Source organism: Oncorhynchus keta, chromosome 19 (genome assembly GCF_023373465.1).
Source record: "Oncorhynchus keta strain PuntledgeMale-10-30-2019 chromosome 19, Oket_V2, whole genome shotgun sequence".
Classification (NCBI taxonomy): Eukaryota; Metazoa; Chordata; class Actinopteri; order Salmoniformes; family Salmonidae; genus Oncorhynchus; species Oncorhynchus keta.
In genome coordinates this window covers 34472546-34616724 of record NC_068439.1, presented here as the reverse complement: position 1 = coordinate 34616724, position 144179 = coordinate 34472546, and the positions used below count along the sequence as shown (strand labels likewise).

The 144179-nt window shown below is 41.9% G+C and overlaps 5 protein-coding genes and 1 gene segment (V, D, J or C); 3 read left to right on the top strand and 3 right to left on the bottom strand.

Annotated features, from left to right (window-relative positions):
- The first annotated feature begins 11753 nt into the window (after window positions 1–11753).
- Window positions 11754–16371, top strand: LOC118398103 (uncharacterized). Its single transcript, XM_035793135.1, has 3 exons — window positions 11754–11873; window positions 12561–12612; window positions 12887–16371. The coding sequence occupies exons 1-3, from the start codon at window positions 11804–11806 to the stop codon at window positions 14931–14933; spliced, it is 2169 nt and encodes a 722-aa protein (XP_035649028.1). The 5' UTR covers window positions 11754–11803; the 3' UTR covers window positions 14934–16371.
- Window positions 16363–23058, bottom strand: LOC118398104 (protein S100-A13-like). The gene is made up of 3 exons (XM_035793136.2): window positions 22725–23058; window positions 20530–20661; window positions 16363–17176 (listed from the first exon to the last, which is right to left on the bottom strand). The coding sequence occupies exons 1-3, from the start codon at window positions 22734–22736 to the stop codon at window positions 17006–17008; spliced, it is 315 nt and encodes a 104-aa protein (XP_035649029.1). The 5' UTR covers window positions 22737–23058; the 3' UTR covers window positions 16363–17005.
- A 12758-nt stretch (window positions 23059–35816) lies between these two features.
- LOC118398102 (protein S100-A13-like) lies at window positions 35817–41904 on the bottom strand. Its single transcript, XM_035793134.2, has 3 exons — window positions 41749–41904; window positions 39544–39675; window positions 35817–36690 (listed from the first exon to the last, which is right to left on the bottom strand). Exons 1-3 carry the CDS (start codon window positions 41758–41760, stop codon window positions 36523–36525), a joined length of 312 nt encoding a protein of 103 aa, XP_035649027.1. The 5' UTR covers window positions 41761–41904; the 3' UTR covers window positions 35817–36522.
- Window positions 41905–58285: 16381 nt separating this feature from the next.
- Window positions 58286–72524, bottom strand: LOC118398101 (Ig heavy chain C region, membrane-bound form-like). The segment is given in 8 exon segments: window positions 58286–60409; window positions 61159–61202; window positions 61599–61639; window positions 61724–61754; window positions 62435–62533; window positions 62661–62981; window positions 65169–65492; window positions 72383–72524. Coding segments are annotated over 7 exon segments (909 nt in total).
- Window positions 71431–127755, top strand: LOC118398100 (semaphorin-4A-like). Of its 7 annotated transcripts, none has more exons than XM_035793129.1 (15): window positions 71431–71688; window positions 91746–91992; window positions 111258–111418; window positions 111744–111803; window positions 115617–115715; window positions 117072–117177; window positions 118771–118893; window positions 119248–119375; window positions 119499–119680; window positions 120897–121041; window positions 121870–122059; window positions 122195–122310; window positions 123795–123958; window positions 125026–125108; window positions 125776–127755. In XM_035793129.1, exons 2-15 carry the CDS (start codon window positions 91896–91898, stop codon window positions 126609–126611), a joined length of 2490 nt encoding a protein of 829 aa, XP_035649022.1. In that variant the 5' UTR covers window positions 71431–71688; window positions 91746–91895; the 3' UTR covers window positions 126612–127755. The 7 variants fall into 7 exon arrangements, with proteins under 7 accessions (XP_035649022.1, XP_035649024.1, XP_035649021.1 ...); XM_035793131.2 differs by lacking the exon at window positions 71431–71688 and adding an exon at window positions 72489–72635; XM_035793128.2 differs by lacking the exon at window positions 71431–71688 and adding an exon at window positions 72529–72731.
- Window positions 127756–133602: 5847 nt separating this feature from the next.
- Window positions 133603–138698, top strand: mrpl24 (mitochondrial ribosomal protein L24). Of its 2 annotated transcripts, none has more exons than XM_035793123.2 (6): window positions 133603–133762; window positions 134488–134674; window positions 135135–135230; window positions 135914–136017; window positions 136501–136631; window positions 138221–138698. In XM_035793123.2, the coding sequence occupies exons 2-6, from the start codon at window positions 134492–134494 to the stop codon at window positions 138355–138357; spliced, it is 651 nt and encodes a 216-aa protein (XP_035649016.1). In that variant the 5' UTR covers window positions 133603–133762; window positions 134488–134491; the 3' UTR covers window positions 138358–138698. The 2 variants fall into 2 exon arrangements, with proteins under 2 accessions (XP_035649016.1, XP_035649017.1); XM_035793124.2 differs by lacking the exon at window positions 133603–133762 and adding an exon at window positions 133774–133796.
- Window positions 138699–144179: the final 5481 nt, after the last annotated feature.

Genomic DNA, 144179 nt, shown 5'->3' with positions numbered 1-144179 from the left:
ATATGTAACCCTAGGCCTATATGTAGTGTCTATATGTAACCCTAGGCCTATATGTAATGTCTATATGTAACCCTAGGCCTATATGTAATGTCTATATGTAACCCTAGGCCTATATGTAGTGTCTATATGTAACCCTAGGCCTATATGTAGTGTCTATATGTAACCCTAGGCCTATATGTATATGTAACCCTAGGCCTATATATGTAACCCTAGGCCTATATGTAGTGTCTATATGTAACCCTAGGCCTATATGTAATGTCTATATGTAACCCTAGGCCTATATGTAATGTCTATATGTAACCCTAGGCCTATATGTAATGTCTATATGTAACCCTAGGCCTATATGTAATGTCTATATGTAACCCTAGGCCTATGTAACCCCTAGGCCTATATGTAATGTCTATATGTAACCCTAGGCCTATATGTAATGTCTATATGTAACCCTAGGCCTATATGTAATGTCTATATGTAACCCTAGGCCTATATGTAATGTCTATATGTAACCCTAGGCCTATATGTAATGTCTATATGTAACCCTAGGCCTATATGTAGTGTCTATATGTAACCCTAGGCCTATATGTAGTGTCTATATGTAACCCTAGGCCTATATGTAATGTCTATATGTAACCCTAGGCCTATATGTAGTGTCTATATGTAACCCTAGGCCTATATATATAATGTCTATATGTAACCCTAGGCCTATATGTAGTGTCTATATGTAACCCTAGGCCTATATGTAATGTCCTATGTAACCCTAGGCCTATATGTAATGTCTATATGTAACCCTAGGCCTATATGTAGTGTCTATATGTAACCCTAGGCCTATATGTAATGTCTATATGTAACCCTAGGCCTATATGTAGTGTCTATATGTAACCCTAGGCCTATATGTAGTGTCTATATGTAACCCTAGGCCTATATGTAATGTCTATATGTAACCCTAGGCCTATATGTAATGTCTATATGTAACCTAGGCCTATATGTAGTGTCTATATGTAACCCTAGGCCTATATGTAGTGTCTATATGTAACCCTAGGCCTATATGTAATGTCTATATGTAACCCTAGGCCTATATGTAATGTCTATATGTAACCCTAGGCCTATATGTAATGTAACCCTGTCTATATGTAACCCTAGGCCTATATGTAATGTCTATATGTAACCCTAGGCCTATATGTAATGTCTATATGTAACCCTAGGCCTATATGTAGTGTCTATATGTAACCCTAGGCCTATATGTAGTGTCTATATGTAACCCTAGGCCTATATGTAATGTCTATATGTAACCCTATATATGTAGTGTCTATATGTAACCCTAGGCCTATATGTAATGTCTATATGTAACCCTAGGCCTATATGTAATGTCTATATGTAACCCTAGGCCTATATGTAATGTCTATATGTAACCCTAGGCCTATATGTAGTGTCTATATGTAACCCTAGGCCTATATGTAATGTCTATATGTAACCCTAGGCCTATATGTAATGTCTATATGTAACCTAGGCCTATATGTAGTGTCTATATGTAACCCTAGGCCTATATGTAGTGTCTATATGTAATGTCTATATGTAACCCTAGGCCTATATGTAATGTCTATATGTAACCCTAGGCCTATATGTAGTAATGTCTATATGTAACCCTAGGCCTATATGTAGTGTCTATATGTAACCCTAGGCCTATATGTAGTGTCTATATGTAACCCTAGGCCTATATGTAATGTCTATATGTAACCCTAGGCCTATATGTAATGTCTATATGTAACCCTAGGCCTATATGTAGTGTCTATATGTAACCCTAGGCCTATATGTAGTGTCTATATGTAACCCTAGGCCTATATGTAATGTCTATATGTAACCCTAGGCCTATATGTAGTGTCTATATGTAACCCTAGGCCTATATGTAATGTCTATATGTAACCCTAGGCCTATATGTAGTGTCTATATGTAACCCTAGGCCTATATGTAATGTCTATATGTAACCCTAGGCCTATATGTAATGTCTATATGTAACCCTAGGCCTATATGTAATGTCTATATGTAACCCTAGGCCTATATGTAATGTCTATATGTAACCCTAGGCCTATATGTAATGTCTATATGTAACCCTAGGCCTATATGTAATGTCTATATGTAACCCTAGGCCTATATGTAATGTCTATATGTAACCCTAGGCCTATATGTAGTGTCTATATGTAACCCTAGGCCTATATGTAGTGTCTATATGTAACCCTAGGCCTATATGTAATGTCTATATGTAACCCTAGGCCTATATGTAGTGTCTATATGTAACCCTAGGCCTATATATATAATGTCTATATGTAACCCTAGGCCTATATGTAGTGTCTATATGTAACCCTAGGCCTATATGTAATGTCTATATGTAACCCTAGGCCTATATGTAATGTCTATATGTAACCCTAGGCCTATATGTAGTGTCTATATGTAACCCTAGGCCTATATGTAATGTCTATATGTAACCCTAGGCCTATATGTAGTGTCTATATGTAACCCTAGGCCTATATGTAATGTCTATATGTAACCCTAGGCCTATATGTAATGTCTATATGTAACCCTAGGCCTATATGTAGTGTCTATATGTAACCCTAGGCCTATATGTAATGTCTATATGTAACCCTAGGCCTATATGTAGTGTCTATATGTAACCTAGGCCTATATGTAATGTCTATATGTAACCCTAGGCCTATATGTAGTGTCTATATGTAACCCTAGGCCTATATGTAGTGTCTATATGTAACCCTAGGCCTATATGTAATGTCTATATGTAACCCTAGGCCTATATGTAATGTCTATATGTAACCCTAGGCCTATATGTAATGTCTATATGTAACCCTAGGCCTATATGTAGTGTCTATATGTAACCCTAGGCCTATATGTAATGTCTATATGTAACCCTAGGCCTATATGTAATGTCTATATGTAACCCTAGGCCTATATGTAATGTCTATATGTAACCCTAGGCCTATATGTAATGTCTATATGTAACCCTAGGCCTATATGTAGTGTCTATATGTAACCCTAGGCCTATATGTAATGTCTATATGTAACCCTAGGCCTATATGTAATGTCTATATGTAACCCTAGGCCTATATGTAGTGTCTATATGTAACCCTAGGCCTATATGTAGTGTCTATATGTAACCCTAGGCCTATATGTAGTGTCTATATGTAACCCTAGGCCTATATGTAGTGTCTATATGTAACCCTAGGCCTATATGTAGTGTCTATATGTAACCCTAGGCCTATATGTAGTGTCTATATGTAACCCTAGGCCTATATGTAATGTCTATATGTAACCCTAGGCCTATATGTAATGTCTATATGTAACCCTAGGCCTATATGTAATGTCTATATGTAACCCTAGGCCTATATGTAATGTCTATATGTAACCCTAGGCCTATATGTAATGTCTATATGTAACCCTAGGCCTATATGTAATGTCTATATGTAACCCTAGGCCTATATGTAGTGTCTATATATAACCCTAGGCCTATATGTAATGTCTATATGTAACCCTAGGCCTATATGTAATGTCTATATGTAACCCTAGGCCTATATGTAATGTCTATATGTAACCCTAGGCCTATATGTAGTGTCTATATGTAACCCTAGGCCTATATGTAATGTCTATATGTAACCCTAGGCCTATATGTAATGTATATATGTAACCCTAGGCCTATATGTAATGTCTATATGTAACCCTAGGCCTATATGTAATGTCTATATGTAACCCTAGGCCTATATGTAGTGTCTATATGTAACCCTAGGCCTATATGTAGTGTCTATATGTAACCCTAGGCCTATATGTAGTGTCTATATGTAACCCTAGGCCTATATGTAATGTCTATATGTAACCCTAGGCCTATATGTAATGTATATATGTAACCCTAGGCCTATATGTAATGTCTATATGTAACCCTAGGCCTATATGTAATGTCTATATGTAACCCTAGGCCTATATGTAGTGTCTATATGTAACCTTAGGCCTATATGTAGTGTCTATATGTAACCCTAGGCCTATATGTAGTGTCTATATGTAACCCTAGGCCTATATGTAGTGTCTATATGTAACCCTAGGCCTATATGTACTGTCTATATGTTACCCTAGGCCTATAAGTATTGCATTGGCGACCTGTCATTCAGGGCAGGTGGGGCCTGTTTTGCATGTACTTTTGGCATTAGTACCTGTCACATCAGTTTTCAAACAATGTAAAAAACAAATATTTTATTGAGTTAATAAAGCCCCATACAAACATGGTTTCTTGAGTAAGGCAGCTCCAAAATGCAGGTGTTTAAGCCTAGCTCAGTGCTTTCTGTGGTGGTGGGGCAGCCAGCGGAAAATACGGAGTGTAAGGGTTGGTAATGTTCTCTAGTTGCATCGTGATTGGCTCAGTGTTCTGCCACTCATGGGGACACTATGTCACTGCAAAATCTGCAGGTAGAGCTCGAAAATGCAAGCCCCTGGGTGCTGCCATAGTTACATTAGAAGTGCCCATCCAAGAAGGCTCAAGGTCATTGGCCACAGATAAAATTATGTCAAATTACGTTATAAAATTGAATCCAATTTGGTTTGTCACATGCGCCGAATCCAACAGGTGTAGACCTTACAGTGAAATGCTTACTTACAAGCCCTTAATAAACCAATAATGCAGTTTTAAGAAAATACCCCCCCATAAAAAAAATATTAAAGAGCAGCAGTAAATAACAATAGCAGGGCTATATACAGGGGTACCAGTTCAGAGTCAATTTGTCAATGTGCGGGGGCACCGGTGTCAAGGTACTTGAGGTAATTATGTACATGCGGGTGGGGTTATTAAAGTGGTTATGCATCGATGATGACAGAGAGTAGCAGCAGCATGGGGGGGTGCAAATAGTCTGGGTAGCCATTTGATGAACTGTTCAGGAGTCTTATGACTTGGGGGTAGAAGCTGGGCCATAAGCACGACCTCAGAAGTGCCTTGCGGTCGGACGCCAAGCAGTTGCCATACCAGGTAGTGAATCAACCCATCAGGATGCTCTCGATGGTGCAGCTGTAAAACCTTTTGAGGATCTGAGGACCCATGCCAAATCTTTTCAGTCTCTTGAGGGGGAATAGGTTTTGTCGTGCCCTCTTGACGACTGTCTTGGTGTTTTTGGACCATGTTAGTTTGTTGGTGATGTGGACGCCAAGGAACTTGAAGCTCTCAACGTGCTCCTTGACAGCCTTGTCAATGAGAATGGGGGCGTGCTCGGTCATCCTTTTCCTGTACAATCATCTCCTTTGACTTGATCACGTTGAGAGTGAGGTTGTTGTCCTTGCACCACACGGTCAGGTCTCTGACCTCCTCCCTATAGTCTGTCTCTTCATTGTCGGTGATCAGGCCTACCACTGATGTGTCCTCAGCAAAATTAATGATGGTGTTGGAGTTGTGCCTGGCTGTGCAGTCATGAGTGAACAGGGAGTACAGGAGGGGACTGAGCACGCACACGTCCTGGTAATCTGTCTGGCCCAGCGACCTTGTGAATGTTGGCCTGTTTAAAGGTCTTACTGACATCGGCTGTGGAGAGCTTGATCACACAGTCACCCGGAACAGCTGATGCTCTCATGCATGTTTCAGTGTTACTTGCCTCGAAGTGAGCATAGAAGTTATTTAGCTCATCTGGCAACTCTTGGCTGTGCTTCCCTTTGTAGTCTGTAATAGTTTGCAAGCCCTGCCACATCCGAGGAGCGTCGGAGCCGGTGTAGTACAATTCGATCTTAGTCCTGTATTGACGCTTTGCCTGTTTGATGGTTCGTCGGGGGGCATAGCGCGGTTTCATATAAGCTTCTGGGTTAAAGTCCCGCTCCTTGAAAGCGAATGTTGCCTGTAATCCATGGCTTCTGGTTGGTGTATGTACGTATAGTCACTGTGGGGACGACATCCTCAATGCACTTATTGATAAAGCCAGTGACTGATGTGGTGTACTCCTCAATGCCATCGGAAGAACCCTGGCACATATTCCAGTCTGTGCTAGCAAAACAGTCCAGTAGTTTAGCATCTGCTTCGTCTGGCCACGTTTTTATAGACTGAGTCATTGGTGCCCCCTGCTTTAATTTGTGCTTGTAAGCAGGAATTAGGAGGATAGAGTTATATATCTACCGTAGCTTTGATTGGATTGATCATGCCAACAACATACTTTCAAAATCAGAGCTAGCAAGCTAGACAAGCAGTCATCTTCATGAATCACGTCGACAATCTACTGGCAAATCCTTTTCAATCCTAGTCATATGAAGAGAAATTATAGATAAAAAGTATCGGTGCTCATCGGCCATTGGACATAAAAATTACAAGTTGGAAATTGCAAATTCAACAATGAGTGGTTTGGAAGGAATCAGTGGCTAACTGCAATAGTTGCAAATCAATCACTAGCCTGCTATTCAGTGGAGTGGAAGTTTATTTCACCTTTATTCATTTAACCAGGTAGGCAAGTTGAGAACAAGTTCTCATTTACAATTGCGACCTGGCCAAGATAAAGCAAAGCAGTTCAACACATACAACAACACAGAGTTACACATGGAGTAAAACAAACATACAGTCAATAATACAGTAGAAAAATAAGGCTATATAAAATGTGAGCAAATGAGGTGAGATAAGGGAGGTAAAGGCAAAAAAAGGCCATGGTGGCGAAGTAAATACAATATAGCAAGTAAAACACTGGAATTTGCAGTGGAACAATGTGCAAGGTAGAGATAGAAATAATGGGGTGCATAGGAGCAAAATAAACAAATACAGTAGGGGGAGAGGTAGTTGTTTGGGCTAAATTATAGATGGGCTATGTACATGTGCAGTAATATGTGAGCTGCTCTGACAGCTGGTGCTTAAAGCTAGTGAGGGAGATAAGTGTTTCCAGTTTCAGAGATTTTTGTAGTTCATTCCAATCATTGGCAGCAGAGAACTGGAAGGAGAGGCGGCCAAAGGAATAATTGGTTTTGGGGGTGACCAGAGAGATATACATTTACATTTACATTTAAGTCATTTAGCAGACGCTCTTACCTTCTGGAGCGCATGCTACAGTGGGTGCTGCTATGGTGACCAGCGATCTGAGATAAAGGGGGACTTTACCTAGCAGGGTCTTGTAGATGACCTGGAGCCAGTGGGTTTGGCGACGACTATGAAGTGAGGGCCAGCCAACAAGAGCGTACAGGTCGCAGTGGTGGGTAGTATATGGGGATTTGGTGATAAAACGGATGGCACTGTGATAGACTGCATCCAATTTATTGAGTAGGGTATTGGAGGCTATTTTGTAAATGACATCGCCAAAGTCGAGGATCGGTAGGATTGTCAGTTTTACAAGGGTATGTTTGGCAGCATGAGTGAAAGATGCTTTGTTGCGAAATAGGAAGCCAATTCTAGATTTAACTTTGGATTGGAGATGTTTGATGTGAGTCTGGAAGGAGAGTTTATAGTCTAACCAGACACCTAGGTATTTGTAGTTGTCCACATATTCTAAGTCAGAACCGTCCAGAGTAGTGATGTTGGACGGGCGGGCAGGTGCAGGCAGCGATCGGTTGAAGAGCATGCATTTAGTTTTCCTTGTATTTCAGAGCAATTGGAGGCCACGGAAGGAGAGTTGTATGACATTGAAGCTCGTCTGGAGGGTTGTTAACACAGTGTCCAAAGAAGGGCCAGAAGCATACAGAATGGTGTCGTCTGGGTAGAGGTGGATCAGAGACTCACCAGCAGCAAGAGCAACATCATTGATGTATACAGAGAAGAGAGTCGGCCCGAGAATTGAACCCTGTGGCACCCCCATAGAGACTGCCAGAGGTCCGGACAACAGGCCCTCCTATTTGACACACTGAACTCTATCAGATAAGTAGTTGGTGAACCAGGCGAGGCAATCATTTGAGAAACCAAGGCTGTCGAGTCTGCCGATGAGGACGTGGTGATTGACAGAGTCAAAAGCCTTGGCCAGATCAATGAATACGGCTGCACAGTATTGTTTCTTATCGATGGTGGTTAAGATATCATTTAGGACCTTGAGCTTGGCTGAGGTGCACCCAAGACCAGCTCTGAAACCAGATTGCATAGCGGAGAAGGTATGGTGGGATTCCAAATGGTCGGTAATCTGTTTGTTGACTTGGCTTTCGAAGACCTTAGAAAGGCAGGGTAGGATAGATATAGGTCTGTAGCAGTTTGGGTCAAGAGTGTCCCCCGTTTGAAGAGGGGGATGACCGCAGATTCTTTCCAATCTTTGGGAATCTCAGATGACACGAAAGAGAGGTTGAACAGGCTAGTAATAGGAGTTGCAACAATATCGTCAGATAATCTTTAGAAAGAAAGGGTCCAGATTGTCTATCCCGGCTGATTTGTAGGGGTCCAGATTTGGCAGCTCTTTCAGAACATCAGCTGACTGGATTTGGCTTGGGCGAGTTGCTGTGGGGGGTGTAGTGCTGTTGACCGGGGTAGGGTTAGCCAGGTGGAAAGCATGGCCAGCCGTTGAAAAATGCTTGAAATTCTCAATTATAGTGGATTTATCGGTGGTGACAGTGTTTCCTATCCTCAGTGCAGTGGGCAGCTGGGAGGAGGTGTTCTTATTCTCCATGTTCTTTACAGTGTCCCGGAACTTTTTTGAGTTTGTTTTGCAGGAAGTAAATTTCTGCTTGAAAAAGCTAGCCTTGGCTTTTCTAACTGCCTGTGTATATTGGTTTCTAGCTTCCCTGAAAAGTTGCATATCACAGGGGCTGTTCGATGCTAATGCAGAACGCCATAGGATGTTTTTGTGTTGGTTAAGGGCAGTCAGGTCTGGAGAGAAGCAAGGGCTTTATCTGTTCCTGGTTCTAAATTTATTGAATGGGGCATGCTTATTTAAGATGGCGAGGAAGGCATTTAAAATAAAAAAACAGGCATCCTCTACTGACGGGATGAGGTCAATATCCTTCCAGGATACCCCGGCCAGGCCGATTAGAAAGGCCTGCTCGCTGAAGTGTTTCAGGGAGCGTTTGATAGTGATGAGTGGAGGTAGTTTGACCTCTGACCCATTACGGATGCAGGCAATGAGGCAGTGATCGCTGAGATCTTGGTTGTAAACAGCAGAGGTGTATTTAGAGGGCAAGTTGGTTAGGATGATATCTATGAGGGTGCCCGTGTTTATGGCCTTGGGGTGGTACCTGGTAGGTTCATTGATCATTTGTCTGAGATTGAGGGCATCAAGCTTAGATTGTAGGATGGCTGGGGTGTTAAGCATGTTCCAGTTTAGGTTGCCTAGCAGCACTTGCTCTGAAGATAGATGGGGGGCAATCAGTTCACATATGGTGTCCAGAGCACAGCTGGGGGCAGAGGGGGGTCTATAGCAGGCGCCAACGGTGAGAGACTTGTTTTTAGAGAGGTGGATTGTTAAAAGTAGAAGTTCAAATCGTTTGGGTACAGACCTGGATAGTAGGACAGAACTCTTCAGGCTATCTCTGCAGTAGATTGCAACACCGCCCCCTTTGGCCGTTCTATCTTGTATGACAATGTTGTAGTTAGGGATGAAGATTTCAGCATTTTTGGTGATCTTCCTAAGCCAGGATTCAGACACGGCTAGAACATCCGGGTTGGCAGAGTGTGCTAAAGCAGTGAATAAAACAAACTTAGGGAGGCGTCTAATGTTAACATGCATGAAACCAAAGCTATTACGGTTACAGAAGTCATCAAAAGAGAGCGCCTGGGGAATAGGAGTGGAGCTAGGCACTGCAGGGCCTGGATTCACCTCTACATCACCAGAGGAACAGAGGAGGAGTCGGATAAGGGTACGGCTAAAAGCTATGAGAATTGGTCGTCTAGAACGTCCGGAACAGAGAGTAAAAGGAGGTTTCTGGGGGCGATAAAATAGCTTCAAGGTATAATGTACAGACAAAGGTATGGTAGGATGTGAATATAGTGGAGGTAAACCTAGGTATTGAGTGAAGATGAGAGAGATATTGTCACATCATTGTGAAACATCATTGAAACCAGGTGATGTCATCGCATGTGTGGGCGGTGGAACTGAAAGGTTGGATAAGGTATAATGAGCAGGGCAAGAGGCTCTACAGTGAAATTAGCCAATAAACACTAACCAAAACAACAATGGACAAGGCATATTGACATTAAGGAGAGGCATGCTTAGTCGAGTGATCATAAGGGTCCAGTGAGTAGTGAGGTTGGTTGGGGTAACGGTGATTCTGACAGCTAGCCGGGCCATCGGTAGCAAGCTAGCATAGGATGGAGGTCTGTTTTTAGCCACCTCGTGCATTTCTGTCTGTAGATTAGTGGGGTTCCGTGTGGTAGAGGGGATCAATCCAATTGGCAAAATAGATATAGTTATAGTGACCCAAGAAAATTTGTCCGATAGATTTATTCAGATAGCAGCCGATAAGTCAGCTAACGATTAGCGGGCCGCAGATGGGCATTCAGGTAACGTTGCGACGGAGGGGCAAGTTGGATAACTCCCTCAGGCAGATAACGTTGGTAGACCTGTCACGAAGGCTCCGCATCGGCAGTAAAACGGGTCCGGATAGGTGATTGTAGCCCAGGAGTGGCTGATGGAACTCTTCAGCTGGCTAGCTCCTGAATAATTGATGTTTGCTCCGGGATCAACGTAAGCCGATAGTCACACGGATAGCAGCTAGCTAGCTGCAAGATCCAGGTGTAAATGTCCAGAGCTTTCGGTTGAAATCCGGGGATATGGAGAGAAAAATAGGTCCGGTATGTTCTGGTCTGAGTCGCGTTGTACAACACTGGCAATAGCTTTTCGAGCTAAAGGATAGCTAATGACCATCAACCGTGGTTAGTTGAATACTAACGTCAGCCAGTAAACTGGCTAGCTTCTGGATAGCTTCTGGTTAGCTTCTGGCTAGCTTTTGGAAGTGTGATCCAAGTTTGTGTTTAAGTATATTTAAAACCAAATACTTTTAGACTTTTTCTCAAGTAGAATTTTACTGGGTAACTTTACTTTTATTTGAGTAACTTTCTATTAAAGTATCTATAATTTTACTCAAGTATGACAATTGGGTACTTTTCCCACAACTGCTAATTATGACGTTTCTGCGCTAAACTAGGTTGAATATTTTCTTAAATAGAACTTCCTTCAGTCCAGGATCCCGTAGTTCTTAAGTTGATTTCTCTCGTGAATTATTTGATTTCTCTCTAGACAATTGGCACGTTGGGCTCACAAAAATACAGAATTAAATGGAATTCAAGTAATTGAACCAAAATCAGTCAATAATCGCACAGCACTATTTATTCAAGGCACAATGATGGCAATTAGGCCTATACTATCTCTTTTGAATAACTGCTTTTTCTTCATAAGGACACGTCTCAATTGCCTCTAAGAGGCCAATATTTTACTGCAGGTAGCACCTGTTTTACTCCACCAGGTCTTTAGGCTGCCATCACATGGGTCACAGCAGGGTGACATTTGAATCCACGACTCTATCCTCTCCAGAAATGTTGTTAATATGAACAACTGTGCACTATAGCTGTGCACTGTAATGTTAGAATACACTTATAAATTCCTAGACACACTCACTAGAGTACCAACTCTTCTTTGTTGTCTTTATTAAGGTTAAGTATATTCTTGTAGTGCAATCCGCACGTTCTCTGCTATACTATGTCACGGTTAGCGTTTACCTTCTTCGTTATCTGGTAAAATTTGCCTTGAGTTATCACAGTCAAACAGTCACGTGTGTCCAAGAGCCAAACGTAACCGTCTTTGTATATAGCAACCACACCGCAGGAACCCTATTTGCCTATTTGTTGGCGATGATGAATGCAGCAGAAAGACTCTAAAACCCTTTGAGTGTTACAATGAGGACCTTAAGCTTTTCCCTTACCTTCATCCTCCAGTTGTCTTTGACCCCAAAGCCTTATGTTGCAGGTGAGATAAATACACTTCCTCTTCGACAACATGCATTTATTTGTTTGGGATATTCATTGGGTGTGTATGTTGTTTTGATCTAGTCTAGAATTATACTTTTTTTCCCTAGATTTTTTTAGTTTTATTTTTTACAATAGAAATGACCTGACCATGTCAGTTGTAAATAGTCCCAATAGTACCATCCCTGAAATATTAGTTTTTTGTTGTCTCGACAGTGGTCGGTTGAAGAGACATATTTCAGTATATTCTGTGCCAGAGAGTCACATATACTGTAACAGTACACACTGAGCAAAACACGCGCATCAAAAAGGGTGAGGGTATTGCTGATAACCTTGCTTTACCTGAAAATATATAAAGTTATATTGCATAGGCTTAAAGCCGTGATAAAAATTTTAAAAAGAAGGAAATTACAATGGGATCATATTATATGCTATTATGTCAAAATGGGATACGGCTCGCTAAATTTCATTCAGCTAAAGTAAATTTGACCTGAAGTTCATTGCATTAATTTGCAGCTGCTGATGGGACTTTGACCAAATAAAAGTATACAGTAGCAGTGTTCTTTATGTCTGAGCTAGCTCCAGCAAAGCGACAGCACACTAGACAGAGCCTAGATGCCTTATACTCACAACAAGAGGTATCATGTGAGTTTTTGGTTTAAAATGCTTGTAATGTCTGTTTGCAAAGGAGTGGACTGGGAAACTCAGAATGTGGCATTTGAGTCCAATACAACTGATAGGTAAGGTATCAACAACATTTTCAAAACTTCTGTTCACCAGCATTTATTTCCAAATGTGTTTTGAATGCAGTTCTTTGAATTGTGTAACATGCATTATAGATTTATTTTCAATGTGGTATTTCAATGATCCAGGTTTGATAAGCATCACAGGGTGTAAAACGTTTTAGGACCTTTGTAGCATAATCCAAAATAACATGCCTAAATCACCTTGTTGAAAATGAGGAACTATGAAGATATTGTTCTTTTTTTCTAACCAAAGTTTTGGTTTTGTCAGGTACATACTGCCACCAACTGAAAAGACTCCACAGGACCTTGTCTCCTCACTAACATACTCAGATACTGCATTATCCAGTGCTGATTTACATGAGCATGTCAAGCCACAGAAAGCCCGTGCAGTGCCCAATAGTGCCACGTTGTGGCCCGTGAAAGCCCTTATCATGCCTGAGTCACATTGTAGGCTGTTTGGAAATGTCAGTGTTAGCCATATTATACCAAGGAGGTACTGTGAAAGGGGTTTGAAAATGATTTGGTCCCTCTTTCAATCAGAAGCTACTCGTTTGGTGGTGAAAGTAATAACACCTTTATTAGAGGTTGTCACAATGTCTTTACACTTGTTCTCTAGTCTTTTTAAGACAGTTACACCACAATCATTAGTCCAGATTGACTCTGATAGAATTGATCAACACAATACTGTATCTGAGGTAAATGTGTCCTATGGTCATCATGTAAATGTGAGGGACATGTGGATTTATTCTGACCACCAGAATATAGTGATCCTGGAGGATGACCCTGTAGTGATGGAGTCAGCCTCCTTCCTCTTTGAGAAGCTCCCCTCTGTGTCGACTCTACTGAGGTACCACAAGGGGGCGCTGAAAGTCCTCAGGGGCTCTCAGACCCTTTTGACCAGAGACAGTCGTGTCGTACTGGTGGGTCATGGCAGCAAGGGCAGTGATGGTGTGGCCAGACTAGGAGGTTATGGGCCAGAGGAGCTTGCCAAAGTTGTGGTGGCCATGAAGATAGAAGATGGGCATCTGCACACCCTCAGCCTGGTGGGCTGTGCACTAGGAAAGGACCTCAAGTTTGCAGAGCAGCTGCTTCGAGCGCTCATCTCACTCAACGTGGAGACCAAACTGCACCTGAGGAGCTCAGCACTATCCGTCAGGCCCAATGGAGAGAAGGTGACCAGAGAGGAGGGGGTCTGGAGGCATAAAGACAGCAGTAAGAAAGTCATCGCCCAGCTGGACCAGAACGGTAACCTGCTGACCAGAGTGGAAGGAGACGACAGAGGACAGGTCATTCCCAACTACCAGGGGCACGCCCTATACATACAGACTTTAGAATGGCCGACCCACCCTCAAATGTTTGTCTCAGCAAACTTGCGTAAGAAGTACACCTCGATTGACTGTTTAGAGGGGCTTACATGGAGCCTGTTTTTTGAGGAAAATGAAAGAAGGCGCGCTCCAGATTACATCCCAGTGCACAAACAGGGGAACCTCACGTCCGTGTGGCTGGCTGACCACAAACCCATGGAAGACATTCCCATCAAGCACCTCACCACCATTCTCGATCTGCTGGTGGAGATCAGGTACAATGCCAGGGAAGACACCGACTTTGACTTGTATTACGTTCTGAACGACTGCATCTTTAAGGTGCAGAGGAGAACCTTCTACGCCTCCCTGGTGGGGAAGTACATTCATTCTAACCATCTGGAAGAAATTGAGAAGTTCACTGATGCTTTCAGGCACCAGAAGGAGGACTACTCCCTCCAAGAGCTTAGACAGGGCCTCAAGGCGTCCGAATTCAACAACTTCTGCCGCCAGACGTTCCAGCTGCAACGATGTGTCCAGGACTGTGAACGCTGGGGCCACTACTTCATGGCTGCTGTGTTCTCTGCATCTGTCCGAAACTTCCGCACATTCTCACTCTTCCTTATGAGTGTCATCGCTTGCGAGGTGGGCCGATCCCAAGGCTCTGACAGCTCACTCTGTACAGCGTTTGTTGGGGATGACCACCCTATGGTAGGGGACAACCCTTGGCTTGAACGCAGTAGACGCGGGTTCTATGGCTGCACGGTGGGCAAAGCTGAGGAGATGATGACCAAACGAGACACACTCGACTGGCTGGATCAAGTTGTTTCCAAGGAGAATGCCCTCTTTGCCAAGTCCAAGCAGATGATGAGTGGCGTCGACCATGACCAGGAGACAGAGCTTGATATCTTTGGGAGGGTCAAGGTCATGAATAAATATGTGTTTTCATCTTTCCTTGAATTCTTTCGAGGAACGCCAGAGGGGAAGAAGTTGGCAAGAGGATGCAGAGTTTGAGGATAGTACATGGCTGCTAGATGACCTAAACCCTATTCAACGAGATTGCAAAATTGTAATAATTGTTACTGGCTAATATCTGTTAAATATGAGAGGCAAAATTATAGTTTAATTAATGTCTAATTAAGCAATATGGGCCAAGGGGGTGTGGTCTATTGACCAATATTTCAAGACTAAGGGCTGTTCTTATGCACAGCGTGAAGAGGAGTGCCTGGATACAACTCATGGCTGTGGTACAGTATATTGGCCATAAACCACAAACCCCTGAGTTGCCTTATTGCTATTATAAACTGGTTCCCAACATAAATAGAATAGTAAACAAGTATTTTTGCGTCATAGCCGTGGTATATTGTCTGATATACACTCACACGGCTAAAATGCTGTTTCAGCCAATCATCATCTAGGACCCAAACTACCTGGTTTATAATGAATGTCTCATGTCTATGTTAATCTCTAAGGGCAAAATGCTGTTTCAAGAAACATTTGTGTGTGGCATTTAAGTCCATCTCCACGTATTTCACGAAGTAGGCCTAATTGTGATTGGTGTGGTGTGTGGTTATCAGTTATGGGCAATTATCCAAATAATGAAACATTCATTAACATTTAGGCCATCAAGTTTCCAAACCTGTAAGGAATGTTGTTAGATTTAGCACCATTTGCTTTTATTTAGCACAAAACTATATACATCAGAATATGGTTCTAGCTAGTATTGGTACAAGCTAATTGACACAACAATGTACAATCATTTCTGAGGGTAATTTCTGTACTATCTATTAAATATTCACCCATCCGGGAATTCTTCTTTTGAGTATAGTTCTGGGTTGGTGTGTTGGCTAGGTTCCCTAAGGAATACAACGGCCTAATTAAGTAAGTAAGTTGCTGGGTTGGCTTTGTTATTTGAATAATTGCGAAGCATCATGTGACTGTAAAAAACTGTATTGTTGACTTAGGAAGATACCGTTGCTTTTAGCATTGGCGATTGTAGTTCAGAATTTTAGAATGGCATTCTCCATACAGGGATTCACTGGACCTGCTAGCACTCATGCAAAAAATAATGCTTCTAGTAGCTGTCATGGATGAATGCAAATCTACAAACTGTGAACGTTTAGATAAGACATTCCCATTGAACAATTCAAAATGAGCTGATTAATTAGACAATGTGATGTTCAGAGGTTGTATGAAAATGTGTAATAAATGCCATTTGCCCAATAGACTTATTTTGCCAAAATGATAATACTGTAGTAAGAATGTAACAATTACACACTGAATACAATGTGTGCTGTATAGTTGTGACAACTATAAACCTAGTTCATACATTGAAATATGTATATGATGATTTTTTTTTTTTGATCACAAAAAGTATTTTGTGAAATGCTTATCTGTCGATTAATGATGAAAGTGCTAATTCAATCAAAATAAATCATAATAATGGAGGTCACCATTGTTGCAATATTTTATTAGAACATTTTTGGTCATGTTTTACGATGTTATTACAATGGCCAGTATAAAGAGAATTACAAAGTATAAATACAAAACTGCAATACCACAGTGGGGAAAACATTGTTTAAGGAAACATGCTATGGGGACACTGCATCACCAGCACTGTATGTATGAGACTACTGGTGGCTCAAAGGTGCTTTCCACTAATGTGTACTGCCATATGTAAATTCATATTTATTTCTTGCAAAGCACCTAAAGCTGGCTCATGCTTTTCTGATTTCACTTTGGGTCATACGTCATCTAAGGATTCTTTGCAGTGGTTACACTAGTAGTAGGCCAAAAGGAAAGCCGTTCAGGGTTTTTTGGATGGAAAGACCAACACTTATAACACTCATGGAGTACAACAAAAATCCTGTAAACCAAGTGGTATAGAGCTAAGAGATGAGCACTGCTGGCACTACCAAGCATGGGAGATGTACATAAAAAGGCCTGTCGTGGAGGGGGTGAGTACTATGTGAGTGTCCAGGACTGGATGGGAGTAGTACGGTGAGAAGGGGTACTGACACAGGGTGGGATACTATGAGGCTGTCTGGTTCTCCCCTGGCTCACACCACCATCAGAAGGCATGGACCTTACAGGAGCACACAGCTGCACTTGGACACCTTCTCGCTGCTGAGAAGACCATGCTGCGTGGTGGCCAGTGACTGGATCAAGCCCCAGAAGTGTTTGAAGGTGATTCCCTCGCCGTCCGACACACCCATCTGTCTCATCACCTCGCCCAGACCCTGCTCTGAGCCTCCAGTCTGGGGGAGGGAGGGAGCACAAAAAAAACCTCTTCATTATATGGACACAGTATTTTACCTATTGACAGGCAATAAGAAATAAAGTAATCATGCATAGACATGTACTAGAAGCAGGTTAGCAATTAGTCTATTGCACTTTTGAGAGTATAACATTGTTGCCTACGTTACTCAGTAGGTTACGTTCATAACAGTATTGCTATTCCAAGCAGTAATTATTCTATCAATAATTAAACTGAATAACTACTGTCAACATGTTTGACTTCAAAATCTACTATTGGCATCTCTTCAACTGTATGCAGCTGTATAAATACAGCATGTGAGTACTTTGTCAACTAACTGTGTCACGTTTCAGGCTTTGTTACCCTCTAGTGGTTATAAACATCCCTTTTTCAGGACCCTGTCTTTCAAAGATAACTTGTAAAAATCCAAATAAGTTCACAGATCTTCATTGTAAAGGGTTTAAACACTGTTTACCATGCTTGTTCAATGAACCATAAACAATTAATGAACATGCACCTGTGGAATGGTCGTTAAGACACTAACAGCTTACAAACAGTAGGCAATTAAGGTCACAGTTCTGAAAACTTGGGACACTAAAGAGGCCTTTCTACTTATTCTGAAAAACACCAAAAGAAAGATGCCCAGGGTCCCTGCTCATCTGCGCGAACGTGCCTTAGGCATGCTGCAAGGAGGCATGGGGACTGCAGATGTGGCCTGGGCAATAAATTGCAATGTCCGTACTGTGAGACCTCTAAGACAGCGCTACAGGGAGACAGGATGGACTGCTGATCGTCCTCGCAGTGGCAGACCATGTGTAACAACACCTGGACTGAGGGCTTGTAGGCCTGTTGTAAGGCAGGTCCTCACTAGACATCACCGGCAACAACATCGCCTATGGGCACGAACCCACAGTCGCAGGACCAGACAGGACTGGCAAAAAGTGCTCTTCACTGATGTGTCGCGGGTTTGTCTCACCAGGGGTGATGGTCGGATTCGCGTTTATCGTCGAAGGAATGAGCGTTACACCGAGAACTGTACTCTGGAACGGGATCGATTTGGAGGTGCAGGGTCAGTCATGGTCTGGGGCGGTGTGTCACAGCATCATCGGACTGAGCTTGTCATTGCAGGCAATCTCAACGCTGTGCGTTACAGGGAAGACATCCTCCTCCCTTATGTGGTACCCTTCCTGTAGGCTCATCCTGACATGACCTTCCAGCATGACGATGCCACCAGCTATACTGCTCGTTCTGTGCGTGATTTCCTGCAAGACAGGAATGTCAGTGTTCTGACATGGCCAGCGAAGAACCCAGATCTCAATCTCATTGAGCACATTTGGGCCCTGTTGGATCGGAGGATGAGGGTTAGGGCCATTTCTCCAGAAATGTCCGGGAACTTGCAGGTGCCTTGGTGGAAGAATGGGGTAACATCTCACAGCAAGAACTGGTCAATCTGGTGCAGTCCATGAGGAGGAGATGCACTGCAGTACTTAATGCAGCTGGTGGCCACACCAGATACTGACTGTTACTTTTGGTTTTGACTCCCCCTTTGTTCAGGGACACATTGTTCCATTTCTGTTAGTCACATGTCTGTGGAACTTGTTCAGTTTATGTCTCAGTTGTTGAATCTTGTCATGTTCATACAAATATTTACACATGTTAAGTTTGCAGAAAATAAACGCAGTTGACAGTGAGAGGACGTTTCTTTTTTCGATGAGTTTAGATGTCTTAATGTAAAGACGGAAAGCATTCCAGCTGACTACCTCATGAAGCTGGTTGAGAGAATACCAAGAGTGTGCAAAGCTGTCATCAAGGCAAAGTGACTACTTTGAAGAAACTCAAATATAAAATATATTTGGATTTGTTTAACACTTTTCTGGTTACTACATGATTCCATATGTGTTATTTCATAGTTTTGATGTCTTCACTATTAATCTACAATGTAGAAAATAGTAAAAAAATAAAGAAACGCCTTGAACGAGTAGTTGTGTCCAAACTCTTGACTAGTACTGTCAATATTTACAAAAACATATATGGGGGATTGGAAATGACGCAGACAATTACATTGATGGACACTACAATCTATATTCAATATTAAAGCTGATCAAAAAAAGTGTAATAAAAAATATGACCTAAAACATTGTAGTTACTCCACAATACTAACCTAAATTACAGATTGAAAAGAAGGATGCCTGTACAGAATATGTATCCTGTTTGCAACAAAGTACTTAAGTAATACTACAAAATATGACATTGAATGTTCTTGAGTGGCCTAGTTAATGTTTTGACTTAAATCGGCTTGAAAATCTATGGCAAGACCTGAAAATGGATGTCTAGCAATGATCAACAATCAAAAACAAATGAATCAATTTGGAACTCAGGCTGTAACACCACAAAATGTGGAATAGATTTTAATTCTGAAATGTGATAAAGCTGCCAGCCAGGCACATGCTAGCACAGTGGATATTTCTGTCTGCTGGAAACAATAGGAAATTGATTTGGGAAAATATTTCCTGTCCTGAACACTGCACCACAGCTGAGACAATATAAAGAGCTGTTTCCTGGAATCCCATTTAAATGATGTGATCATTACTTTTCCTTTGAAATAGACTCTGGTTTTGGATAAGTCTAAGACTGGACATAATGAAAAACATATGGACTTGGTAATTAAACATAATTTTCACTTCAACAGTTGTGTATACTGCCCCCTCCTCTTGACCTCAATTGCCTTTCACAACAAATATGTCCTAGCTGTTGTGGCTAACTATTGTGTAGCAGAAACGCTGTACTTGGTTGTCGTGTTTATGGTGGATGAAGTCAACAATTTTCTGCTCTTCATTAGGAAAACAGTTATTTATTTATCTGTCAGTTTGTTTCAGCCCCTCTAGATGAAAGATCAACCTTGAGCCTTCCTCACTTGCTCATGTATTTGAACCGGCCATTTCCTGTTTTTCAAAAGCATAGCTATCTTTGTCACCCTCTGGTAGATTCAGACTCGTCCTGGAAAACCGCCTTGGGCCTGAAACAACTAAGCAGCCAGTTCCAACATGAATACATGGCAAGATACATTGGTCTTTTCAGTGATTGAAATAAAGCTTGTTTAAAACTCAATTGGTGACTGAAGCACAGTAGATCACATAAATCGTGGATTTGTATTAAACCTGGCAACCAACGCCTACAGGCCTTTCCTGAGTGTTTGTTTGGGAGTCATAGGATGTGGCGTGTACTGTATGTGTGTGGTTGAGTGGGAGGGGGGGGGGGTAGTAAGAATCAGAGTCACGCCCTACTGGTAGAATCAATGGCAGGTGTGGCCGAGGAGGGCGAGGGCAATGTAGCCGACAGATGCGGCTTATGTACCTTGACTAAGTTGGGCAGCTGGGAGGAGAGGAGGTCTTTGAACTCTTTGGTTTGGAGCGTGGGACCTTTATTGGCCGCAGCGGCATGGAACTTTGTGACCAAAGTGTTGATGGCCTTTTCCAGGTCGGAGTGCTGCGCCAGAGGAGGAGAAGTAAACGTGTTAGGGTGGGGGGATCAAATAATATAACAATAACAAAAGCATTATCTGACAGTACTTTGAAGTTCATTATGTGACATTTATTATTATAATAGATCATTAAGAAAGAAAGTTAACATATTCATCAGACAGACTCCCCAGGTGAGTGCCGAAGTGTACCGACCTCCACTCAATTTAGTCCCAAATACCAAAACAATCGGACACACTCACATCCGCCCTCAAGTGCATATCCAGCATGCCTTCATGCGTCGGACGTTTACGCAAAGACGACACTCCGATGTTTAACCCTGTCCTTGAGTGACTGTTCGAACAACACTGCAGCATTCTTCTCCGCACAAATCACGCACTGCTCCATTCAGTTAATTAACTTGTGTTTGTGTTGCACCTTTCACGAGTATCAGTGTTACTGAAAGCTTGGTGGTTAACCAAAGAATTGTGAGAAACAATACGAGAACAGTTATACTCCAACAAGATCAGTTACACTTCCAGGTTGCAAATGACCTGTTTGAAAAGTAGACCTTATGTTTGGCAGTGGAATATGAAACTGTGTCACACAGACTTGTTATGTTGGTCATTGTGAAGGACATCAATTCCATACTCTCTTTAAACCAAGAACCAAACACCCAATCTATTGTAACTGTTGGGTTTTTTGTTCATACTACTTTTTATTTATATCCTAAATCACTAACATTAAATAACTGTTCAGGGACTTTGCTATGTCACTCACCCCTATTCAAATAGATATTTGAAAATGCTATTGAAATGTGAGCATCTGTGGGTGGGTCGGGAGGAGAAGCTTCAGTAACGAGAGACTATTGGAAGGCAAATTCAGACAACTTGTCTACATGTAGAAGGTACTTGAAATACCTGCAGGTTGGTAGCTACAGTATGACAGCTCAACCCCTGACTGTTGATTTTCAGGGTGTGCCAGGGACGGAGTCGCCATCTGAGCCAGATGGGCTGTTAAATTTTTAGCCCATTTGGGTCTGTCTAAGTTAGATTTTTCACGCAAAATGAACTGGCTAATAATGGGGGCCTAACGGGGGAAATGGCCCAATGTGGGGGCCCCCGAGGAAAAACTTGGCCAGTGTCTTAGAAATGCCAGGTCAGATTTATGGTCCGTGCCCGATTCGTGCATGAGAGGCTTGGGAAACAGGGTGAGGAATCAGTGGTGACTTCAAACTGTATTCTCCCATCACTAAAACAAATTCGGTGACACATCCAAAAACAAAGTTGTTGTTTCAGTTGTCAGGGTAGGAAATAAAGTAGAATAAAAAGCCTGACTCACTAGGCCACCATACAAATCTCGTGGTAGGCCTAATCCTACTACAGCGTTCATTTTTTAACGTTTCCACCAATAACGTTAGCTCACAGGAGCCAACAAAAGTCATACAATTGATACAGTAAGTAACAATGGTACGGCGCTTGCTAACCGACAGTAAGTATCTCATTGTATGAATGTCTATCTGTATTTCTGTTCGTCTAGCTGTCATCCCTCACACCCTGGCCTATATTCAAAGGAACGTTTCTGTGTCCTAGGCCATGGGGACAGAATCTGAATGGACTGATTGCCATCCCGTGCTTTCCATTTCCACACATGGTCTGTCTATAGACACAACTGAGAATAGCTCATTGCTCCCTCGTCAACATATGGCCTAGATTAATTTGTTATTGGCTATATTCTTTGATGCTGTTCTTGCAAGCACACTGATCAGTGCATTGAAATGATAACTTGTAAACTCGCGTTAATAGTGCATATAAAGTAGGCTATATGCAAACGCGCCTATACAAATAATACGATCTCATGGACTGTGTCATGATGTAAATTGGATAGCATAATATGTCAATGGAATTTTGGTTAAACTACATCTTGTGCCACTTCCAGCGGTAATCAGAACGATGCGTAGAAGTTGGGGGAAGTTATCACCAAAAGAATGCAACAACTCCCATTCCTTGCTTCTAGGACGAGATAAGCCACCATCTCTTCAACGGCAACGTTTTGACAAGTGCTGATTTTAAAATTGTATAGTAGGCCTACCTGTTCAGCCATTTGGATCGTTTTGTGCTGTCCTTTTTCAAAGTAAAGTTTTCTCTCTGCGACGTTCGGTATGCTAATTGTTACTTTTCTCGCTCAGTGTTCCATTGCTTCCTAAATCCTTCCACTCCCCCAAAAAAATCCAACTGCAATTCGATTCCACCTTCCGTGTCAGTCGAGAAAGATATGGGGGAAATTATAGTGCGCTCAGTGTAACTCCATGCATTGGGACTGTAAACTTCACGAGGCAAAAAGTCTACATGCAGTCATATAGGCCTTTACCACACTTCTTTAACTATTATTGCGAAGGTCTCTTTTGTTTCGAAGTGTTCCACGTTTTGCAGAGAGTAGCCTACATAGTTGTGCGTTTAAAATGTAGGCTATTCAAGAATAGAGCCCGCGAGTGCGTCACTAAACATCTGGAAACATTTAGCAACAGTTGAAACAGTCTGCATGTTTAGGCTGGAGTTTTTCTTTATTGTTGCAAATTTTAACCCCTCATATAAGCCTACCTATTTTTATGCAGTTTCTGTAAAGCTTTGAATATCCACCAAAATAATACATTTCTCAATGTTGTAAGAAACCTTTATGAACCATGCATGGACGGTCCCCATTGGACATTGTTTTTCGAGGACGTTTATAATAAAAGTCGTTTGTCACTGTCCGTTCCGATTTCCATTAGCCCTACATTCACTTTGATACGTCATCAGAGGTTGAGAAGGAAATGCTGGAAAAAGCGATGCGCTCACAATGAACAGGCGCGACCACATTCTTGAAAGCCGGTTTCCTGACTATAGAGACAGAGGGGTGGGCAAACATGGGACTAGATAAAACTGGATCTATCCATTGCCTTTGTTTTTAGGCCATTGTTGAAATGATAGATCCCTTTAATGAGCATTTCTCCTCTGCCAAGTTAATCCATCCACCTGACAGGTATGGCATATCAAGAAGCTGATGAAACAGCATGATTATTACACAGGTGCACCTTGTGCTGGGACAATAAAAGTTCACCCTAAAATGTGCAGTTTTAGTACACAGCACAATGCCACAGATGTCTCAAGTTTTGAGGGAGTGTGCTATTGGCATGCTGACTGTAGGAATGTCCACCAGAGCTGTTGCCAGATCATTTCATGGACATTTTTCTACCATAAGCCACTTCCAACATCGTTTTAGAGAATTTGGCAGTACTTCCAACCAGCCTCACAACCTTAGACCACGTGTATGGTGTTGAGTGGGCGATTTGTTTGCTTATGTCAAGGTTGTGAACAGAGTGCCCCATGGTGGCGGTGGGGTTAGGGCATGGGCAAGCATAAGCTACAGACAACGAACACAACTGCATTTTAAAATCGATGGCAATTTAAATGCAGAGATACCATGACCAGATCCTGAAGCCCATTGTCGTGCCATTCATCCGCCACCATTTCAGCATGATAATGTATACTCACCAGACATATCACCCATTGAGCATGATTGAGATGCTCTGGATCAACGTGTAGGACAGCGTGTTCCAGTTCCCGCCAATATCCAGCAACTTCGCACTGCCATTGAAGAGGAGTGCGACAATATTCCACAGGCCACAATCAACAGCCTGGTCAACTCTATGCGAAGGGGGTGTGTCGCGCTGCATGAGGCGAATGGTGGTCACACCAGATACTGACTGATTTTCTGATACACGCCCCTACCTTTTTTAAAAAGGTATCTGTGACCAACAGATGCATATCTGTATTATAAGTCATGTGAAATCCATAGATTAGGGCATAATTCATTTATTTCAATTGGCTGATTTCCTTATATGAACTGTAACTCAGTAAATTGTTGCATGTCGCGTTTAGATATTTATTCTGTATACTTCCAGTGGCTACGGATCTGTGCATAAATTGTCATAGGCCTACTGAGGTGTTTACATGAAAACCAGTTAACCAGGATCTTCATTATGCTACCACAATGGAGAGGCCTAAATCTAGCCCAAATACTGGATCTGCACAGTCAGGTCCAAGCCAATGATTTATAATAGATGACTGATAGGGGCGCTGTGTTGAAGCCTCCATACCTCCATCTTTGCACTCCCCCACTTTGTAAAAAAAATACTATTTTGGAAGCTCTAGAAATGCACGTCTACATGAATTCTTGCCACATTTATTCTATTACATATACTTTAATGCATACCTTTAAATTATATTATGTGACCTAATATATACATTTTAAGAAAATACCCTTAAACTATTGAAATTACTCATGTTGCTGTTCCCATGACAACCCCCAAAATGCTTAAAACCATTTCATTTTGTCCTCGAAACATTTAATTGAAATCCTATAGAATAACATGAATTCCTATGGAGGACTGCTCCAGCTGGGGAGCGCCAATATGGCTGACCGGTGGCTTCAAAGCCTCTCAATGGCCAATACATAGACATTTACATTTACATTTAAGTCATTTAGCAGACGCTCTTATCCAGAGCGACTTACAAATTGGTGCATTCACCTTATAACATCCAGTGGAACAGCCACTTTACAATAGTGCATCTAAATCTTTTAAGGGGGGGTGAGAAGGATTACTTTATCCTATCCTAGGTATTCCTTAAAGAGGTGGGGTTTCAGGTGTCTCCGGAAGGTGGTGATTGACTCCGCTGTCCTGGCGTCGTGAGGGAGTGTGTTCCACCATTGGGGAGCCAGAGCAGCGAACAGTTTTGACTGGGCTGAGCGGGAACTGTACTTCCTCAGTGGTAGGGAGGCGAGCAGGCCAGAGGTGGATGAACGCAGTGCCCTTGTTTGGGTGTAGGGCCTGATCAGAGCCTGGAGGTACTGAGGTGCCGTTCCCCTCACAGCTCCATAGGCAAGCACCATGGTCTTGTAGCGGATGCGAGCTTCAACTGGAAGCCAGTGGAGAGAGCGGAGGAGCGGGGTGACGTGAGAGAACTTGGGAAGGTTGAACACCAGACGGGCTGCGGCGTTCTGGATGAGTTGTAGGGGTTTAATGGCACAGGCAGGGAGCCCAGCCAACAGCGAGTTGCAGTAATCCAGACGGGAGATGACAAGTGCCTGGATTAGGACCTGCGCCGCTTCCTGTGTGAGGCAGGGTCGTACTCTGCGGATGTTGTAGAGCATGAACCTACAGGAACGGGCCACCGCCTTGATGTTAGTTGAGAACGACAGGGTGTTGTCCAGGATCACGCCAAGGTTCTTAGCGCTCTGGGAGGAGGACACAATGGAGTTGTCAACCGTGATGGCGAGATCATGGAACGGGCAGTCCTTCCCGGGAGGAAGAGCAGCTCCGTCTTGCCGAGGTTCAGCTTGAGGTGGTGATCCGTCATCCACACTGATATGTCTGCCAGACATGAAGAGATGCGATTCACCACCTGGTCATCAGAAGGAGGAAAGGAGAAGATTAATTGTGTGTCGTCTGCATAGCAATGATAGGAGAGACCATGTGAGGTTATGACAGAGCCAAGTGACTTGGTGTATAGCGAGAATAAGAGAGGGCCTAGAACAGAGCCCTGGGGGACACCAGTGGTGAGAGCGCGTGGTGAGGAGACAGATTCTCGCCACGCCACCTGGTAGGAGCGACCTGTCAGGTAGGACGCAATCCAAGCGTGGGCCGCGCCGGAGATGCCCAACTCGGAGAGGGTGGAGAGGAGGATCTGATGGTTCACAGTATCGAAGGCAGCCGATAGGTCTAGAAGGATGAGAGCAGAGGAGAGAGAGTTAGCTTTATTTTATTTATTTATTTATTTATTCTTTACATAGAATAATCAATCCAGGGTTTATATACATCCTTGGTCCAAACCCGTTGCTTCGCACTACCACCCACCTCTGTTAAACATATGCTTGTAAAAACAAATTAATGTCATAATCGAAGACCACAGTAAAAGGCTTAATGTGCCTCTAGAATGCGCAGCTGTTTGGTTTCACATGCGGGTTCAATAGCGACTGGTATCCCTGGGGAGAAGGGTGTGTCCTCCCTTTAGAGCTTTCGAGCTTTCGAGCCATTCCTCCTCGTTGTCTTCCAGAAAAACAGACACCACGCCCAAATTTGAGAAGACACGGGATCAAGTGGATTTAAGAGCCTGATTAGCCCAAACTGAGGTATCTGTCAATGTCTCTGGTACGATGTCTCATTGCAGAGACGTTTAGGCCTATGTTGAAATGACACTGTTCAGGAGACTAAGGGATGGCCTACACCAGGGCTATATTCTAACAGGGACCAGACGTAAAAAAAAAGGTTCTTTGCAAGGGGGCCGGACATTTTCCACTTGCGATTATTCTTCGGAAGAACTGTTTAAAAAAAGCAACGCACACACACCAATAAAGCACTTTTATTAACATTAAATGTTGCTAAAAGTATTTAGGAAAAAAGTGGAGGCCTCTCAACCAACGTGACTCGAGGTGCACCCAAAACAGTTGATAATAATTGAAAAGGTAAAGGCACAAATGCTCGCTCACTGTTTTTAAAATGTAATTAAAACAACAATTACAAGCTTATTAAAACAAATTAGGTCATTTTAAAATAGTTTGAAAACAAAGCATCTCAACAAATAATGCAAAGTCATATCAAATCAGGTAATGACAAAATCCAATCTGAAGGAAGTATGCTTTGAATGAATTTCCTTCAGTCATTATGTGTGTTTTTTTTGACACAATTCCTTCCAAAGAGTCATTGTGAGCATGAGAAGGGCACATGAGAAGGGCACATAGATGGGTTCCTGAGAGTCGTAGCATTCAGGAAGAGGGTCATAATATTTTGTACAAACTTTAGAGCCAAGTTCATGTGAAGAAAAAACATACTAGGAGATAAAATGATATTTAATGACCTTAAGATGAAAAACTCCCTAAGAAGGAAGGAAAGTAGAGTATGCGTACATAACTTATACAAGCAACTTCATACAAGACACACACACACACAGAATTACTCATATACAGATATGATTTTGGGCAGGAAACAGGCACACACTCTGGAACAGGCAATACAGTGCAGTCTTCCAGTCTTCCACATAATTCACTTTCAGACAGTCATGCCCTTTGTGTTGCAATAGTGTCATTATCTGTGGTCTCATTCCAATGTCTCTGCATGCATTGGTCTGTCTGTGTCTGTCTGTCTGTCTGTCTGTCTGTCTGTCTGTCTGTCTGTCTGTCTGTCTGTCTGTCTGTCTGTCTGTCTGTCTGGCCGTCCGTCCGTCCGTCCGTCACTTGATAAGTCTGAAAAGAGCGATTTGAACTGTTTGGACTACCTTTCAGTTCTTTGACGAAGTCTGTCTGTGCTTGTATAGTCTTGAGTCCCTAACTGACTGAGTCTCATAGATTAAATATGGTGCAGCAATTTGGGGGCGTCGTATCAAACTCTTGGTCTCATGCTCAATGCAAACAGGCTGACCACAGACCCAGTATTTGTAACTTTTTTGGTAGTTCTGGTTATGTGCTTACCAGGTTATTCAAATATGTAAATATTTTGATTGCTTCCACAAGGACATCATATCACTTTTATTTTAAATCAGAATTATGTTTCACTATGAAAGAGAGAGAGAGATACTGTTAGATTTTTTTCAAGTGAACCCATAAAACAACCAGCCAAACAACTTTTCCTCTCCCTTCAGTCACCTCATTATTACGGAATGCCAGAACCTGTTAAAACTTGCAGCACAGTGAATTCACTATGTTCCGGTCTTGTTTGCATACTTGGCCATAGATATCGCTGCAACTTATGTGTGGCTCAACACCCTGTCATGAGGTGAGGCACTGATACAGCTGATGAGAACCTGGTAGGATCCTGTTTCACAGGCAGTCCAATGGATAAGGGTGCGTCTCAAGAGTCAGAAGGGGCTTCCTCTCCTTCCTCTCCAACCGGAGTATACTTTCACCTGTTTTTCAGTGTAAACAATGAAGACTTTGAGAGGAAGACGTTTTAGATTATTGAGATGCACTCGTAGATTTCCTGCTACCCTCATCCTCTACCCTTAAGGAAACGTCAGGCACCCGGCAAGGCATAGAAGGTAGCACAATTTAAATACAGAACAGGCAGCATTATCACTATCAATCCTCAGGTGCTGCATTCCGGCTGGTTTTCATTTCCCCCTGTACCTGATTGATTAAGCAATAACTTTCCCGGGGGGGTGTGGTATATTGGCCAATATACCACTTTTTTTAGGCAGAACATCAACCGGAGTGCCTGGATACATCCCTTAGCCGTGGTATATTTGCCACACACAACAAACCCCCGAAGTGCCTTATTGCTATTATAAATCAAGTCAAACAACATTTTATTTGCCACATGGCACCGAATACAACAAGTGTAGACTTTACAGTGAAATGCTTACTTACAAGCCCTTTCCCAACAAAGCATTTAAAAAGTAAGAAAATTAGCAAAAAGATCAAAAGAAAATAATTAAACAATTAAATAACAATAACAAGGCTATATACAATAATTTCTGGTTAAGGTTAGGGGAAGGGTTATTTCTGGTTTGGTTAAGTAATTGATTGAAGTACTTTGTACATGTAGGTTAAAAGTAGAATGTCCAGGTAGCCATTTTATTAAATGTTCAGCAGTCTTATGGCTTTGGGGTAGAAGCTGTTCAGGAGACTTTTGGTCCCAGACTTGGTGCTCCGGTACCGCTTGCCGTGCGGTAGCAGAGAGAACAGTCTATGACTTGGGTGACTAGACTCTTTGACAATTTTTTGGCCCTTCCTCTGACACCGCCTGGTATATAGGTCCTGGATGTCAGGAAGCTTGGTCCCAGTGATGAACTGGGCCGTACGCACTACCCTCTGTAGCGCCATACGGTCAGATGCCGAAGGTAATGGATAAGGGTGTAATGGTTCAACAAACCCATGGTTCGGTACCTATTGCGGTTTTGGGGTCACGGTTCGGTTTCACTACAGCGGGAAAATGAAATGCCAACAGTTACTGTAGTTCATTTTTGTTTATTTAAGAAAATACAAAGTGTTGGCATTTCTGATTCCATATATGATCATGGGTCATATAATGCCTGATGAGAGCTCAATCAGGAATTCCAAGACTTTGTATTTTCTCAGACATTGTGTCGGCCTATGCCTTAATGTTTTCTTACAGAGAAAAATATGCTGGCTTGTGTAACTCTCATAAAGGTGAGGTGTCTGTAGCACTACTTTTTTGGGCGTTTCCCTCTCCCTCCGGTGGTAGGAATACTAGGGTGATGTATCTGTAAATGTGTCAACATGTTTGAGGCATCGGTAGCTGCGTAGGTTGTTCTGGTTGAGCAGTGCCAACATACTGTCCACCGCCATTGTAATCTACTGCAAAGTCAAACATTTACCAAATTTGAGATTTAAATGATGGAGAATCCTTCTGGTTAATCAATCCCACCACTCACCATCGTACAGAACTAGTTCCCGACAGCGCCTCACAAAAGGACAGCTTGAAATGTGGCAATTAAGATTAGAATTTTGATTGCAACGTGGGCATAGTAGAGGTGTTGACGGTTTCAACAGACACAAAATTCCGAGATCCGACCCAGGACTCGAGCAGGTCCGACATCCTAAATTCAGACTTTTGTCTTGGACTCGGGTCGGGTCTGATATAATTAAAAAAATATATATAATAAAAAATATAATATAAGGGTCTCGGGTATGTGCAATTAAAATGTATTTACCGACTGGACCAATTGCAACTCGATAAAACGTATATAGCTTATGTCCAGCTGAAACTGGTTCTGGCTGCTCGCCTGCTGCTGAGGAGAGAGAGTGAGAGAGAGCGAGAGAGAGAGAGAGATAGTGAGAGAGAGAGCGAGAGAGAGAGAGAGATAGTGAGAGAGAGAGCGAGAGAGTAAAAAGAGTATTGGCCTAGGCTACTTTTGATTGCGAAGACGTTTTTCCTTGAAATAAAATGAAAGTTAGAGGAGAAAGAGTATAGTGAAAGAGGGGATTTTTTTTATATTGCTACTGCAGGCCTATGAAGGCATTGTGCACCGACACTCCAAACGAATCTGATAGTTGAACTTGAGGTGAGGAAGAATGTTTTAGGCCTACCAGAGTTACTCCTTTAATCAAAAAATATAATGCTTAACTTTATATATAAATATGTTGAACACTAACCACGCTGAATTTTGGTCCTCCTCTCCTTCAACGGAAGAAGACCGTTACAGTTACAGACTGAATTCCAAAAGGATTCAATATAATTTTACACACATTTACACACAATACCCCATAATGACAAAGTGAAAACATTTTCAGAATTTTTTCAATTATATTGAAAATGAAATAAATAAATATCTCATTTACACAAGTATTCACAGGCCTGAGTCAATACATGCTGGAACCACATTTGGCAGCAATTAAAGCTGTGAGTCTCTAAGAGCTTTGCACACCTGGATTTGTACAATATTTGTAAATTATTCTTTAAAAAATTATTCAAGCTCTGTCAAGTTGGTTGTTCATTGCAAGACAGCCATTTTCAAGTCTTGCCATAGAGTCTTGCCAAGTCAAAACTGTAACAAGGCCACTCAGGAACATTCAATGTCATCTCAGTGTATATTTAGTCTTTGGCTTTTGGTTATTGTCCTGCTGAAAGGTGAATTTGTCTTCCAGCGTCTGTTGGAAAGCAGACTGAACCAGGTTTTCAGTATTTAGCATGTGCTTAGATCTATTCTATTTCTTTTTATCCTAAAAAAAATCCCAAGTCCTTCACTGTCAAACGCTCCCTAAAATCGAATATTCCCCGCGATATGCAACTTTCCAGGGAAGTCAGGAAACAATACTGTCAGTCAGGAAAGCAAAGGCTAGCTTTTTCAAACAGAAATCTGCATCCTGTAGCTCTAACTCCAAAAAGTTTTGGGACACTGTAAAATCCATGGAGAACAAGAGCACCTCCTCCCAGCTGCCCACTGCACTGAGGCTAGGTAACATTGTCACCACTGATAAATCCACGATTATCGAGAATTTCAGCAAGCCTTTCTCTACGGCTGGCCATGCTTTCCTCCTGGCTACCCCAACCCCGGGCAACAGCTCCGCACCCCCCACAGCTACTTGCCCAAGCCTCCCAGCTTCTCCGTCACCCAAATACAGATAGCAGATGTTCTGAAAGAGCTGCAAAACCTGGACCCGTACAAATCAGCTGGGCTATACAACCTGGACCCTCTCTTTCTAAAATTATCCACCGCCATTGTTGCAACCCCTATTACCAGTCTGTTCAACCTCTCTTTCGTATCGTCCGAGATCCCTAAAAATTGGAAAGCTGCCACGGTCATCCCCCTCTTCAAAGGGGGTGACACTCTAGACCCAAACTGTTATAGACCTATATCTATCCTGCCCTGCCTTTCTAAAGTTTTTGAAAGCCACGTTAATAAACAGATCACTGACCATTTCCCATTGATAAAAGATTGTACTGTTCATCGACCTGGCCAAGGATTTCGACTCTGTCAATCACCGTAATCTTATCGGCAGACTCAACAGCCTAGGTTTCTCTAATGACTGCCTCACCTGGTTCACCAACTACTTCTCAGACAGAGTTCAGTGTGTCAAATCGGAGGGCCTGTTGTCCGGACCTCTGGCAGTCTCTATGGGGGTACCACAGGGTTAAATTCTCGGGCCGACTTTTTTCTCTGTATATATCAACGATGTCGCTCTTGCTGGGGGTGATTCCCTGATCCACCTCTACGCAGATGACACCATTCTGTATACATCTAGCCCTTCTTTGGACACTGTGTTAACAAACCTCCAAACAAGCTTCAATGCCATACAACACTCCTTCCATGGACTCCAACTGCTCTTAAATGCTTTTCAACCGTTCGCTGCCCGCACCCGCCCGCCCAACATAGCCTCCTTCACTCACGCCGCCAAACATACCCTAGTAAAACTGACTATCCTACCGATCCTCAACTTTGGCGATGTCATTTACAAAATAGCCTCCAACACTCTACTCAGCAAACTGGATGCAGTCTATCACAGTGCCATCCGTTTTGTCACCAAAGCCCCATATACCACCCACCACTGCGACCTGTATGCTCTAGTCGGCTGGCCCTCGCTACATATTCATCGCCAGACCCACTGGCTCCAGGTAATCTTTAAGTCTATGCTAGGTAATGCTCTGCCTTATCTCAGCTCACTAGTCTCGATAACAACACCCACCCGTAGCACGCGCTTCAGCAGGTATATCTCACTGGTCATCCTCAAAGCCAACACCTATTTTGGCTGCCTTTCCTTCCAGTTCTCTGCTGCCAATGACTGGAACGAATTGCAAAAATCGCTGAAGATGGAGATTTATAATTCCCTCACTAACTTTAAACACCAGCTATCTGAGTAGCTAACCGATCACTGCTGCTGTACATAACCCATCTGTATATAGCCCATCCAATCTAACTACCTCATCCCCATATTGTTTTTATTTACTTTTCTGCTCTTTTGCACACCAGTATTTCTAATTGCACATCATCATCTGCACATCTATCACTCCAGTGTTAATTTGCTAAATTGTCATTAATTCGTTACTATGGCCGATTTATTGCCTTACCTCCTCACGCCATTGGCACACACTGTATATATACTTTCTTTTTTTTCTATTGTGTTATTGACTGTACTCTTATTTCTTCCATGTGTAACTCTGGGTTGTTGTTTGTGTCGCATTACTTTGCTTTATCTTGGCCAGGTCGCAGTTGTAAATGAGAACTTGTTCTCAACTAGCCTACCTGGTTAAATAAAGGTGAAATGTATATATATATATTTTTTATTAAAAAAATAACATGATGGAGCCACCACTGCTCTTGGCTTGTGCCAAGTGGTGGCTCCAAACAACGTTTTAAACCAGCCTTGGTTTAGTCACTCATTTAATTTTGCTGCACACTATTTGAATTTTGTACAGAACAGAAATTATCAAAGCAAAAATAATGAATACATCCCCCATTTAAATGCATCTCATCTAGTTGAAGTGCTGCAATGTGAAAGCAACTCTTTGTGCAAGTTCTTGTTGGTTATTGCCTGCCTCATCTGCTTGATCCTGATCTTCCATTGGAGATCGTTTCGTTTCAAGCATCACTGCTCAACTGATAATTGTATGAGAGATTAGTCATTAGTCATTCAAAAATCCATGCAATTTATTATGTGATTTGTTAAGCAAATGTTTACTGCTGAACTTATTTATGCTTGCAATGACAAAGGGATTGAATAATTATTGAACCAGTACATTTCAGCCTGACATTTTTTATTAATAAAAAAACAATAATCTCAGAACATAATTCCACTTTGATATTATGGGTTATTGTGTGTAGGCCAGTGACACAAAATCGAAATGTAATTCATTTAAAATTCAGGTTGTAACACAACACAATGTGGAAAAAGTCAAGGGGTGTGAATACTTTTACTTTCTGAAGGCAGTGTTTATGGACTGAATGGATTCCGCTAGCACAGTGGTATTCAAACATTTTCAGCCGGGACCACATTGAGAATTTCTCACCACCCCACCTCAAATCCAATGACACAACCTTAAAATTGATACATTTACATTTTTACATCAACAAATAATCTTAAATTCATCACATTTTCATCTCTTATCAAAATGAAAAGAAACGAATGAATACATTCAAATTATCTTCCTCAAAAACTTTTGCATATTGTCCCATACAATAATCTGTACTCCCAACATTTTTTCCTAAAAAAAAAAAAACCTTTAAGTGTACAAACATGATGAACACCTGCTCTTTTCATGACATAGACTGACCAGGTGAAAGCTTTGATCACTTATTGAAGTCACCTGTTAAATCCACTTCAATCAGTGTAGGAGACAAGTCACAGAAGGATTTGTAAGCCTTGAGACAATTGAGATGTTCCATTCAGAGGGTGAATGAGCCTTTGAACGGGGTATGGTAGTAAATGCCAGACGTGCCGGTTTGTTGTCAAGAACTGCAACGCTGTTGTTTTTTTTTCACGCTCAACAGTTTCCCGTGTGTATCAAGAATGGTCCACCACCCAAGGGACATCCAGTCAACTTGGCACAACAACTCTAGGAAGCATTGGAGTCAACATGGGCCAGCATCCCAGTGGAACGCTTTCGACACCTTGTAGAGGTGCCATGCCCTGACAAATTGAGGCTGTTCTGGGGGCAAAGGGGGTAGGTGCAACTTAATATTAAGAAGGTGTTCTTAATGTTTTGTACACTCTCATAAAGAGTATAATCTCATAAAACATTTTTTTTTAAGTCTCAGTGTCGTTATCCTCACAAGGGTGATGGAGTACTGAAAATAGGGGTGTCAAAATAAATGTATATTACCAATTTAACAAAATCTCTTTCTTTGAGCAAGTGTATTAGTATAAAATAATAATAATAATATATATAAAAAATTGAGAATGCAATATAGCTCAGTATTTTTAATATTTTATGCAGTCTCTTTTGGTCTTTACTTTTTTGGCAGAGTGGGGGGTGGGGGTGGACCATCCTTGGGTGGTGGACCATCCCTTTTGTCCTGATTCAACAGACACTTACCTCTGGGTGAGTCATGTAAAGTTTCATGTAAAGTTTCTCCTCATTTCCTCTTGCTTGCTCTAGTTGTCGCTCACTCAATCTCACACGTGTGCAGTTGCAGAGAAGAGGAAGAGATTAGCCAATTACACTCATTTCTAATAACAGCATGTCTTACCTTTTTTCTGTATGCCGGACAGTGCCTGATTTGACCTTGTCTGATTTTCAATGCCGTATTACACTTGGCTCTAACAACGTTTGAATGCTGAAGGTGCCGCTCAGATGTATGAATATTAGATTCTGACTTGTAGATCATGTATTATCAGACTTGAAGATAGATAATTTACATGTTTCAATTCAGTCACAAAATAGTACAGGTATTTCCGGAAGGCGGAGAGAAAAACATCATAGAACTGGCGCTGTGCAACGTTTGGGTGTATATTTAGTGGTTTTGCACATCTTTCGTGACTTCTGAAGACACTGAGATTTTTTATTTGAGAATGTGTTTGCTATTGTTATGGAGTACAGTATTACTGTTTTTGCATTCTGTATTCTGAGTTCTGTTCTTATGCTTCTGCATCATGGGATGAAGGTGAAGGCCTTGAGGGGAGCTGCCAGAAGTAAACGTTGAACCAAAATAACTGCTTGGCTGGGGAAAAAACACATTATAATAAATGATATGATTTTAGGAGTTAAGTCCTTTATTGTTATTGTAATTCATTCCTTTCTGGCATGTTTCTTTTTAATGTATTTTTACTAATAGTATGTCAATAGGTTTCAGTTACCACAGGACCAGTTGTTCACCAAAAAGTTCCACAGGACCATATAGATCCCATAAAAAAACCTTATGGTACAGCTAGGATCACGATTACCACATAAACCTGAATTCCTGTGGTATACAGCTACCACACAATTTACCATTACAGCAACAATTACCATACCATGTGGTTACACCAAATAACCACAAACAAAAAACATTGAATTACCACATCAAAACAAAATTACCATACAAAACCACAGGATTTGTACCCCACCTATAACAAATTTATGCAGTAAAATGTTCCAAAATACCACACAATGTCTGGATACCACAGGTCAGGTACCACAGGAATAGCCCAGAGTTCCACCCCAATGGGCAAAATCAACATTGTTTCCACGTCATGTCAACCCCCAAAACAAATGTGATGATGTTAAATCAAGGAGATGAGCACTGCTGGCACTACCTAGCATGGGGAATAAAATGCCTATAGTGGGAGGGGTGAGTACTATGTGAGTGTCCAGGGTTGGATGGGAGCAGTGCGGTGAGAAGGGGTACTGCCACTGGGTGGGATACTATGAGGCTGTCTGGATCCCCCTGGCTCACACCACCGTCAGAAGGCATGGACCTTACAGGAGCACACAGCTGCTCTTGGACACTTTCTTACTAATGAGGTCATGCTGCGTGGTGGCCAGCGACTGGATCAAGCCCCAGAAGTGCTTGAAGGTGATTCCCTCACCGTCCGACACACCCATCTGTTTCATCATCTTGCCCAGACCCTGCTCTGAGCCTCCAGTCTGGGGGAGGGAGGGAGCACAAAAACAACTCTTTATAATATAGGCATGGTATTTAACACTTAATAAGCACTTATGGACCTGTAATAAGAAATAAAGTAATCATGTATAGACATGTGTAAGCAGGAAGTTAGCAATTAGTCTTTTACACTTTTGAGAGTATAACATTGTTGCCTTCATTACTCGGTAGGCTATATTCACAACAGTACTACTGATATCCTCAGCGTAGTAATTATGTTTGACTTCATAATCCAATATTGTTCACTCTTCAACTGTACTGTAAGCAGCTGTATCAACCTGGACTCAGGGGTAGACGTAACATAGTAAATGTACATTTGTATCCCTCCATGTAGTATTTGCATATGGCGGAGGCGTCTGTGAACGCTCAAATGGAGGGGCGAGGGGAATGGAGTGATTTGGTATTCAGCCAAAGTGTGAACTTTGTCAACTGTGTCATATGTTTCAGGCTTTGTTACCTTCTAGTGGTTATAGATAGATCCATGGCTCTTTTTCTAGGAATCACCACCATATTTTACAATAGGTATGGGGTTATTTTCTGCAGTGGTGTAAAGTACTTAAGTAAAAACACTTTAAAGTAATACTTAAGTATTTTTTTTTTTGGGGGGTATCTGTACTGTACTTCACTACATTCCTAAAGATAATAATGTACTTTTTACTCCATACATTTTTCCTGACACCCAAAGTACACATTACATTTCGACAGGTAAATGGTCCAATTCACACACTTGTCACGAGAACATTCCTAGTCATCCCTACTGACCCTTATCTAAACACTAACACCTACTGACCGATTAAACACAAATGCTTTGTTTGTAAATGAATGTCTGTGTTGGAGTGTGCCCCTGGCTATCCGTAAATAAAATAAAAACAAGAAAATGGTGCCGTCTGGTTTGCTTTAATATAAGTAGTTTGAAATTATGTATACTTTTACTTTTACTCTTGTAAACTGAAGTATATTTTTGCAATTACATTTACTTTTGATACTAAAGTATGTGTAAAACCAAATACTTTTAGACTTTTACTCAAGTATTATTTTACTGGGCGACTTTCACTTTTACTTGAGTCATTTTCTATTAAGGTATCTTAAACTTCACTCAAGTATGACATTTGAGTACTTTTTCCATCACTGATTTTCTGCTTTTACAACCTTTCGACGCCAAACCCACCACTGGTGTGCGTGGCCAAAGAGCTCTATTATGATGTTATCTGAACATGGCACTGGTTCAAATCCAAGTGCCAATACTGTTAAGCAAACTCCAGTCATTTACATTTGTTGGATGACATGAAAATAGAGCTCTTAGGCCACTCGACCTGTAGCAGAAATACTCTACTTGATTGTCAAGTGGTGGATGAAGTTGACTTGGTGCAAGGAGTCATATTACAATTAGGCCTACAGTTGTCCTGTTCTGTTCTGTTCATAAGGAAAACTGTTATTTACTTCTCTGTCAGAACATTTAATCCCCCTCCAGATGAGTGAACAACCTTAAACCTTCATCACTTGTTTATATATTTGAACAGACCTTTTCCTGTTTTTCAGAAGCATAGCTATCTTTGTCAACCACTGGCAGATTCAGACTAGTCCTGGAAAACTGCCTTAGGCCTCAGACAACTAAGCAGCGAGTTCCAAAATTAAGATACTTTGGACTTTTTAATGTTTCAAATAAAGCATGTGTCAGATTCAGTTCCTAGCGAGACGTTTAACTTTAAAGGGCCAGTGACCTTGTTTTATATACACTGAGAACACCTGCCTAATATTGAGTTGCACCCCCCCTCTTTTGCTCTCAGAAGCGCCTCAATTCGTCGGGGCATGTACTCTATAAGGTGTCGAAAGTGTTCCACTGTGATGCTGGCCTATGTTGACTCCAGTGCTTCCCAAAGTTGTGTGAAGTTGGCTGGATTCCTTTGGGTAGAGGACAATTCTTGATACATATGGGAAACTGTTGAGTGTGAAAAACCCAGCAGCATTGCAGTTCTTGACACAATGAGGATGCCCATGGCACACATACACAATACATGTCTCAATTTTCTCAAGGCTTAAAAATCCTTCTTTAGCCTGTCTCCTCACCTTCATCTGCACTGATTGAAGTGGATTTAACAAGTTACACCAATAAGGGATCATAGGTTTCACCTGGATTTGACTGATCAGTCTATGTCATGGAAAGAGCAAGTGTTCATGTTTTGTACACTCAGTGTATATTTACACACTATGAGGTTGGAATAATACTGTGAAATTGGGAAGAGCTGTTTATAAAGACTGGCTGAAATTTCTGCCTGTTTTGGTGGGATGGAGTTTTGGCCTGTCTGGTGTTTATCACCAGGCGGTATAAGGTAATAGACGAATAACAAAGAGTTTTAAACCTCTCTGCCAATAGAATCTAGTTTTCAGGTTATATATCCCTCTCATTAGGCTCGTCCAATTAGGCCCCTCACTCAGACCACTCCCAGACAGTCCTAATTCATTTATTTGTGTGTCTTTTTGCCCATTTTAATTTAAAAAATATGGCTGCATTGGGCCTTTAAACCATGGACGTCCAGATAGTTTATACAATCCAGCGTAGGTGCTCATGATATGTGCTAACATGTTTAAAACCCAATTGGTTACTGAGTGCCAAGTAGATTACAGCCATGTTTATTTTGCATCCAGCCTGGCAACCAACGCCTGCAGGCTTTTCCTGAGTGTTTGTTTGGGAGTCATACGATGAGGCGTGTACTGTATGTGTGTGGTTGAGTGGGGGGGGGTAGTAAGAGTCAGAGTCACGCCCTACTGGTAGAATCAATGGCAGGTGTGGCCGGGGAGGGCGAGGGCAATGTAGCCGACAGTTGCTGCTTATGTACCTTGACTAAGTTGGGCAGCTGGGAGGAGAGGAGGTCTTTGAACTCTTTGGTTTGGAGCGTGGGACCTTTATTGGCCGCAGCGGCATGGAACTTTGTGACCAAAGTGTTGATGGCCTTTTCCAGGTCGGAGTGCTGCGCCAGAGGAGGAGAAATAAACGTGTTAAAATAATATAACAATAACAAAAGCATTATCTGACAGTACTTTGAAGTTCATTATGTGACGTTTATTATTATAATAGATCATTAAGAAAGAAAGTTAACATATTCATCAGACAGACTCCCCAGGTGAGTGCCGAAGTGTACCGACCTCCACTCAATTTAGTCCCAAATACCAAAACAATCAGACACACTCACATCCGCCCTCAAGTGCATATCCAGCATGCCTCCATGCGTCGGAAGTTTACGCAAAGACGACACTACGATGTTTAACCCTGTCCTTGAGTGACTGTTCGAACAACACTGCAGCATTCTTCTCCGCACAAATCACGCACTAACCAACTCTGTGTCGTTTTTGTCAATGTTGAATAGTTAGTATTGTGCTATAAACCTAATAAGCCACAAAACAACTAACAGTATGCTCATGGGTGACATAGGATGACAGAGTTTTAAAGAAAAAATTGTGAGAAATAATATGCTGAGTGAAAAGTACAGTTATACAGTTATACTTCCAGGTTACAAATGACCTGTTTGAAAAGTAGACCTTATGTTTGGCAGTGGAATGTGAAACTGTGTCACACAGACTTGTTATGTTGATCATTGTGAAGGACATCATTTCCATACTCTCTTTAAACCAAGAACCAAACACCCAATCTATTGTAACTGTTGGGTTTTTTGTTCATACTACTTTTTATTTATATCCTAAATCACTAACATTAAATAACTGTTCAGGGACTTTGCTATGTCACTCACCCCTATTCAAATAGATATTTGAATATGCTATTGAAATGTGAGCATCTGTGGGTGGGTCGGGAGGAGAAGCTTAAGTAACGAGAGACTTTTGGAAGGCAAATTGAGACAACTTGTCTACATGTAGAAGGTACTTGAAATACCTGCAGGTTGGTAGCTACAATATGACAGCTCAACCCCTGACTGTTTATTTTCAGGGTGTGCCAGGAGTGGAGTGGCCATCTGGAATTTCAGGCAAATGCCAGATGGGCTGTTACATTTTTTACCCATTGGGCCTGTCTAACTTATAATGGGGGCCTCAAGGAAAAAACTGGGGCGTTGTGTCAGTCCGTCCGTCTGTCAGTCTGTTCGTCTAGCTGTCATCCCTCACTAACCTCCAAAGAAGGTCTCTGTGGCATAGGCCATGGGGACGGAATAAGAAACCAAACAGGGGACTGCCTCCCCGTGCTTTCCATTTCCACACATGGTCTGTCTATAGACACAATTGAGAATTGCTCCTTGCTCCCTCGTCAACATATGGCCTAGATTAATTTGTTATTGTCCACATTCTTTGCTGCTGTCCAGCATGCACACTGATCAGTGCATTGAAATGATTCGTGGTAAACTCGCGTTAAGCTGGCAAGAGTGCATGCAAAGTTGGCTATATGCAAACACCTATAGGACTTAATACGATCTCATGGACTGTGTCATGATGTAAATTGGATGGCATAATATGTCAATGGAATTTTGGTTAAACTACATCTTGTGCCACTTCCAGCGGTAATCGGAACGATGCGTAGAAGTTGGGGGAAGTTATCACCAAAAGAATGCAACAACTCCCATTCCTTGCTTCTAGGATGTGATAAGCCACCATCTCTTCAACTGCAACGTTTTGACAAGTGCTAATGAATGAAAATGAATGAATGACATATTATTTGAATGTCAAATCACCAGCTGGCAACCCATCCCTAATGCGATTAATTGACACATAAACAAACATTACAATAATTCACTGTGAAACATAATTCTTCTTCCGGTGTTCTCTACATTGCACATCGCATCAAGAGTGAAAAAAATGTATGGTAAAAATCAATACATAGTAGTAAATAAGGTTATCCAAACAATAATTATATCCCTAGAGCAGTAAAAGAATATACATACATACATACATACATACATACATACATACATACATACATACATACATACATACATACATACATACATACATACATACATACATACATACTGTACACACAGACAAATAAATACAGAAAAAGACACCAAAGGTATGATTTTAAAATGGTATAGTAGGCCTACCTGTTCAGCCATTTGGATCGTTTTGTGCTGTCCTTTTTCAAAGTAAAGTTTTCTCTCTGCGATGTTCAGCAATTGCTACTTTTCTCGCTCAGCGTTCAATTGCTTCTGTCACATATTGGCAAGATTCCTAAATGATCCCACTCAAGAAAAAAAAAAAAAATGCAACTTGATTCCACCTTCCGTGTCAGTCAGAGAAAGCTATGGGAAAGTACAGTGCACTCAGTGTAACCCGATGCATTGGGACTGTAAACATCAGGAGGCAGACATGCAGTCATATAGGCCTACCACCCTTATTTTATTGCAAAGTTCTCTTTAATTTAGAGGTTTTGCAGAGAGTAGCCTAGACAGTTGTGCATTTAAAACATATAGGCTATTCAAGAGGAGCCTGGGAGTGCTTCCCTCAACATCTGGAAACATTTAGCAAAAGTTGAAACAGTCTGCAGGTTTACACTGGAATTCTTCATCTTTATTGTTGCATTTTTTGAACCCCTCGTATAAGCCTACCTATTTCATGCAGTGTCTGTAAAGCTTTGAATATCCTCCCCAAATATTTTTTTTTCTCAATAGGCCTATTGTAAGAAACTTTTATGAACCATGCATACATGGACGGTCCTTATGGGTAGGCTTTTTTTCAGAGGTTGTTTATAATTGAAGTAGTTTGTCATTGTCCATTCCAATTGCCATTTGGCCTGCATTCATTCTTACAAAGTTATCAGAGGTTGATAAGGACGTGCTGGCGAACTAAAAAGTGATGTGTGCGCAATGAACAGGCACGACAACATTCTTGTAAGTATTAACAGAGTGGTGGGGAGACATGGGACTCGATAAAACTGTTTCTGTCCATAAATTGTCATAGGCCTATTGGGGTGTTTACATGAAAACCAGTCAACCAGATCCTTTATTATGCTACCACAAAGAAATGGGCTGTTGCAGCCTGGTCTCATTGACTATACGTAACATAGGTAAAGCATATCCGGGACACACAAATTACCATGATATGTTACGTTTGGTATCGTTACATAAGACACAAGGTTACTTAACGCAAAAACAAAATTGTAATTCGTAACATATCATCCAGGAATTAATATATACCATGTGAAACATAACATACTGTATCATCCTAAATGATTTGTCCTGGATTTACATACAGAATAATATGAAATGTTATGAGACCAGATTGGCTGTTTTGACAGGTCTAAATCTAGCCTAGATACTGGATCTGCACAGTCGGGTCCAAACCCATTGCTTCGCACTACCACCCACCTCTGTTAAACATACAGTATATCACAAAAGTGAGTACACCCCTCACATTTTTGTAAATATTTGAGTATATCTTTTCATGTGACAACACTGAAGAAATGACACTTTGCTACAATGTAAAGTAGTGAGTGTACAGCTTGTATAACAGTGTAAATTTGCTGTGCTCAAAATAACTCAACACAGCCATTAATGTCTAAAGCGCTGGCTACAAAAGTGAGTACACCCCTAGTTGAAAATGTCCAAATTGGGCCCAATTAGCCATTTTCCCTCCCCGGTGTCATGTGACTCATTAGTGTTACAAGGTCTCAGGTGTGAATGGGGAGCAGGTGTGTTAAATTTGGTGTCATCGCTCTCACACTCAACATAGCACCTCATGGCAAAGAACTCTCTGAGGATCTGAAAAAAATAAATGTTGCTCTACATAAAGATTGCCAAGACCCTGAAACTGAGCTGCAACACGATGGCCAAGACCATACAGTGGTTTAACTGGACAGGTTCCACTCAGAACAGGCCTCGTCATGGTCGACCAAAGAAGTTGAGTGCACGTGCTCAGCTTCATATCCAGAGGTTGTCTTTGGGAAATAGACGTATGCGTGCTGCCAGCATTGCTGCAGAGGTTGAAGGGGTGGGGGGTCAGCCTGTCAGTGCTCAGACCATACGCCGTACACTGCATCAAATTGGTCTGCATAGCTGTCGTCCCAGAAGGAAGCCTCTTCTAAAGATGATGCACAAGAAAGCCCACAAACAGTTTGCTGAAGACAAGCAGACTAAGGACATGGATTACTGGAACCATGTCCCGTGGTCTGATGAGACCAAGATAAATGTATTTGGTTCAGATGGTGTCAAGTGTGTGTGGCGGCAACCAGGTGAGGAGTACAAAGACAAGTGTGTCTTGCCTACAGTCAAGCATGGTGGTGGGAGTGTCATGGTCTGAGGCTGCATGAGTGCTGCCGGCACTGGGTAGCTACAGTTCATTGAGGGAACCATGAATGCCAACATGTACTGTGAAAAACTGAAGCAGGGCATGATCCTCTCCATTCGGAGACTGGGCTGCAGGGCAGTATTCCAACATGATAAGGACCCCAAGCATACCTCCAAGACGACCACTGCCTTGCTAAAGAAGCTGAGGGTAAAGGTGATGGACTGGCCAAGCATGTCTCCAGACCTAAACCCTATTGGACATCTGTGGGGCATCCTCAAATGGCAGGTTGAGGAGTGCAAGGTCTCTAACATCCACCAGCTCCGTGATGTCATCATGGAGGAGTGGAAGAGGACTCCAGTGGCAACCTGTGATGCTCTAGTGAACTCCATGCCCAAGAGGGTTAAGGCAGTGCTGGAAAATGATGGTGGCCACACAAAATATTGACACTTTGGGCCCAATTTGGACATTTTCACCCAGGAGTGTACTCACTTTTGTAGCCAGCGCTTTAGACATTAATGGCTGTGTGTTGAGTTATTTTGAGGGGACAGCAAATTTACACTGTTATACAAGCTGTACACTCACTACTTTACATTGTAGCAAAGTTTAATTTCTTCAGTGTTGTCACATGAAAAAATATACTCAAATATTTACAAAAATGTGAGGGGTGTACTCACTTTTGTGATATACTGTATGCTTGTAAAAAAAACAAATTAATGTCATAATCGAAGACCACAGTAAAAGGCTTAATGTGTCTCTAGAATGCGCAGCTGTTTGGTTTCACATGCGGGCTCAGTAGCGACTTTTTTCCCAGGGGAGAAGGGTGTGTCCTGCCTTCAGAGCTTTCGATGTCCTGCTCTCTCGCCACTCCTCCTAGCTGTCTTCCAGAAAAACAGACACCACGCCCAAATTTGTAAAACCACAGGATCAAGTGTGTTTGACAGGGCTGGCAAGCCCTAACTGAGGTATCTGTCAATGTCTCTGGTACGATGTCTCATTGCTGAGACGTTTAGGCCTATGTTGAAATGGCACTGTTCAGGAGACTAAGGGGTGGCCTCCACGCTACAATGTACCTACTATTTTAAACAATAGACAAATTAGGCATTAATGATCAAATTATCTTTCATGATTTTAAGATGAAAAACTCTCCATGAATGAACGAGAGTACAGCATGAGTAAATAACTTATAGAAGCTTCTTCATAAAAGACAAACAAACACAATTACTCATATCCATCCATATATGTTTTTGTAACAATAGCGCCGGAGAAGAATGCGTGTACTTATTTTGCACATAATGTTGCTGCTACCATCTCTTATAACCGAAAAGAACTTCTGGACATCAGGACTGCGATTACTCACCACGGACTGGCAGAATATTTTATTTTTCCTTTAACGAGTCTGTTGAGCATGACGCAAATGAGATACTGCTTTCTCGGGAACAGGCCCAGATCCCCGTGATTTGTGTGAAGATGAGATGGAGAAAAAGGGACCAGAGGGTGCCTTCTAAGACTTTGTAGGCGATCGAATAAACCCCCACTTCCCTCCATTCTGCTAGCAAATGTGAAATCTTTGGAGAATAAAATCGATGACCTACACAGACGATTAAACTACCAACGGGACATTCAAACTGTAACATCTTATGCTTCAGGGAGTTGTGGCTGAACAACGAAACTATCAACATGCAGCTGGCTGGTTATACGCTGTACCGGCAGGATAGAACAGCGGCATCTGGTAAGACAAGGGGCGGTGGACTATGTATTTTTATAAATAACAGCTGGTGCATGATATCTAAGGAAGTTTCGAGCTATTGCTTGCCTGAGGTAGAGTATCACATGATATGCTGTAGACCACAGTATCTACCAAGAGAGTTTTCATCTGTACTTTTCATTGCTGTTTACGTACCACCACAAACGGAGGCTGGCACTAATAAGACAGCATTGAATGAGCTGTATTCCGCCATAAGCAAACAAGAAAATGCTCACCCAGAGACGGCGCTCCTTGTAGCCAGGGACGACGCTCCTAGTAGCCAGGGACTTTAATGCAGGGAAACTTAAATCCAAATGTTTTACCAAATGTCTATCAACATGTTAAATGTGCAACCAGAGGGAAAACAACTCTGGACCACCTTTACTCCACACGCAAATAATGCTCTCCCTCGCCCTCCATTTGGCAAATCTGACCATAATTCAACTTCCTGATTCCTGCTTACAAGCAAAAATTAAAGTAGGAAGCACCAGTGACTAGATCAATAAAAAAGTGGTCAGATGAAGCAGATGCTAAGCTAGAGGATTGTTTTGCTGGCACAGACTGGAGTATGTTCCAGGATTCCTCCGATGGCATTGAGGAGTACACCACATCAGTCATTGGCTTCATCAATAAGTGCATTGATGATGTCATTCCCACAGTGATGGTACGTACATACCCCAACCAGAAGCCATGGATTACAGGCAACATCCACACTGAGCTAAAGGCTAGAGCTGCCGCTTTCAAGGAGCGGGACTCTAACCCGGAAGCTTATAAGAAATCCCCCTATGCCCCCCGATGAACCATCAAACAGGCAAAGCATCAATACAGGACTAAGATCGAATCATACTACACCGGCTCTGACGCTTGTCGGATGTGGCAGGGCTTGCAAACCATTACAGACTACAAGGGGAAGCACAGCAGTGCCACGAGCCTACCAGATGAGCTAAACTACTTCTATGCTCGCTTTGAGGCAAGTAACACTGAAATATGCATGAGAGCACCAGCTGTTCCGGAAGACTGTGTGATCACGCTCTCCGCAGGAGATGTGAGTAAGACCTTTAAACAGGTCAACATTCCCAAGGCTGCAGGGCCATACGGATTACCAGGACGGGTACTGCAAGCATGCGCTGACCAACTGGCAAGTGTCATCACTGACATTTTCAACCTCTCGCTGTCTGAATCTGTAATACCGCCAGGTTTTAAGCAGACCACCATAGTGCCTGTGCCCAAGAATACTAAGCACTCCTGTCTGTAGCCATGAAGTGCTTTGAAAGGCTGGTCAAATCTGACATCAACGTATTATCCCAGAAACCCTAGACCCACTCCAATTTGCATACCGACACAACAGATCAACAGATGATGCAATCTCTATTGCACTCCACACTGCCATTTCCCACCTTGACAAAAGGAACACCTATGTGAGAATGCTATTCATTGACTACAGCTCAGCGTTCAACACCATAGTGCCCTCAAATCTCATCAAAAAGATAAGGACCCTGGGACTAAACACCTCCCTCTTCAACTGGATCCTGGACTTCCTGATGGGCCACCGCCAGGTGGCATGGGTCCTCAGATCTACAAAAGGTTCTACAGCTGCGCCATTCACAACATAGGGTAGTGTGAACGGCCCAGCCAAGCTTCCTGCCATCCAGGAAGGCCCTAAAAATTGTCAAAGACTCCAGCCACCCTAGTCATAGACTGTTCTCTCGGCTACTGCACAGCAAGTGGTACCGGAGCGCCAAGTCTAGGTCCAAGAGGCTTCTAAATAGCTTCTGCCCCCCTCCCCCTCTCCACCTCTTTTACACCGCTGCTACCCTCTGTTGTTAGCATCTATGCATAGTCATTTTAATTCCTCTACCTACATGTACATATTACATCAACTAACCGGTGCCCTTGCAGATTGACTCTGTACCGGTACCCCCCGTATATAGTCTCGCTATTGTTATTTTAATTACTTGTTACTTTTATTTTTTATTCTTATCTGTATTTTAAAAAACTGCATTGGGCTCATAAGTAAGCATTTCACTCTCTGTTATATCGGCGCATGTGACTAATACAATACAACCATTTTTTTATTTGATTTGATTTGATTTTGGGAAGGAAACACTGGCACAGGCAATTCAGTGCAGTCTTACAGTCTTCCACATAATTCACTTTCAGACAGTCCTGCCCTTTGCATTGTAATAGTGTCATTATGTGATGTCTCATTCCAGTGTCTCTGCATGCATTGGTCTGTCTGTCTGTCTGTCTTCCAACAGGACATCATATCACTTATATTTTAAATAAGAATTATGTTTCACTATGACAGAGATTTTTTTCAAGTGAACCCAAAAAACAACCAGCCAAACAACTTTTCCTCTCCCTTCAGTCACCTCATTATTACGGAATGCCAGAACCTGTTAAAACTTGCAGCACAGTGAATTCACTATGTTCCGGTCTTGTTTGCTTACTTGGCCATAGACTTCACTGCAACTTATGTGTGGCTCAACACCCTGTCATGAGGTGAGGCGCTGATACAGCTGATGAGAATCTGGCAGGATCACGTTTCCCAGGAATGTCAAATTGATGAGTACAGTGCAAGGGTGCCTCTCAATAGTCTATAGGGTCTTCCTCTCATTGTCTCCTCTCTTTCATCTGCACTGGTCTGAAAACACAGGATAAGTGAAAGCAATATGGTGGATGCCGACCGGAAGTATAATTTGACCTATCCAGTTCATTTCTCATCAGTTCAAACAAAGGAAAGGAGGCGTGGAGAGGAGGGTGCATTAAATGATTGAGATTCACTCAGATTTCCTGCTAGCCTCATCCTCTAGACCGGGAATTTCCAAACTGAGGTACGCGTACCCCAAAGGTACGCACAAATCTGTTTTTTTCTTCACATTTTCAAACAGTCCATTTATATTTTCCCACGGGGCTATACATTTGCGTGATGTTTCAGTGTTCAGCGAAATAACAACACAATGTCAAATACAGGTAGCCTAGTCAAAAAATGATCATCCAATCACATTAACCTTTACTCTCTCGTGGGAAATCCACTAACGGTCCGTATGTAGCCAAACATAGCTGCTGCTCATTCCGATTTGCTCGAAAAATTATAAATGGTTAACAAAAGTAAGGCCCGTGTGTGTCCATAGAGACACATACCAGCTCTACTGGTAGTACTGCTACTACCAGCAGTACTACACCTGCACCTGTCGACGACACAAGTTGTTCTGCTTCCATGAGCACATCCAATGCTAGCATCAGTAATTCTACATTTGTTGTTAGCCCAGCTAGCATGGACACTGACAGTTGTGAATCTGATGCAGCCGAAGAGCTACTGCCCCCCTTACACGGAAAGCACCGAACAACAGCCAGGGACGTTGGGCCATCGAAGAGGTGCAAATATGATGAGAACTACATTGATTTGGGGTTCACTTATAATGGGAGTAGTGCCTTTCCTCAGCCACAGTGTGTTATATGTGCAAAAGTACTATCTCACAACTCGATGAAGCCTTCACTCTTGCACAGACATTTAGAAACAAAACATGGCCATTTATAAAATAATCCACAGGAGTTTTATGAGCGAGAATTAAGATGACTTTGGAGTAGTAAGACATGCATTTGATTCGATTTAATAATAAGGGGCTAGAAGGGTCTTGTATGGTGAGCTACCGAGTGGTTAGGACAGGCAAGCCCCATACTATTGTGGAGGACTTAATTCTTCCTGCTGCCGCAGATATGGCTGGGACAATGCTGGGGGAAAGGCCAAAAAAACCTATACAGCCAATGACTTCATCAAACACTGTTTCACGATGCATCAGTGACATGGCAGGAGATGTTTTGAAACAATTACTGCTTTGCATACAAGCCAGTGAATTCTATGCGTTACAGCTAGATGAGTCAACAGATGTGGCGGGCCTGGCACAGCTCCTGGTATATGTCCGTTATGCTTATGGGGGGTCAATTAAGGAAGACATCCTCTTCTGCAAACGACTGGAAACCAGGACAACAGGAGAGGATATTTTTAAAGTACTGGACAGCTTTGTGACATCAAATGGACTTTGGTGGTCAAGATGTGTTGTCATCTGTACTGATGACGCAAAAGCCATGACAGGGAGACATAGTGGAGTGGTAACGCACGTGCAAGCAGTTGCTCTCGAAGCCACTTGAGTACACTGTAACATCCACCGAGAGGCTCTTTCTGCCAAGGGAATGCCTGAAAGCTTGAAAGACGTTTTGGACACTACAGTGAAAATGGTTAACTTTGTTAAAGCAATTCAATTTAATCAGAAGCCACTCCCAGATTTCTGGATTAGGCTGCACTCAGAGTATCCTGCCTTGGCAAATCACGCTGTTAAGACACTGATGCCCTCTGCAACCACGTACCTATGTGCGAGTGGATTCTCAGCCCTCACGGGCATGAAAACTAAATACAGGCACATACTGTGTGTGGGAAATTATTTAAGACAGACTCTCTCCAATACAACCCAACATTGAATGTTTGAAGGAATATGGCACTATAAAAAGTTGCTGCTGTAGACCTCTACCCTTGAAGAAACATCACGCACCCTACAGGGCATAGTAGGTAGTACAACTTAAATGTGAAACCAGCAGCATTATCACTGTAATTGTCACGATCGTCGTAAGGAACGGACCAAAATGCAGCGTGGTATGTGTTCATGATGAAGTTTTTAATTAAAGAAAGCACTGAACACTGAATACAAAACTAATAACGACCGTGACGCTATAATGAGAACTGTGCTGACACAAGCAACTAACATAGACTATCACCCACAAACAAACAGTGAAACCCAGGCTACCTAAGTATGATTCTCAATCAGAGACAACTAATGACACCTGCCTCTGATTGAGAACCATACGAGGCCGAAACATAGAAATCCCCAAATCATAGAAAAACAAACATAGACTGCCCACCCCAACTCACGCCCTGACCATACTAAATAATGACAAAACAAAGGAAATAAAGGTCAGAACGTGACAGCTGGGACAGAACCAAAATGTGCACAGAGGGCAATGTTAGAGAGCAATGGACTTAGAAGCACTGCAGCACTACAAATAAAAGCAAACATGCATAGTGGTTGTTTATTGCAGTTGGATATACATACAGTGCCTTGCGAAAGTATTCGGCCCCCTTGAACTTTGCGACCTTTTGCCACATTTCAGGCTTCAAACATAAAGATATAAAACTGTATTTTTTTTGTGAGGGATCAACAACAAGTGGGACACAATCATGAAGTGGAACGACATTTATTGGATATTTCAAACTTTTTTAACAAATCAAAAACTGAAAAATTATTCGCCCCAAAATTATTCAGCCCCCTTAAGTTAATACTTTGTAGCGCCACCTTTTGCTGCGATTACAGCTGTAAGTCGCTTGGGGTATGTCTCTATCAGTTTTGCACATCGAGAGACTGAAATGTTTTACCATTCCTCCTTGCAAAACAGCTCGAGCTCAGTGAGGTTGGATGGAGAACATTTGTGAACAGCAGTTTTCAGTTCTGTCCATAGATTCTCGATTGGATTCAGGTCTGGACTTTGACTTGGCCATTCTAACACCTGGATATGTTTATTTTTTAACCATTCCATTGTAGATTTTGCTTTATGTTTTGGATGCTTTATGTTTTGGTCTTGTTGGAAGACAAATTGGTCAGTCTCAGGTCTTTTGCAGACTCCATCAGGTTTTCTTCCAGAATGGTCCTGTATTTGGCTCCATCCATCTTCCCATCAATTTTAACCATCTTCCCTGTCCCTGCTGAAGAAAAGCAGGCCCAAACCATGATGCTGCCACCACCATGTTTGACAGTGGGGATGGTGTGTTCAGGGTGATGAGCTGTGTTGCTTTTACACCAAACATAACGTTTTGGTTCAATTTTGGTTTCATCTGACCAGAGCACCTTCTTCCACATGTTTGGTGTGTCTCCCAGGTGGCTTGTGGCAAACTTTAAACAACACTTTTTATGGATATCTTTAAGAAATGGCTTTCTTCTTGCCACTCTTCCATAAAGGCCAGATTTGTGCAATATACGACTGATTGTTGTCCTATGGACAGAGTCTCCCACCTCAGCTGTAGATCTCTGCAGTTCTTCCAGAGTGATCATGGGCCTCTTGGCTGCATCTCTGATCAGTCTTCTCCTTGTATGAGCTGAAAGTTTAGAGGGACGGCCAGGTCTTGGTAGATTTGCAGTGGTCTGATACTCCTTTCATTTCAATATTATCGCTTGCACAGTGCTCCTTGGGATGTTTAAAGCTTGGGAAATAATTTTGTATCCAAATCCGGCTTTAAACTTCTTCACAACAGTATCTCGGACCTGCCTGGTGTGTTCCTTGTTCTTCATGATGCTCTCTGCGCTTTTAACAGACCTCTGAGACTATCACAGTGCAGGTGCATTTATACGGAGACTTGATTACACACAGGTGGATTGTATTTATCATCATTAGTCATTTAGGTCAACATTGGATCATTCAGAGATCCTCACTGAACTTCTGGAGAGAGTTTGCTGCACTGAAAGTAAAGGGGCTGAATCATTTTGCACGGCCAATTTTTCAGTTTTTGATTTGTTAAAAAAGTTTGAAATATCCAATAAATGTCGTCCCACTTCATGATTGTGTCCCACTTGTTGTTGATTCTTCACAAAAAAATACAGTTTTATATCTTTATGTTTGAAGCCTGAAATGTGGCAAAAGGTCGCAAAGTTCAAGGGGGCCAAATACTTTCGCAAGGCACTGTACGTTAATTGTTCAGCCCAATAGGATATACAGTACAATACACGAAAATAATGCAATTTCCTGTAGTTGGCATAACTCCAAAATGATTAAAATGCTCAACATTCAACATCATACACCCCTAAAGGACACAGCAAGGCATTACAATTCAAAAAAGGAACGTAAAAGTACAGTATACACATTAATCAAAACATGGTACAATTCTTTAGTAATGGATATTTTGGTAATCATCACATATTTTGTATGTGTTTGTAAAAACATACGGCCGTATACTGAGGAGCTCACAGTGTTAGCACAGAGTCTCTCTCCACCTCTAACCACACGACGACTCATCAAAAACAAGGCTGTGTTCTCTGCATGGGCCTGTGTTTCCTGTCCACTTGTCTGTTTAAAGCAGGGTGAACACGGACTATAACAACACAAGGAAGGAAACCCCTCGGTAGAATCACTGCAACTCACATTTCAGCTACAACTAGCTACTATTAAACAACAGCTCGTGTTACATTTACATTTAAGTCATTTAGCAGACGTTCTTATCCAGAGCGACTTACAAATTGGTGCATTCACCTTATGACATCCAGTGGAACAGCCACTTTACAATAGTGCATCTAAATCTTTTAAGGGGGTCTTGTTTTAGTTGCTCACAATGTATTACAGAAAACCGGGTCGAAGTAAGACTGGTAAATATGAGCAAATATTGACAACAAAAAAATGAACGTACAAGAATTGTACAAAACATCAAGAACCCCCCCGCCCTATTTAGCCCTCAGTACAACCTCAATTCGTCGGGGCATGGACTCTACAAGGTGTCAAAAGGTTCCAAAGGGAAGCTGGCCCATGTTGACTCCAATGCTTCTCACAGTTGTGTCAAGTTGGCTGGGCGTTCTTTTGGTGTTGGACCATTCTTTATACACGCGGGAAACTGTTGAGCGTGAAAAACCCAGCAGCGTTGCAGTTCTTGACTCAGCGAGGATGTCCAGGCACCTACTACCATACCCTGTTCAAAGGCACTTCAATCTTTTGTCTTGCTCATCCACCCACTGAATGGCACGCACACACACAATCCATGTCTCAATTGTCTCAAGGCTTGAAAATCCTTCTTTAATCTGTCTCCTCCCCTTCATTTACACTGATTTAAAGTGGATTTAACAAGTGACATCAATCATTTATCATAGCTTTCACCTGGACTCATCTGATCAGCGCATGTCATGGAAAGATGTCCTTAATGTTTTGTACACTCAGATTATGCCAATGAAGATACATTACATGCAACCAGTTTCCAAATGAGGAGTTAATAAAACATAAAGGCTAATTTAAGTGGAGTAAAAACATTTTCTTATGGAAAAGTAGAAAGATAAGTAAACATTTACAATGTGTTACCCCTACTGTCATTACTGAAAAGAATGTGAGATCTGTAGCTGAGTATGTGAGACTCAGTAGCAGAGTAGTCCTAAATGTGGTTTGCGTTCTGTTTATAATTGTGCCAGAGCAGTGGACAGGAAGTGACACCTATCAAGTCAGGAGGTACAGCAGCTACTTTGTTGTGTCCTCTTTGCACTGGTTTAAAGTACTTAGGTAAAAACACTTTAAAGTACTACTTAAGTAGTTTTTGGGGGTATCTGTACTTTACTATTGATATTTTTGACATTACCTTCCTAAAGAAGATTATGTACTTTTTACTCCATACATTTTCCCTGACACCCAAAGGTACTAGTTACAATTTGAACGCTTAGCAGTACATGAAAAAGGTCCAATTCACACACTCAAGAGAACGTCCCTGGTCATCCTTACTGCCTCGGATCTGGTGGACTCACTAAACATAAATGCTTACTTTGTAAATTATTTCTGAGTGTTGGAGTGTGCCCCTTGCTGTCAAAAAAAAGTTATAAAAAGGAAATTGTGCAGCCTAGTTTGCTGAATATAATGAATTTCATGTATAGTATTTACTTTACTATTTCTCAAGTATGACAATTGAGGACTTTTTCCACCACTGTACTTAAATACATTTAAAATGTTATACTTTTACTCAAGTAGTATTTTACTGGGTTCCTTTAACTTTTACTTCAGTCATTTATATTAAGGCATCTTTACTTTTACTCAAGTATGTCAATTGAGTACTTTTTGCACCTCTGCGTCTTTGTCGTGTGGTTTGAAGAGGCGGCACCAACTGCGGTGGGCTTTCAAGGTAATGCTCATAGGTTGACTTCTGAAGAATACATGCACTCATCACAAAAAACTCCCCATGGCAAATGTTGTGACCTTCTGTGTCTTTCTGAATAATTTGTCAATAACAGTGTTTTATAAACCTTTTATTAATTATGACATACTGATCATCATCATCATCACCATTTTTGTCAATTATATTCCAATTCAATAAAACAAATGTAACTTTGCCTGCTGCGCTGACTCTCATTGAAACATAACGGAGACCACTATGTCGTGTAACTACTTCCTCTCTCTAAAAGATGGTCATTTGTCTGAGGTTGCTAAACAGAATGGTAGCATCAATTGTCTGCCGTCTATTTTTCCTCTCTGACATGGCCTCACAACCTTAACCAGGTCAAAGACAAGACCACCATATTGCACATTTAGGTTGGAAATCATTTCAGTCTGTGTCCAAGTTTGATTCAACCCTTGCTGATATGCCAAATGAATAAAGCTACTTTTGAATTAGCTTAAAGAAGAGTGGCTTGCATAAAATGTAAAGATGTGCCTTGTAGAGATAAACTGATGTGAACAGACCATATATATAACTTATAATTACTTGCACTGAAAAATGGACTGACATGCCTCAAAATATAACATTCTCCTGAATCTGCCATGGACTGCATCGAGAGACAACTATCACTTTAACCCCATTATCAATCTATGCAAAGCATTAGGTTAATTACCATGTTTCTATATTCAGTTGCAGGGCCCATCATGTTGGAGGACTCAACAGTGAACCAGTATCAACCCTTTGTTGAATTGACGTGGTCGGCGGCAACATCACCATGAACTGCGTTCTGGAGGGGTTGACATCTTACTGTTATACCGTTGCCTGCATGAGATTGCCCACACAACCCGGGGTGCTGCGAGTCCCCAAGAACACCATTATCAACATCAGGTCTCAGTATGACATCTCATAGAAGATGTGCCCTGTGTTCATCTACACCGCAGCTGTCACCGTCTCTGGGATTTACTACTGTGCTGTCATATACAGGCACCGTCATTCGGGAATTACTCAGACCCTTTGACTTTTACCACATTTTGTTACAGCCTTATTCTAAAATTGATTAAACTGTTTTTTCCCCGTTATCCATCTACACAAAATACCCCATAATGACAAAGCAAAAACAGTTGTTTTTTCTAAATTTCACAAATTTGCAAAATAATATCCCCCCCAGAAATATCACATTTACATAAGTATTCAGACCCTTTACTCAGTACTTTGTTGAAGCACCTTTGGCAGTGATTACAGCATCAAGTGTTCTTGGGTATGACGCTACAATCTTGGCACACCTGTATCTGGGGAGTTCCTCCCATTCTTCTCTGCAGATCCTCTCGAGCTCTGTCAGGTTGAATAGGGAGCTTCGTTGCACAGCTATTTTCAGGTCTCTCTAGAGATGTTCGACCGGGTTCAAGTCCGGGCTCTGGCTAGGCCACTCAAGGAATTTCAGAGACTTGTCCCGAAGCCACTCCTCTGTCTTCTTGGCTATGTGCTTAGGGTCGTTGTCCTGCTGGAAGGTACAGTTTCGCACCAGCCTAAGGTCCTGAGTGCCCTGGAGAAGGTTTTCATCAAGGATCTCTCTGTACTTTGCTCAGTTAATCTTTCCCTCTATCCTGACTAGTCTCCCAGTCCCTGCCGCTGAAAAACATCCCCACAGCATGATGCTGCCACCACCATGCTTCACCGTAGGGATGGTGCCAGGTTTCCTCCAGACGTGACACTTGGCAGTCAGGCCAAAAAGTTCCATCTACGTTTCATCAGATCAGAGAGTTTTCTCATGGCCAGATCAGAAAGTTTCTCATGGCCAGAGACCTTTTAGTGCCTTTTGGCAAACTCCACGCGGGCTGTCATGTGCCTTTTACTGACAGGTGTGTGCCATTCCAAATCATGTCCAATCAATTGAATTTACCACAGGTGGACTCAAATCAGGTTGTAGAAACATCTCAAGGATGATCAATAGAAAACAGGATGCACCTGAGCTCAATTTCGAGTCTCATAGCAAAGGGTCTGAATACTTATGTAACGGTATGACTTTTTTGTCATTAAGGGGTATTGTGTGTAGATTGATGAGAATTTGTACTTTATCCATTTTAGAATAAGGCTGTAATGTAACAAAATGTCTAAAAAGGGAAGGGGTCCCAATACTTTCTGAATGCACTGTATAGCCAAGTTTTACTTGAACTTCTATTCTGTAATAGTCACAGGCATGTATTTGTAAAAATGTTTATAATAATTAGAAATCAGTTTCCAAATCATCTAATAGCATTTTAATTTCCTTCACCAAAACCCTGCAAAAATGCACAAAAAGCTTAATTTCTCACAAATGTTTTGCACAAATTTGTTTGCATCCCTCATAATGAGCATTTCTCCTTTGCCAAGATAATCCATCCACCTGACAGGTGTGGGATATTAATAAGCTGATTAAACAGCATGATCATTACACAGGTGCACTTTGTGCTGGCCACTCTAAAATGTGCAGTTTTGTCACACAACACAATGCCACAGATGTCTCAAGTTTTGAGGGAGAGTGCATTTTGTCATGCTGACTGCCAGAGAATGTAATGTTAATTTGTATTCCATAAGCCACCTCCAACGTTGTTTTAGAGAATTTGGCAGTAGTTTCAAATGGCCTCACAACTGCAGACCAAGTGAAACCACGCCAGCCCAGGACCTCCACATCTGAAACCAGCCACCCAGACAGCTGATGAAACTGTGGGTTTGCACAACTGAAGAATTTCTGCACAAACTGACAGAAACCGTCTCAGGGAAGCTCATCTGCGTGCTTGTCGTCCTCACCAGGGTCACCAGGGTCTTGACCTGACTGCTCACCTTCGATGGCCACTTGCATTCTGGAGAAGTGTGCTCTTCACAGATTAATCCCGGTTTCAACTGTACCGAGCAGATGGCGTCGTGTGGGTGAGCGGTTTGTTGATGACAACACTTTGAACAGAATGACCCATGGTGGCAGTGAGGTTATGGTATGGGCATGCATAAGCCACGGACACCGAACACAATTGAATTTTATCGATGGCAATTTGAATGCACAGAGATAGCGTGACAAAATCCTGAGGCCCATTGTCATGCCATTCATCCACCGTCATCATCTCATGTTTCAACATGATATTGCATGGAAACTCCACGCAAGAATCTGTACACAATTCCTAGAAGCTGAAAATGTCCCCATGGCCAGAATACTCACAAGACAAATCACCCATTGAGCATGTTGAGCATGTTGGAGATGCTCTGGATCAACGTGTACGACAGCATGTTCCAGTTCCCGCCAATATCCAGCAACTTCGGCACAACCATTGAAGAGGAGTGGGACGACATTCTACAGATCAACTCTATGCGAAGGAGATGTGTCACGCTGCATGAAGCAAATGGTGGTCACACCGGATACTGACTGGTTTTCTGATCCACAACGGATCTGTAAGCAACAGATACATATCTGTATTTCCAGTCATGTGAAAACCATAGGTTAGGGCCGAATGAATTTATTTACATCGAATGATTTCTTTACACATATGAAGTGGAACTCAGTAAAATCTTTGAAATTGTTGCATGTTGCGTTTATATTTCTGTTCAATATAGTCACGTATGTTGCCTGAATCATAGTCAAAAGTTTTAAAAAAGAAAGAGAAATGTCAAACAAAAAAAGCAGACTAACTGAAAGTGCTCTGTGTTCATTCGTTTTTTATTCAGGCTAACTTGAGAAAAGTAACAGAAAATCCCCAAACTAAAGAAAGGAGGAGGGCTTTCATTGTGAAAACTGCAGTAAACCATCATTCAGAATAAAAGTGCTTTGAGAGATTCGGAGTGCTTCATACCTACTAGGAAGATGTTAAATGCAAAATGCATACAACATGTGTTATAGAGGAGCCTAGTGCTTCCATAAAGTGCTATCTATCCTTCAAGTACTGTCATGATGAAATGCTCTTCTTTCTCACCTTGTGTCACTGTCTCCAAACATCCAGTAGATGTGAGTGTTTACTTCAAATCTACCTGTCCTGTCACTCAGTCTGTAGTTTTTCTCCTTCCTATTCTAACATCAGGTAGGCTGGAGTTAACTATACAAACACATTAGGTAGGAAACTTCGTTAACCAAGTTATCTGTATCAACATTTTAAAAAGTAGTACGGGCCTATATTGCCTCATGTTGTATCATACTGTAGAAGTGTATAATTGTGGGGGGTTTTCAGTTCACTTCAAGTCATAACTTTTTACTTACCAAAAAACGACTACTGTCCTTTGTATTAAGAGTACATTAACATTTCATTGTAACACTTTTATTATGTCTTGCCATTACTTACTTGATTTCATCATGACTGAATCCAGCTACACTTAATCGAAAACTACTAAACCTTATATTAAATCATGTGTGAATTGGATGGAATGCAGATCCTTGTCACTCATCGGCCAGACTGCTTTATTTCCCATTCAGAACTAAGTGGGAGCATAACTATTTTCAAATCCTTTAAAATACTGTTGTTGTAGAAAATGAACTGTTACAATAATAACAGCACATTCCATCTATTGTCTGAGTTTCATTAATTTCGTGAAGGCTGCTGAGGTTAGGTGATCGGATGGGAGCTGATAACCTTTTTACTTTCGTGGTATGCTATCTAGTATATTGCACTATTGGGTGAAAAAGTCTGAATATAGAATCTGCTAGTGGTTTGTTATAAGCAATGCGGTGTCTGTCCAAAAGCATATCATGCTCAGAAAACCCATCCTCGCAGAGAAAGAGAGCGAGAGAGATATGCAGCTAAAGCTTAAACTACGGTGGTCAGCTTCTGTTCCGAAGGCTACAGTCCTACACATGTTACCTGTGACACTTTCTCATGTTACACAATCTGCAGTCTGTGCAGGAGCCTTCTCATTTTGGTCAGAGAAATTAAGACGTACACTTTGTCAAAGTGCGCTTGAGATTGAGAATTTTAACATCATATTTTTTGTTGTTGCATTCAAGCAAAGTTTTTAAACATGTGTTTTAGATATCTGTTCAAAAACAGAGGCATGTTTGGCACTAAGGGTTCCAGGGAAATGGTCAATTAGATAAGAGGTGATGAAATGAAATAAAATAAAAACAAATACAATTCTTACAGTTGTAAAAGTACAAAGAATCCCAGAGGATGACACACAATAGTGTAAGAACACTTATTTCCAATGTGGTCTTCTGTGTAGGACAGAAACAGGACACAACACAAGAAAATCCATGGAAATACATGGATTGCTGAGGGGAGAACGGCTGATAATAATGTCTGGAACAAAGCAAATGGATTGGCATCAATCCATGTGTTTGATGTATTTCATACTATTCCACTCCAGCCAATACCACGAGCCCATCCTCCCCAATTAAGGTGCCACCAACCTCCTGTGACATGGGCCTATGATAAGTCCCTAACTAGCCTACACCATAATAAATACACAATCCATACAAAATTCAAGAATATTCAGTAATTTTCCTATTTAGACCTGTGCACTTTTTCTGACGGAAGGGATCTAACCTGACCTCTGAAAGCCTTTCTGGACTGGGACATCTTAATGACTAATGGGAGACTACTCCACAGTTGAATTCCAATATAAAAGAAAGTACTTTGCAATTGCGGACACCGGCTCTTACTTTATACACAAATACATAAATAATCATCTGAAATGTTTTCAGTGGCAGTTCATAAGCATCTACATCATGACAAAATACAAGGAATTTCTATGCAATTTCTTTGTCAAAATCTGATTGGAGAACTGGATTTGTGCGTCTCCCAAAATTGATATGGTCCAAAGTCGCATACTGGACCTCCTGTGGAACGATCAACACCAGGGAGTTAATTCTCAAGGGTTCAGAAATAGGTACAGTATAGTTGTTGCTTTATATTCAAGTATACAAAACTGCTTTAAAACTTTATGTGGACTGATTTGGGGCAGCAATAATGCAAATGTAAACCAGGCTCTCATATGTCAGGATTCATACCATAGAAGTGATATTACGTCAGTCAATCAATACATTCACAATTGAGATAACTGAGTAATCTAAAACAATCACTCTAGGGGTGAAAGTAGGTTTAGCCTCAATTCATTTGAGTTTGTTTACAAATATAATCCATGTACAAATGTCAATGTGTATTTACACAACCAGGTATATCACCTATAAGTACTGTATTTTCACTATACTTAACAAGTAATACACCAGTACGAGACATTTCAGAGCTGTATGTTCGGATCATAACATTCGTCTTTTTTCAACATGAATACACTATGGGGCCTTTCCTGAAAAAATATTAAAATATTAACTAAAAACCATGTTCAATGGAAAATGTCCATATAACATGTTTTTTTTTAGTCAAGGACTATTGGCTTAATCTATTCCCAGTAAACCGTCCCCAAGAGTTAAATTGGGCCGAAATGGAGATAAAAAATGAGTTCCACCACCTTTACTATGTGAGAAAATCTGATAGCATGGCAATGGATTATAAAATCATGCTACATTAAAAAACAAACATTTAGCACGACCAAAAATCATAGTTTAACCCAAATACAATAGCTACTTACCGAGTACGATGATCTAACTGGCCTTCTTGCTTCTCCCCGTCTCCCTGCAAACGTCAGAACTCAGAACATAAACACCAATGCAGCCATGACATCCACCGACAAAACTACTTCAAAAAGACCTGGAATCCTTCAATCAACCGGCCCTGCATACGCCATCAAGAGACGCTGTGGAAACTAAGGGTGTCGAAGTGCTACAATGGTACACAATGTGTTTCTCTACAACTCATTTTGAGCAATTTGGCGAACAAATAATATTTAATTAAAGCGCATTCATTCAATCTATTTCAACTGAATAGTTAAAAAGATAATGAAAACGCTAAAACATTTCCGCCACTAAATACCTCCAAGTTGATAAAAGCCATCTTGAAATCCTTCTAAAGTAGTCGGCTGTTGAATTTTATTAATCCTAAAATTTAAAAATAAATTAAGAAAATAATTACCAGATTGATCCCGTTTGTTCTCAGTGCCTGTGCCTCTTTGTCTGAAATTAAAACAGAGGATTTCACACTCTAGCAATCACAGGCTTTTCTATAATCCAATTTTGGAATGAATGTCAGCCTCAAACCTTGTATCTGCATCAATAACCACAGGATGCCCTATAGGAATAAACAATCAAAATAACACATTTAATATCCAGGTTGAAGAAAGCATCATGATTCAGTGATGTTTGTTGTCCATGGCCATTTGTTAACATAGACTCTCTGATCTCAAAAGCAGGTGGAGTAGACTGCTGTCTAAAATTAGCAGACACTTGCCATAAAGGTCACTGTAACCACTACAGAGAGCCTGACTTGTGTGAAAGAGGGGAAAGAGAAACAAAGTCAAGAATTATCAACAGATTTGAATTCTCAACATTCCTGTGCAAGAGAAAATACAGGCCTACGAAATCCGATTTTATTCCATTTCCTCCGAAAATGACCTAATGGAATAAAATATTTTTGCCCATATTTAGCCACCTATTCTACGGTGTAACAAAACAAAATAACTTGACCCATATAGGTCTGACCACTGAACTGGTTTACCTACATGACTACCCATAACCACAGGCATCACAACGTGCACTTAGTGTTTTGAGTGGATACTAGTAAGTTATTAAAAAAAGACTACATCTTGTAAATGTATATCCTGCAAATGTACCAATTGATGGGGCATGTTTCCCCTAAATTACAATGGTCATAACATCCTTTTCTGAGTACTATGGTATAAATTGTCTTGCACAAGATCATTTGGCGTTTGTTATACAGTATTGGCCCATTATCCATTGATTTGATCTTACCACGGTGCAGACACACAGCAATAGTGACAGCAACTATTATGGTGAGGAGAGCAGCTGCAGAGGCCCCATACATCAACATTGTGCACATGGCATTGGAATCTATGGTGAAAATAAAGACAACGTCTAAATAAAGATAGTTTCAAGTTATATCTTTGTTTTCAGTGTTAAATCCCTTACTCAAAGAACAGGTGCAAAAGCTTAGTAAATCTGGGTCTAATGCAATTACCATTTTTCTGCAGCAGTGTTTTGGTGATATTTTTCCCCTCAAACTCCACCACACATGTAAACTCTGCTCGTCTGTCCCACTCCTGTGCCTGGACAAGAATCTGGTTCCTAGTGAACTCTGTGGCTGAATCACTGTTGTCTGTCCAGGCGGAGTCAGTGAGTCCACTCTCTTCTCTCCCGTCTATGAGCCAGAACACACGGACCTGAGACGGGACCACTTCCAACACCAAACACAGCAGAGGGATGAAGATGCGGTCAACCTCTGGCGAAGAGACGATTTGGATGGTTGGGGCTTTAGTGCTGTTCTCTACCCTTTCTCTCTCTAAGGACAAAAATGGTCATCATTTAACAATTACATTATTAAGAATTACCAACTTGGTTTTCCTCCTGGTAAACTGGTTGTTTAAAATAAAACAATGACTGGATTTATGATCAAAGAACATACAGTACACTACAGTTCAAACGTTTGGGGTCACTTAGAAATGTCCTTGTTTTTTAAAGAAAAGCACATGTTTTGTCCATTAAAAGAACATAAAAATGATCAGAAATACAGTGTAGACATGGTTAATGTTGTAAATGACTATCGTAGCTGGAAATTGCAGATTTGTTTATGGAATATCTACATAGGCGTATAGAGGCCCATTATCAGCAACCATCACTCATGTGTTCCAATGGCACGTTGTGTTAGCTAATGAAAGTTTCTCATTTTAAAAAGGCTAATTGATCATTAGAAAACATTTTTGCAATTTTTGCAACAGTTGAAAACTGTTGTGCTGTTTAAAGAAGCAATAAAATGGGCCTTCTTTAGATTAGTTGAGTATCTAGAGCATCAGCATTTGTGGGTTCGATTACAGGCTCAAAATGCCCAGAAACAAAGTACTTTCTTCTGAAACTTGTCAGTCTATTCTTGTTCTGAGAAATGAAGGCTATACCATGCGAGAAATTGCCAAGAAACTGAAGATTTCGTACAACGCTGTGTATTAGTCACTTCACAGAACAGCGCAAACTGGAGCTAACCAGAATAGAAAGAGGAGTGGGAAGCTTGTGGAAAGCTACCCAAAACTTTTGACCCAAGTTAAACAATTTAAAGGCAATGCTACCAAATACTAACTGAGTGTATGTAAATATCTGACCCACTGGGAATGTCATGAAAGGAAAAAGCTGAAATAAATCACTCAACTATTATTCTGACATTTCACATTCTTAAAATAAAGTGGTGATCCTAACCATTTCTTTTTTTTCTACATCGTATAATAATAGTGAAGAAATCAAAACCATGAAATAAAACATATGGAATCAAGTAGTAAAAAAAAAGCGTTAAACAAATCAAAATATATTTTATATTTGAAATTCTTTAAAGTAGCCATCTTTTGCCCTGATGACAGCTTTGTACACTCTTGACATTCTCTCAACTAGTTTCATGAGGAATGCTTCTCCAACAGTCTTGAAGGAGTTCCCACACATGCTGAGCACTTATTGGATGATTTTCTTTTACTCTGCAGTCCAACTCATCCCAAACCAGCTCAATTGGGTTGAGGTCAGGGGACTGGGGAGGCCAGGTCATCTGATGCAGTACCATCCCTCTCCTTCTTGGTCAAATAGCACTTACACAGCCTGGAGGTGTGTTGGGTCACTGTCCTTTGAAAAACAAATGGCGCTAACCAGACGGGATGGCGTATCGCTGATTCACGCAGTCTCCTCTGAACAATTGATGTTGAGATGGGTCTGTTCCTTGAACTCTGCAAAGCATTTATTTGGGCTGCAATCTAAGGTGCAGTAAACTCTAATGAACTTATCCTCTGCAGCAGAGGTAACTCTGGGTCTTCCTTTCCTGTGGCGGTCCTCACGACAGCCAGTTTCATCATAGCGCTTGATGGTTTTTCTGACTGCACTTGAAGAAACTTTCAAAGTTCTTCATGTCTTAAAGTAATGATGGAGTATTGTTTCTGTTTGCTTATTTGAACTGTTCTTGCCATAATATGGACTTGGTATTTTACCAAATAGGGCTATCTTCTGTATACCACCCCTACTTTGTCACAAGACAACTGATTGGCTCAAATCCATTAATAAAGAAATTCCACAAATAAACTTTTAACAAGGCACACCTGTTAATTGAAGTGCATTCCATGTGACTACCTCATTAAGCTGGCTGAGAGAATGCCAAGAGTGTGCAAAGCTGTAATCAAGGCAATGGGTGGCTACTTTGAAGAATCTCAAATATATATTTTGATTTGTTTAATAACACTTTTTTTGGTTAATACATGATTCCATATGTGTTACTTCATAATTTTGATATCTTCACAAAATAAAGAAAAACCCTGGAAAGAGTAGGTGTCTAAACTTTTATCTGGCACTATATATTTTGTTTAATTTAGATGTAACATTCCGTTTTGTGTTTATTTTTGAAAGGTTGATATCATTATATACATTTGAGTTTTTTAGCAAAATATATTTTTTCTAGGTTAGTCAACTTTGTAAATAAATATGAACATACAAGACATTAAATTACCTGTCAAAATAATAACCTTAGAACCATTGCCAGAGTACACCGTTTTGGAGTGAACAGCCAAACAGTAGTACATGCCAGAGTCGCTCACATTTGCATTGGTGATTGTAACGGAACATAGGTTGTCCTGTTCCTGGTCCGTTGAAATGTTATCAACCGTTAAGGGTGTACTCATGCTGTGTGTTCCAGTCCTGGGGTCCACTTTTATCCAACTCACAGAGAAGCAGTAGGTGATAATCTCACTCAAATGGCATTTCAAGGTCACTGTATCACCAGCTTTCACCATCACCACTCCAGGTGTCTGGGTTATAATTGATGTGTGTGTAGCTAAAAACAGAAGTTGGAAGAACAAGAATATAACATATATTTAATCTAATTACTGTTTAGCATGTTTGGTGCGTTTTCATAACTTTGTCAACTTTTTTTCATGAATATACCAAGCATGGATGCCGAACAGAAAAAAAAGCTTAAATCACTGTCCACTTGTAAACAATATTTCGAAATTTAATCTTATAGGCCTGCTTTGTCTAACCTGAGATGTTAATTATCTTGAAATTGCTTGATTATAACATGAACAAAACGACATTATAAAACAGGTTATAGAGTTAATGACGTACTGTATTTCAGATCACTGTTTCATCTCACATACAGGTAAGCAAGTTCATGAAAAAGTTATAACGTAGGCAGACTAGAATACTGTGGATATTTCTTGAAATAATTGAATGTAGGCCTATTTAGAGTAATGACGAAACAGTCTAAAGCCCTCACTGTCATCATGAGTTAACGTTAGCCTAGCTGAATGTACCTTTTCTACATTAATTATCGACACATTGTCAACGTGTGCAGAATAGTGTCATACTTGCCTTTCAAGACATAGCTCCAGCACAGCAGAAGTAGCAGGGGGCCTGGCATTTTAGTTTCACTCAATTTGAAGGGCATCATCACTTTGAGTCCGTTGAGCAACCTTTACGAGATGAAGATGTCTTGCCCATAGGCCGAGCCTACATCTCAAAAAGCGAGACCGCCCGTGACAACATTTCACCGGAAATAAACACATGAAAAGTCCTACGTTATAACTCAAACTGTGAGCAAAAGAAGATAGGTCAGATTCCAGCAAAGACAACAACAAAACATGTTTTTCGAATGAATGCGAGAAGATTGAGAAGATTGCACCGACCTACCTTTTTTTTCTCACTCTAAGAACATATTATAGGCCTATAAGAGCGTCTGCTAAATGACTTAAATGTAATGTAATTTTCTGTGAAGTACTACAGGCCGAAACTACCTTTTGTGAATTGTATTTGACATGGTCTTAATTCAATATTAATATTAGGCTATTTCATCATTATTATATTTGATCTTATCAATATTCCTCGTTTTTAAACAATGCATCACTAAAAACGTTAGGTCAGAGGCCTGTATGCCTATATAGTATTGGTACATAATAAATAATATAGTTATTATAATAGTTAACATTGCCTAATTATCTGAACTTAATATAATTTACTTTATTCATGGCTCTGTATGCAACTAATGATGATTCCAAGCCAAATCCAATTTACAAATTTGCATTATAGGCTTTTTTATTTCCAGAAGGGAATAAAGAAAAAAGTAGAACAAAACAAGTTTAAGAGAAACATTACATGGCCTACATTCAAATACAGACAGTTACGTGCTTCATAATGCGTATTGTTGTCTTATATAACAAAACAACAGTTGCAATGCTTAATTTGAACACACTAAATTGGCTACAGTTCATATTCAAGTGGGGAAAAACAACATTGTATTGAATAGGCCTTGCCTATCATTGAAAAAACGAAGAGCCACATACAGATCAAATGGCCAGAGTAACAATATATTCAGCCGTGTTTGTGCTGATGTTCGTAAACTCCTGCCATTTATTTCTAACGTTGCTTGCCTTGATCTAACCACAAAGGGCGCAAGCGACGTTGCAACCCAGCGAGGAAAAATTGCTTGTCTCGGCGTCTACACAAACTACCTGTTTACCATTGTGGTTTCTAGACCACCAAGCCCATGGAAACTCTTGAGATTGTCATGCACACTATGGTGTCATTGCTGAACATGTCAGTCGGAACATATGTCCGGAAATCGCCAAAGGAGTTTGATGAAATTACAATAAAATGTTGTAGGCTAAAACACAAGAGATGAATTGAAATTGCCTAAGTAAAACTGAAAATATGTCAAACGAGAACTTTGTCTTCACGGTAAAGGCAAAGGCGGCATGGCGATGGAGCTAAATGCGTTGATGCTGCAGTCATGCGTAAAAAGAAACGTTCGCAGTCTTGGTGAAAAATGTCAGCATTTACAACACAACTATGCTATGAGTTCGTGGCTTTCAAGAGTTAATATTTTGCATCAAGTCCTTAATGCAGTATTTGACGGATGAATTAATGATCAAGAGTACCACAATGGAAATAAGTCCCAGACTTTGTGTTATCCTCGTGCTTGTTTTTTTTTTAAATGGTCGAATGAATAAACTAAACTAAACCTGACGCTGAACTGTGAACTCCAATAACTTCCCCATAACATTCACGTAGATTCTTCTAGTTGTTAGGAATTAGATTAAAATAAAAAACATTTGGATTTACAATGATTAGGGGTGAACTTGAAGATATTTCAATCTAATGAAAAAATACAAGTGTTTTAGCTTTATTTAACTAGGCAAGTCAGTTAAGAACGAATTCTTATTTATAATGACGCTGGGCCAATTGTGCGCTGCCATATGGTACTCCAAATCACAGCTGGTTGTGATACAGCCTGGTGTATGGATCAGATGCATTATAGACCCACAATTGGCACAAACAAGCGCGTTCAAATGCCAATGCCCGCGCGCCCTCTTTTGCTAAACATTTACGCACGGTGGTTAGGCCACGGTGGTTAGGCCACCATTTATTTACCTTGTCTATCGAGTCGCAGACAGTCAGAAGACACTACCACTAAATCAACAGCCTACTTAGCTACATTAATAACAGGGTATTTACTTTTAGATTGTAACAATTGTTTGGATTTGCAAGCCTATTGAATAATGTGTTATGGCAACATGTACAGTTTATTTACCATGTCAGATAAAGTGTAGGCTATGGACCAATATCTGAAGGAGCTGTCAATACACGTACCCCTCGATTTTGCATATTTGGAAATGGTGCAAAGACCTACAAAAGTTTGAAATATTGCCATGCACACAAAGGGCTGTTCCGAGGTAGCTGCTGAGCCTAAAATCTGATTTTCCCACCTGTATTTGGGGAGTTTCTCCCATGATTCTCCACAGATCCTCTCAAGCTCTGTCAGGTTGGATGGGGAGCGTTGCTGCAGAGCTATTTTTAGGTCTCTTCAGAGATGTTCAAGTCCGGGCTCTGGCTGGGCCACAAGGACATTCAGAGATTTGTCCCGAAACCACTCCTGCGTTGTCTTGGCTGTTGTCCTGTTGGAAGGTGAACCTTCGCCCCCAGTCGGGGCGCTCTGGAGCAGGTTTTCATCAAGGATCTCTCTGTACTTTGCTCTGTTCCTCTATCCCTCGATCCTGACTAGTCTCCCAGTCCCTGCTGCTGAAAAACATCCCCACAGCATGATGCTGCCACCACCATGCTTCACTGTAGGGATGGTGCCAGGTTTCCTCCAGACGTGACGCTTGTCATTCAGGCCAAAGATTTGTTTTCATCAGATCAGAGAATCTTGTTTCTCATGGTCTGAGAGTCTTTAGGTGCCTTTTGGCAAACTCCAAGCGGGCTGTCATGTGCCTTTTACTGAGGAGTGGCTTCCGTCTGGCCACTCTACCATAAAGGCCTGATTGGTGGAGTGTTGCAGAGATGGTTGTCCTTCTGGAAGGTTTCCCCATCTCCACAGAGGAACTCTGGAGCCCTGTCAGGGTGACCATTGGGTTCTTGGTTACCTCCCTCACCAAAGCCCTTCTCCCCCAATTGCTCAGTTTGGCCGGGCGGCAAACTCTAGGAAGTCTTGGTCGTCCAAACTTCTTCCAATTAAGAATGATGGAGGCCACTGTATCTTGGGGACCTTCAATGCTGCAGACTTTTTTGCTACCCTTCCCCAAATCTCGGAGCTTTACGGACAATTCCTTCGACCTCATGACTTGGTTTTTGCTCTGACACGCACTGTCAACAGCAGGACCTTTTATAGACAGCTGTGTGCCTTTCCAAATAATTTCCAACCAATTGAATTTACTACAGGTGGACTCCAATCAAGTTGTAGAAACATCTCAAGGATGATCAATGGAAACAAGATGCACCTGAGCTCAATTTCGAGTCTCATAGCAAAGGGTCTGGATACCTATGTACTGTAAATAAGATATTTCTGTTTTTTATTTATGAAAGAAAAATAAATGTGCAAAAAATTCTAAAAACCTGTTTTTGCTTTGTCATTATGAGGTAATATATGTAGATTGAAAAACACATTTAATACATTTTAGAATAAGGCTATAATGTGACACAATACGGAAGAAATGAAGCAGTATGAATACTTTCCGAATGCACTGTATATTGGAAATTCTGTGACTATTCAGTCAATAGCTTTTGAACCAAGCATGCCATGAATATGGTATATTCTGAATCAGGGGTGGATGGAGAACAATCCACACCTTAAAAATAAATACTCATCTTAATAATAATAGATTTCCGAATGCACTGTCTGTTAAAGATTCTGTGACTATTCAGTCAATAGCTCTTACACAAAACATGCCATGATTAGGACAATGATATATTCTGAATCAGGGGAAGATGGAGAAAATTACCCCCCCCCCCAAAAAAAATGCAATGAAAAATGTTATTGAACAACAACAAAAACATTCTCCATCCTCCCCTGATTCAGAATATATAACTATCATAGTCATGGCATGCTTTGTGTAAGAGCTATTGAGAGAGAAAACCGAATATCCACCGAATGTCCAATATAAAACATATTTTACCTCATCCAGCAATTATGCATGTGTTGTAGCCTATACATAACTGTGGCTAAAACTGGACCCCTCAAGCAAATAAAGCCGAAATGCCAGGATCAATACTTTAGATGACAATAAATAGACTGGTTTAAGAAGGAGGCAATAATGGACAGTCTAAACAAGCGGTGCAAGCGTTGTGTCAATAATATAGTACTAGGGGGTAACCCCCCACCCCTGTAATTCACATTAAGACCACAAGAAATTACCAAATAATTTACCCAACACTTTCTCTGGCTGACACTCATCTTGCTCAACCAAAAATGGCCTGTGTTCATCACAACTTTTGGAGATATTTCAACAAAACGCTTGTGGTAAGTTGATCTAATTTATTTCAATTTAGAAAAAGTTGTAGATATATTCCACTGAAGTTCGATCTATAATTGTTTAAAAAATATATAAAAGTAGGAAAGCCTTAAGATAAATAATCATTTTTTTAGAGAGAACATTCTTGATATATTTTTACTAAAGAAATAATATGTTGGATGAGTGTGTTGAGGGCAACTCAAGGGTAACTGGCCCCTTTTTGGTTATGAATGGGTTTCTACCTGTCATTTAGACAATGACTAGGCCAGTTAGCGCTAGTTTATGCTAACTTGAATTGTGCTCCAATTTTACTTGGGATAGCTGTATTTGTTACCTATGTACAAGTTAGAATTGTTAAATAGCAGAGCATAAGAGAGTTGCCACATCAATGTTACACTGAATTGATTAGTTAAGTTATTGTTATTAAATGTTATATTCCATTCCAATAGTATATTCAAATGAATATTGTTTTGAATTAATAAAAAAATATTGAAAACCTTTTGCTCCTGAATGTAATTTTAAAGACTACTTGGATCTAAAAACTTGCATTATTCAAATTCTATTTAGTGCAAGTGTACTAATGGTGACATGTGCAACACCCCCCCCGCCCATATTTTATTTAAATAATAAAATAAGACAACTCGACTTAGCTTTTACGTAGTACTTACTAAAGAAAAAAAGGGGTGGGGGGGTGAGAGTATTTTTTTTTACACGCCCCTTTTCTAAAAACAACATTTAATGAAATAACTAAAACAATGTAGGCATTTATTTACATGACCTTTATCCGCATACCAATTTTTCTCCAAACATTGCTTTTTGGTGTCAGCAATTAGAAATTGTTCTTAGTGTGGGCTAGTTACCCCCTATTACACTAACCGTTTCGTCCTCACGATTATCCCTTGAGAAATACTTCATTGTGGATTTCCTCAGCATTGATAGGGCGAGATATGTTTTAGCAGTCGTTAAACTGCCTAGTTCAAAATTGCCGCCGGTATAGGCATGTAACGCCCATCTGACTATCCAAGATAGCGGCTGCGGTGGCAAATTTGTTTAAATTACATGAGAAAAAAATGATGGTCTGTTATAATAAGCGTTTCTCTTGTCCTTTCCTTAATGACCTTCTGTAAAACCGTCCCAACAAGAAGGCTGAATGAAGGGCGTTCTATAATTTTCACCAGATAATTGACCAGAGAGAGAGATTGACTGAAGATAAATTCTATGGAGGGTGCAAGATCAAGTCATGACCAGGTAAAACTGATTTCTTTATCTACAGTACATGTCTGCACCTGTCATGAGCTCTGAGGCGCAGGGTTGCAGGCAGATGTTGGGGGTTTATGCATCCTGTGCTGTGTAGGTCAAGTTGTGTTTTATACCCAGAAAGCTGGTCCACTCCAGCATATCAAGCAAATGAATCGCTTAACAATATGTAACTTTTTCCCAGGTAATTTATTTGCACGTTATAGGCTACACTCTGAGGTGGTTTCGCCTGCAAGGTATGTGTGCATAGTGTGCAAACCCAATGGTTTGATTTGTAATTAAAAGCTTAGGCTATGAGATGCTTTTCTGTCATTTTGTAGATATCAAGTGGCCATCACAGTTTCAGGTGTTGATCAATTTAATTTAGCTAGGCCTACCTAGTCAAATATATCCTACCGTAGACCTATTACAATCGGAATTGTTTTGTTTCCAAAAACGGATAGTCAAAGTAATATGTCTGCCAGAATGCTCTGCTGAAGTTGAGTTAGTCGTGGTTGATGCCAGTAAAAGCCAAAATGGGCTTTAAAATTGACAACGGCATTGAAAAAAATGTGTCAACGTGAATTGTAATGAAGGGAAAATGTAATGATGTGACCTCAAGCGACATGGTGGATTTCATCGTATAGCCTACAATATTGTGTTTAAAAGCAGCAGAGGATAAAATACACGTTGGTTATAGTCTTACCGGTTTTCCTCCTGTAGATGGCGCCTGTTGATCACTAGAGATCAGTCTACTAACAGCAATCTGTTGATCAACGGTGTGTGTTCACTTCGCTGAACAGGGGCAATACAATTGTATGGGATAATGCAGGCCAGTCAGACAGGCGTTTTTCATCTGGGAGCGCCTTGAGCAAATGTTTACGGTCAGAGTTTTCCTCTTGTGGGCACGATTTATTTCGTTCGTAGCGAGAAGAGAGCTTGCTACCTTAGTGGCGTAGGTAAGGCTTCTACAACAATCAGACCGTCTACCTGAACGCAAGGGCGCTCTGGTTAGATCAACGGGAGGGATATAAACGCACAAACACTCGGTGAAGGTACACAAATCCTCTGCACTTTGAGATGTGGGTAAGAACGCTGTGTCGAGTATGGCATTTTTGTAGCTTTTGTTCAATTCGTTTGCACAACACGTTAAATATAGGCTATATAGCTAGTTAACTACTTTAAATGAGCACATTTCAACCAGCACAACGAGAATGCCGTTAGCCTGCTAACGTTTGCTAGCTCACCCTTTTTTTCAGTGAGTGTTTTGATTGCAAACAGCCCATGTTATAGCCAGCATACTCATGGCAGCCTGCACATGCTTCTGTCATTTGCGTTGAAACGGAACAAAACATCCGATGCACATGTGTGATAATGCACAGTTGTTGTATTTTGCAAATGAGCCCGAATGACTTTTGCGCGCTGTGTACGTAGAGAACGCAACACTTCTGGGCTGAATATGGGAAAACACGTGCTTCCCTCTGCCTGTGGCGGAGTCGCGCTGTGGAATGTATTGACTCTTTTCCTCTTGCACTTGGTTGTTATTGTAACGTTATGCAACCTGCTTTCAGCGTTGCCTCTGGAATTCAACGTTTGTGGGTGTTGGGTAATATCAGCAGTGAAAATATCAGCTTTGGTCTCTGGCACATAACCTTTGCTCTGTCTGTTTTCCCGGCAACGTTTCCAACCATACTCATAACATGGCGAAACGTGTTACGATTGTCTACACTCGGTCTCAAACGCGAGTCTACCCCCTGATTCCACTGCTGCACAGAGATAGAGAATAGGCTACATCTGTGTAACAAAGTGATTTGAATGCCTTTTTGTTATTCTGTGACAGACCTAATGCCAAGGGAAAGCCATGCTTGGCTGCAAATAAAGGCAAGGAAGTCATAATTGACTGACTATTGTCTTTATGGAGAGGGAGGGTCTTCTTGCTCTTACCTATTGAGGTGGAAAATTGGATAGATGGTTGAAGTGTGCGTCAAAGGGGCACAAACTATTGCTTCTGCCCTTTGAGGAGGAATTCCACAGCTCTTGAAACCAAAGCTTGCACAACAAAATCATCTTGTATGAACTCCGCTTCAGCCTCAGGACATGCTTGCTGGTGCTTTATAACTTGGCAGGTAGTCGTTGTCCAACCCTTTTATCTGACAGTATTGTTCATAAATGGGGGATTTTCCCTCAGATCTTTGTATCATGCCTCAATGAGTAATGTTTGATAACAGGTAAAGGGGTGTGGTGGGCAGAAGTGCAGGTATCTGCTGGTTTGTCTATTTAAGAGAGGCTTTGTATGCTTCATTCTCATACGTCTCCAGGCAGTCGTCTGTCAGCTGTGTCTTGTATCATTAACCTTTTTTTAATTGACTATAGTATTTGTTTATTAAAGTGGAACTGATATAATGCTATCGGGTTGTAAATCACAGCTGGCCCGGTACATTGTTTTCTGCCTCAAGCCAATCGGGATACACTGTTTCCGTTTTAATACTTTGGACAAAAGTGGTTGAATGTAACGAAGGCTGGGAATGTCAATACAATCATACTAGCATAGGCAATGATGACAAGTCAGTCATAATGTGGCTAATAGGATAGCTTATCTATTTCTCTATTGATTTATTTAGCAAGGTAAAAACACAGAGCCTAATGTTAGCTATAAAGGCAACATGTAAAGTGTCGGTCCTGCGTTTGATGAGCTGAAATAAAATAACCCAGAAATGTTCCATACTCACAAAGCACATTTCTCAAGTTTTGTACAGAAATTTGTTTACATCCCTGTTAGTGAGCATTTCTCATTTGCCAAGATAATCCATCCACCTGACAGGTGTGGCATATCAAGAAGCTGATTAAACAGCATGATCATTACACAGGTGCACCTTATGCTGGGGTTAATAAAACGCTACTCTAAAAGGTGCAGTTTTGTCACACTACAATGCCAAAGATGTTTTGCAGGAGCATGCAATTGGCATTTGGCAGAATGTCCAACTGGCCTCACAACCACAGACCACGTGTATGGCGTTGTGTCTGTGAGTGGTTTACTGATGTCAAAGTTGTGAACAGAGTGCCCAATGGTGGCGGTGGGAATAAGCTATGGACAACCAGTATAATTGCATTTTATCGATGGCAATTTGAATGCACAGAAATACCATGTGATCCTGAGGCCCTTTTTTTAATGAATCTGTGACCAACAGATGCATTTCTGTATTCCCAGTCATGTGATATCCATAGCTTAGGGCCTAATTAATTTAATAATAATAATAATATATGCCATTTAGCTGACGCTTTTATCCAAAGCGACTTACAGTCATGTGTGCATACATTCTACGTATGGGTGGTCCCGGGAATCGAACCCACTACCCTGGCGTTACAAGCGCCATGCTCTACCAACTGAGCCACAGAAGGACCATTTATTTCAATTGTCTGATTTCCTCATGAATCTTTGAAATTGTAGCATTTTTATTCAGTATAGCTAGCTGCTGGGAGGATGATGTCATTGAGTGAGTGGGCAACTTTCCCCCCCATATCATTTTTTGGTGTCTACAGCTAGAGATGCCGGTGTCATTTGGTTAGCTAGCAAAACATGTGTATCACTTTGCTAGGTAGCTATGCTGAACTTGAACGACTGTTATCCACAGTTAGCCTATCTCTTAGTTGTCAATCAAATGTATTTGGCGTCCATCAAATGGGAGGCAGGTTCTGACTCCGTTGTCAAAATGTGGTTTGGGACAAGCATGAATTGGCAGGCAAACTGCAGAAAGGCAAGCAGGCTACTATTCTCCATGGACAAGCTGAAAAGGTTTTGAGAGTGTTTATCTACTGTTCACGCGTTAGATTTGAGCTCCTATCTCACTCTTGCTAACATTAGTTGATCTTGTTGTTGATGTGCATAGGCAACTGAGTGAGAGAGAGCCTACCTCATTGTTTGATCAATAAGACTGTAAAGTTCCCAAAATCGAAGAGGACTCCTGTGGAATTTTCATATTTGCAGAAATCCATTCAGGTGTGTTTTGTGGCTTTTGGCGAATGCTTTTTAATTATGTGAAGTCGCTCTGTTACTGCTGCCTGTAAACACGCAGCCCAGTTTAAACTGAATGATGGCAGGTCTGTGTGGAAAACGTCTTATTTTCATAGAGGCCTACTGTAGCTCTGATTGGCTATTGTTGTGTAATTAAATCAAATAAACTTTTATTTGTCACATACACATGGTTAGCAGATGTTAATGCGAGTTTTGCGAAATGCTTGTGCGTCTAGTTCCGACAATGCAGTAATAACCAACGAGTAATCTAACCTAACAATTTCACAACTACCTTATACACACACACACACACACACACACACACACACACACACACACACACACACACACACACACACGTGTAAATGAATGAAATAATATGTACCTAAACATATATGAATGAGTGATGGTACAGAACAGCATAGGCAAGATGCAGTAGATGGTATCGAGTACAGTATATACATATGTATAATACATAGTGAGATACATGAGATGGCAAGATGTAGATGGTATGTAAACAATATATGAAGTGGCATTGTTTAAAGTGGCGAGTGATTTATATTTTTTACATCAATTTTTACATTATTAAAGTGGTTGGAGTTGAGTCAGTATGTTGGCAGCAGCCACTCAATGTTAGTGGTGGCTTTTTAACAGTCTGATGGCCTTGAGATCGAAACTGTTTTTCAGTCTCTCGGCCCCTGCTTTGATGCACCTGTACTGACCTTGCCTTCTGGATGATAGCGGGTGAACAGGCAGTGGCTCGAGTGGTTGTTGTCCTTGATGATCTTTATGGCCTTCCTGTGACATCGGGTGGTGTAGGTGTCCTGGAGGGCAGGTAGTTTGCCCCCGGTGATGCGTTGTGCAAACCTCACTACCCTCTGGATAGCCTTACGATTGTGGGCGGAGCAGTTGCTGTACCAGGCGGTGATACAGCCCAACAGGATGCTCTCGATTGTGCATCTGTAAAAGTTTGAGTAATTTTGGTGTCAAGCCGAATTTCTTCAGCCTCCTGAGGTTGAAGAGGCGCTGGACCAATTCATTCAGTTTGTCCGTGATGTGTACGCCGAGGAACATAAAACTTACTAACCTTTCCACTACTGTCCCGCCGATGTGGATAGGGGGGTGCTCCCTCTGCTGTTTCCTGAAGTCCACGATCATCTGTTTGGTTGACATTGAGTATGAGGTTATCTTCCTGACACCACACTCCGAGGGCCCTCCCCTCCTCCCTGTAGGCCGTCTCGTCGTCGTTGTTGGTAATCAAGCCTGTCACTGTAGTGTCGTCTGCAAACTTGATGATTGAGTTGGAGGCCTGCATGGCCACGCAGTCGTGGGTGAACGGAGTACAGAATGCACTCAGAACGCACCCTTGTGGGGCCCCAGTGTTGAGGATCAGTGGGGTGGAGATGTTGTCACCTACCCTCACCACCTGGGGGGCGGCCCGTCAGGAAGTCCAGTACCCAGTTGCACAGGGCGGGGTCGAGACCCAGGGTCTCGAGCTTGATGACGAGTTTGGAGGGTACTATGGTGTTAAATACTGAGCTGTAGTCGATGAACAGCATTTTCACATAGGTATTCCTCTTGTCCAGATGGGTTAGGGCAGTGTGATTGCGTCGTCTGTGGGCCTATTGGGGCGGTAAGCAAATTGCAGTGGGTCTAGGGTGTCAGGTAGGGTGGAGGTGATATGGTACTTGACTAGTCTCTCAAAGCACTTCATGATGACGGAAGTGAGTGCTACGGGGCGGTAGTCGTTTAGCTCAGTTACCCTAGCTTTCTTTGGAAAAGGAACAATGGGGGCCCTCTTGAAGCATGTGGGAACAGCAGACTGGGATAAGGATTGATTGAATATGTCCGTAAACACACCAGCCTGCTGGTCTGCGCATGCTCTGAGGACGTGGCTGGGGATGCCTTCCGGGCCTGCAGCCTTGCGAGGGTTAACACATTTAAATGTTTTCCTCTCGTCGGCTGCAGTGAAGGAGAGTCCGCAGGTTTTGGTAGCAGACCGTGTCAGTGGCACTGTGTAGAGTCCGGTCCTGGACAAGATGGATGTTTTTATTATGGTTTATTTAGTGCAATGTCTATTAATTGTCCAAACACACAGCCGCTTTATAACTCTATATTACTATAGAATTTTCACAAATGCCTTACTATTTAATATAATGTTTGGGATTGAAGTAGACTATGAAAACTGCCCTATGTTTTTTTTATCTAACTTGGCAAGTCAGTTAAGAACACATTCTTATTTACAATGACAGCCGACACCGGCCAAACCCGGACGAAGCTGGGTAATAGTGCGCCACCCTATGGGACTCCCATTCACGGCCGGTTGTGATACAGCCTGGATTCGAACCAGGGTGTCTTTTTAAAAAAATTATTTTTTTTTTTTGTAATAATGACAAGTACAACAATACTGAATGAACACTTATTTTAACATAATATAATCAATACAAATACATTTAGCCTCAAATAAATAATTCAACATGTTCAATTTGGTTTAAATAATGCAAAAACAAAGTGTTGGAGAAGAAAGTAAAAGTGCAATATGTGCCATGTAAAAAAATAAATAAAAATCTATCGTTTAAGTTCCTTGCTCAGAACATGAGAACATATGAAAGCTGGTGGTTCCTTTTAACATGAGTCTTCAATATTCCCAGGTAAGAAGTTTTAGGTTGTAGTTATTATAGTACTATTTCTCTCTAAACCATTTGTATTTCATATACCTTTGACTATTGGATGTTCTTATAGGCACTTTAGTATTGCCAGTGTAACAGTATAGCTTCCGTCCCTCTCCTCGCTCCTCCCTGGGCTCGAACCAGGGCTCGAACCAGGAACACATCGACAACAGTCACCCTCGAAGCATCGTTACCCACCGCTCCACAAAAGCCGCGGCCCTTGCAGTGGGGAACAACTACTCCAAGTCTCAGAGCGAGTGCCGTTTGAAACGCTATTAGCGTGCAACCTGCTAACTAGCTAGCCATTTCACATCGGTTACACCAGCCTATTCTCGGGAGTTGATAGGCTTGAAGTAATAAACAGCTCAATGCTTGAAGCACAGCATGCTGCTGGCAAAACGCACTAAAGTGCTGTTTGAATGAATGCTTACGAGCCCGCTGGTGTCTACCACCGCTCAGTCAGACTGCTATATCAAATCATAGACTTAATTATAACATAATAAAACACAGAAATACGAGCCTTTGGCTATTAATATGGTCGAATCCGGAAACTATCATTTCGAAAACAAAACATTTATTATTTCAGTGAAATACAGAACCGTTCCATATTTTATCTAACTGGTGGCATCCCTAAGTCTATATATTGCTGTTACATTGTACAACCTTCAATGTTATGTCATAATTACGTAACATTCTGGCAAATTGGTTCGCAACGAGCCAGGCGGCCCAAACTGTTGCATATACCCTGACTGCGTGCAATGAACGCAAGAGAAGTGACACAATTTCACCTGGTTAATATTGCCTGCTAACCTGGATTTCTTTTAGCTGAATATGAAGGTTTAAAAATATATACTTCTGTGTATTGATTTTAAGAAAGGTATTGGTGTTTATGGTTAGTTACAGTCGTGCAACGATTGTGCTTTTTTCGCAAATGCACTTTTGTTAAATCATCCCCCGTTTGGCGAAGTTTGCTGTCTTTGTTAGGAAGAAATAGTCTTCACACAGTTCGCAACGAGCCAGGCGGCCCAAACTGCTGCATATACCCTGACTCTGTTGCAAGGGAAGTGACACAAAGATATTCATGTTAGCAGGCAATGTTAACTAAATATGCAGGTTTAAAAATATATACTTGTGTATTGATTTTAAGAAAGGCATTGATGTTTATGGTTCGGTACACGTTGGCGCAACAACAGTCCTTTTTCGCGAATGCGCACAGCATCGATTATGTGCAACGCAAGACACGCTAGATAAATTAGTAATATCATCAACCTTATGTAGTTATAACTAGTGATTATGATTGATTGTTTTTCATAAGATAAGTTTAATGCTAGCTAGCAACTTGCTTTGGCTTCTTGCTGCATTTGCGTAACAGGCAGTCTCCTCGTGGAGTGCAATGAGAGGCAGGTGGTTAGAGTGTTGGACTAGTTAACCGTAAGGTTGCAAGATTGAATGCCCGAGCTGACGAGGTAAAAATCTGTCGTTCTGCCCCTGAACAAGGCAGTTAACCCACCGTTCCTAGGCCGTCGTTGAAAATAAGAATGTGTTCTTAACTGACTTGCCTAGTTAAATAAAGATGGAATAGAGGTGTAAAAAAACAAAAAATAGTCCGAATCGGTGACCAAAAATATCGATTTCCGATTGTTATGAAAACTTGAAATCGTAATTAATCGGTCGACCTCTAATATGAACAGATTTTTATACACGATTTCATGTTGCTATAATGCTATCAGTTCCACTTTAAGTCTGACTTTGTTAGTATTATGAGTAATTAAGCAATGTCAAGTTACAAGTTAATTGACATGAGAACTTGAGAAATAGCAACTCTACAGAGCGCCAATGGCTAAATTACTTCCGGACATGAACGGTTTGTAGAGTTCTTCCTCCTTCTCACCTTTCTATGCTCTGGGCTGGTCAGATCTGCTGTAGTCATGGCAACTCCACAGGGGCCTAGGGGATCAAAGCCTTCACCGAGCCATTCCAGGAGATTACTTTCATGTTCTCTCTCTGTCCCGCTCTCTCGATGCCATATATATATACATATATATACAAAGACAAGTCTTCTCTTTCTTGCCTTCTCTCTCTTTGCAGCTGGGGTAACCCCTACCTAGGGCTATAGAGGTCATGAAATTTTGTCATGTGAAAGACTGCCTTTCTCAAGGGTAATTGACAGTTAATGAACATAAACATCAACACATACAAGCTGCTGATGCGTGCCTTTAGAACATCTACATTTATAATATAATGAATCAATATAATTATAATATAGTTTAATGTATCAATTGAATATATACCATAGTAAATCCATTGTTTGTTTCAGGTAGGTCTAAAGAAACATGATATGAAGAAAATGTATTTCAGATGAACAGAATATGGGTTGGCCTATCTATTGTAAGTCATCTGGCTATGCCACAGGCTTGTTCATTTAGCAGACAAGATATGTCATTATTTTTTATGAATTTATAGAAAGAAAAATATAATTGAACTTAGCTGAATAAAATGTAAAGGATATTTTTCCCATTCCGTAGCGAGTGCTCATATGAAGGAGATGTTGAGTGTAAAAGGGATGATTTGAAACAGGTTTTATAGGTTTTAAAGTTGCCAAATAACTCTAGTTGTTAATGATACAAACCTTACATGCTGACCAGACCGCACGTGCGCATGTTGATTTTTGTCAATCCACCCCAGATGCGCTCAGGACACGCAGTTTGAAATATCAAAGCAAACTCAGAACCAACTATATTAATTTGGGGACAGGTCGAAAAGTATTACACATTTATGGCAATAGCTAGCTAGCTTGCTGTTGCTAACTAATTTGTCCTGGGATATAAACATTGGGTTGTTATTTTACCTGAAATGCACAAGGTCCTCTACTCCGACAATTAATCCACAGATAAGAGGGTAACGTTAAACCAAGTTTGTTTCTTGTAATCTCTCTTCAGGCTTCTTCTTTCTTCTCCTTTGGACTTCACACGGCGGTTTAACTTTAACCTCTACAGGATCGGTGTTTCCCCCTGCGTGACGGTTGAGTAATGTAGGCTAATGTGATTAGCATAAGTAACAAGAACATTGTTGTAAGTAACAAGAACATTTCCCAGGAGATAGACCTATCTGATATGGGCAGGAAGATTAACAAGAATTTAATCTAACTGCACTGTCCAATTTACAGTAGTTATTACAGTGAAATAACACCATGCTATTGTTTGAGGGGAGTGCACAGTTATGAACTTGAAAATGTATTAGTAAACCAATTATGAACATTTGGGCAGTCGTGATGCAACATTTTGAGGAAAATGCAATGGTTCAATGGATCAGTCTAAAACTTTGCACATACACTGCTGCCATCTATTGGCCAAAATCAAAATTTCTCCTAGATCCCTAAGTCATGTTGGAATTTCTCCAACCAAGTGGGTTATTTTAGGCTGAAGAAAGGGTGTGGACCTCAGTTCATCTTTCAATCACCCACGTAGGTATATGCTTCTAAAAACCAGTAACGAGATGGCACGTGGGTATATGCTCCTGAAACCCAACGAGGAGATGGAAGAGGCGGAACTTACAGCGCATCAGATGACACAAATAGAACCAAGTTCTATTTTAGCACTTGGCCAAGCAGACGCTTGCGAGCAGTGTGGGTTCAATGATTAAACAACATATATGCGAGTGGTGTGGTCACCATGTTAGAATGTCTTAGAAATCAAAACATAGAGTGCCTTCGGAAAGTATTCAGACTCCTTAACTTTTTCCACATTTTGTTACGTAACAGCCTTATTCTAAAATTGAGTAAATGAGGGGGGATCCTCAGCAATCTACACACACTAACCCATAATGCCAAAGTGATAATTATTATTATTTTTTTAAATTCTTTGCAAATTAAAAAAAATGTATTAAACAGACCCACGAGATTCAAAATTGAGCTCAGGTGCATCCTGTTTCCATTCATTATCCTTGATATTTCTACAACTTGATTGGAGTCCACCTGTGGTAAATGTAATTGATTGGACATGATTTGGAAAGGCACGCACCTGTCTATATAAGGTCCTACAGTTGACAGTGCATATCAGAGTAAAAACCAAGCCATGAGGTCGAGGGAATTGTCCGTAGAGCTCCGAGACAGCATTGTGTCAAGGCACAGATCTGGGGAAGGGTACCAGAACATGTCTGCAGCATTGAAGGTCCCCAAGAACACAGTGGCCTCCATCATTCTTAAATGGAAGAAGTTTGAACCACCAAAACTCTTCCCGGAACTGGCCGCCTGGTCAAACATAGCAATTGGGGGAGAAGGGCTTTGGTGAAGAAGGTAACCAAGAACCCAATGGTCACTCTGACAGAGCTCCAGAGTTATTCTGTGGAGATGGGAGAACCTTCCAGAAGGACAACCATCTCTGCAACACTCTACCAATCAGGCCTTTATGGTAGAGTGGCCAGACGGAAGCCACTCCTCGGTAAAAGGCAAATGACAGCCCACTTGGAGTTTGCCAAAAGGCACCTAAAGACTCTGACCATGAGAAACAAGATTTTCTGATCTGATGAAACCAACTCTTTGGCCTGAATGGCAAGCATCATGTCTGGAGGAAACCTGGCACCATCCCTGCAGTGAAGCATTGTGGTGGCAGTATCATGCTGTGGGGATAGAGGGATAGATGAACAGAGCAAAATACAGAGAGATCCTTGATGAAAACCTGCTCCAGCTTAGGTCCTCCAACTTGGGCGAAGGTTCACCTTCCAACAGGACAACGACCCCAAGCACACAGCCAAGACAACGCAGGAGTGGCATCGGGACGAATCTCTGAATGTCCTTGAGTGGCCCAGCCAGAGCCCGGACTTGAACCTGATCGAACATCTCTGGAAAGACCTGAAAATAGCTGTGCAGCAATGCTCGCGAGCCAACCTGACAGCTTGAGAGGATCTTTAGAGAATCATGGGAGAAACTCCCCAAATACAGGTGTGCCAAACTTGTAGCGTCATACCTAAGAATAATCGATGCTGTAATCGCTGCCAAAGGTGCTTCAACAAAGTACTGAGAAAAAGGTATGAATTTTTATGTATAAATGTAAAATTTCATCATTTTTTTGCTTTGTCATCATGGGGTATTGTGTGTCGATTAGTTTTGTTTCTACATCAGTCTAAGGCTGTTAGGTAACAATGTGAAACAAGTCGAGGGGTCTGAATACTTTCTAAAGGCGCTGTACATGGGCTGCACGGTGCGACTATAGCAGGCCTGGATTACAGGCTACCGATTTATTTGAGAAAGTCGCAGAAAAAGCTTGCACTCTGTTCCTTGCCTTAAACGCTGTTCTCTCAAGTGATCACCATCAGACTACTCCAATTGATCTCGATTTAGGGGCAGGGGAAAAAAGACATGTCACCCCCCTATGCGCCCGAGGCCGCTATCCTCCTGTTCGTTTGGGTAGGATACTCTGGTTATTTCACTCCATGCATCAACTTCTGTTTGAGGAGCATGCAGCCTCTCGCTGCACGGCGGGATATTCCATACATACGGTAGTGGGAGATTCTGTAGCCGAAGGTATCCTAATGTGTCACCATATTAAATATGAAAATATAAAAACATGTCATATTACTAGGCTATTCAAAATCAATACAAATTCTGTATTGTAGGCTAACTCTGTAAGCCGCCCTGCACAATCAATGAACCAACAGCATCGCCTAGGCCCATAGGTTCTCTCCCAGACTCATTGATAAAAACTTTGGAATGTAGCACAAGGTAACCAGTCCATCCAGTATACATGATAATACATTCTACGTTCAAAGGTGATTTACTAGAATTTGTTTTAATTGTTCTAGCCTATATTCCAAAATTAAAGACATCTCAAATAAAAACCTTTTTTTTAAGCGGTTTTCTGCTGTGCGTAATTTGCTGTAAGCTATGTATTGTATAACGAACGTCACAATCATTATTTTATTTCAGGTTTTTTTTCTGTCTTGATGTCAGTGGTTAGAAGGACAATAGATTCTTGAGTACCAGGGCATTAGTGAGTTAGACAACCAACACGTCCTGAATGCATAGGAGGAGATTACCTTTTTTGGAATTCTACTGTGGTCATGACTCATGACTGCCGGTGTGGGGGTAATGCAGTTTTCTCAAAAGCCCTACCCCAATGAGTCATAGTGACATTTTAATTTAACCCTAGTCCCCAATTTTGTCTCAGATTATACCCTGACCAGAATTTGGTGGTTTTAGCACCGACATTATGGTATAAACATCTGAACTATTGTCGCTGTTAATATGAAGCAGTTTTCTTTGCTTATTCGCTTAATCCCCTTGTTGTTTTGGTGGCTCTGTTTTGCACGGCTTTTTTTTTGACAGATTTGGGGAAGCTGCATCCAAAATGTTTTTTTATTTCAAGAGAAAGTTCTGTTTAGCCCCAATTCAGAGTCACACACCGAAGTGAACTTGTAATTTAGAATGGCACTGTGAAATTTAAGAATTATTTGTCCGTGGAGAGATGATTTGTCCACTTTGCTGCTTTATTAAAATAAAGATTCACCTATTTTGAAAGTTATATTGTTTTTGTGAATCTCTGAGCGATGTTCAATCAATTCCCGGGGGAATTTTCATGTTTTCATGTGTCTCTGCACTATTATCTTTCAAGCAAGCTGAAATTTGGCCGGGGTGACATAGCATCATGATAAAGCCGCTGTCACTACACTGGAAGTCAATAGGAACACAACTTTTAGACCATGAAAATGTCTATCATACATGTCAGATGTAAATACTGGCTGATGTCATAACACGCGAGCTTGTCTTCTCTCAAAGGAGCCATTGATCATATTTTTGCGACATTCCTACTTTGAGAAATTTATAATTTAAGAGGTTGCTCCACATTTCTCCTATTTGTCTGCCTCATCAGTCCAAGGGTGAATTCATAGAGATACACTGAACAAAAATATAAATGCAACATGTAAATAGTAGCCATCTTTCATGAGCTGAAAGAAGATCCCAATAATGATCCATACCCACAAAGCTTATTTCTCTAAAATGTTGTGCACATTTGTTTACATCCCTGTTAGTGAGCATTTCTATGCCAAGATAATCCATCCACCTGACATGTGTGGAATATCAAGAAGCTGATTAAACAGCATGATCATAACACAGGTGCACCTTGTGCTGGGGACATAAAAGGCCACTCTAAAATGTGCAGTACAGCAACGAATATAAGTCTATGAAGCAGTTTTATAGAGTTAGTATTCAACAACAGAAGAGACATGTCTCAGTTACAAACAATTTTCTTTACAGATAACAAACATTAAGTATTTATTGCTGAATTGTAAAGACAGCCACTAGCAAGTTAGCTTATTGGCCAAAGAGCAAGCTAACTAGCTAGCTAACTTGCTAGCGAGCATGAAGGAGAACTCTATGGGAGTGTTAGCCATGCTGTTGGTAGCGGTAATCATGTTGTATCCTTAGCTGGCGGGAGCGTGCAATTGGCATGCTGACTGCAGGAATGTCCACCAGAGCTGTTGCCAGATAATTTAATGTTAATTTCTCTACCATAAGCCGCCTCAACGTCATTCTAGAGAATTTGGCAGTATGTCCAACAGGCCTCACAACCACAGACCACGTGTAACCAAGCCAGTCCAGGATCTCCAAGCAGCTTCTTAACCTGCGGAATCGACTGAGACCAGCCACCTGGACAGCTGATGAAACTGTGGGTTTGCACAACCAAAGAATTTTTGCACAAACTGTCAGAAACCGTTTTCAGGGAAGCTCATCTGCGTGCTCTTCGTCCTCACCAGGGTCTTGACCTGACTGCAGTTTGGGGTCGTAACCAACTTCAGTGGGTTAATGCTCACCTTTTGATAGCCACTGACATTCCATTTATTACAGAGAATCTGTATCCTCTTGCCTATAGGCGACTTAGCTTATTCAAGCCTGTCTCAAAATACAACACGGCACCTTTAAGACCAAAAGAAAACTCTTCACGTGACTCGCTTTTCAAACATGTCTAGAAATGTACTTGTTTTGTGCCCTTGTAGGAAGCAATCACTCTCCTATTGCTGACTACAAATGATCTATAACTGGGCTAATAACTCACTAACGAGCAAAGGATATAAACAAAGTGTGCACACGTGGTTACATGCAGTTCTCGCTTTGATCTCAAAACAAGCGTATCTACTCACGGCCGTTCATGCTGTAAACACATTCCAGTTCAAAGTAAATGGCACAGATCCATATGGCAATGGTCTATTTAAGCAATAAGGCATGAGGGGGGGGTAAGGTATATGACCAATATACCATGGCTAAGGGATGTTCTTCTGCACAACGCAATGCGGAGTGCCTGGATACAGCCCGTAGCCGTGGTATATTGGCCACATACCACAAAACCCTGAGGTTCCTTATTGCTATTATGAACTGGTTACCAATGTAAAAACAAATGTTTTGTCATACCTGTGGTATACGGTCTGATATTCCACGGCTGTCAGCCCAATCAGCATTCAGGGCTCGAACCACCGAGTTTACAATTGCATTTAGGCCTATTTCAGCTCTGATTGTTTATGCTGCACCGGTATGTGTAGAGTAAGGGCTGAGTAGTGCGTGTCAATGTAATAGAATCCTACTCCGATGCGTTCTGCCTCCAACAAAATCTCTTTGAATAGTTTGTTTTGGTATTTTCCATTGAAAGTGGCTGTTATTGCGTGGATTCTATCACATTTGCCACAGTAAAAGGAAAGGTTGATGGTGTTAACAGGGAAATCTCTAGAACAGTCAAGATCACGGAGTCAAAATACAAGCCGATATCTATATACGGTCAGATTTCTGTTTTGCTTAACTTGCCATGCCAAAGCATTGTTTGGGACATTGCTCACTCATACTTTTTAAAATAATTTGCTTTTTATTTTACTGTGCTGATGGCGCCTGCATCTGTTGGTCATTCTCAGCAGAGGGAGAAAGCAGCAGACTGAGGGTTCGCCTCTCAACATCCCTCCACTCTCCCTTTACTCTACTAACCAAAAAGGTACACAGTCCTCCAGCTGCTAGTGAAACTCGAGGCGCACCGCATCATGCACAAATTCATGTTGTTACTCCTATGAACAGAGAAAGTGAAATATTCATCTATATTAAAGAAGACCCAAGCCGCTAATAATAACAATGCAAGCCTATAGATGCACCTTCCTACTGAGTAAGAAATTTAAACATGAACTTTCATGAACATACGGAATCTCTTTGCCATATGTGTTGACAGTTATCTCTTGTCATGATTTTAAACATTTTGAAATCTCACAGTATCAACTTTTCTGTAGCTTTCTTTTATGCCTGCTACGTTGCTGCAGACACTATTCTGAGCCGTCCGATTGGCCAGCAGTAGGCCTATAGTGCTCCTGATTTCCTCTTTGGGCCCGCCGGGAAGACAGATTTTGTACCCTCAGACACATGAAATGGTTCAAAATGGTATCTGTTTTCCTACCCAGCGTGCAGTGCAGACACTAGGAATGACCCAGAGATCCTTGAGCTATGTGGGTTATAGTGACAGCAGGGCTCCTCTCGTCACATGTTTGTCACGCTGGAGGTGTCGCATGGACACGCTGGCGTCCCTAATCCTTCTTATTCTGATGGTCATGGACTAGTAGTCTTAATGATTCCAGTGAGTTTTTCTACTTTATCACTCAAGTATAATAACTCAATGCATGTACATTGAGTTAACGCTCAAATGTCATCAATGTGTGCATATCCCAGACCAGTGGTTCCCAACCAGGGGTACTAGGACCCTTGGGGGTATGTGGTCTAGCCACAGGGGGCATTTGAGAAGACTCATTAGACCTTAGACTTACTGGTAAAATGCACAATAGTGGGTACTCCAGAGAGTCAAATTCAGTTGGTGGTACATTAAATGAAAACTGTTGGGAACCAATGACCCAGAGTACAGGCTCAATCTAGGTGATGGAAAAAACAGCCAGATTTTCCAGTGATGTAACCTGGTCTACCAAGCCTGAAAAAACGGTTCTGCAAAAGCTGGTCCCTGATAATTGTAAGATCCCCCACACAACGCTCTGTTTTCTATTAGTGCCCTGCAGGAATGCAGCATCGCCAGCGTATATCTCGCCCTACGAGATAAGAGCGTCCTTCACTATACTGCCCAGAAAGGTATAAACAGGGTGAGGGAGAGAGAAACTGAAAGGGAGAAAGAGAGATTGACACTGCGAGAGAAACCAAGGTGGAGACAATTGGAGAAGCCTAGAGAGGCAAAGACTGACCACCAAGGAGATCACAAACAGGCTCTGCAATCTGAACTTTTAACCCCTTGGTGAATTAATGTTTGAGATGTGCTTTTTGTTTTGTTGGAATAGGGAGATTAGTAGCTACTGAATTGGATGTTTTCATTCTACAGAAGGAAACCTTGAAACCCCCAGAAGATGGGTCACCCTGACATAGGTGAATGTACTTTATATAAAGGTGAAATAAAAAAAAGACTAACTAAGGACACACCTGCTGTGGAATGTGTATGTGTGCATGTTCAAGAGTAGGCTAATTAGGCTATGCTTGTTCACATTTTGGACAAATGGCTGTTGTAGTAGATGTCGTGAAAATATTGTACATTTTATATTAGACCTATTCGAGTTAGATAAAACAGTCTCCAAAAGGGTTGTGGCAAGACAGATGAAGGGATGAATGGCAGGTACATTTATAGTTCCAGTAGATTGTCTTGGAACGATTACTCAGATTAATGATGAGATCTGTTGGCGAGGTGCTTCCGTCTAGACAGCCTGAGACTTCAACCTGTCCTCATTGCCACAGGTAAAGTCTGACATATCTGTGCTAATCCTCATGCCTACAGCATCTGGGTAATCCTGTTATGCCACTCTGACAGGGGTGGACTCTGTTCTTGATTGGCCTTGTGACCCAACACAGAGTTGGCACCGTCTATGGAGTTATGGGGGCTCCTCGCCGTGTAGAGCTTACTTAAGTAGGGCCCTATAAAATCCTGGATGTCGAACGCGGAATCCAGACATTGAAACAGAATTCAACAATATTTGAAATGTATAGAATTTAGAAGAAAATATATTCTAAAATGATTATGACCAAGAATATCATAAGACATGAACCTATTGCGTAAATTGCATTTGCCTTCAACCTTCTGAAGCACAGTGTTAGATAACACCGACAACAATATTTTTTGTGATTTTATTAGTTTTCTTATTTTTACGTTATAAGGTTGGTAGCAACATGGAAAATCATTGTGGAGATCTGTTGCAGATATTGTCTACTATAAAATCCACAATGGAATGCTCTATGGGATGGCTGGCTAGCTAGCTAAGTCGCTAGCTAGCAAACGTAGCTGCACACAATATCAGCATGTAGCGTAGCTAGTTAATGCACTTTATTTAGGTGATTTTACAGCTATCCATTTAGGACTCTACAATCTCACCATGTTCAATCTACAGATAGTTGTGCCTCAGAGTAGAGTCAACATTCGCAAGGGCAGGTATACTTTTGAGGATTGAAACGTTGCGATGGATCATTGGGGATCATTCAATATTACCTTTTGTTCAGTGAAATCATCCCATGTGAAGAGTCAACTCATTTAATTAAATTTCAGTTTGTAACTAAATAGTTTTTTTTGGTTTCCATTGGAAGGATTTTATCACTTGCAATTGTCTACTTATGATAAGGTAAAAGGTTTATGTTTCTGTCTCCATATGATATGGTAAATATATCCAATGCAAAAAAACATCAACATTTAAATGGTATAAAAATTACAATTAGCATATTCCCGTTAATTCCACGGGAAGTTTCCACCTCTGAATGTTCCCCAAAATATGCAAACCTAATCGTGACATTACGTACATTCAACGAAAATAGACATGTTTCTCGACACATACACCGACTGTGAGAAGGTATTGCATGATGATTAGCTTAGCAACTGCGTGACGCAGCATGACAAGGTGAACTTATGCTGTGTGGGACGTTATACGTTCCTTCATTCATTGAATTTCTAGCTCCTTTCTATAATATCTCTGGCAACGGCACCATGCAATGCACCCTGGACTAAAGAGGTAGACAAATAGGAAAGATGTGCTAGACCCTCCTTTTAAATTACACATTTCTCAGGGTAGGAATATTGCTAAAATATCACCAATGGCTCATTCGAGAGATGACTTCCTCCCTACTTATGACATCGGCCAGTATTGAAATCTGACATGTATGACAGACATGTTTGTAATCTGAAAGTTGTGTTCCTGTTAACTTCATCACGGTGCTACGTCATACCTTCCGGATTTCTACCTGCTTGAACGCCGATCACTTGAAAACATGAAATGCTTTTAAGAGCAAAAACCTGAATAAACAGGAACAATCTTAAACCTGGAAAAACTAAACAAAGAAAAAGTAATTTTGGGAAAAATTGAATTAGACTAATTTAAATAGATTTGACATGGCCATTAATTACCTTGCACAGTAGATATCAATGAACATATTGGTAATGCATTTCACTAGATAATTTTCTTTTAAAAGGATCATATTGTTATGAGCAGCAGTCATTTCAACCTAGTGTAGAGTAGGTCCTTTCAACCTAGTGTAGAGTAGGTCCTTTCAACCTAGTGTAGAGTAGGTCCTTTCAACCTAGTGTAGAGTAGGTCCTTTCAACCTAGTGTAGAGTAGGTCCTTTCAACCTAGTGTAGAGTAGGTCTTATGTGTATTCCTCACTGAACCCCCGTGTTGTTCTGTATGTCAAACGCAATTTCAAAGTGATTAAGTCCCAAATCAGTTTGTCAGGCATTTCTCTAGTTATAACCGAAATGACTGAATTTTGTACCGTATGAATCATTTAATTTAATTTAGGATATTCCATGAGGTTTCTAGTAATGTTTTCCACTAAAGAGCCTGTACTCGTCTGAAGTAATTTATTCCTCTTAATGCAGACTGGTGACGACTGATTTTGGATATGTTTTTCTGAACTTATTCGATAATTTTAACTTTGTCACATGACAGAACTAAAGAACCGTCAGGTTGATGGTGCCTTATAAGCTAAGTTATGATCTATAATGCTCAAACACACTAGTGGTTTTTCTTCGTAGTGTCGAGCATCGTTTCCCAAACTCGGTCCTCTGGAACCCAATGGGGCCACGTTTTGGCTTTTGCCATAACTCTACACAGCTGATTCAAATGATCAAGCTTGATGATCAGTGGGTTATTTGAATCAGCTGTGTGGTGCTAGGACATATATCAAAATGTGCACCTCATTGGGTCCCTGGGACCGAGTCTGGGGAAACTCTGTGTTAGAGGAAGTGGCCTCTCCCCCCTCTTCTCGTGAGAAATGAGTCATTCCCTTGCATGCAGGCTCTCTATCCACCCACAACTCCACTTTGCTAAGGGAGTACTGCTCTTCTCTCTGACCCTCCCTCCCTCCATCTCTCTCTTTTTCTCTCTCCCTCAGATGCGATGACGGCTGGCTCCAGAGACCAGAGGAAGTGGCTTTTGCATCGGTGCTGCCCCCACAGACCCAGTGTTTGACATCTCAGACAAGCACCAGCCACTTTTCGCCTGACGCTAGCTCCCTAGCCCTGATTTTGCTCTTTGGGTCATCATGGAACACCAAGGCCTACTCTCTATCATCGTGGTCATTCTATGGGTTATGGCTGTGTGTTTGGCCAGGCTTACCCCCCGGGTCTCCTTTCCGATGGGTAAGTCGAACACACATTTTATGATCTTGTTTGCTCCTCGATTGTGAATATGAACTTTGAAATGGAGTGATAGATTTCAATGCGTTCATTTAGTCTCACTGTCTTGAAATGAAGTGACAGTCACTTAAAGCAAAGTACTTTGCAGCTGTGATACGCTCCAGTGACTGTCTAGTTATGGATTTGTGTTTTTTGACTTAAGAACAGATCAGAAAGACACTCTTTGTGAGAATGCTTGCCTGTCGTGCCCATGCTTGGGCTGAAGACACCCACCCAGTCCACAGACATTTACAAGTCCAATTTAACAGTGCTCCCGTACTTGTCGTGATATGAAAATGGTAAGGACTTGCAATGGCTGGGTAAGTATTGATCTCTGTTATGGTGGTCACTATTAGAGCTCTGGTATTAACTGCATCCCTGACATGACAAGATGGAGGTTCAACAGGACCAACGAAAGGTCAGAAGTGCAACAGCGCAAACAGGGTGGACATGCGATCGTGACTGACGAGCGAGGCGAATCATTTCTCTTGGTGAGGGAGTTTCAGCTTTAAGTCGTGTTAGTTAAGTCCGTTTTCAAGAATGAATCAAAATCCAAATCTTTGTCGTCTGTGTATGGTGGTGCTGTGGTTATGTGCACATTGTATTGCTAGGTCCAAAGTTGTCCCACGTGAGCCTATTCCAGGTCTGTTGCGATACATCATTTGTGGATATTCTGGAGAGGGGAATGAAAGTTGAGCTGAACCGATGCTACGTTGTCTCTCGTACGAAGCACTGCTCTGAGGTCTTAAGAAAAGCTCATGAGTTTTGTCCCAACTAACGATCTACTAATGGGACAAGCATTATGGTTAACGAGGCAGCCAGCAGATGACATCACAATGGTTGAACTGTTTGGTTGCATCGTCTTCAAAGCTTGTATTCATTACTATCGTTAAGGGCCTGGGTAAAAATATATTTTTCTGTGATATGGTTTTTAAACTGTTTCAGTTGTTTGCTCCAGTTTTGAGTTTTGGAAGTTGTAACATAAAGTAAATAGCATCCACTGTTGGCCATTTGTTTGTATAACAACACTGTTCCTGCCTTAGTTTGTACTGAAAATGCCATTTCTAACCAAATATCTCGTTATGCACGGTATCACACACAAATATTTACCTTTTATCTTTCCAGGTTATGGCTTGTGGTTAATTTAAAAGCTGTGTTGTCTGTTGTGACCGAGGCCCTAATGGATTTATACTTAACATCGGAAGTGTTGTGCGAATCTAAATATTGAGTTGCCGAGAACTACTCAGTAAAACAAGGAAATAGTCTGCAGTGTCATGAAGGGAATCGAACAGGCCCTTGGCTTGCAAATATTACGGGACAAGATGTGGACACTGGCACAATTTGGAAAACAATTTCAAGTCCTATAATGTCATAGGGCCCCACACATTTATATATATATATATATATTTTATTTTCTTAATTATGTTTTTAAAGGTTTCTGTAAAACGTTTTTTTTTTTTTTCTGAACATCCCATGTACTTTTTTGAATCCACAACGATGCTTGAACTTACTTTTGAGGTCTGGTAGAAATAGAAAAAATTGTAGATTTTGGGTGTAGTTACCCTTTAATGCAAGTGCACACCAGAAAGAGGCCGTTGTTTGGTTAGCAATGTTTCTGTAGCGCTCATGTGATTGCCTAGTTTGCAAAACAAATGGCCACTGGATTGATGCAAACAATCGTAACTACAAAGTAGCCTAACGTTTAAGGTATTTGGGAAAGCCTTTCCATATCTGCTAGAAGGTTATCATTAGCATTATCGCTAACCGCTAAACAGTGTAGACATACGCATGCACACACAGGCATTCCTGTGCCGTTTCAGAAAGTTGAAGGAAAATACTAGTCACTGATGCATTTTGTTCATGTCTTATGATTTACAATGAATGACTCTTCTAATAGGTTCAATACATTTTAGTTGATTTACTACTAAGTTCAGTATGTTGTTTGAATCCCATTTGAATGTCTGGACTCTGTGATTCCGTTTTGCTTTTATAGGGCCTTGAGTTCACATTAAGAGGACCCGCTGTATAACACAAACGGAAGCCCAAATGGGGTCCGTCTACAAGAAAAGGAAGCGAAGATCACCTGATTGAGGAGACAAATGATGAAAGTTGATATATTTGTTGATGTAGGTGAAGCCTTTTGTTTTCTTTGTGGCCTGGAATGAATAGCTCCGTTGTTTGGGCACAGTATCAGATAAGGTTGTGTGTGTGTGTATGTGTTACACAGGAATAGTACAAGTAGGGTCACTCATACCCTTTTCACAGTATTGTGCCCACCCAAACCGTTCTTTGCTGGCTTGGAAGCATCTTCTCACATTGTCCTTTTCAGAATGGTTCCAACAACAGGCCGATGCAGTATAGCTCAGTAGTGTGAAAAGGGTAAGCTTTTAGTTTTCGCGGGAAGCCTGAATTGAACTCCTGGAAAAATGCCCACTCTCATAGACAATCGCCAACACCCCATTCAAGACCCATTTTCCCACACTCAATGATACAGCACAAATGCTAAGTTAGAGTTGACAACACTTCCTCCATCTAGGGACACAATATCAGCATCTCCACCAATGCTGAATGTGTAGGGCCTGGGATTAGGGTCTGGGGTGCTGATCTTTGATCATTTCCTGAGAGGTGAATGTAGACACAGCTGCTTCAGTGTCTTTTCTCCTTTCAGAGATCACTTGAGGATTGGCGCCAGGCAGGGGTTTAGGGAACTTAATAGAAACCTGTGACGTCCCCCTCCTCCCATGCAACTCGTAAAGGTGATTAGCTCTGCTACCTGTGGCTGAGATGACCAAGAGAGCCTGGCAGGCTGATGCCTTAAGACCTGCCTGCTGCTTTAGTTTGGTTGTAGTTAGGGATGCATGTTATATTCGGACTATATTAGCTAAAAATGCCGGCATCGGTCCGATGTCTAGTTTAACGCTGATGTGCAAAACCGATGTCAAAGCTGACGTGCATATCTATATAACATAGTTAGATGACGTCATGACACCACGAAGAATACAAGAATACAGCTCAAAAAGATAAAGGGAACACTTAAACAACACAATGTAACTCCAAGTCAATCACACTTCTGTGAAATCAAACTGTCCACTTAGGAAGCAACACTGATTGACAATAAATTTTGCATGCTGTTGTGCAAATGGAATAGACAACAGGTGGAAATTATAGGCAATTAGCAAGACACCCCGAATAAAGGAGTGGTTCTGCAGGTGGTGACCACAGACCACTTCTCAGTTCCTATGCTTCCTGGCTGATGTTTTGGTCACTTGAATGCTGGCGGTGCTTTCACTCTAGTGGTAGCATGAGACTGAGTCTACAACCCACACAAGTGGCCCAGGTAGTGCAGCTCATCCAGGATGGCACATCAATGCGAGCTGTGGCAAGAAGGTTTGCTGTGTCTGTCAGCGTAGTGTCCAGAGCATGGAGGCGCTACCAAGAGACAGGCCAGTACATCAGGAGACGTGGAGGAAGCCGTAGGAGGGCAACATCCTCCAGCATGACCGGTTTGGTGGTGGGTCAGTCGTGGGGTGGCATTTCTTTGTGGGGCCGCACAGCCCTCCATATGCTCTCCAGAGGTAGCCTGACTGCCATTAGGTACCGAGATGAGATCCTCAGACCCCTTGTGAGACGATATGCTGGTGCGGTTGGCCCTGGGTTCCTCCTAATGCAAGACAATGCTAGACCACATGTGGCTGGAGTGTGTCAGCAGTTCCTGCAAGAGGAAGGCATTGATGCTATGGACTGGCCCACCCGTTCCCCAGACCTGAATCCAATTGAGCACATCTGGGACCTCATGTCTCGCTCCATCCACCAACGCCACGTTGCACCACAGACTGTCCAGGAGTTGGCGGATGCTTTAGTCCAGGTCTGGGAGGAGATCCCTCAGGAGACCATCCACCACCTCATCAGGAGTATGCCCAGGCGTTGTAGGGAGGTCATACAGGCACGTGGAGGCCACACACACTACTGAGCCTCATTTTGACTTGTTTTAAGGACATTACATCAAAGTTGGATCAGCCTGTAGTGTGGTTTTCACTTTAATTTTGAGTGTGACTCCAAATCCAGTCCTCCATGGGTTGATACATTTGATTTCCATTGATAATTTGTGATTTTGTTGTCAGCACATTCAACTATGTAAAGGAAAAACGTATTTAAGAAGAATATTTCATTCATTCAGATTCTAGGATGTGTTATTTTAGTGTTCCCTTTTATTTTTTTGAGCAGTGTATTTCAGAACTGCAGTTTCCTCTGTTTGGAGCAACAGTGTAGTGGGCAGGTCAGTACGGATTTCTTATCTTATATCTGCAAGCAGAGTCTGAACATCAGACAGGATGGCATTGTCTCCCTCAATCCGTGCAATGGCTGCTGCTATAGGTTTCAGGCCGCTTACCACTCTCTCCCAATATGCATCATCTAGGAGGATCCTCTTGATGGGGCTGTCCATTTCGGCAGACTGTGATTTGGCCATTTCTTGGAGAGACTCCTTCCCCTCCAGGAACCTTTCAAACATGATGACACCACCCCCCCAACGGGTGCTGCTGGGCAGCTTCAATGTGGTGCTCTTATTCTTCTCACTTTGCTTGGTGAGGTAGATTGCGGCTTTAACTTGATGACCCTTCACACACTTAACCATTTCCTTAGACTCTACAAGAGAGCCATCATTTTTTGTCAGTGCCATGATGTCGTTGAGGAGCAGATTCTCAATGCATGAGGAGCACAGCCAATGGGTGTGATGTGAGGGTCGGACTCCTCCATTTTAGACCAAGCAGCCTTCATGTTCGCAGCATTGTCTGGCACCAGGGCAAATACATTCTCTGGTCCAAGGTCATTGATGACTGCCTTCAGCTCATCTGCAATGTAGAGACTGGTGTCTGTGCTCTTGTAGAATACTGGTTGAGGGGTGGAGATGATGTAGTTAATTATTCCTTGCCCAAGAACATTCGACCACCCATCAGAGATGATTGCAATACAGTCTGCTTTCTCTATGATTTGCTTGAACTTCACTTGAACTCTGTTGAACTCTGCATCCAGCAAATGAGTAGATCAAGCTTGACTGGTTGGAGGGGTGTATGCTGGGCGAAGAACATTCAGAAATCTCTTCCAATACACATTGCCTGTGAGCATCAGTGAACCAGTTGCATACACAGCTCGCAAGATTGCGAGTAAAAATTGAGTAAAAAAAACCTTCTGATTCCAGGAGGACCGTGAGCTGTTGCCCTCGATAAGGTGTCTGATTCATCATTTTCACTTTTCACCTCAAAAGAAATAGAGGGACTTCTGTCAGAGGTTGCTTGTTGTGAGCGCTGAGGAAACGTTATGCACTTGGCCAGATGATTCTTCATCTGTGTTGCTTTCTTCACATGATTTGGCACAGAATTCACTATATTTGCTGCAGTGAAATGTCTCCACACATCAAATAAAAAATACAATTCCATGTACGGATAAATAGTTAAGCAGTTAGATTAAACAACTCCTTTGTAAGATGTGTTTTTAAATGAAACGTGTATAGGAACAGGTGAATTAACACTCAGTTAGCTGGCTCAAGCAAGCTAAAAACCCACATGATAGCAAAAACTAACTAGCCGATATTGTTTACTAGTTCACAAAAAATCATGTCATATAAAATATATTCACCCCACCCAGTATTGTGGGGCGGCGGGTAGCCGAGTGGTTAGAGCGTTGGGCCAGTAACCGAAAGGTCAGGGATTCGATCCAGCAACAAGGTAAAGATCTGTAATTCTGGCCCTGAACAAGGCAGTTAACCCACTGTTCCCCGGTAGGCCGTCATTGTAAATAAGCATTTGTTCTTATCTGACTTGCCTAGTTAAATACACATATACTGTATATATTTTTTCGTAATTGTAATCTAAATTTACCCGAAGGCATGTAAGTCCTTGGCTGACAGTGTAGTAGTGTGGGCTCAATAGCATCTCATTACTATGCAAGATCTTGAAGAATCCGCTGTAGATGTGATGGAAGAATGCACTGTGCATGCAGAGGGTTGCAATTCTATTGAATTGGGGATAGGTTAACCAAAGTATGCCACAAGACCTAGAATTGCCTTATGTGTATCCCACAAAAATGGTTCACTGTTATAAGCTAACTGTTTTGATGAATTTAAGCAAAATTCTCCAAATTCCAGGGCTTGACTTCTCATGGAAAGTTTCCAGCCCTTTGCAACTACTACTGACAGCACAGTGGGTCGACAAGGATTTCGCACTGAGGAAAGCTGTATTGCATGCTCAAGTGTTTGCTGGTTGTCATACCACTGCTGCCATTCCGATGGCATTTGAGAGCACGTTTTAAACTGGGAAACATGAACAATCCAAGTCCCATTCGAAAAACTGACTTGAGAAATATGCTCAACTGTGTCTGCAGCAGACATGATACCCTGTCATGGCATTGAAACACCTGCTCAGCAAAACTGCCAACACAGACCATCGGGTTAACTTGGAAAAGTACTCTACTAGAGGCTGTGAACAAGCAATTCGGTTGCATTCTCTCTGAGCCTCTACTGTGTGGCCACCATGCTCGATGCTAGGTACAAGGACCGCTACTTCGATGCAGACCAGAAACAGGGTTTACGTGAAATGTTAGACACAGCTGGACAATATGGAAAAGGACACAGTGACAGTGCGCACTGGGGAAGAGAGGCCAGGGGTAGACAGAGCTGAAACTTCACTGCTTGACATGTATGATGAAATCCTGGTTGAGACTGAACAATGAAACAGCACAGCAAGTAAGTGATGGGGACATACTTAAATACTTACAAAATAATGTTTTGGTCAGTTAGTGTGTAGTGTGTGTGTGTGTGCAACTATTTTAACTGTACTATAATGCTTTTAAAGGCTGTAAAAAAAAAAATGTAATATCGGTATCGGGTATTTTTGGAAAGGAAAATATTGGCTATTGGTATCGGCCAACAATGTCATATCGGTGTATCACTAGTTGTAGTCCTATTTTCTCACAATAACATTGCGTTATTGGAGATTGTGTACAGGAATCGCCTAACTTACAAAGCGGTTTGTCTTACAGTATGTTAGACCTGTGATCAAATCAGTATAATAAGTAGTTTATGCTTTTCTCCCAGTTTGCCAGGCATAGCGTATTAACCACAATATCTGGTCTACCTCTGCTGTAGTTAAATTGCTCACTCTCTGTTAGCTAAATGAGTACAAACACATTTTTGATAGTGTGAGAGCCAAGAGACATGGTTGAGATAGACAACCACGTTTACAAGCTAAACTCCTTGTGACCCGAGACTCTGTGCTGTCTAGAATTCTACAGAATAGTGTTTGTTGGCCGTCGGCGAAGACCTGACTATCACTTTACAGAACTCACTCATTTTTGTTGTTGACATGAGGAGTTTTGGGGTTCCTCGTCTCGTTGGTCTTGAGGAAATGCCCTCGGGTAGTACATTTCTGCTGCTTGCAAACTCGCACATCTCCATTTCCATCAGGCTTTACTTAACCACTTGGATTCAGACAGTGGGGCCTCAGTCGGCTGGAGCCAGCCACCAATGTAGTAGCCATCGCGCAACATGTAGAACAGGAATTGTGTACACATGCGTGCGCTTACACCCGCACACATTTTATAGACACACACGTTTTAGTGAATGACGTTTTATTGGAGTGTGACACAAGGAATCACACAAGTGTTGAGATCATTACAAATGGATGTCCATCACGGTAGCTATTCAGATTGTAAATGGCATCAAAATGCCAAGAGAAACATGAGTCCTGTATCCACAATTGTGTTCAGTGTGAGATTGAAAATAATCTCTTAGGATTAGTTTCCACTGAGATCTCTTCATTTCCTCACTGAGGCGAGCCGTGAACCCCTGTGTGTGTGTCCAGATAGCTGAGGGACGATGACGCGCGCTGACAGGTAATGGAAAGGATCCCTCCCAATCCCCAGGATGATAGGTCTTATCTGCAGTGTTGCGCAACCCCCCACTTCACGCTCTTTCTAAATGGGTGACTGCTCACACAGTAGCCCAGCCATTGCTCATTCATGAGTAACCAACCCATGAGACATGACCCATAGAGCAACACCGTAGTCAGTAAATACAGTATTCACACCCTCTGTCAAATGTCTCGCATGGCAAATTCTACAATGTGACGTGTTACGTTTGTTTTCACAGGTAAGGAGCTCACAGATGTTTTGGACTTCTAGATACGAAAGTTTATTTTACTATTTCAATTGAAGTCGGTGTGACTCTAAATGTAAACTCATCTCTTTAGCCGATATCCTGCCCCATTTTCCACTCTAGCTGTGTTGCGTTAAAATACCTGTCTGAAGGCACGTGAAACAGCAAAATCAACTGTTGCTTGTTTGTCTGGGCAAGGCCTCCTCCACACGGCCTTACTCAGGACCCCTGTGAATCCCTTGCCAAGCTTGGATGGGTTGTGGACAACATTTCACTTGAACCTTTGCCAAGGACTGTTTGCTTTACTCCCCAGGCCTCATGAGACTTGATCTGTGTGAAGTCATGCTCTGCGGAGAGTTTACGTCTCAGCGCGTGCCTGCAAGGGTGTGGAGTCTGTGATTCATCTGACCATGCATGGGTGTGAGGGTGCAAGTGTGTGGCGTGTTTGTGGGGGTCATTAGCCAACGGACATCATTCATACCCACCCCAGTCAGACTGAGAAAGACCTGTGTATTTTTGTGAACTTTCGTTCTGAGTGTAGAGGAACTTTGAGGTTGTGGGAGAATCTTCCAGTGTGCTTTTTGCACACCCCGGGGAGAGGGAGATGTGCCCAGTAATGATGAGTGTGGCTATACACATGAATATACACATGAATGAGTGTGAGAGGATGTGAAAGAAAATGTCTGGGGGGAGAGGAAAAAAGTGAGAGACAAAGAGAGCAAATGTGAGTGAGAGAAAAACAACATGAGAAAGAAACACTGAAACAGTTGGCTTAAAGGAATAATCCACTCAAACTTTCTTTTGGTGTTTATCCTCCCATTAGTCCACTGTTCATGCAGTCCCAAAATGTTGTGCATCTCCACAATCAAGTTTTCAACATATAGGACTTTCAAAAACCGAATTGTAATGATGTGGCAAGTTACAAATAGCTTTTTGACAGTCCTATAGCTCAACTTGATTGCTATTTTGTGACTGCATCAACAGTGGACTAATGAAGAAAATACCAAAATTATAGTTTGAGTGGATATTCCTTTAAGTGAGTAAAACCTGATGTTGCGTTTTTCCATAATACAGTACCTCTTGGCCCAGCCTGAGCCTACAGCTGCTGGGTGGAGTTAGGGTGGGGTAGGGTGAGGATCTATGTCCTTGCTTGAGGATGAGGGGGTGGGGAAGGATCTATGGCAGTGTTGGTTCTTTATACAGGGGTTACGTCTGTAACCTCCGGTTGCCACTAGCATTTTTTTCTTCTTCTAACAAATTTGGCGATATCTTTGACAAAATGATTGTCTATCAACAATGACAAGCAACTGGGGTCTGACAATCTGGATGAAGAATTACTGAGGATAATAGCGGATGATATTACCACTACTATTTGCCACATCTTCAATTTAAGCCTACTAGAAAGTGTGTGCCCTCAGGCCTAGAGGGAAGCTAAAGTCATTCCGCTACCAAAGAATAGTAAAACCCCCCCCGTTGCTGGCTCAAATAGCCGACCAATCAGCCTGTTACCAACCCTTAGTAAACCTCTGGAACAAATTGTGTTTGACCAGATACAATGCTATTTCACAGTAACAAATTGACAACAGCCATTCAGCACGCATATAGGGAAGGACACTCAAACAAGCACAGCACTTACACAAATGACTGAGGATTGGCTGAGAGAAATTGATGTTAAAATTACTTTGGGGGCTGTCTTGTTAGACTTCAGTGCAGCTTTTGACATGATCGATCAGTCTGCTGCTGTGAAAACTTGTGTTATGGCTTTACACCACCTGCTATAAAGTGGATAAAAAGTTACTTGTCTAACAGAACACAGACGGTGTTTTTTAATGGAAGCCTCTAAAAACATAATCCAGGTAGAAGCAGGAATTCCCCAGGGTAGCTGTTTTAGGTCCCTTGCTTTTTTTCAATCTTTACCAACGACATGCCACTGGCTTTGAGTAAGAACAGTGTGTCTATGTATGCAGATGACTCGACACTATACACGTCAGCTACTACAGCAACTGAAATGACTGCAACACCTAACTTCTTGACGTTAGCGGGATAATTATCAACAACCGCTGAATTGCAGAGCGCCACATTCAAATAATATTACAAAAAATATTTATATTCATGAAATCACAAGTGCATTATAGCAAAACACCGCTTAGCTTTTTGTTAATCTACCTGTTGTCAGATTTTGAAAATATGCTTTACAGCGAAAGCAATCCAAGCGTTTGTGTACGTTTATCGATCACTAGACTAACATTATGAACACCTAGCATCAAAGTAGCTTGGTCACGAAAATCAGAAAAGCAATCAAATGAATCGCTTACCTTCTGATGACCTTCGGATGTTTTCACTCATGAGACTCCCAGTTACACAAATGTTCCATAAAGATAATTTTTATATCCAAAATACCACTGTTTGTTTGGCGCGTTATGTTCAGAAATGCATAGGACAATTCCAAATAGTATCTGTAATGTCCACAGAAACATATCAAACGTTTTTTAAATAATCAATCAATATAATCAATATAATCAACACCCGTCTATCTATCCACTACACGATGTTATCTTTCTCGCTCATTTTTCTAAATAAAAGCCTGAAACTATGTCTAAAGACTGACACCTTGAGGAAGCGATAGGAAAATTAATCTGGTTGATATCCCTTTAAATGGAGCGAAGGCAGGCTATGGAACATGGAGCTTTCAAAATAGAAGCCACTTCCTGGTTTGATTTTCCTCAGGTTTTCGCCTGCAATATCAGTTATGTTATACTCACAGACAATATTTTGACAATTTTGGATACTTTAGTGTTTTCTATCCTTATATGTCAATTATATGTATATTCTAGTATATGGGCCTGAAATAGGCCGTTTACTTTCGGAACGTTATTTTTCCAAACATAAAAATACTGCCCCCTAGCTGAAAGAGGTTAACAAAGAGCTGCAGTTAGTTTCAGAATGGGTCGCAATGAATAAGTTAGTCCTAAATATTTCCAAAACTAAGAGCATTGTATTTGGGACATATCATTCACTAAACCTCAACTACATTTCGTAATGAATAATGTTGAAAATGAGCAAGTTGAGGTGACTAAACTCCTGAGAGTACCCCTGGATTTTAAACTTTAATGGTGAAAACATTGATACAACAATAGCTAAGGTGGGGAGAAGTCTGTCCATAATAAAGCTCTGCTCTGCCTTAACACTATCAGCAAGGCAGGTCCGACAGGCCCTGGTTTTGTTGCACCTGGACTACTGTTCAGTCGTGTGGTCAGGTGCCACAGAGGGACTTGGGAAAATTGCAGTTGACTTAGAACAGGGAATCGCGGCTGGCCCTTGGATGGACACCGAGAGCTAACTTTAATGACATGCATGTCAATCTCTCATGGCTCAAAGTGGAAGAGATTGACTTCCTCATTACTTGTTTTTGTAAGAGGTGTTAACAAGCTGTCACTGAGCTGTCTGTTTTAAAATACTAGTACACAGCTCGGACACCCATGCATACCCCACAAGACATGCCACCAGAGGTCTCTTCACAGTCCCCAAGTCCAGAACAGACTATGGGAAACGCACAGTACTACATAGAGCCATGACTACATGGAACTCTATTCCACATCAGGTGCACGTAGTAGATTCAGATTTTTTTTTAAACAGGTAAAAATATACCTTATGGAACAGCGGAACTGTGAAGTAACACACAGGCACAGACCCATGCATACACGCACTATACACACACACACACACACACACACACACTTGGATTTTGCGTTGTAGATATGTGGTAGTGGAGTAGGGGCCCGAGGGGGCACACTTAGTGTGTTATGAATTCTGTAATGTTAAAATTGTATAACTGCCTTAATTTTGCTTGACCTCAGGAAGAGTAGCTGCTGCTGTAGTGTAGCTACATACTGAAGAAAATCATACACCATTATTGCCTGATGATCTTCTGAACTTCACAAAACCTTTCTGATGCATTTCAGTCACTTCAAACCATACTTCCTTCGGATCGAAATACTTTCAAAATTACTGTCAGACTGATTTGTAATAGGCCCAATTAAATAAGTTAACATTGGCAATTGACTACCTAACAATTTTGATATGAAAATGGGGTCCCGGCCATAAACGTCTGGGAACCCCTGTCTATGGCTTTGCCTGGGAGGCTGCGAAGAGACGTGTTTAGTCAAAACCAACAATCTAACATGATTGGTGCTGATCAAATGTTCACTGTCGAACCTCGAGTCTGGCCCTCGTTTGTGTACACAGCACTGAGATCTGGAACACACATGGCTTGGCCCGAGTCCAGTTCTTCCTGGATTAACCAAAACTGAGCATCCGAGTGAGAGACGACCCATATCAGACCCTGAGGTGAGGGGGTGGTGCCTTTCAGACAAGTATTTTAACACAACTCAGCTGGAGTGGAAAATGGGGCAGGATATCGTCTAAAGAGATGAGTTTAAATTTAGAGTCACACTGACTTCACTTGAAATAGTAAAATATCAAACTTTCATGTCTAGGAGTTCTAAAAAAAAATGTGTTAGTCCACTGATGCAGTCACAAAATAGCAATCAAGTTTTCAATATATAGTACTGTCAAAAAGCTATTTGTAACTTGCCACATTACAGTCTGGTTTTTGAAAGCCCTATATCTTGAAAACTTGATTGTTGACATGCACAACATTTTAGGACTGCATCAACAGTGAACTAATGGAAGACAAAAAAAATACCAAAAGAAAGTGAGTGGATTTTCTGGCTTCTCTCTCCCCTAGAAAACCCCTGAATAATGTAATTAATTAATGAATGTGTATTGCCATCCTCCCATTTCCTGGCACAACCACTTCTGTGAGGGAGAATCCCAGTGGAGAAGCACATCCCCGTTGAAGCATAGACCACACTCATCATTACTACGCACATCTCTCTCTCCCTGGGGTGGGCAAACGGCACACTGGAAGTTTCTCCCACCACCTCAGTACCTCTACGCTCAGATGGGTGGGGTATGAATGTTGACTGATGTCCCCCACAAACACGTCACTCTCTTGCACTCTCTCTCACACACACACACCCATGCATGGCCAGATTAATCATCACAGATTCCACACCCTTGCAGGCACGCGTTGAGACAAACAGTCTGCAGAACATGACTTCACACAGATCCAAGTCTCCTGAGGCCCGAGGAGTAAAGCAAACAGTCCTTGGCAACCGTTCAAGTGAAATGTGAACTCCAGCAACCTTGGCAAGGGATTCACAGGGGTCCTGAGTAAGGCCGTGTGGAGGAGGCCTTGCCCAGACAAACAAGCAACAGTCGATTTTTGCTGTTTCACGTTCTCCACTAACTCCTAAGCTGAAGCGGTTTTCTCATGACCTCCACAACAAAGGAGCACTGTGTGCCCAGGGCCTGGAAAGAGCCACTTCATAGGTGGGGTGGGCATGGAGGACAAACAATTACCTTGATCGCTGAGCTGGTGTTTTTGCGAGACGTCTCCTGCTAGCTTGGAGAAGGACGGAGTGGTGAAAGGTGACCTTGCACACAATGAAACCAGTGTTCAACTAGAGAGGGGTGGCAAAAGCAACCTTGACCGGGGCCTAATGACAAGTGTTGACTACATTAACACCAACTTTTTCAACTGGAATCACACATTTTTCATGTAGGGTTGTAGTCTGTTCAAAAGATACACTGCTCAAAAATATTAAGGGAACCTTTGTGAACCCAGAGGTAGAACTTGCTTTCAATGCAAGGAAATGAAGACTTGAAGAGAATACTTCTCAAAAGCATAATTTTAACGTCTTTATGATTCAGTCGTATGATCGTTGCATTGATTCTAGGGTGCTGAGTATAGTGGTCGATGTATATGGTTCCCAAGCTCTCTGCTACAATGACACAAACCAGTCAAACCACCCCGCTGTCTTCACTGCAGCTCATACAGAGTAAACCCATATTTCACCAAACTTTGTACTGTTGTAAAAACTACCCTTCAGAGTTCACGCGGAACTAGTCCTGTCCACCAGCCGTGTGTGTCTGACAGCTGTGAACCCAGGGAAGCCATGCGAAAGCAGAACGAATGCCTTCACAAGTCTTCAAAAAAAAAAAATGTTTCTGTGAAAAGTGTGAAATAGGCCTAATCAATGTAATCCATTTGACTGTTGACTGGTTTTGAGGAATTGCCTAAAGCTGTTTTCTGGGTTCACTCACAGCACTTACTGTTCAAGTCTCATTAATGTTGTCAATGTTTTGTCGTCTGTAACGCCCATGGCGCTCTAGTATTAGCTTCTGACGCCCCAGGCTTACGCATTCTCTCTTGACAGGAGGTACAGGAGGTATTGTAACAGATCATAACAGTTTTCTGGGTGGCAAGTGCCTCTGTTCAGTAAGCAGAAGTGTTAGAACAATTCAGAACACTGATGTACTTGTCAGGCATCCACACGTATAGATCACTATACACGCATGCATTTGTGCTGTGTTTAAATCGAGGCCTGCGTGTGAAGTTTAAGGGTTGTGTGCGTGCATGTGTTTTGAACACCTCTGGCCGTGTTTGAGTCAGGACTGTGTGTTTCTGTGAATGCATTCAATAGCTGGCCGTATGGTTGAGCAGTGGTATATGTATGTTTCCGCTGTTGTGTTAGCACATCACTCCAAATCTCTTATCTCTTATAAAACCGAGATCTCATCTCACCAGAAATACTGCCCAAAGCAGGAAGTGGCTTTGTGCATTGTTCGTCAGCTCAATGTCACACATACACAGGCACCTTTCGCAATCGCTCAACACAAAGCTGTCATAGTGAAGCTCTGTGCCGATTTCAAAAAGAATGTATACACATACAGTTGAAGTCTGAAGTTTACATAGTTAGGTTGGAGTCATTAAAACTATTTTTTTCAACCACTCCACACATTTCTTGTTAACAAACTATAGGTTTGGCAAGTCAGTTAGGACATCTACTTTGACAAGTAATTTTTCCAACAATTGTTTACAGACAAATTATTTCACTTATAATTCACTGTATCACAATTGCAGTGGGTCAGAAGTTTACATACACTAAGTTGACTGTGCCTTTAAACAGCTTGGAAAATTCCCGAAAATGATGTCATGGCTTTAGAAGCTTCTGATAGGCCAATTGACATAATTTGAGACAATTGGAGGTGTACCTGTGGATTTATTTCAAGGCCTACCTTCAAACTCAGTGCATCTTTGCTTAGGAAAATCAAAATAAATCAGCCAAGACCTCAGAAAAATTGTAGACCTCCACAAGTCTGGTTCATCCTTGGGAGAAATTTCCAACTGCCTGAAGGTACCACGTTCATCTATACAAACAATAGTACACAAGTATAAACACCATGTGACCACGCAGCCGTCATACCGCTCAGGAAGAAGGCGTTCTGTCTCCTAGAGATGAACATACTTTGGTGTGAAAAGTGCAAATCGATCCCAGAACAGCAAAGGACCTTGTAAAGATGCTGGAGGAAACGGGTACAAACTATCTATATTCGCAGTAAAACGAGTCCAATATCGACATAACCTGAAAGGCTGCTCAGCAAGGAAGAATCCACTGCTCCAAAACCGCCATAAAAAGCCAGACTATGGTTTGCAACTGCACATGGGGAAAAAGATTGTACTTTTTGGAGAAATGTCCTCTGGTCTGATGAAACAAAAATATAACTTTTTGACCATAAAGACCATTGTTATGTTTGGAGGAAAAAGGGGATGTTTGCAAGCCGAAGAACCTCATCCCAACCGTGAAGCACGGGGGTGGCAGCATAATGTTGTGGTGGTGCTTTGCTGCAGGAGGGATTGGTGCACTTCACAAAATAGATGGCATCATGATGATAGAAGATGTTGCTTCAATATATCCACACCATCTCAAGGCATCAGTCAGGAGTTTCTTAGTCGCAAATGGGTCTTCCAAATGGACAAGGACCCCAAGCGTACTTCCAATGTTGTGGCAAAATGGCTTAAGGACAACAAAGTCAAGGTATTTGAGTGGCCATCACAATTCCCTGACCTCAATCCTATAGAACATTTGTGGGCAGAACTGAAAGTGTGTGCGAGCAAGGAGGCCTATAAACCTGACTCAGTTACACCAGCTCTGTCAGGAGGAATGGGTCAAAATTCACCCAACATCGACAACAGCCACCCTCGAAGCAGCGTTACCCATGCAGAGCAAGGGGAATAACTACTCCAAGTCTCAGAGTGACGTTTGAAACGCTATTAGCGCGCACCCGCTAACTAGCTAGCTATTTGACATTGGTTACACCAGCCTAATCTCGGGAGTTGATAGGCTTGAAGTCATAAACAGCTCAATGCTTGAAGCATTGCGAAGAGCTGCTGATAAAAAACACACAAAATTGCTGTTTGAGAGAATGCTTACGAGCCTGCAGCTGCCTTCCATCGCTCAGTCAGGCTGCTCTATCAAATCATGGACTTAATTATAACATAACACACAGAAATACTAGCTTTTGGTCATTTAATATGGTCGAATCCGGAAACTATCATCTCGAAAACAAGACGTTTATTCTTTCAGTGAAATACGGAACCATTCGGTATTTTATCTAACGGGTGGCATCCCTAAGTCTAAATATTCCTGTTACATTGCACAACCTTCAGTATTATGTCATCATTACTTAACATTCTGGCAAATTAGTTTGCAACGAGCCATGCGGCCCAAACTGTTACATATACTTTGACTCTGCGGGCAATGAACACAAGAGAAGTGACACAATTGCACCTGGTTAATATTGCCTGCTATCCTGGATTTCTTTTAGTTAAATATGCATGTTTAAAAATATTTACTTCTGTGTATTGATTTTAAGAAAGGCATTGATGTTTATGGTTAGGGACAGTCGTGCAGCAATTGTGCTTTTTTTCCGCAAATGGGCTTTTGTTAAATCATCCCCCGTTTGGCGAAGTTGGCTGTCCTTGTTAGGAAGAAATAGTCTTCACACAGTTCGCAACGAGCCAGGTGGCCCAAACTGCTGCATATACCCTGACTCTGTTGCAAGAGAAGTGACACAAAGATATTCATGTTAGCAGGCAATGTTAACGAAATATGCAGGTTTAAAAATATATTATTGTGTATTGATTTTAGGAAAGGCATTGATGTTTATGGTTCGGTACACGTTGGAGCAACGACAGTCCTTTTTCGCGAATGCGCACCGCATCGATTATATGCAACGCAGGACACACTAGATAAACTAGTAATATCATCAACCATGTGTAGTTAACTAGTGATTATGATTGTATCTTATAAAAAACGTTTAATGCTAGCTAGCAACTTACCTTGGCTTCTTACTGCAGTCGCGCAACGGGCAGGCTCCTTGTGGAGTGCAATGAGAGGCAGGTGGTTAGAGCGTTGGACTAGTTAACCCTAAGGTTGCAAGATTGAATCCCCGAGCTGACAAGGTAAAAATCTGTCATTCTGCCCCTGAACAAGGCAGTTAACCCACCGTTCCTAGGCCATCATTGAAAGTAAGAATGTGTTCTTAACTGACTTGCCTAGTTAAATAAAGGTGTAAAAAAAATTGGCCAAATCTGTGTCCAAAAATACTGATTTCCTATTGTTATGAAAACTTGAAATCGGCCCTAATTAATGGGTCGACCTCTATTCCAAGCACACCAAGCCAGTCGCGAAGAGGGCATGACAAAACCTATTCCCCCTCAGGAGACTGAAAAGACTTGGCATGGGTCCTCAGATCCTCAAAAGTTCTACAGCTGCACCATCGGGAGCATCCTGACTGTTTGCATCACTGCCTGGTAATGGCAACTGCTCGGCCTCCGACCGCAAGGCTCTACAGAGGGTATTGAGTACGGCCCAGTACATCACTGGGACCAAGATTCCTGCCATTCAGGACCTCAATAACAGGTGGTGTCAGAGGAAGGCCCTAAAAGTTGTCAGACTCCAGCCACCCTAGTCATAGACTGTACTCTCTGCTATCGCACAGCAAGCGGTCTAGACCCCCCTCCCCCCTGCTACTTTCTGTTTATTATCTATGCATAGTCACTTTACCTACCTACATGTATATATTCCCTCAACTCACCTGTACCCCCGCACATTGACTCTGTACCAGTACCCCCTGTATATCGCCTCTCTACTGTTATTTTACTGCTGTTCTTGAATTCTTTAAAAATATATATATATATATACACAGCTCACAAAAATAAAGGGAACACTAAAATAACACATCCTAGATCTGAATGAATGTGCTGACAACAAAATCACACAAATTATCAATTGAAATCCAATACATAAACCCATGGAGGTCTGTATTTGGAGTCACACTCAAAATTAAAGTGGAAAACCACACTACAGGCGGATCCAACTTTGATGTAATGTCCTTAAAACAAGTCAAAATGAGGCTCAGTAGTGTGTGTGGCCTCCACGTGCCTGTATGACCTCCCTACAACGCCTGGGCATGCTCCTGATGAGGTGGCGGATGGTCTCCTGAGGGATCTCCTCCCAGACCTGGACTAAAGCATCCGCCAACTCCTGGACAGTCTGTTGGTGGATGGAGCGAGACATGATGTCCCATGTGTGCTCAATTGGATTCAGGTCTGGGGAACGGGCGGGCCAGCCCATAGCATCAATTCCTTCCTCTTGCAGGAATTGCTGACACACTCCAGCCACCTGAGGTCTTGCATTAGGAGGAACCCAGGGCCAACCGCACCAGCACATGGTCTCGCAAGTGTTCCCTTTATTTATTTTTTTGAGCAGTGTAATATATATATCTATATCTTTTCTAATTCATTTTTTTTACTTAACACTTATTTTTCTTAACTGCATTGTTGGTTAAGTGCTTGTAAAAGTAAGCATTTTCACTGTACGTATGTATTCCGCGCATGTGACAAATAACATTTGATTTGACGTTTCTGCTGCTGAAAATGTAGGCCTAAGCCAATGTTCTTTTAGACCATTTACTAGCTACTCGAATTCAACATGGATAGCATATGCGGGATTTGAACCCACGACCTCTGTGGGGCTGACACCATGTTCCAACTATCTGAGCCGTATGACACTCCTTGATTTATATGAAGGTCCAGGTGTACCTGTATGCGCTTTCTTTTGAATGTGAAAGGGAAGCCTAATGCCTGTCACTTTAATCTATTGGTTAACAGGTTCACCCGGGAGGTGTCTCAGCCACTTCGACAGCTCGGACGTCGGCAACACCACGACACTGTTGCTAAGCGATGACGGCGACACTCTGTTTGTGGGAGCGCGGAACGCAGTTCTCTCATTGGATGTCAGCCAGGAGGATGCCATTGTGATGAGGAGCAAGGTGCGGGGTTGACATTTACACCCGTGTTATTAACGTTGTATTACGAGCTCTATGAGACTTCATGAAGCTTTATAGACCCCATAAGCTTTAAAGCTCATGCATAAGACCACCAGATTTTGTGGGGAAATACTTCAGCCTTACAGTTAATGCAGGCTATATCGGATCAGCAGTTTTCTATTGGTAAATATTCAACACTGCCTGGAGCTCGTCTATGCTGCAGAAAATGTCCCCCTCCGGTGGTTTAGTTCAGCGGTTGTTATGTGAAACACAAACACAGCTGGTTCAAGTCTGAACACTGACCTCTCTCCCTTCATCCTTCTCTCAGCTGGACTGGTCCCCCTCAGAGAAGGACCTGGACGAATGCTCCATGAAGGGCAAGAAAAAGGCAAGTTAACCCTGGATCATACAATCCACCCATTTGTTGTTATTAATGCCACATGCGGACAGTGTTTTCCCCCTAGATTTGGTCTTGGACAGGCAATGAATATCGCAAGGTTTTTCAATCGCACTTAATTTGAACTTTAGAGCTTAAATAATAACTTAATACGTTAGAATTATAAATGACAAAGCAAGTAGGTGGGGCGATATAAGGCTGGGCAAGCGGGTCGGTCTTAGGGAGGATAAACATGACTCACCGGAGGCACAGCTGTCGCTGCATTCCACTACCATCCACCCCAGCAAGACTGTAATTCCCTAATGGAACTTTGTTTGCTATTTGATTGATTGGATAACTTACACCGGCTTCCTGGCTGTCAATGTGTTTGCAATACGAAAGGAGGAAGTTGATACAAGATGGTCTTAGCCAATAGGGATTAGCAGATTTATGGACCTGTAGGTAGTGTTCTTGTTAACTCAGAAATCTCCATTTATCACAGAAGATGAAATGTCTTGCTGCATTTTGTAAACACAGATCTAAAATGCTTATTGTAAATTCTGTTCAGCATCAGACTAACTTTGGGTTTCAGTTGCACTTCTCCACTTGGATGGGAATTCACAAACAGGCATTCGTTTAGCAGACAGCACTGTGACTGAAGTGTCGCTACTTTTGTCTGGTACTTTTCTGTGTATCCTACCCTCTCTGGTAAACTGCCATATTAACTTCAAGCAAAACATTAGTAAATGTAAATGCCTACTTTCTTTTGATGAACTTTAGAAATATGATGGCCATGCGTAGTTTTAGCAAAAAAGACCTTGCTTTTCAATTGTGAACGCGTTTACTTGTGTAGCTGCTAGCCAAATAGCTTTGCACTTCTGTTGTCATCTGATGAAGCTATTTTCTGCCGAATGTATTGTACTAATGTATTTACTGTGAAGAAAAACTATAGTTGCACGCCCCTGATCACTCTATTGAAGACAAAAAAAACTGTTGACATTCAAAATAAAACGCAGGTGAAAAGCGTTTAAAACCCAGATTTTTTTGGGACGGTCTGTGTTTTGAAAATGCAGATTTATGAACTCTCAACGCGACCCCTGACGTTGCGTCACATGCAATGGGCTTAGCTACATTTGACACATCTTCCTCTGACCGGTCAAACAAAGCCATTCTATACACAGCCATAGTATAAATCAGATGAGAGATGACCATAATGGCCATGCATACAAAGACCAATTCCATTATATAATATAGACTTGATCCTCTTCAAAGGTTATGCGAGAGCTTCTACACGACGGTACCTTACACAGCTTTATGCACAAAGGTAAATATGTGTCATAATTACCAACATGCCCCATATCCCATGATTAAGGATTGAGAAAGGAGCTAGGATAAGTTATATCTTACAAAGGGATAAAGAAATGATGCGAAGCAAGCTGGTCTGGTCGCAATAAAAACTTCCCAATTGATCTTAATTCAAGTTAAAAACATGCCGTTTCGGCCGCCAATGGCCTTCATCAGAATGACCGCTGTTGGGGCAGAAACAAGGAACTGCCATGGCTTATTGTAAATGCAAGTCTTCCATGAAGTAAGCCTCCACATGTGGCTCCATTAAACTAAGTAATAGGATCAGGGTTACCAGCGCTCACGGTGCTTCCTCCCCCTTACCTGCTATCTGTAGGCAGACTAATCTAGAGGCGAAAGAAATGCACACCTATTTAGGCGAGGTGCTGGCTGGCGTAGTGGAACACTTTAAAAAAATAAAGAAGGGCCTCCCGTATGGCGCAGGGGTCTTGGGCACTGCATCGCAGTGCTAGCTGTGCCACCAGAGACTCGGGGTTCGCGTTCAGGCACTGTCGCAGCCGGCCGCAACCAGGAGGTCCGTGGGGCGACGCACAATTGGCCTAGCGTCCGGGTTAGGGAGGGTTTGGCCGGTAGGGATATCCTTGTCTCATCGCGCACTGGTGATTCCTGTGGCGGGCCGGGCGCAGTGCACGCTAACCAGGTCGCCAGGTGCACAGTGTTTCCTCCAACACATTGGTGCGGCTGGCTTCCGGGTTGGATGCGCGCTTGTGTTAAGTAGCAGTGCGGTTGGGTTGTGTTTCGGAGGACGCATGGCTTTCGACCTTCGTCTCTCCCGAGCCCGTACAGGAGTTGTAGGGACGAGACAAGATAGTAATTACTAACAGTTGGATACCACGAAATTGGGGAGAAAAGTGGGTAAAATAAAATTAAAATAAAGGAGAGCCACACACTCCAGCTCAGATGCAAAAATATTTTTGTCCAACGTTTCGACAGACAAGCAGCCTTCATCAGGGTTTAACGTCTCTACGTTATATTGGCATCGGACATGTCACCCACCCTAGGAGAGGGGGTGACCTCGACAATTTATTGTTGAAACGAGAGGCTGCTTGGATCTTTAATTTAAAGACCCTTGGTCCCTTCGTACTCAACGTAGACTTTGATCTGAAGCCATTCTTGTGATTTTGATATTGTAAATGTTTGTAGGCTTATGTAGCCAAATTGTATTGATGATCGTACGCTATCCATTATGATTTTGGATGCTATTTTAATGAGAATTAACCAATGATATCAGGCCACACCCAGCCATGACTGGACACCTGTGTGTCTTTTGACACTATATAAATGAGTCATCCTGCAGTGTTTGTCACTATACCCTGATGAAGACCGCTTGTCTGTCGAAACGTTGGACATAAATATTTTTGCATCTGAGCTGGAGTGTGTGGCTCTCCTTTATCTTTCGACAGACTGACATTAGCTTTGTTGCAGGGTCACCCAGTTCTGGTTCTGGATGTTCATTGTGTTTTGGAGGTTTATTTATTTGGCTTGGCTATCACCTACATTTGAAGTCAGAAGTTTACATAAACCATAGTCATACATTAAAACTCAGTTTTTCACAATTCCTGGCATTTAATCCTAGTAAAACATTACTGACATTCCCAGTGGGTCAGAGGTTTACATACACTCAATTAGTATTTGGTAGCATTGCCTTTAAATTGTTTAATAACTTCAGTCAAACGTTTTGGGTAGCCTTCCACAAGCTTCCCACAATAAGTTGGGTGAATTTTGACCCATTCCTCCTGACAGAGCTGGTGTACATGAGTCAGATTTGTAAGCCTCTTTGCTCGCACACGCCTTTTCAGATCTGCCCACAAATGTTCTATAGGATTAAGGTCAAGGCTTTGATGGCCACTCCAATAACTTGACTTTGTTTTCCTTAAGCTATTTTGCCACAACTTTGGATGAATGCTTGGGGTCATTGTCCATTTGGAAAACCCATTTGAATTTTCCAAACTCTTTAAAGGCACAGTCAACTTAGTGTATGTAAACTTCTGACCTACTGGAATTGTGATACAGTGAATTATAAGTGAAATAATCTGCCTGTAAATAATTGTTGGAAAAATGACTTGTCATTCACAAAGTAGATGTCCTAACCGACTTGCCAAAACTATAGTTTGTTCACAAGAAATTTGTGTGAGTGGTTGAAAAACGAGTTTTAATGACCCCAACCTAACTGTATGTAAACTTCCTGCTTCAACTGTATCAAACTTGGCCAAAGTTTAAATTCTACAATTCCTAGAACAAGAGTATTGTGTAGACTGGAGTGACGGACAGTAGCACACAGTGTACCTCAAGGACCAGGATTAGGAAACCATTTTCCAACATTAACCTGCCTTTGTTTTCTCCATCTCTTCCCGGACTCTCGTTTCTAGGAGCTGTACCTAGTTATTTGCACTGTTTAATTTATTATTATTATTATTATTTTTTTTAAAGTTATCCGTCTCCATCTTGTCCCCCCTTCAGATGGACTGTCCCAACTTCATCCGGGTGCTGCAGTTCCTCAACTCCACGCACATGTACGCCTGTGGAACCTTCGCCTTTAGCCCACGCTGCGCTTACGTCGTAAGATTCTCTTCTTTTCTCCGTCTTTCTTTGACTCCAATCTCTTACTGCCGCGACATACATTTGTACAGTATATTGTAACCCACACCTACATAGATTATTTTCTTGAAATAATTTTCTCATACTCCAGACTCAAATGAGAACAAGCTTTATCGTCACCAAATGTATGATGCAGTGTACTCAAGGGCAAATAGTGATGAGGCCAGGAACTTAACAGGTTTTGGTATTCATCCCACACAGTCTTGCATTTATCACTGTCTCAAGCTTATTTTATTGGTTGTTTATCCCTATTTGTTCTCTCCTTCCGTCACTGCCTCCCTCACCATCTCTCTATTTGTTTTTTGCTCCGTCTATCACTTCCTCTCTCCCACCCACTGAGTATCTTCTCCAACTCTCTTAAGAGGGTAATGGTGCTTGGTCATGGGCTGTACAGTAAACCCATATTAGATATTCAATGGCAACGACATTAGTGCCAAGCACATCACGGCTGTAGGTCATTTTTTTTTGCTCAGAAACGTGCGTGCCGGTGCTTCACATGAAGTGGATCATTTCTTAATCCGGTTATGTGTGTGTGGTACTGAGCTCAACAACCAGTCCCGGTAATGTTTTCATACTCTGCTGGCTCGCCCCCTGAGTGTGATGCCCAGGGGCTGAGACTGTGTGTGTGTGTGTGTGTGTGCGCGTGCATTTCTGTGTGATAATGTTTAAGAGGCTGGATCCTCGTGTGACCACCAGTCCAGCCTGTTAACTCTGGTCATGTTGATGCTGGCAGCTTTGCTCGTCTACACTCGCATAGCCAATGCTTGCCAGGTCACTCAGACAGGACATCCCTCACATATAATGATTCCCAAGACTGGGCTGCACTTGTCTCTATCTCTATCTAGATAAAGACAATTTGGTTGCTCCTTCATATACTTAGCTAGAATTAAGCATCCTTTAGCATCAAAGAAGCACGTGTTTCTTTAGTCATTTTTACATTTTAGCCAGGTTTTACATGAGAGGTTACGGTCTCTAGTAGTCTTAACACTTGTAGGTTTTTAGCAGCTACACTGGCAGCTCAAGCCACTTAATCAAGTATTTATCCTCATGAGCCGATCTTCAATTGGCAGAAAATAGGCTCCAAGCCTAATGTCACGCTTTAAAAGGACGCTTCGCTCATACAGCCATTGAAGCAGGATTAATTAACTGCGGGGGAGGGTGTTACTCTTGGCATATGCTCAGCAGAAAATGAAGTGTCCAGTGTAGCAGGTCTAACTATTATGGTCTTAGATAAAACTGTGCTAAACACAGATTAACGTAGGCTTCCTCATGAGTCATGACCTTTGGTGTGACCCTGCTCTGCTCTTTTCCTTACAGAACTCCGAGACTTTCTCCCTGGTGACGAGCCCCAGCGGAAAGCCAGAGGAGGGCAGAGGTCGCTGCCCCTACGACCCCTACCAACGTAACTCTGCCATCACCGTCGGTAAGAGATGATTCACAGGAAGTGGAGGGGGTAGCCAAACGAATAAGGAAATGTAATTTGACAAAGGGCGACGATGACGACATACACATTCTTCAGGAAGTGTTCCGTTGCGGTCGGAGCTCCAGTCAATGTAATCACTCAACCCAATCGCTTTCAATGCACTGAACGGAACCAACGATATCATGCACGCCATGGTATACTGGTGTCTACTCCTGAGATCTGAAAGGATTTGACAGGTCTGAGTTATATTGCAAACAAAATTAACCCAACCAATGAGAAGGCAACATGAAGCAATTAACATATTGCTTGAACCAATCCAATCCTTTCAGATCTACAGGAGTGCCTAGGGGGATAGGGATCCGTGTGAACTTCTTTGTCTCTTCGATGTCATCATATTTGTCCCGTCTCATTGTAGGGTTAAGAATAGTGTGCGTGAAGGTGGTGGAGATTGCCATGATAACGTGGTGTTGTTTTAATCTGTGATTGTGTGAGCGAGAGGAAGAGCAGACGCTGATAATCCTCTTGTCAATACATCCTTGGCCTGATGTCTTTATCATTATGTGGGCAACATGTGACTGCTAGCCAGCGTTACAGGAGGGTGGGCAGCAGTTTTGCATATGTATCCTGATCAGGCCTATAAATCTGCCAATGGCCATAATTAACATTTTATGTTTTCAAGATTGTGATTTCACTTGCCGTTTTTAATTTTGACTGATTGTGGGAATCTCTCCCCAGCAGAATTTGTCTCCAACATTGCAAACATCTGGGCCTCCTTGGTGGCGCCACCAAGGAGGCCCAGATGTTTGCAATGTTGGAGACAGTTTCTGCTGGGGAGAGATTCTCACAATCAGTCAAAAGGTACTGCAGCGTCAGCTGCGCCACCAGAGACTCTGGGTTCGCGCCCAGGCTCTGTCGCAGCCGGCCGAGACCGGGAGGTCCGTGGGGCAACTCACAATTGGCCTAGCGTCGTCCGGGTTAGGGAGGGTGTGGCTGGCAGGGAAATCCTTGTCTCATCGCGCACCAGCGACTCCTCTGGCGGGCCCGGGCGCAGTGCGCGCTAACCAAGGTTGCCAGGTGCACGGTGTTTCCTCCGACACATTGGTCTGGCTTCCGGGTTGGATGCGCGCTGTGTTAAGAAGCAGTGCGGCTTGGTTGGTTTGTGTATCGGAGGGCGCATGACTTTCAACCTTCGTCTCTCCCGAGCCCGTATGGGAGTTGTAGCGATGAGACAAGATAGTAGCTACTAAAACAATTGGATACCACGAAATTGGGGAGAAAAAATGGGTAAAATGTATTTAAAAACAAAAAATCAACATCTTGTATTCCTCGCAATATATATCAAGTCTTGACAGAACCTGTCTTGATGTGGAAGGCCATCAGTACATAATGATTACATGCACTGACTGTACAACAATCATTTTCCTTTCCTCTTACCATGACCTTGTTGTCATCCAAAGCCAGTACAACTATCATTGCACTCTTGAACTTGTTGGCTGTTATGTCATTCTCCTGTATGTTTACTCAGATTCACGTGTTTGAGGCACACAGAGGCTTGTACTGGATGACACTCACTGTGTGCGTGTGTGTGTTTAGATGGAGAGCTGTACACCGGAACGGTAGCGGACTACATGGGAAACCGGCCGGTCATCTCCCGCCACCTCAGCGAGGGCGGCCATGTTGATCTGAAGCTGGACGACACTTTGGGCTGGCTGGAGGGTACGTATCTTCAACAATCTACTCATGATGTATTACACACACCCCCAAGACTCTTACATATATAGGATATTTAGCAATACGTTAGAGGGAGAAATACCTACAAGTAACTTTTTCCACAGAAATCCAACTAAAAGGAAATGTACATTTTGACTTCTATATTTAAACTGGTATTTTAAAGCACTCGATTTTTTTAGGCAAGCGTTGAATGATAAGTCATTTGGTGTTGTTAAGCCTCCTAAACAATACGTCTGGAATACTTTCCAATGATTCCTTCGTTAATACATTTTCCTCACCTGCTTTCAGTAACGCACTCATCTCAATTAGTCTAGCCAATTGTTCAATCTTTTTCTCCAGATCCCACTTTCATCAGCTCCAACTTCGTCCCCAGCGAAGAGAAGATCTATTTCTTCTTCAGCGAGGTGGGCCGGGAGTACGACTTCATTGACAAGTTCACTGTATCTCGCATCGCCCAAGTCTGCACGGTAAAGACCCTAAGAGATGCATTATTGTGTGTTTGCAAATCATCGATTGTGTGGTTGTACGCCTGCGTGTGTGCGGATCCGTGTTAATGGTAAATCCTCTCAACCATTTCCTGTCTGTCCCAGAGTGACGTCGGGGGCCAGCGTACCCTGCAACGACGCTGGACCACCTTCGCCAAAGCCCAGCTCCTGTGCCAGTCTGACAACGAGCTGCCCTACAACGTCATCCAGGACATCGTCACCCTCCCGCCACCTGAGGGCGCCCCAGTGGACGACACCCTCTTCTTCGGCATCTTCAGCTCTCAGTGGTCAGTAGTTTACACATTCTATACTCTATGAATGGGATGAAGTCATCTGTTGACAGTCTCCCGTAGGAATGGCAACTGTTTCTTGTTAGCAGGTCCTAATGATATGTACAGGTCTGTCACCAGCTCTCAACCCAATTGAACACTTATGGGAACCAGTAGTGGTGTGTAGGTAAAATCACTGGTGAAGCCCAAAAAAAGATGACAACCTATGTATTAGATTACAACCTATGTATTGTGATAATTGCGTTGTTTGCTCTATAACCTGTTAGTTCATATACCTTAAGTAAATTCAACCACATCTTCGTTTCATCACAAAACCGGAGAGCAACATCTGTTTGGTGGAGTCCACATAGCATATTACATGTAACAAACAGTTACATGACCTACAGTATGGTCAAGCAAGTTAATGTTTCTGACATTTTCAGACAGTACGGAGAGAATTAAATTAAACCACATCCATGGCGATTTAGGATAGGGACAATTTTAGCTAGCTAGATAAACACTGAAGAACAACAACACAATGAGATGCAACAAATCAAGTTGTTTTTGTAAATTAGGTATGCTCTCAAAGCGATTTGATAGGAGTGACGCCATGTCCAAACTGGACCCCCTTTAAAAATATATATATATATTCAGCCTCTTGCAAATTGAAGGAAATTATGAAACGTAGAGAGACGAAATACATTATTTTATGTTTTTCTTAATACGTTTTTTTGGGGAAGCGTGGCTACACTTGGCATTCATGAATGCACGCCACTGAAGGGAACACTTTCTGGAGTGGCACCTGATAGCATTTTGCTCCACCGTAAAAAAAAAAAAAACACCAAATGATGGAATTTCTTGTGGAAGAATGGTATCGCATCCCTCCAACAGAGTTCCAGAAACTAGTAGAATCTTTGCCAAGGTGCGTTGATGTTCTGCCTCGTGGTGCCCCAACGCCCTATTAAGACACTTATGTTGGTGTTTCCTTTATTTTGGCAGTTACCTGTACCTGGCTAGTTCAGTATTGAACTCTACATTTTATTTGAATCCCTCTCTGAAAAACATTTGTCAAATAAGACTACTTTTTTAAAAAAGAAGAAAGACTGGTTGGTATGTAGAGGGTTTTTGAAACGTGTGCATTTCAGGAGGGTGTTCAAGTTTTTACAAATTTAGCTGCTACCACATTGTAGCGTGGTTGTGACCGCAAGTGTCTTTGATGTTTGTGCACTACTAGGTCGGTGAACTCAGGGCAGTCGGCAGTGTGTGCGTTCCGCCTTGGCGATATCAAAGCGGTTTTCGCAGGCAACTACAAGGTTCTGAATCGGGACACGCTTCGATGGAGCATGCGGGTTCAGGAGAAGGTCGCCAACCCGGGAGAGGTAAGCTGTGTCCCCGTCTCGAATGACAGAGATCCCCAGAGGGTTAGCAGAAATAAATTGGCTTGTTAGCTAATTTGACCTTCTAAGAAGTTGGATGAAAGGAAAATATACATAAGAAGTTAAAACAACTTCTCTAGACAAAACAATGCTGGGAGAATGCCTTGCCGAGGTAAATGTTTCTGATTTGTCTTGGATGTCTTGACATATTGTGTTGTATTGAGGATTAAATCAGCCATGCCTTACATCAGTGGTAAAACATTTACCAGAGTACAGATTATTGTATGGGAGTGCATTTCAGAAAGGTGTTCAAGTTTTTACAAAATTCGCTGCTACCAGATTGTAGTTATCTTAACCTTTTTGAGACAGATAATTTGAAAGATAGAATTTTACTGAGTAAATGTATTTATTGGTTTCTTTTCATTTTGTTGAAGAGATGAAGATGCAATTAATTGAAGGTTATTTGTTGTTGTAAAAATCTAAATTGACAGATTTTAAAGTTGTCATTAGATTTGGATGGGGGGGAATTGAGTCTCCAGAAATCTTGGTGTAAAAAATGGGGTCCCTGTTGGAAAAGTTTGAATACCACTGCCTTATATCATAAGCATGGCCTGGTTTGACGTTCAGTAAGAATATACTTCCACACATTGGAATAATAAATGTGATATTGGAGTTAAGACTTTGCAGTCTTCTTTATGCAAATGTTTTCCTTTTCTTCAAACTCCTTAATATAATTGTTGTGGATGACTCCCATACCAGCCAATTGGCACACAACTGGATGTATCTCAATAGCTGTGCCTGGCTCAATCCCATGTCTCTTCCTCGTCTCAGTGTGGCCTGCACAATGCCTCAGACAACACCCTTCGCTTTGTCAAAGAAAACTTCCTCGCAGACGACAGCGTACACCCTGTGGGGCGGAGCCTGACCATGGTGTCACCTGACCAGCGCTACAGCCATGTGGTCTCCCAGAGAGTACAGGCCGCCAACGGCAAGGACTTCACCGTTCTCTTCCTGCTCACAGGTACTGGACATGTATTTAACTCTGTGTGGCAGGCAATTGAACTGGAATCGGCCTAAATATGACTGTATTACTCAGTACATGTATGCATGTGCAGACCATTACTGTGTTAGTCATTTCTTTCATGCTTGCTTTCAGAATCGGGCTACCTCCACAAAGCAGTGTTGCTGGAGAAGGGTGCCCACATCATTGAGGAGATCCAGGTCTTCGAGCAGCCTCAGGCAGTGAAGAACCTCCTGCTTTCCAAATCAAAGGTACCGTTCTAGTCATTAGGTATTCTCCATCTCAAGTTAGGTACTCATTCCACTTTACCCTTGCCTCGCTGTCACATAAAATTTTAATTCAGAACCGGCTGGCACTTAACTTTAGTGCTTCAACCGTGCATGATGCAAACTGTGAATCCCCCTGTCGCCAAAGCTCTCAGGAGGTTGTTTAGATGAACTGCCCCTGTCATCTCTTCCCTCAACCTTCCCCACAACCAAACATCTGGTCACCTCATGCGTGACGGCCTTGTCAGTTCCTTTTACAGCGAGGCAAGCAATTGCTCGCCCCTGAGGAACAGATCACATTAAAGTATAACACAGTGAACCACGCGACAGTGGAGCGAGTTTCACGCTCGTTCTTCGCGTGATGCGTATGGTGGGGCAGGCAGGCCCTGGTGAGGGGTCAGTGTACCGTCTGTGTTGGTTATTACTGCATTGTCGGAACTAGAAGCACAAGTATTTCGCTACACTCGCATTAACATCTGCTAACCATGTGTATGTGACAAATAAAATTTGATTTGTATGCGTGCGTGCGTGCGCTGGGTTCATCTGCTCTCTAACCTCACCAGCATGCCCAGAGGTCTCAACCAATCACGTCACATCTGCTGGTGACTGACAGATGGACATGGCCTGTGGAGTCCGTGTCACTTGATGGCTTCATACCGTCTGTGAAGTGCGAGGTGGTTGGTTAGCACGGAATAGACACACAGTCAATTGCACATGCAGAAACTCTGTGAAACGTTTATATTACCACTGCATATAATATTTCAAAGTTTATCTAACAGCCTTCACACATAATGAAATACAGATGACGAATACAAATTGTTGAATTTTTGGGACCGTTGAACTATTAAGTGTACACTGAACACCACAGTGTAGGCTAAAGTAACAGAAACTGGTAAGGTTTTGCAGGACTGTGTCCGAGGCAGCATGACAGTAGAGAAGGCCATGGTTTTAACCCCGAAAAGCCCCCTCTCTCGGACCTACTGCACGGGAGAGAGCGAGCAAGATAAATAAGCTGGCAAGCTGTCTGTATGGGGGTGTGTATTTCACAACGCAGCTTTCCAGTGTGACAAATGTATTCAAGGTGTGCACAGTTTTAGTTCCGGTTCAGTATGGCTGGCTGTAGAACTCAAGTTATTTCGGACATCATGTCAAGTAAAGGTCACACCATGTCGCGGAGAATCTTTGTTCTCTGACTGAAGTAAAATATGGTCATTTAGCGGACACTTGAAGGGGTTACATTCAGTACGTGACCCCTAACCCCATACCCACAACCCCAGTGTTGAGAGCGCCTTGGTTTAACCAAGATGGTCAAGATTAGTTTCAATTAATTATTCTCGTAATTACTACCCAATCATCAGTTTGTGCCATTGGTCATTAAGTGTATACTAATGCTAACATGCTTCTCGCCTTATCTCCCATGTACACTAATATTAGCGAATTAGCACTAATGCTATCCTTCACCCCCACAGGGTGTGTTGTTTGTGGGCTCATCAGAAGGCGTGGTGAGGGTCCCGTCCTCCAACTGCTCCTACTACTGGAGCTGTGCCGAGTGTGTGCTGTCCCGGGATCCCTTCTGTGGCTGGGACCCCTCCGTCAAAGTCTGCACCCACGCCACCAGCATTCAGGACAACGCGTGAGTGTCACACCCATTCATGTTACATTACAACCACTCCACCCAGCAGGCACAAAACCAATAGAAAGGATTTTTAGAATGTGCCATGGCAAGTAGAATATGATACTTAGAGCTGGGTGTTTAAAAATGACATTTGGATAAAGGCTGTTGCATTTGATTTTGTGGAATTAATTTATTTCCTTCAGGGCTGTATTCCCTGTACAGATGAGACTATTCCTCAACTAAAAAGCACTTTTAAATTGATAATCTCCATTGAACATGCTTCTTAGTGCAGGAGAAGGCTTAATGTGGACTTCAAACTGGCCCATAATATTTAAGAATTAACAGAATAACATTTAATGGGTGTAGGTAGAGTAGATACTTTTATTGGATCATTAAAAAAAAATATCTATATATATTTTAACATTATAGAGTTATAGAGCCCATTGCACTCTCCCAGAAGTGTAGTTGCTGCTTAACCTGTGAATTCAAAAAAGCAAAAAAGTGATGAGTCCAAGATGATACATAAATTTTACTTCATTTAAAAAAAAATATATATAAAACATAATAATATTCACTGCATCAGGGATGGTCTACACAGAAGTTTCGGCTTTGCAGCCTTCAGTGTGTAGGTACAAATCTTTTCCATTCAAAAAAAGATTTACACTGCATCACAGTGTTGCCCTGTCACTACAGCCTGGGGTTCGATCCCGGAGGATGCAAGACTCGACTTTCACCTCTCCCGAGCCCGTTGGGGTGTTGCAGCGATGAGACAAGATCGTAATCCCAATCTAAAAAATAATACAATAATTAGTACCTACACAGTGAAGAAGGCGGCAATGCCAAAACATCTGTGTACGCTATCTCTGATACAGTGAATTTTATATATATATATATATATATATATATATATATATATATATATATATATATATATATTTTAAAGTACATTTATGCATCATTATAGAGTTAACCAGAATGTAAACAGGAACTTTGCATGGACCGACACACAGAATAAATCACACAAACTCACACGTAAACAAATACACCCACACACAAACTGACAGTGTTTATCTCGTCTTCCACAGAGGCCAGGATGTGGAAGGAGGGAATGTGCAGGAGGCGTGTGTTTCGCCCAGATCCAGATTTGGACTGCACAAAGGAAAAGCAGGTGAGAATCACACATCTTCATACTTATCTTTATCCTGTCAGACTAGTACAGCTAGATAGTGTTCATAGGTTGCACCAACATAGTGGTGCCCTAAAGTGGTGCTAAGGCCAGCCATTCTGGATGGAGGCTAACTACTATTTTGTCTAAATTACCCTGAAGTGCCTGAAAATATGATGACATTTGCCAGCGTTATCATGTCGTCAAACTTTAGTCAGATGGCAATGTTGTCATTGGCTAGCAAAGTGTGTCAAAAATAGCAAGCAATGCTAACATTAGCTAGGTAAAATCCGGTGGCCTCGATCTTAGCTAGCTAAGTAGTGTTATACTGCATCTAAAGTCAATCTGGTGACGACAAAAGGTTTTCCTACTAATTATTTGCCTCCTTTTGAATGTCATGGTATTTCCAAGCCACCGTAATGCTCTTTTGATCATCTTAATCAGCGCTCATTGATGATGCATTGACTAGAATCCAGAACGAACGTTCAGAACAATATTGTGACGAAACATGCAACCTATGAAAACATAGATACACACTGCAGTGTGTGTGTGTGTGTGTGCTCAAGCCTTTGCTTGTGGGCTAGCCGCTAGCTTAGCCGCCAACTGCCATAACTAGCATCTGGCTCAGTCTAAGCTTGGGCCTCAGTCAGTGACTCCTGATTTCTGTTAGACTCCTTTCCCCTAGGCGAGCTGGTGTCAGTGTCCCTGAATGAGGTGGTGCGACTGCAGTGCCCAGAGGCCTCGAGCCTGGCCCACCGCCACTGGGAGCGACCCAACAGCCGCCTCTCCCCAGATCTCTACCTGCAGCTGGAGGATGGAAGCCTGCACTTCCTGGCCACGCCCGCCACCCTGGGCCACTACCTGTGTCTCTCCACAGAGAACGGCTTCCAGCAGAACCTGGCCATCTACCAGGTAAAGCAGAAGAGCAGCCCCACCCCTCAGGCCACTGCCATGACGACCACACGCCCCCAGAGCCCAGCGCTCCCCCCAACCACCCAGGCTGGTTCAGGAGGATGGCTCACTCCGCACTTGACTGGACCCAAGCAGACCAAGCCGGAGCCCACCGCGCCAGCAAGGGAGACTCCAGTCACCACGAGGCGAACCAGCAGGAACTTTACTTTCTGGGTGGAGCAGTCGGGGGAGACTGAGACTGAGGCGGAGGCGGAGTGGTGGGGAGGGGAGAAGCTGCTCCTGGGGCAAACCTACCTGAAGGAGTTGGTGGTGGTGTCTGTACTGTTAGCGTGCTGCGTTAGTATTCTGCTAACTATGACGCTGTATAGCGTGAGGCAGCGCTGCCGCAGCAGGACGGTGCCCCAGGCCAACACCCCAGGGAGGGACTCGGAGAGGGGTGGCCCTCAGGAGCGGGAGGCCCTTCGTGGGGGTCAGTCGCCATGCAGCAATGGCATGCGGAATGGGCAGATGGCACACAACGGCCAAGCCAACGGGGTCGTGTGCAACGTCACGCCGAGGGGCTCCAATGGGCATCTTCCCAACACCCCTATCTGAGCACAGTCAACCACATCTCACCCTAACTATTGACATACCATATCCACTCTACCTAAGAACAATGTAGCCTTTACAGGGTCACTCTTGAGCCATGGAGTTTTACATGAACACGGCTAACTGCAGCACTGTGTGTGGACTGTCATGAAAGCGAGTAAGACTGTATGTATGGCCTGATGTGGTAACTCAACTAAAAGGACACTGTTTTCTTCTGGTACGATACCAGCCTGTGTGAATCAAAGTGCAGACTGATTAACATGACTCACTGCTCTTATATAATAATCTGTATTATACTGTGCTGTGTGTTGTTTGGAGACGAGGTTCCATTGACTAGGCTGTTGTGTATTTAATGAAATAGCCAAGAAAGCCGATTTTTATCGAATGTATATGAACTGCATCACTACACTGCCACAACCACTGCTGCCACAGTGCCACAAAAAAAAAATGTCTCCTGACTAACTATTAAGGAACATGTCCACTCAAATCACAGGCAGGATCACAAACAGCCTTTTTTGTTCTAACAGTATTTTTGTAGCATCAGGTCTACATTGCTAAACCACTGTCTTTGTATGCAGCGCTATTGTGAAAGTTAGCGGAGCACGTTGTATGGTACAATGTTCTATTGTTATTTATTTAGCTGTTTTTTTTTGTCGTTCTGTTGAATGTGCTGCCAATTTACTCTTCTTTTTTCTCTTTCACCCAAAACGCACATTTTTTTGAAATCCTGCGGTCTGTGAAGCCATGAACATGATGTTGATTTGACACTGTAGGGCTTACCTCTTCCAGAACAAGATTATGCTGGTGTTTAGAGACCTTTTTAGTTTTTATAATTTATGTGTTGTCAGCATATTAACTGGACAGAAATCCTCAAATCACTTAGAAAACTGTGATATTGCCAAAATTGCATTTTGAATGAAAACATGTTTTTTTGCTAGACAGCTATTCAGAAACTGAAAGCAGATTGTGAGAATTGGTTCATTTTAAAGCTGCTTTAGATGACGATGGGAGAAACTAATAGTTATTAAACAAATATATGGTACAGATCACAAACCACTTCTTTTTGTTAAATAAGTTGTCTTTATTTTTATACAATCGTATGTTACTGTTTCAATGTTGCAAATAAACTGTTCATTTTGTGCAAAAATCATATCTGTAATTTGTGTTGAATTAAGGCCTACTGTGATTTTCTACAGTATTTTAAAGCTGCACAGTAATATGTTATTAATGTAAGCTTAGTTGAGTAGGATTTAACAGAGGAAATGGCCCCAGGCTAATCTCCAATATAATTTGGCCATTGTGCTGTGTTGTGAAACTGTTTTTCACAAAGATGTGATTCTCTGTCCCATAAATTTTCAGTCAAAAGACTCAACAATTGGGCAAAAGATCAGAATCTGGCTTTCTGTGTAAACGCAGCCATAGTACCATATGCCACACAGAAGGGCTTGTTTGAGAAATACATTTAATGACTTGCTACAATGAACTGATAAGATGAATGGACTCAACATGATCAGATTGATTTTCATCAGTGTCTTGATGTAATATACTGAACTTCAAATCAAATTATTATTAGTCACATGCGCCGGTTACAACAAGTGTAGAACTTACAGTGAAATGTTTACTTACGAGCCACCGGTTATTTGAGGTAGTATGTACATGTAGGTAGAGTTATTAAAGAGGGGGGTTGTTCAGGAGTCTTATGGCTTGGGGGTAGAAGCTATTTAGAAGCCTCTTGGACCTAAACTTGACGCTCCGGTACCGCTTGCCAGTCTATGAGACGGGTGGCTGGAGTCTTTGACAATATTTAGGGCCTTCCTCTGACACTGCCTAGTATAGAGGTCCTGGATGGTAGGAAGCTTGCCCCAGTGATGTACTGGGCCTTACACACTACCCTCCACAGTGCCATGTGGTCGGAGGCCGAACATTTGCCATACCAGGTAGTGATGCAACCAGGATGCTCTCGATGGTGCAGCTGTAGAACCTTTTGAGAATCTGAGGACCCATGCCAAATATTTTCAGTCTCTTGAAGGGGAAATAGGTTTTGTCGTGCCCTCTTGACGACTGTCTTGGTGTGCTTGGACCATGTTAGTTTGTTGGTGATGTGGACACCAAGGAACTTGATGCTCTCAACTTGCTTCACTACAGCCCCGTTGACGAGAATGGGGGCGTGCTCGGTCCTCCTTTTCCTGTAGTCCACAATCATCTCCTTTTGTCTTGATCACGTTGAGGGAGAGGTTTTTGTCCTGGCACCACACGGGCCAGATCTCTGACCTCCCTATAGGCTGTCTTTTCGGTGATCAGGCCTACCACTGTTGTGTCATTGGCAAATGTAATGACGGTGTTGGAGTCGTGCCTGGTCGTGCAGTCACGAGTGAGCAGGGAGTACAGGAACTTGCTCCATATCCTGTAGATAGGTATTTTATGACATTTTTGAATGTCACTTTTAAAGTTCTCCCATTTATCCACTGGGTGACACCCACTACACAGAAACAGCCACACAACTGATACAAGGTTAGCCAAAGATTTTTTGTAACTAACCTAAGAATGACCCGAGCATGTCGTGTCCAATGGGAGTAAATTAATCATAGTGGGCAGAAGAAGCGAGGTGGGCGGGGCCAAGCACAGGCTAGTGAGAACCTATTGGTGCATTCTAGCATTTATTTGCATATTTCCGTTAGGGAACTCCTACTCTGTGAAGTGCACGTGTGCAATAACTCAATGCGCCCTTTCATTCCTAAACGATGCAATTTATTTTAAACTTTGGCAAAGGGTAAAGTCTACAAAACGCAGTCCACTCTGTTACAGATTCTAGTTTTACAAACAGAAAACTGTATGGCGATCAAATGTTTCATTGATGAGAAAATTAATAAATGTCGGCCAAAGTCCATCTCGCTCCATCTTCTCCCACTGCTGGCCGTTGGACTTCCTCTCATCACCATATTTGGTAGTGAGTAGAAACGCCAACCGGATGCTCTGGCAATGATTTTGCCCAATTTGTCACAAATGCGCTGACGAGGGAAAAAGTTTGATGTCAGGCTTGATTTGAACAATATGCAGTAAATATGTGAGATTGGTTGCAGTTGCGAGCCCTATTTTTGTAGCTCGCGATTGGTCAGTTTTATGCGACATTCCCATATTTGGTAGTGAGTGGAAACGCAAACGGTGGAATATCTGTCTCATTGTTCTTTCTGTGGTTTAGCATTAGTCTTGGAATCTTGCCATTTATCACCAAGCTATTCAAACTAGATTTATAGTAGTTGGTCATATCCGGTAATCTGCAGCACTGACGTGATGCTTAAAACATTGTTATAATGATACTTAAAAGAAAAGTACAAACACCAACAATAGATCGACTAAGGATGCCAGGTAATAAACTCACTCTCACTAACAGACACACACACGTACGTACACACACAGAGAAGACAACCTTAACTCTATTTGGCTGTATTTTCTCAGTGACATGAGACCGGGGTGTGCCATCAATCTATTTCCTACATCTAAATACCTGAAAATGGATTCTGTAGATTTACAGAGGAGACACAATTCACTGTGACCAAGTATTTTCAAATGTTAATGATCACTTCTGTTTATCTGCAGCAAAGCATCAGCCCACCCAAGGCCACTACGCAAGATTACTTAAGTCTATCCTGCTTTGAGGCTGTAACAAGCATATCTGCTGCTTGGCTCAAGTTTGTAGAGGGTGTCATCCGGATTGCGAATGGAAAAATTGACGGTCTTGACAGAAGAAATCTAAGGGTAACCATTCAGTCTGGATTCGGTGAGGGCAAACCGAGTCCAAAATAATTTGAAGTACTGCACTGAAGGAGTATTCAGATTGTTAGCAACTTGACAGGGACTGTCCTCCAGAAAATGCTTGACATATTTCTGGAGAAAAGCATAGAGGAGGGGCACCATGGAGAAGAGTGTGAAACCCTTAAATATTACAAGGCAAGGGTACAACATAGACAATTTCAGTTTCCTTTGTTTGCAGTCGAGGCCACAAATGACAAGATCCGAATCTCAGACACTCTTCTCAGAGGAATCCAGTGATTCTCTTTTTATGCCAGGACCTGAAACTATTGGAAAAAACTATTTACCATAAAACTTTAAAGCATTGACAAAAATTATACGCATACATTTAGCATAAAAATATCTTGTTTCCTTGTGATCAGTACAGTAATACACGACATGCCAACAATATATGGACACCCGTTCAAATTAATTGATTTGGCTATTTCAGCCACACCTGCTGCTGACCGGTGTATAAAATCAAGTACTCATCCATGCAATCTCCATAGACAAACATTGGTAGTCGATTAGCCTGTACTGAGGAGCTCACTGACTTTCAACATGGCAACATCATAGGATGCCACCTTTCCAACAAGTCAGTTTGTGAAATTTCTGTCCTGCTAGAGCTGTCCCGGTCAACTATAAGTGCTGTTATTGTGAAGGGGAAACGTCTAGGAGCAACAATGGCTCAGCCACGAAGTGCACAAGCCTAAGATCACCATGCGCAATGCCAAGCGTTGGCTGGAGTGGTGTGAAGTTCACCGCCACTCTCTGGATGTGATAAATCACGCTTCGCCATCTGGCAGTCTGACGGACGATTCTGGGTTTGACGGATGTTAGGAGAGCGCTACCTGCCCCAATGCATAATGGCAACTGTAAAGTTTGGTGGAGGAGTAATAATGGTCTGGGGCTGTTGTTCATGGTTTGGGCTAGTCCCCTTAGTTCCAGTGAAGGTAAATGTTAACGCTACAGCATACAATGACATTCTAGACGATTCTGTGCATCCAACTTTGTGGCAACAGTTTGGGGAAATCCCTTTCCTATTTCAGCATGACAATGCCCCCGTGCACAAATCGAGGTCCATAGAGAAATCGTTTCTTGAGATTGGTGTATAAGAACTTGACTGGCTTGCACAGAGCACTGACCTTAACCCCATCGAACACCTTTGGAATAAATTGGAATGCCGACTGCGAAGCCAGGCCTAATCGCCCAACATCAGTGCCCGACCTCACTAATGCTCTTGTGGCTGAATGGAAAGTCTCCACAGCAATGTTCCAACATCTAGTGGGGGACAAAATAATAATAATATATGCCATTTAGCAGACGCTTTTATCCAAAGCGACTTACAGTCATGTGTGCATACATTCTACGTATGGGTGGTCCCGGGAATTGAACCCACTACCCTGGCGTTACAAGCGCCATGCTCTACCAACTGAGCTACAGAAGGACCACATTCCCAGAAGATTGGAGGCTGTTATAGCAACAAAGGGGGGGACCAACTCCATATTAACGCCCATGGTTTTGGACTGACATGTTAGACGAGCATACTTTTGGCCATGTAGTGTACATCAAAGAACATTGAGTGAAAACATACAAATGGATTCTATTTCTATGTGAAAACAATTGTATATTTATAAAATAACTAGTTTGTCACCATTTTATTGTGATGGTTAAACATGACATGAGGTTCAAGTCAGTAAATTGGATATATTCAATATTAATCTGTCAAGCTAGCCTACGACAATTAGCAGAGTATGAAATGAACAAGACACCAACTGGGCAAATTGTGTGGGGACAGCTTCCAGTGCTGAATGGTCAATAACATTAAAACCTCATTCAATTCAATTGAAATAACATTAAATCGAAGGATCACAATGGAAATAAGACTCCAGGCTTTATTGTGTTTTATTCATTCTAATTGAATGTATTTATCGTACACATGCCAGCACCTCTGCGTCGACACAACATTTGAATTTCTTTGGGTGAAAGTTCAAATGACATCTTTTTGGATTCATCATCTGGCTATATCCATGCCGGACTTTAGTAACACATTTGACATACAGCCACACACTTGACTAATTGAAATCAATGGATAAATGTAAAGTGTTTTTGTCATTCCAGGAATGAGTTAAATAGGTTATCCTAGGAGTTTGACTGCTGCTGTAGTTTTATAGACTTGACCTCTAGGACAGCTGTTGTTTCTGTTCTACACTAGGTTACTGATTTGACTAAAGGCATGACGAAAGGAGCTTCAACTATTTAGTTCTGCAATCCATCCTGTGAACAGGGACATATTTTGAGGTACTACAACATCAAACTGTCATAATAACCACAATAACCTTTTAATAGGATAACATTGTATAGAATTTGTATCCACTCACATCCATGACTATTCACATGTACTTCTCCATTTTTACATGTTTGAAGGAATGTGTGATTCAATCAGCTTTTTGTGCACATTCTTAACACAATTCTGTGAATAATTTGACATATTTCTATATCTGGCAGACCTGGATCATTTGGTTGTGTATTCTTCATCACAATTAACATTTTAAGATATAATTGTGGATACTACAATTATATTTCATACAGGCATGGTCAGGCAAAATGTATCCAATAAGTTGTTTGGTGGCTCTATTGGAAAAAGGCTTCTGTGGGGTTAATCCTGTGATTCTAGCTGTGTGTGCAATTTGGTCCTTCTACCACTAAAGTTTTCAAAAACATAGTTGCCCCCACAACATGGAATTCTATGTCTGATTTTCCAACATTCTAATGTAAATGGCACAATTTGCGAGATTTTTCAACAATAGCTGTAGGTAAAATAAAATAAAATAAAAGTGCATTCAAAGTTTGTTATATATATCATTTCATGACCTTTCAGAACCACTTGTCAAACACAGTTTCAAATGTATCAGGTCTTCTGATATGTACCCTAGGGAGAGGTCAAATGTCAAAGTTCTGTTGAACTGAACATTCCTGAAAATGTGTTTGATGGATAGCTGTGAATCTAAGCATTCCATTTATGATTGAATTATGTCATTTGTTTTATACTGACAATGTTTGTCATAGGGTAAAAGTCCTGGGATGGCCGGTGAAAGAAAAAGAGGTAACAGAAAACTCCCAGATTTGGGGGGATGGCTCATAGACTACTATTAATGACCCCGAGCCCAAGTCAGTTTGTGACTTGGGCGTCTGCAGGTAATTTCGTTTGGCTGTCATTCCTCATTCACCTGACTGTGGCACATATTCATCACTCCACCCGTACGATAGATGGCGGTAGAGATCCAGTAAACTAATTACAACCCCTAAAGAAGTAGTAGGGGTCAAAGTGGAACGGTTTACGCATGTGACATTGAAAACGAGAAGGGGTAAATGCAATTTTCTGATTGATAATTTGGAAATGTATGTTATATGCATTGGTTTGCTATCTATTTTAGTTGCGTTTTCTGTATTGTGGAGACGATTGACTTTCAATCTTCCTTGAATCCTCGGCATGCATCTCTCTTTTCAAGCTAACTGACGTTAGCGAAATGTCAACAAAATGTCACAACAATTAGCTACATTGCTAGCGCTAGTTTTTTTCGGGTTAGCTACTAAAATAAAGCTAACTAGCTACATATACGCTTGGCAACGTACTACTAACCAGAAATTGCAGGTGTGTTTTGCTATAGCCAGAAGAACGATTACCATTCTAGCAAGCATAGCCAATGTTATCCAGCATCTAACTGACCAGTGATGAAAATGATGGCTCTGTCAATATCAGTGTTGCATTTGTGTCAATAAAACATCATGACAATGCACACAGTTATTCATACAGTGTATACTTACATTATTTGTATCTATTTTATAATCAACTTTACATCACAGGAGAATTTGCTGATCAGCACATTTCATCTATGTATCCAGCAAGCTATCTATACTGTCACTATCATAGAGATCCTAATTGTATGGTTACTATACTGTATGGGCGTCAATAATTAGGCTGTTGAGTAGTAAATGTTGAAAGATAATGACTTCTCTTTGCCTCCCTTTGATTTTTACAAACCGCACACACCAATTAAGTAATATTCTGTTTTTATTTTTTTTCCTCCAGAAAAATGCGATTAACAGCCATACTGTCGATGGCCGCTAAGGCTGCCTTCCCTAAAGACTACCGCTACGGCACAAGTCGGCCATGGACCATAGCTGCCAAGAGATTGAACCCACCAGGCAAGAAGAGAAGAAAGGTGTTCATTGAGCCCATAGCTTATGAGGACTGGTCTGTTTTCAAAGGGGACACAGTAAGTGGTCATGCCAAAAGGACAATGAAGATTTTTAGATATGGAATATTTAAGCAATAAGGCACGAGGCGGTGTGGTATATGGCCAATATATCACGGCTAAGGGCTGTTCTTATGCCCGATGCAGTGGAGTGCCAGCTCTTTGCTGTGGTATATTGGCCATATACCACAAACTTGATAATTTATAATAAATATTATGCACTGAAAATGTTATGCTTCCCTCTAAACACTGGTATTGCAGTTATATGCCTAATTTCTTTGCAGAGATAAGTTATTAGACACAAACAAATTGTTAGGCAAACCATTGAGTTGATCAATTCCTTGCTATAAAAGCAACACATGGAAGGTTACGATAATGAGATGTAGGGCTGAAAAGGGAGTGTCACTGTCAAGGTTTATTCAGCCATTAGCCTAATGTTTTGATGCTTTGATATTCTAAACTGGTGTTCCACCTTGACCAGGTTGAGATTCTCTCGGGGAAAGACAAAGGAAAGCAGGGCAAAGTGGCCCAGGTCTTCAGACACAGAAACTGGGTCATCCTGGACGGGCTGAACACGGTAAGAATCCTAGTCATCGTTGTCAGAGGGGATATGTTTACCAGTTCCATAACAGAGAAGACATTCATACACTACATTCAGTATAAACACCCAACAGTTGTAAACTATTTTGTTTACATACTGTATAACTCACTTGATATAGTCAGCTATGGTTGTTGTAGTCACATATTTATTTGAGCGTTTTAGAAAACTGTCCCTACTACCGATGAGGAGCTTCATAAATGCTTGATGGGCTACCTTCTAATATTTTTATCATACCGGTTTCTAGTGCACTGTCTTTGAATCTGGGTAGCCTTGTCAATGGCTTCACAGGCCAAGCTACAGTTGCAAAAGCAAAGACCAGGGCCCGGTTTCATCGCTAGAACCATAGGATCCTATTTTAAGAGCAACTCACAAACTAGACTTAATGCCATCCAGCAATTTATTTTGCTAGCATCATTACAGTGAATTTAGTGAGAATCCATTGTCATGTTTTGGACTATGATGATAAACAAGTATGTTATGTTTCTGTTAACAAATACTGTATTTATGATGTTGAACCCCACTTTATATTATTAAAAAAGAATTTGGCCCTTTTTAGGCTGCGTTACAAACGATGGACATTGATTTCAACAGCAATTGAAGTTCTGTTGTCTCTGCAATGTTTGAATAGATTAAATGAACCCAGTATTTCTCAATTTTAGCATTTCAGGTACATTGGGAAAACTGCAGATTACCGGGGGACCTATATTGCCAGCGAGGCTCCCCTTCTAATCCGAGACATCTCACTTGTCGACCCTACTGACAGGTGAGTCCCAGTGCATTATGGGGAGGTCCAGATTCTAACATTTGTCTAAGCCCATGATCACCAAACCTATTTCTGGGTGTGCAGGCTTTGTTAACAGCCCAAAACTGAAACAACTGATTCAGTTAAACAGGGCTTCAGTGGAAAAGTCTCATGGTATTCAAATCTTTACCACAGAGTGGTGCAGAAAACACCCATGCAAAAAAAGAAGTGGAACAATAACCTGCTCACCCAGTAGCTATCCAGAACCAGGGTTTGTGTCCATGAGTTTAGTTTTGGATTTAGTTTAGATTTTCAGTAGATTTTATGTGCAGGGCTTGGATTTAAAGGTGCAATAAGTAGGATTTTTCTGCACAGATGCACCCACATTTCTATTTTATTTAAATAGTTTATGATTAGTGAATGCTTTGACTTGAATCCTGACTGATCCTGACTACTTTAGTCCTGAGTTTGATACCAAACCTGACTCCTGTCTTGCTCCAACAGGAAACCCACTGAGGTGGAGTGGAGGTTCACAGAGGAGGGGGAGAAGGTGCGCGTCTCCCTCAGGACGGGCCGCATTGTCCCCAAACCAGTGTTCCAGCGCAGAGACGGCATCGTACCGCAGCAGTGGAAGGGTGAGTCTGCGTTTGGGGAGGGAGGAACGGAGGCTAGAGGGGCAAAGAAATCTAGATGGATTGAGGTTGAGAGAGAGCTTTTGTGAATGAGAGTCAAGCTTGTCAAAAATGTGGGTGAAGATGAGTGAGTGGAAAAGCAGGACACAAGCTGGTCTGGGTGATGTATAAGGAACGCCTTTATTTGTTTAAAGCGGTAATCAGCAGTTGAAACAATAACAAAGCCTATTCTCCACCACTGTTTTGGTAAAAGCTGAGGGATGGGACTGGAGGAATGTCACCACTCAAATTTCTTCAGAGTTATGGATGCAAACTGTCCATGATATCAAAGTTCTAGTTTAAAAAAAAAATCTTTATGTAAATGTTTGTTCACATTTTACTTTGTTTGCAAACATTGGAGTAAAACAAGCTTACCTTTTGGGTTCTGATAGGGTATGAAAGTTGAACTAAGCTCTTTAGGCATTGATAAGTTATATTTTCAAGAATCAATGGGACTTATCATTCATTTATGAGTTAAAAGAATTTTGTAGCAACTTCCAATTGCCCCTTTAAAGGCCCAATGCAGCTATTTTTTTTTATCTCCGTATCAAGTCATTTCTGAGTAACAATTAAGTATCTTACTGTAATGATTTTCAATGAAATTGTTTATCAAAGAGCAATTTCTCAAGCAATAATATTGCTAGGAATGTTTGGGAGTGATCTGAGTGGGAAGGGGAAAACTAGCTGTTGTTGGCAGAGATCTTTCTTATTGGTCTATTAACTAATTAACCAAAACTCCATCCCACCAAAACAGGCTGAAATTGCAGGCGGCCTTTTCAAACCACTCTAGAGTGGAAATATATATATATAGCACACAGTATAAATCACATTTTTGCCGGGACTGGGCCTTTAACATATACCGCCATGTGAAATCAACAGACAGGCCATAACTCCACCCATGCAAAACCTACTAATTAGAAGGTCCTGTGTAGATTGTATTTTCAACCAGAAACTATCAGAAAAAAACATATATATATTGTTAGTTTCATCGGCTGTTATTACACAATAAAACACAGGAAATCTTCATTTCGACTCCTCTGGGCCTTTAAATAATTATATTATAGCAATGTGAGAGTTGTGCTGAAGTTAACAGTTTCCTGCGCCTCTAGTCAGAATTTGGCCTATGATTAGTTAGGATCCTCTTGCAGTCCCTCCATGATTTTGCGATGGCATTTAAAAAAAATTTTGCCAAGTCAACGATTCTCTGCCAATTTGATCAATTACCGCATAAAATGGTAAAATCATCGCAATATCACAAAAAGGTGACTGATCACACACTACGATAACAGGGCTCGCCGTTTAAACAAATCGCTCACATTTACTGCATAATATGGTTCAATCAAGCCAACAAACCTTTTCCTTCGTCAGTGCATTTTCGTAACAGGCAATCACAAAACAATTACTGTGGTGATGTGTACCATATGATAGACTGGAAGTTAGGTGAGTTGGGTCAGCTACATGCTGTGTACTTAGTGTAAGTATACCCTTTCTTCTGATTTGACCCCCCCCCCTAATTTTGGAATCCCCTTATTGGTTGGTGTATGCCATCCCAGACGGCCCCAAGGACACCAGTCCGGAGGAAACCCTGGAGAAGACTTACACGCCCTCCCTCAAGACTCTGGAGGAGGAGGTGATGGAGAAACTGGGCATCGAGGAACCCCGGAGGAACCGGAAGACCTACTGGTACTGAGGGGGAAGACCCTCTGGTGTCTGGGCCACACAGCCACGGGTTGTGTTGGGGCGTCGCATCCACGGTATCCCTACTGAATGCTCTTTATGGACCTACAGTAGGCCTATATCTGTGTATTAAAGAAATGTTCCACATTGCTCAGTCCAGATGCATATCAGAAATGGGTTGAGTGAGTACAGTAACGTGATGGGAATCTTCATGTGCACATAGAGATGTAACTGCATTTCAGGTCCTCTGTCAGGCATAAATTCAGCAGCAGTCACTATTTATGATGCTTTCAGAGTTTATCTCAAATGTTTTGGTTTGTTTTTATCATAAATAAATGTCTAAGTAATCTACAATCCTGTTCTTGATTTGACTTTGAGTTTTCCTAGATAGTGGGAGATAAAAATGAACAATAGAAGTAATCCTAATGTTTCTGTGCTACAAATTGAGCAGGTACATGCATGCTGTAAATACTACATCTGCATTTGTTATAGAATTGTCTACTTTAGTTATCCATTCAGATGTTGAACAAGTGGTCTTGTCAAAGCATCCCTAAGTGAACTTATGTCTGAGACCTGATGAATATGTGTAAAGCTGCAATGACGTCTCGTTGTTACCAGAACTGCACCATCAGCAACTATTTCAAGCTTTTTAAACAGGGTTTTTACTTTTGCAGGACGGCGTGGCTTTTGAGGGACATTTTGACAAATAGAGAGCTCAGAATTTGACAGACGAGCTGAAATCAGAGTTCAGGAGAAAGACGCCAAGACTCTAAAGTTCGAGCTGCAGCAAACGCAGAGCCAGGAAAATAAATGTAGTTGCCAGCCTTTCTTGTAAAAGGGTTTGGGAAGATGAAGTAGAAAATACCTTAAGTCATTACTCTTCTTGGGAAAGCTCACCGCCACATTGGCCATTTATATGTTCAAATGAGTTATACTACTTGGGCCAGGGTGTAATAATGCCATTTTAAGCTTTAAGACAAATGTCTGGGTCTCTTTTCAATCCGTCTGAAGAAAAGAGGCGAAGGGCCAAGTAATGGACATAGTCCAGAAGGAAATCCTTAGCAAGGGAGTGGCGAGGAGCGGGACGCCTTCTCAATAGGACCACACTCGCCTCATTTGATTAGGGTTCATCATCTTATGTGCCCAGTCACCTCATTTGACTCTGTTGAAAGCTGGATATGTGACATTCAAACTTTTACCACAGGGTGGTGTACAAAGTAATCATACAGGTTTTATATGATGGAGAAGAAGGGAAAAGCCCACCCCCAAAAATAACAATACTGATGTACTGAACTGTTGAAAGTCCATGATTTACAATTGATTCATCTTTACATTTTATTTTACAGACGTGTAATAATATTCTGTCGGTCAATAGTGGAAAGCCTACAGTCCTTATTCAACTGAAAAGCAATCTTCATAAGTCTGTTTTTTTTGTCACTGTGCCATCCTGCTTGTTAATTTGCATAATTTTAAAATAGCAGCTGCAAAGGTGTAGTGTAATATGGATACATCCATTTCTTCAATTTATACTGTCGATCCAGTTGATGCTTCGATTAGTTGATGCTCCCTGGCGATAAAATGGCGCAGACAGATAGGGCAGCCATGCTTCTAGCTTCGAAGCAACTTTGCAGTATTTATTTTTATGTGTTATAGCTTACATTATTAGCCCAGAATTGTTTGGGGGTTATTACATACAACTGGAAATAACTTTTGGATATCAGAGTGGCGGTAACTCACCAGCATCACGATCAGGAATACAACTTTCCTGAATTTGATCCTTTGTTCGTACCCCCCATGGCAATTGAACTGATTCCAGAGGCTGATCCAAAACACTGCCGGTGGAGCAGAGGTATTCGGAGTCCGACTCAGGTGGCGCGCACACCACCCACCGCTTCTGAGTATATTACTCGCAAATGTTCAGTGTCTGGATAATAAAATTGACGAGCTCAGTGTAAGGATCTCCTTCCAGAGAAACATCAGGGACTGTAACATACTTTGTTTCACGGAAACATGGCTTTCTCGGGATATACTGTCTGAGTCCGTACAGCCAGTTGGGTTTTCAGTTCATCGCGCAGACAGGAATAAAGATCTCTCTGGGAAGAAGACGGGGGTGTATGTTTCATGATTAACTACTCATGGTGTGAATGTGATAACAGTACCCGTGCTACGGACTATTCAACACTGGTCTGACCAATCAGAATCCCTGCTTCAAGATTGTTTTGATCACGCAGACTTGGATATGTTCCGGGTAGCCTCTAAGAATAATATAGATGATACGATGACTGAGTTTATCAGGAAATACATAGATGTACCCATGGTGGCTATTAAAACCTACCCTAACCAGAAACAGTGGATAGATGGCAGATGGATAGATGGCGGATTAGCGCAAAACTGAAAACGCTAACCACCACATTTAACCATGGCAAGGTGACTGGGAATATGGCCGAATACTAACAGTGCAGTTATTCTCTCCGTAAGGCAATCAAACCGGCAAAACGTCAATACAGAGACAAAGTGGAGTCGCAATTCAATGGCTCAGCCCCCTCCTGTACTTCCTGTTCACCCATGACTGTGTGGCCACGCACGCCTCCAACTCAATCATCAAGTTGGCAGACGACACAACAGTAGTGGGCCTGATTACCAACAATGACGAGACAGTCTACAGGGAGGATGTTCGGGCTCTGGGAGTGTGGTGCCAGGAAAATAACCTCTCACTCAACGTCAACAAAACAAATGAGCTGATCGTGGTCTTCAGGAAACAGCAGAGGGAGCACCCCCCTATCCACATCAACAGAACCGCAGTGGAGAAGATGGAAATCTTCAAATTCCTCAGCTTACACATCACTGACGATCTGAAATGGTCCACCTACACAGACAGTGTGGTGAAGAAGGCTAAATAACTCCTCTTCAACCTCAGGAGGCTGAAGAAATTTGGCTTGGTACCTAAAACCCTCGCAAACCTTTACAGATGCACAATTGAGAGCATCCTGCCGGGCTGCATCACCGTCTGATACAGCAACTTCACTGCCCTCAACCACAGGGCTCTCCAGAAGGTGGTGCTGTCTGCCCAACGCATCACCGGCGGTAAACTACCTGCCCCCCAGGACACCTACAGCATCTGATGTCACAGGGAGGCCTAAAAGATCAAGGACAATAACCACCCGAGCCACTACCTGTTCACCCCTTCTATCATCCACAAGTCGATGTCAGTACAGGTGCATCAAAGCTGGGACTGAGAGACTGAAAAAGAGCCTCTATCTTAAGGCCATCAGACTGTTAAATAGGCATCGATTGCACGTTAGAGGCTCCTGCTCTATATACGTAGACTTGAAATCACTGGCGACTTTAATAATGGAACTCTAGTCACTTTTAATAATGTTTACATATGTTGCATTATCTGATGTATATACTGTATTCTATTATATTCTACTGTATTTTAGTTTTTGCCACTCCGACATTGCTCGTCCAAATATTTACAGTTGAAGTCGGAAGTTTACATACACCTTAGCCAAATACATTTAAACTCAGTTTTTCACAATTCCTGACATTTTATCCCAGTAAAAATGATCTGTCTTCGGTCAGTTAGGATCACCACTTTATTTTAAGAATGTGAAATGTCAGAGTAATAGTAGAGAGAATTATTTATTTCAGCTTTTATTTCTTTCATCACATTCCCAGTGGGTCAGAAGTTTAGATGCTACCAAATACTAATTGAGTGTATTGCCTTTAAATTGTGTAACTTTAGTCAAACGTGTTGGGTAGCCTTCCACAAGCTTCCCACAATAAGTTGGGTGAATTTTGGCCCATTCCTCCTGACAGAGCTGGTGCAACTGAGTCAGGTTTGTTGGCCTCCTTGCTCGCACACGCTTTTTCAGTTCTGCTCACACATTTTTGATAGGATTGAGGTCAGAGCTTTGTGATGGCCACTCCAATACCATTTTGCCACAACTTTGGAAGTATGCTTGGGGTCATTGTTCATTTGGAAGACCCATTTGCGACCAAGTTTTAACTTCCTGACTGATGCCTTGAGATGTTGCTTCCATATATCCACATAATTTTCCTTCCTTATGTTGCCATCTATTTTGTGAAGTGCACCAGTCCCTCCTGCAGCAAAGCACCGCCACAACATGATCCTGCCACCCCGTGCTTCACAGTTGGGATGGTGTTCTTTGGCTCGCAAGCCTCCCCTTTTTTCCTCTAAACATAATGATGGTCATTATGGCCAAACAGTTCTATTTTTGTTTCATCAAGCCAGAGGACATTTCTCCGAAATGTATGATCTTTGTCCCCATGTGCAGTTGCAAACCGTAGTCTGGCTATTTTATGGCGCTTTTGGAGCAGTGGCTTCTTCCTTGCTCAGCGGCCTTTCAGGTTATGTCGATATAGGACTCGTTTTACTGTGGATATAGTTACTTTTGTACCTGTTTCCTCCATCTTCACAAGGTCCTTTGCTGTTGTTCTGGGATTGATTTGCACTTTTCGCACCAAAGTACGTTCATTTCTAGGAGACAGAACGCGTCCCCTTCCTGGGCGGTATGACGGCTGTGTGGTCCCAGGGTGTTTATACCTGCGTACTATTGTTTGTACAGATGAATGTGGTACCTTCAGGCATTTGGAAATTGCTCCCAAGGATGAACCAGACTTGTGGAGGTCTACAGTTTTTTTTTCTGAGGTCTTGGCTGATTTCTTTAGATTTTCCCTTGATGTCAAACAAAGAGGCACTGAGTTTGAAGGCACACCACAGGTACACCTCCAATTGACTCAAATGATGTCAATTAGCCATAATTTTCTGGAATATTCCAAGCTGTTTAAAGGCACAGTCAACTTAGTGTATGTAAACTTCTGACCCACTGGAATTGTGATACAGTGACTTATAAGTGAAATAATCTGTCTGTAAACAATTGTTGGAAAAATTACTTGTGTCAAAGTAGATGTCCTAACCGACTTGCTAGAACTATAGTTTGTTAACAAGAAATTTGTGGTGTGGTTGAAAAACTAGTTTTAATGACTCGAATCCTAAGTGTATAGAAAATGGCTCAGCCCCCTCAGTGTATGGAAAATTCCGACTTCAACTGTATATATTCTTAATTCCATTCCTTTACTTTAGATTTGTGTGTGTTGTTGTGAAATGTAGATATTACTTGTTAGATATTTCTGCACTGTTGCGGCTAGAAACACAAGCATTTAGCTAATAATATCTGCTAAACATGTGAGACCAATAACATTTGATTTGATCAAACAGCATCTGAAGACATCCCATCTCCAGATCTCATCATCTCTTCCGCTTGCTCAACAGTTCTCCGCTCGCTCAATGGTTTGTATTGTGCTCCCTCGCTTTTTGTCGAGTGGCTTTCTGTGAGTCTTTTTAGCTATTAACTTGTCAGTTTTCTGTTGGCGTGTGTGTCTTTGATTCAGTGCCTAGCTTGCCTTGTCTGTCCACTTTAAATAGCCCATTTTCTCTGTACCCATACTCTTTGCACTATGAACAAAGGATACTGTTAGTTCTGCCGCAGACTGCCATAGGGGTGGTCTGTCATGAATCATCGTCTGTTTGACTCTTGAGGCTCAACCGTGTGTGTGTGTAAAACCCCAATGTATATATTCTTCCAAACACCACCGCTGACATGTTATGTCCACTGGTTTCCATTTCCTCCCAGTGAATCCTCACAGGATTCAATCTGCTGGAAAAACTATCATCACCACCAGCCGCTGAGACCAGAGAAATGATGTGTCACGTGTCATATAAATACATCATTACCTCATTCATGGTCATCCATATCCTCCCTTGGCCAATGCAATACCATCATCAACTGGGAGTATGACTAGCCAGAGGTT

Coding starts and splice junctions, on each gene's coding strand:
- LOC118398103 (XM_035793135.1), top strand. CDS start 11,804: ATGAGGACCTTAAGCTTTTCCCTTACCTTCATCCTCCAGTTGTCTTTG. Junction 11,874..12,560: donor CCCAAAGCCTTATGTTGCAG/GTGAGATAAATA, acceptor CTGTTTGCAAAG/GAGTGGACTGGGAAACTCAG. Junction 12,613..12,886: donor GAGTCCAATACAACTGATAG/GTAAGGTATCAA, acceptor TGGTTTTGTCAG/GTACATACTGCCACCAACTG.
- LOC118398104 (XM_035793136.2), bottom strand. Junction 17,177..20,529: donor AGCTGCCCAACTTAGTCAAG/GTACATAAGCCG, acceptor TCCCTCCCCCAG/ACTGGAGGCTCAGAGCAGGG.
- LOC118398102 (XM_035793134.2), bottom strand. Junction 36,691..39,543: donor AGCTGCCCAACTTAGTCAAG/GTACATAAGCAG, acceptor TCCCTCCCCCAG/ACTGGAGGCTCAGAGCAGGG.
- LOC118398100 (XM_035793129.1), top strand. CDS start 91,896: ATGGAACACCAAGGCCTACTCTCTATCATCGTGGTCATTCTATGGGTT. Junction 118,894..119,247: donor CACTTTGGGCTGGCTGGAGG/GTACGTATCTTC, acceptor CTTTTTCTCCAG/ATCCCACTTTCATCAGCTCC. Junction 125,109..125,775: donor ACTGCACAAAGGAAAAGCAG/GTGAGAATCACA, acceptor GATTTCTGTTAG/ACTCCTTTCCCCTAGGCGAG.
- mrpl24 (XM_035793123.2), top strand. CDS start 134,492: ATGCGATTAACAGCCATACTGTCGATGGCCGCTAAGGCTGCCTTCCCT. Junction 136,018..136,500: donor CTTGTCGACCCTACTGACAG/GTGAGTCCCAGT, acceptor TTGCTCCAACAG/GAAACCCACTGAGGTGGAGT. Junction 136,632..138,220: donor CGTACCGCAGCAGTGGAAGG/GTGAGTCTGCGT, acceptor ATGCCATCCCAG/ACGGCCCCAAGGACACCAGT.